The following is a 111,115-nucleotide window of genomic DNA, read 5'->3' as shown; positions in this document are numbered from 1 at the left end:
CAATTTCCTTGATTGCTATTGTTCAAACCCCCTTGATTATTGTTGCTTCCTCAATTGCTTTGATTGTTGCCACCCCAATTACCTTGATTATTTCCTCCCCAATTGCCTTGATTACCTTGATTACCCCAATTGCTTTGATTATTGTTGTTGCCACCACTCCAATTTCCTTGGTGGCCTTGGTTGTTCCAATTTCCTTGGTTTCCTTGTGATCTCCATTGTTGTTGATTTGGATCATTACTTCTTTGACCTTGATAATTGTTGACATATTGAACCTCTTCATATTGCTCATCATATGAATCATCTTGATTATATCCACGGTTACTTTGCTCAAATTGTTCCGGATGGTTTTGTACTTGTGGACCTTGTTGCCATCTCTTGTTGACCATCATGTTCACCCCTTCCATAGCATTCACTTGTTTCAGCCCTTGAACCTGTTGAAGCTGAGCCTTGGCCAATTGGTTCATGGTGGTTGTCAACTCCGCAATAGCTTGCCCATGATCATGTAGCTCCTTGTGTAGGTGAATAGCATTTGGGTCACCCTGAGGAACATTGGCTCTACTTTGCCATGCTGAAGAGGTGTCCGCCATCTCATCCAAGATTTCACAAGCTTCAGAATAAGGCGTGTTCATGAAGTTACCCCCAACGAGTTGATTTACCACATACTGATTCGTTATGTTGATCCCCCTGTAGAAGGTCTGTTGGATCATGGCCTTGGTCATATCATTGTTCGGGTATTCTTTGACCATGGTACGATATCTTTCCCAAATCTCGTGCAATGGCTCACTGGGCTCTTATTTGAAAGCTAGAATTCCATCCCTTAGTGTAGTCATGTGGCCCGGAGAGAAACATTTGGCAATGAACTTCTCGGCCAACTCATCCCAAGTGTGGATGGAATGATTGGGCAATCTCGCTAATTAGTCCAAAGCCTTTCCCCGCAGAGAAAAGGGAAACAGTTTTAACCGCAGTGCATCCTAGGAGACATTTGTTTGCTTGCTCCCCCAATAAGTATCGACGAAACTCTTGAGATGCTTGTAGGCATTTTGGTGTGGAGCTCTGGTGAAGAAACTCCGTTGCTCAAGCAATGTAAGCATCACCTTGGTTATTTAGAAGTTGTCCGCCCTAATCTGGGGTGGGACTATTGCATTTGCATAGCCCTCGTTCGGCAACACCCGGTGCACTGCTCTTGGTGGAGGTGGGGGAGGGTTTGGGACATTATCATTAGGCGGTCGACCTCGCCTATTTACTTGAGGCTCGGGATGAACCTCATCCATTTGATCATCATCTACCTCCTCCCCCAATAGTAAATTTTCGAAGGGCTCGTTGTTAAGGGCCATCTTGTACCTAAAAGCAATTCACAAACAAAATTAGTGACTCGAAAGGAAAGAAAGGCAAAACACACAAATACCTAGATATATAGCTAAATCCGTTTAACTCCCCGGTAACGGCGCAAAAAATTGATCTAGACCAAACCCACACCACAATTTAGTAGTGAGGAGGTCAATGCAATAATAAACTCAATGAAGGTCGGGATCGAATCCACAGAGAGTTAGAATATGGGATTAGGTGTATATCTAAGTTAATTGCAAGTTTTGACTCCAATTACACTTCCACAAACTTTATTGGTGTTCTACTTCTACTTTACTCTATTGTTTGCAAGTATAAAACTAAGGACAATATTTTTGGTTTTGAGTTTTTTAAATGATTAAAAGGGACTAGGGTCGTGATTTCTACCTAGGTGGTTATCTAATGGGTTATAAATTACAGGGAAAATTTGATTAGCTGGGGTCGTGATATAGCAATCACATCTGGGTACTCACTCTATACCTTTCGGTAGTTTGAGTGAGTTTGCCCAATTTGGCTTTCTCAAGACCAATTGGGTATTTGCACAATACAAGTGAAATTAGCTCTATTGTTTGCAAGTATAAAACTAAGGACAATATTTTTGGTTTTGAGTTTTTCAAATGATTAAAAGGGACTAGGGTCGTGACTTCTACCTAGGTGGTTATCTAATGGGTTATAAATTACAGGAAAAATTTGATTAGTTGGGGTCGTGATATAGCAATCACATCCGGGTACTCACTCTATACCTTTCGGTAGTTTGAGTGATTTTTCCCAATTTGGCTTTCTCAAGACCAATTGGGTATTTGCACAATACAAGTGAAATTAGCTCAAGTCGGGTATTACTATCTCTAGGTTTAACCCTTTAATTGGAGATATCAATTTCTTGAGTTCACCCCAATTTCTTGTTATCCAAGTTTTCCTAGACTTAGTCTCTCTTTCTTAAGTAGAGGCTAAGTCAAATAGGCATGAATCAATGTTTGCAATCATTGATTCTAGGGTTCAATCATGAACAAGGATAAATATCACTAACCCAATAAAAACTAAGCCCTAAATTAAATACCCATCAAATACCCACACTAGGGTTGGGTGACAACCCTAGCTAAAGATTTAGCTACTCATGAAAAAATAGAAATCAAAGAAGAAATTAAGATAGAATGCATATTAATTGATTAGGGAAAAAATATCTACTGTATAGATGTTAAACTAGTACAAAAATCCTCAAAATAGCAAAGAAAATGGCTTAGGTTCTCTTCTCTAATGTCATTTACACTAAAAATGACAAAAAGTTCTATTTATACTAAGCTGAAAATATTTGACAAAAATGCCCCTGCGGAGGTTGTGCGGCCGCATAATTCTGGTGCCGTCCGTACATTGAGCTTCTGCGGCCGCACAATTATTGTGCGGTCTGCATTCATGGAATTTTTGGCTTGGAACTTCGGGGCTTCTGCGGTCCGCATAAAAACGAGTGCGGCCGCACTTCTGATTGTGCGGCCGCATAAAAATGATGCGGTCCACACTCCTTGATTTTGAACTTGAATCCAACTCTCTCATTCTTCACTCCTGCGGACATCATAATAGTGAGTGCGGTCGTACTTGATATTCTGCGGCCGCACAATTTTGGTGCGGTCCGCACTCCTTCAGCTTGCCCAAATACCATTCTCTGAATCTCCTCTCTACGGACCACATAATAGTGAGTGCGATCGCACTTGATATTCTACGGTCGCACAATTTTGGTGCGGTCCACACTGCAGGCCTTTTTGCCCTGTTTTGGTTCTTGTTTACTTTTGACTGCTTTATGAGTTGATTTTGACTTCTTTGGCTCATACCCCAATATTCTTGCAAGTAAACACATTTTGTTAGTTTTCGGGAATGCCTTTAAGCATTTTAAAGCTAAATCGCAAGTAAAAGAGAGCAAATCATCGGTCAAAATCCCTATTTATCAACGATGCTAAGGAAATATGGAGAGAAACATTACCCTAAGTCCTTTGGGCGTATCGAACAACACCAAAATCCAGTACGAGGGCAACACCGTTCTATTTAGTATATGGCGCCGAAGCTCTGATCCCGGTTGAAGTCAAGGAACCCAGCGTCAGGTTTCGATATGCAACGAAAGAGTCAAATCATGAAGCTATGAATACAAGCCTCGAATTGCTAGATGAAAAATGGGAAGGTGCCCTCGTTTGAATGGCCGCACAAAAATAGCGGATCGAAAGGTACTATAATCAAAGAGCCAATCTTCGACACTTTAAAATTGGGGACTTGGTTCTGAGGAAGGTCACCCTCAATACTCGAGACCCAAATGAAGGAAAGCTTGGCTCGAACTGGGAGGGACCATATCAGGTCCTCGATATCATCGAAAAGGGATCCTACAAACTTGGCACGATGAACGACGAACAGTTACCAAACAATTGAAACATATCACTCCTCAAACGATATTACTGCTAAGGTACGACCTTCTCCATTTTCGTTTATATTATACTAACCATTTGCAGGTGTTTAATCGAAGACACCAAAGGATTCTTCAAACACAAAGTCCTTAGGTATGAAAGCACGCGTTGCACTCTATTTCCCTTGGACCGATTTTGTCCCAAATTAGTTTTTCCGGCGAGGTTTTTAACGAGGCAACCATTGTTCGTGCTAACTTAGAGCAATTCAACAGCATCTGAGGCTCTTTTACAATCAACCTAGAATACTGGGGGGCATCACCCTCGGATAGTTACAAAGGAAAATACTTCGTGCCGACAGGGTCTCAATAGGTAAATTTTGTTAAGGGTCAAACGGTCAAATAAACCATGCCCATGTAGATTACTCGAGCCCTAATGGCAAACATGTACGCATGTTAATCTATTGAGAAAAGTATTTTTTCCTTGCCATATATTTCATGCCTTAGAGAAATTTTTACTTTACAATGTCGTGCTTGTGATCTATTGTGGGAACTGACTTAAGGGCCGGTCACAACTAAAGTTCGAACAATTGACCCCGCACTCGGGGACTGCCATCCAAAAAATTGACATGATTGAATTACTAAAACCTAGAGATCGTAAGACCTTAAAAAGTTAACCCTCAATTTTATAGGCCACGGATACCCCACTCGGGGACTGATACTTCGAACAAGTTCGAAGTATAACAGGGGAACAAGCCCAAAAGGCGAATCCCAAGCTAAAGGCTACGGCCAAATTAACACAGTTCGGAGACGTCCGATTTCCGTCATAAAACAGGCCTTCGAATATTTTCATAAACCGGTTAAAAAGGCTACCCTCGGCTGAATTACTAAGGGTCTCGATAATATCGACCCTCGAAAACCCTAATGGGTACAAAGTCGTTTGAACTCTTGAAAAAATTCCTTATTTTATGTTAAGGCATTACGAAACAAAGGGTCTCGATAATATCGACCCTTGAAAACCCTAATGGGTACAGAATCGTTCGAACTCTCGAGCAAATCCCTTATTTCATGCTAAGGTACAACAATATTTATATGATTAAACAATAAACTTATCAAGCCGAAAAGGGGGAGAAAGCCATTCTTTTTACTATGGTCGTATCAACCTAATTCAAGAGCCTAAAGGGCCATTTTATTTCTGAGTTTGAGAAATCATCCTCACTCAATTAAAACCCTAAGGGTCATCCTACTCCGAGTTCGAGCAAGTACTCACTCGATTAAGACTACATTAGTCTGGCTTCGATCAAGTTGCCTAAGCCTCGAACTTATGAGAAATATTTTCATAAAGTATGAATGAAATAGAAAAAAGATCTTTTATATATACGAAAATATATACAAGGACAAATTAGGGTCCCACACAAAAAATCAAAAAAGAAAAAGCCTAAGATTCCTAATTTTCCTCAGGGGCAGCTTCTTCTTCATCGAGGTCCTCCCCATTCTCGGATCCGCTCTTGCTGCCAATCATCATCATCATCATCATCGGAAGAGGCCAGTGCTCCAGTATCAGCTTCATGCTCTCTAGCCTTTATTATCTCGTCGGTAAGATCGAAACCTCGAGCGTGGATCTCCTCGAGGGTTTTCTTCCGAGATTGGCATTTGGCGATTTCAACAATACAATATGCTCAATTTTGAGCGGTCTCGGCTACTTGTCTCGCTTGGACTTGGGTGGCTTCAGTATCGGCCCGGTAGACGGCCACGATCTCATCTACCTCGGCCTTTTGCCTTTTCAGCTTCAGATTTGGCCTTTGCAAATTCGGAAGCCAACTGAGCCTCATGCTCCTCTATTTTCTTTGCCTGAGACAAGCTCTTCTCTTTCATGCCTCGAAGCTGACTTTCGACCGATGACAATTGGGCTTGATCAGTCTCTTTTTTAGCAGCAAAGCGGTTCATACTTTCTTTCCACCCCAAGGTCTCCACCTTCATCATGTTGACCTCCTCATGGAACTGCTCGATCCTCTCGACCTTCTGCTGCAGCTGCGAGATTGAAATGTTAGCCACCATTCCCATGAGCTTTTAAGATTTTCATTACCTGCTCGATCAGGACGGTTTGATCTTTGTGAGCCGTGGTCAACTCGGCTCAGAGGTCCTTGATATTTTCTTCTTTTTGCCCACCGAGAAGGTTGAGGGCATTCCTCTCCTCGGTAAGACATTGAATGTCGGCCTCGTACCGACTCAACTCAGCTCGAGACCCAAACCGATAGGCCATGATGAGCGCCCGAGTTCTACCTATCGAACACCCAAAAGCATTCGTCTAAGATATAAACATGAAATAAGTGTAAGTCATGCATAACGTCTGGAAATAAACTATTAATTCATATGAACAACCTACGTGGGAAACTATGCCCAAAAGACATATATACATACATATATATACTGTAGGGCGAGCCGACAAGGCCACATACTATATAACTATACATGACTGTCTACAGACCTCTAATAGAGTGTACAACTGTATAAAGGAAGAGACTGGGCCCCGTCGTACCCATATATATATATATATATATATATATATATATATATGTAAACACACCGTACCAAAACTCAAAGCAGCTCCGGATCAAATGGAGCACACCAACTCTCGTTGATCAAGGATCCTAAGAAGGGGGACCGTCAGCCTGTCTACCTGTACCTGCGGGCATGAAATGCAGCGTCTCCAGGCAAAAAGGGACGTCAGTACGAATAATGTACTGAGTATATAAAGCATGAAAATCAATACATAAAAGACATAGATGAAACATAGGGTAAAGAATTTCACTTGTGAGTCTAAATAACTTTGTGAATCCTGAAACATTTATAATATTATGAACGTGCGTATAAATGTCGTATCATGCATAGGTATAGGTGTACATAACATCATCAAGCCTCTGAGGGCATCCCATCATATCATCTCGGCCACTGTGGGCAAAATCATCAACATATACCAGCTGATCAGGTGGTGGTGCGTATATAACGCCGTAACCTTTTCCCATATCCCATATACATATAATATACGCGTATATAACGCCTTCCGGTCATGGGTAAATAATGTACATGTATAAATGCATGAAATGCATAAGAAATACGTTAATAAGATTTCTCGAATATCATCAAATTTATATTCCTTTCGGACAAACTTTATCAAATACATATTTTTCTGGGACCCATGAACAGAGGATATAATAATAATTCACAGGGGGAATCAAGAATATAGACACCCCTAGTATTTCTATGAATAGAGTCATTTATGAAAGTTGCGTATTTTGCTCGTTTCGTTTGTATCATTTGAATTATGCCAAAAAGAAAGAAGGGATAGCCTTAACATACCTCAAGTCGTCAATGCAACTCAACAACAAGATTATGACAACTAGAGCGCCAACCCTATAGCAAAGAAATACGTGTACGATTTAGATGGCGGTAGTATATTACGTATCTCAAACGATAACTCGATTCTAAAATAAAACGGACAGCATTTCCCCTAATTTTACTGCTCCCTCAAGCCTACTATAGGCGAGATACAAACATAATACAATTAGCAACTTAAAATCAACCTCATTAAAATCTGGGACCTTCAATACAACAAAAACCCCAAATATACCATAATACACCCAATCAACAAATTATCAATTAGCCTACAACTACAACGACGAGCGACCAACCTACTACCCTACCATATGTGGCGTTTCTCCACGCCATTTTTATCCTTCCAAACTCCATAAATCAGCAGCACATTAGACAGCCCAAAATCAATACAAAACAGCCCACAAAATAGTCCACTACAAATCAAATAACTCGAACTCACGGCTTCCGATCACCGTCCCGTGAGGTCTAACCATTAGAAAACGAATTTATCAACTTTTCTTGATATTTTAAAGCTTAAATACAGAAATTATAATTTTTTATTAACTATTAAATACATTCCAAAACTCAAACTACAAAGAAAAAGAGAGGTGATATAGTGATACTTACGTCGTTGGGATCGTTCTGATGTTATCGCTTCTCGATTTCGTACCCGGGATGTTAGTATTATTTGAAGCTATTAGAGAGCTCAAAGACCGTTCTTTTATGGTGTCTCTGGTCAGATTTTATGTAAAATGAATAGAGATAGAGACGAGTTAAAACATATTTATCAAACTTTTGAAAAGTCAAAAGGTGCTCGCTTGGCACCCTCTGATCTGCCCATTTTCCAATGCTTATATGTTTTTATCCGGATATCGTATGAACGAATGGTTAAGAGCGTTGGAAATTACATTCCAAGACCTTCAATTTGGTATATAATATATTCCAAAAATACCTCATATAGAATACAAAATTTATTTCTCAAAAAATACTCTGTTATAGGGAAAATTCTTAGTCGTTTTTTCCGCAACTTTAATCCGATTTTTCCCAAACTTTATGTGTTTTGTACAACCATAATATATAGTTATATTATGACTTTAAACTTATTTAAATCATGATTAACAAGTCTCATATTCATTATACGTCGCCTTCGGACGTACAGGGTGTAACAATATTCCCCCCTTAGAAACATTCGTCCTCGAATGTTAAACTCCTAGAGATTTATAGAAATTTTGGCAGAGTCTCCTCTGGTATCACTACCAACCTGTTAGAAAGAAAACCCAACAATACAAAGCCACACAGGTCCACAATCATCAATAACATCAATGGTCTCACACAACCAATGATAATAACTAACATAAGAATCAAGTACCATATACGTACTTAAGGTTGTGATGTCTCAGTCCAATCCTCCTTCGGAAGCGAAAACAAGTGAGGATACCTAGACTTCATGTCTTCTTCAGCTTCCCAACTCATCTCCTCCACATTATTGTTCCTCCAATGTACTTTAACCGAAGATACGTCTTTAGTTCTCAATCTCCGAACTTGTCTATCTAGTATAGCAATAGGAGCTTCCTCATATGATAGATGTTTCTGTGACCTGAATATCGTCAACTGGAAAGACTCTAGAAATATCTCCAATACACTTACGGAGCATAGACACGTGAAAAACTGGATGTACTGACTCCAAGTTGGAAGGCAAGTCTAACTCATATGCTATCTGGCCTACTCTGCATATGATCTTATAAGGTCCAATGTACCGAGGGCTAAGCTTTACTTTCTTACCTAATCTCATAACGCCTTTCATCGGTGATACCTTTAGGAATACCAGTCATCTACATGAAACACCAAGTTTCGTCGTTGATTATCTGCATATGACTTCTGACGACTCTAAGCTGCTAATAGCCTTTCCCGTATAAGCTTAATCTTCTCAACTGCCTGTTGTACCAACTCTGGTCCTACTAACTTAGTTTCCCCAACCTCGAACCATCTGATAGGTGACCTACACTCTTTTTCGTAAAGAGCTTCGTATGGAGCCATCTGAATGCTGGAATGATAACTATTATTATATGCAAACTCAATAAGTGGAAGATGATCATCCCAGTTACCCCTGAAGTCCATCACACAAGCCCGTAACATATCCTCCAGTGTCTGAAGAGTACGCTCAGCCTGACCATCTGTTTGGGGATGAAATGTTGTACTAAGACTTATTTGAGTCCCCATCCTTTTTGGAAGGACCTCTAGAAATTAGCTGTAAATTGAGCACCTCTATCAGAGATAATAGATATAGGGACACCATGAAGTCATACTATCTCCTTAATGTAAATCCTTGCATAATCCTCTGCTGAATACGTAGTCCTGACAGGCAGAAAATGGGCTGATTTTGTAAGTCTATCAATAATAACCTATATAGAATCGAAATTACGCTGGGTATGAGGTGAGCCTTTGATGAAATCCATGTTAATCACTTCCCATTTCCAAGTCGGAATCTCTATAGCCTGCAATAATTCACTGGGTTTCTGATGCTCAATCTTAATCTGCTGATAATTTGGGCACTAAGCAACAAACTCTGCTATATCCTTCTTCATTCCGTCCCACCAGTATATTACCCTGATATCATGATCCATCTTTGTCGTTCCTGGATACATGGAATAACGAGAATAATGAGCTTCTCCCATAACCTGCTGGCGCAACCCTGCTACATTAGGAACACATAATCGACCTCGATATCTGAGGACTCCATCTCCTGTAATCTCCAATGGTGTCTTCTCTTTTTGAGGGGTTGTATCTCTGTAGTGAGCTAGCACAGGATCTTCATACTGGCGTTCCTTCACTTCAGTTACTAGAGAGGATATTGTTGTGTCCTGAATAGTAACTCTGGTACCACCTGAATCTAATAATCGAACTCCAAGATTAGCTAGCTGATGAATCTCATAAGTTATCTCACTCTTCTCTGGCTGTAAATATGATAAGCTACCCATAGATCTACAGCTAAGGGTATCGGATACTACATTCGCCTTTCCTGGATCGTATAAAATATCAACATCATAGTCTTTTAGTAGCTCCAACCATCGCCTTTGACGTAAATTCAATTCCTTTTGCTTGAATATATACTGAAGGCTCTTATGGTCCGTATAGATATGTACATGAATGCCATACAAATAGTGCCTCCACATCTTTAGTGCATGAATCAACGCGGCTAACTCTAAATCGTGGGTTGGGTAATTCTTCTCGTGGTTTCTTAGTTGTCTAGAAGCATAAGCGATAACCTTACCATGCTGCATCAATACACAACCCAATCCAACCCCCGAAGCGTCACAATAGATAACAGAAGTATCAGAGCCGGTGCTGAAGTTAATCTGTCCTTCAATGCCTGGAAACTCCGCTCACAAGCATCAGTCCACTGAAACTTGGTTGCCTTCTGAGTCAACTTTGTCAATGGTGCTGAAAGGGAAGAAAACCCCTCTACAAATCTCATGTAATAACCTGCCAAATCCAGGAAGCTACGAACCTCTGTCAGTGTCGTGGGTCTAGGCCAAGTCTTCACTGCCTCAATCTTCTGTGTATCGACCCGGATACCCTCACCCGAAATAATATGACCAAGGAAGGCTACATATTTCAACCAGAATTCACATTTAGAGAATTTTGCATACAACTTCCTTTCTTGTAGATCTCTGAGTACAGTATGCAAATGATCTGCATGCTCAACCTCTGAACGAGAATAAACCAAAATATCATCTATAAATACAATCACGAACAGATCTAGATAGGGCCTGAACACACGGTTCATCAAGTCCATGAATACCGCTGGGGCATTAGTCAAACCGAATGACATAACACAAAACTCAAAGTGTCTGTATTTGGTCTTGAATGCTGTCTTCGGAATATCCTTTTCTCTAACTCTTACCTGATGGTAACCCGACCTCAAGTCTATCTTTGAGAAACACCTGGCACCCTGCAACTGATCAAATAAATCATCAATCCTCGGGAGTGGGTACTTATTCTTGATTGTCGCCTTATTTAACTGTCTGTAATCAATACACATCCGCAAGGAACCATCTTTCTTTCTCACAAATAACACAGGTGCTCCCCACGGTGATGTACAGGGTCTGATAAAGCCTTTTTCAAGCAAATCCATAAGTTGTTCTTTCAACTCTCTCAGCTCTGCAGGTACCGTTCTATAAGGAGGAATATATATCGGCTGAGTATCTGGTAATGTGTCAATAGCAAACTCAATCTCCCGCTTTGGCGGAAGGCCTGGAAGCTCATCAGGAAAAACATCGGGAAACTTATTAACCACTAGAATAGATTGAAGGGTCGGTGACTTTGCTTTCACATCCTGTACCCGAACTAAGTGATAAATATAACCCTTTCTGATCATCTTCCTTGCCTTGAGATAGGAAATAAACCTACCTCTCGGCAATGCAGTATTACCTTTCCACTCTAGAACTGGCTCCCCTGGAAAGTGGAACCGAACCATCTTTGATCTACAATCAACATTAGCATAACAAGAAGCCAACCAATCCATGCCCATTATAACATCAAATTCTACCATATCTAGCTCAATCAGGTCCGCTACTGTAGAACGACTAAGAACTCCTACTATACAATCTCTATATACCCGTCGAGCTATCATTAGATCCCCAACAGGTGTAGATACCTCAAAAGGTTTAATCAACTCAGGTTTTATCCCAAACTTTCTTGCAACCAACAGAGTGACATACGATAAGGTGGAACCTGGATTAATCAATGCATATACATCATATGAAGAGACTGATAATATACCTGTAACAACATCAGGTGACGACTCCTGATCCTGTCGACCCGCTAATGCATAAATGCAGTTCTGAGGACTGCTCGAGCTAGATGCTCCACTTCTGCCTCTATCACGACCGACTGGTGCCTGTGATCCTTGCCCGGGGGGGCGTACTGATGATGACAAACCAGCTATAGGTCCCACTGACTGAACTATACCTGCACCACCTCTCGTCGCACAATCTCTCATAACGTGACATGGATAACCACAAGTATAACAAACACCCAACCCCATGAGACACTGCTCGACATGATGCTTACCACACTGAGCACATCGTGGCAAGGGTGTCCTCATTTGACTTGACTCACCCCTATACTGAGAACGAGAGGCCCTGAAACTCTGACTGGGCCCTGAATATGTGGAACGATCAAATCTCCTACCGAAAAACTAAGGGGGTGCACTAGATGATGGCTGAGCTAGATACCTCGGGTACTGTTGTCTCTGACCACCTCGAAACTCACCAGAAGGACCTGAAGATCTAGCTCTCTTACTATAGCCCCTATCATGCTCACGATCGGCCCTCTACTTCTGCTTACGCTCTTCTACACCCTGAGCGTATGCCTGAATAAGAGAAATATCAATGCCTGGATGAAGTGAGACCGACATACAGTTATTGAGCAGGTGCGGCTCTAACCCCATCACGAACCGGTGAACCCGATCCTCTATCTTAGCTACAATAGTGGGAGCATACCTCGCCAAAGAATCAAACTGAAGGCTGTACTCCCGAACACTCATATTACCCTGTCGAGGGGTCAAGAACCTATCAACTCTGGCCCGTCTAAGCTCTGGTGGAAAATAATGATGAAGAAGAAAAGCCTCTGTAAAATCCTGCCATACTGCTGGAAGGGCATCCTCACCTCTGGACAACTACCAAGACTCGTACCAATTAATTGCAATATCCCGAAGTCTATAGGAAGCTAGCTCAACTGACTCAGTCGTAGTGGCCTTCATTACCCTCAAAGTACTCTACATCCTATCGATAAATACCTGAGGGTCCTCATTTAGATCTGCTCCAGTGAATATCGGAGGGTCTAAATTAATGAAATCACGAACCCTTGCACTAATGGCCCTATCTGCATGTCAATACCAACCTCCTGATGTCGACCTTGTGCGGCCACTAACCGAGTCAATAACTGAATAGAATCTCTCATCTCTTGACCCGGTGCATCTGGATGAGGAGCTGGGGGTACTGGAGCGAGTGCTGGAGCTGGTGCCCCTCGGATCTCCTCTGGAAAGGGCAGGGTATGTGAAGTCTGAGATGGAGTCTCACTATGCGATTCTCCCCAAGATCTGGTAACTCGTGGTGCTCTACTTGTAGTTTCATCGTCCACGGACTTGCCCTTCTAGGAGATTGTAGCCTTCTTGGGCATCGCTGAAAACAAAACATGTCGTTAGGAAAATGAATTCTTATATCGCACGATCTAAGATAAGAAAGAAGAGTAACCATCCTAAATATCTTGTAGCCTCATGTCTATAAGTGTGGTGCACAACACACCCATAAGCAAGGCTCTACTAGACACAGTCTGCAGACAACCCTAGGATAGAACTGCTCTGATACCACTTTTGTCACGACCCAAACCAATAAGCCGTGACGAGTGCCCGAGTTCTACCTATCGAACACCCATAAGCATTCGTCTAAGATATAAACATGAAATAAGTGTAGGTCATGCATAACGTCTGGAAATAAACTATTAATTCATATGAACAACCTACGTGGGAAAACATGTCCAAAAGACATATATACTTACATATATATACTGAGGGCAAGCCGATAAAGCCACATACTATATAACTATACATGACTGTCTACAGACCTCTAATAGAGTGTACAACTGTATAAAGGAAGAGAGTGGGCCCCGTCGTACCCATATATATATGTAAACACACCGTACTAAAACTCAAAGCAGCGCCGGATCAAATGGAGCACACCAACTCTCGCTGATCAAGGATCCTAAGATGGGGGACCGTCAGCCTGTCTATCTGCACCTGCGGGCATGAAACGCAGCGTCCCCAGGCAAAAAGGGACGTCAGTACGAATAATGTACTGCGTATGTAAAGCATGAAAATCAGTACATAAAAGACATAGATGAAACATGGGGTAAAGAATTCCACATGTGAGTCTAAATAACTTTGTGAATCCTGAAACATTTATAATATCATGCACGTGCGCGTAAATGTCGTATCATGCATAGGTATAGGTGTACATAACATCATCAAGCCTCTAAGGGCATCCCATCATATCATCTCGGCCACTGTGGGCAAAATCATCAACATATACCAGCTGATCAGGTGGCAGGTGGTGGTGCGTATATAATGCCTTAACCTTTTCCCATATCCCATATACATATAATATACGCGTATATAATGCCTTCCGGTCATGGGTCAATGTACATGTATAAATGCATGAAATGCATAAGAAATACGTTAATAAGATTTCTCGAATATCATCAAATTTATATTTCTTTCGGACAAACTTTATCAAATAAATATTTTTCTGGGACCCATGAACAGAGGATATAATAATAATTCACATGGGAAATCAAGAATATAGACACCCCTAGTATTTCTATGAATAGAGTCATTTATGAAAGTTGCGTATTTTGCTCGTTTCGTTTGTATCATTTGGATTATGCCAAAAAGAAAGAAGGGATAGCCTTGACAAACCTCAAGTTGTCAATGCAACTCAACAACAAGCTTATGACAAATAGAGCGCCAACCCTATAGCAAACAAATACATGTACGATTTAGATGGCGGTAGTATATTATGTATCTCAAATAATAACTCGATTCTAAAATAAAACGGGCAGCATTTCCCCTGATTTTACTGCTCCCTCAAGCCTACTATAGGCGAGATACAAACATAATACAATCAGCAACTTAAAACCAACCTAATTTCAATCCGAGACCTTCAATACAACAAAACCCCAAATATACTATAATACACCCAATTAACGAATTATCAATTAGCCTGCAACTACAACGACGAGCGACCAGCCTACTACCCTATCACATGTGGCATTTCTCCACGCCATTTTTATCCTTCCAAACTTCATAAATCAGCAGCACAATAGACAGTCCAAAAGAAACACAAAACAGCCCATAAAACAATCCACTACAAATCAAATAACTCGAACTCACGGCTTCCGATCACCGTCCCGTGAGGTCTAACTCACGGCTTTGGTAGCCCGACGTTGGAGTTTTATTAACCCATCTCGATAGAGGCGGGGGCTATACAATCTGATAAGGTGATCGAGGGTGAAAGGGAGCTCCTCGATTTTGCTCACAAAGAATCGGAGCAGAATAACAATTCGCCAAAAGGAATGATGGATTTGGCCTGGGGTTATTCGATATTGACGGCAAAAATCAACGATGACGGGGTCGAGGGGGCCCAGTGTGAAAGGGTAAGTATAAACACTTAGAAATCCTTCCACATGGGTGGTGATATCTTCTTCGGGGGTCGGGATCACCACATCTTTACCCTCCCAGTTGCAGTCTTTCTTTACCTGCTTAAGGTATCCCTCAATTATCGAGCATCTATACCTCATCACTGGCTCGCATCGACCAGTAATCGACGAGGCTTTATCGATCTTGAAATCGGAGTTTAGCACGCACCCCCCAGGAATGCATTCCTCAAGACGGGGTTCCACCGGCGTTTTTCCGCCGGCCTATTGAGAAGATGAAGCAACTTCTTTTTGTGGTACCATTTTCGATATTTTTGCCATTTTTGTAAGTTTAAAGAAGAGGAAGAAAATAGGACTTAACGTTTGAGAAAGAATTAACAGCAAAACCTGAAGATTTGTAAAAGGGAAGAACTGAAGAAATGTAAAAGCTTTGGAGATTAGAAGGAAGTGAAAGTAAAGTTTGAATCAATGAAGAAGGGGTCTATTTATTGGATTCACGGCAACGGTTCAAAGGAACTAATGGCCGACCACCAACTGACACTCATTAATGATTTGGGAAACTATACCGACGGGACATTTCGATCACTTCCGTCGCTCACGTCACGAGGATGACATCATGACAGGTCGAGGTAAAAGATCAAAGACTCAATTCGTTTCTTGTCATTACACTCCAACAAACGAGGGGACTATCTGTATACGGTTTAAACCGAGCCCACCCAATTTTTTTATCTGACCGGGACCGGGGAGCTGTATCGAAGGTCGGCCTCGTAGTGGATCAGACCAAGGTACGAGGACAAGGTACCAAGTTTGGGATTCGAGGTACCTGCCGAGATCGAGGACAGCAACGATCGAGACCGAATGAGACAGGCATCGAGCAAGATCGAAAATAACATAATAACGGAAAGGCGAAATATCTGTGACTGGTCGAAGATCATGGTGAAAATCTCGGAACGGATCAAATTAGGAACGGTTAATTAGCTAATCATGGGACTTCCTTCTGTAATTAGAGTTATACCATAAGTAGAATTTCTCTACTATATAAAGGGAAGTATTAACCATTTGTAGGGGACACTATTCTCACATAAAAAAAGCCAATATAACGCTCTCTCTCTCTAGCTTATACTCTCTTGTTCATCAGCTTGCTTTATTTTTAACTGTTTTGGTATCAATCAGTTCGAGGGCACCCTAACTCGAGGGTTGAATTCCGTTCCAACACTGGTTCGCTTTACTTTATAGTTCATTTCTGTTATTAATCTTCATATTTATCAATTGATCTTAAGTGAAATCACGTATCCTTAGAACTTCATTATATGTTTAATTGTTATCCATTTTTAAGGGTAAACAATATTCAACAATTCTAGCTATTTAAATAATACATGTGAAAATATATACTTAGAAGATGGATGTAAAATTAGCGTAGACTTTTAACTTATAATTCATTGGTTCTTATCGATGACAACAAATAATGAGCATACTGACATCATATATAAGCATTTCTTAATGCCTTTTATCCAACCCGTAGACTTCAACACTGGCCCAAATCAACATAGGCCATAGCAATTAGAAGATAAACTTCTTTCTCTACTAATTAAGAGTTTATTATACATCATAAGACGTGATCATATTAAAAGGAAATTAACAAACTATATGACGAGTGAAGTTTGGCTCTTCGATCACGCAAGTGAGAACGCCACAGATCCTTTTGTATGGGATATGGATTTTAGAAAAATTTCACCGCAGGTAACAATTAGTAATAAGGTTAATCTGATAATCCAGAATAAAATAAATAACACTGCTATGATATATTAATAGTGTAAAAATGTGTATACAATCCATACATATAAGTTAAATCCGAAAATAATTTCCTTTTCTTCTTTTTGACGTGTCCAATAGTGATAGAAACTTTGAAGAAGTAGACAGAGGCAAGTTATCCAACTTAATTAGCAAGCAATTTTGAATTTCACATCCTAGCATCACATTTAACCATTTAAATAAAACAAATTAAATCAAGTTACAATTGATGTCAACAGCAGCGGCTTAATGTTAGGATCTTGCTCACAAGATTGGTTTTAAAATTATCGTTGAACTTCAAGTTTAATTCATAGTTTAATTTCCAATTGATGCCATTAATAATTATATAATGGGAAGTCTCTCCTAATTATATACATTGTTAGTTTGGGTGCGCCTGCGTTTCAAGGATGGGGGATGAATTAGTCCGTATCAAATTCAGGTGATCTCCTAAAATTTACCTAACTTTAGTTTGTACGAATTTGGTTCTAATATGCATTTCTAGTTTAGATAACTGAAAACTATAAAGTGCGAATAAAATAAGGAACATGAAATTTTACGTAAAAAAATTCTCGAGTCAAATATATAAAAAATCACGACCCATCCATGATTTAACTGCAAACTCTACTAAAATAAATGGGTCAAATATTGAGATTATAGTGCTCGTAACATAAGACTTACCCCTAACAGCTTGTTTGGATGGTTGTTACGTATCGTTTCATAATGTATATTCTCGAGTCAAATATATAAAAAATCACGACCCATCCATGATTTAACTGCAAACTCTACTAAAATAAATGGGTCAAATATTGAGATTATAGTGCTCGTAACATAAGACTTACCCCTAACAGCTTGTTTGGATGGTTGTTACGTATCGTTTCTTAATGTATCGTATCGTACTGTATTGTATTGTACTGTATTATTTGATAAATATAATGTTTGGATAGATTGTGTCATTTGCCATCGTTTCATGATATCACGCACCAGCAGTATGAAGAATAAACTTGCAATATTATAAAGAAAAAATATGATACATGGTAAAATTATTATATAAAAAAATAGGGTAAATGATAAAATAAAATTATTTAATAATAATAAAGGGTGAGATTGAGAGAAAAAGATAAGGTAACGACGTGGCCATACCAAATCGATCGTTACATAAAGTGGCACATTTCGTCGTTATGTAACGACGGATTTAACGATATGATACAATAAAATTTAAGTAACAAACAAAATAAGTATCGTATTTAAAGTAACAATATGATACAATACAATGGGTAACAACCATCCAAACAAGATGTAAGCATTTCCCCAACAACCACTCGGTTTGTTGGATTAATAATTAGTACGTATTTGTTGACATTTTAGTAACTTTTCATATGCAAATTGTATGAAAAAAGATGGATTGAGATGAACCCGATCAAATATATATTGCATCTGCCACTGACATTACGGGGGTGATGCGAGACATGAATTTAATTCTTCTTTGGAACCTATAAATTTATATTTGAAACTTAATAGCGATGAAACTTGAAGTAGATAAAGGCAGGCTATTCGATTTAATTAGCTAAGTTTAAATATCAAATATCTGCATCACATTGGAAACATGTATATATCCAACAAGTCCTACCATTTTTATCTTTTAAAAATTATATGTTGAATAATAGTGAAAGTTAGGAATTACTTTTAAGATGGATTTTTAAATAAGTTTTGAATTTGAAATTTAATTAATAATTTCTAATTGGTGACACGAAATTAAATTAAACAATAAGCAGGCTGGCATTATATATACAATCACTTGTTAAAGACCTGTCATTGAGTAGTGAGCATTTGAAAACACTTCACTCCTTAAATCTCAATCATACCAAAGAATAGTACCATAGCTGTTACGATGATGATTGTTTATTAGTCATAATCTTTATTTATGAGGATTTCGGTTTGCACATTTTTGGACTTCTAATTGATTGCCCCATATGAAAAACAAAATTGATTTCTTACCTTAAGCTTATAGAAATAAATTATCTTATTCTTTCTAATAAATATTATCCGTTAGTTAACCGATATATATAAATTTCTTTTTGGAGATTTTCTTTCTCAATATGACAGTGCTCTCTAATCTCTTTGCATGCTAATAACAAGTTGAAATAAGTTGTTTTCTTTCTTCTTCCTTTTAGTTTAGGAGGATAATGTTGCTTTATCCTTCAAGATCTAATTTATACCACCACAAATAATTTTGTAAATAGCGAGTCAAATACAACTTACCAAAATAAAGACATCAAGAGCTTCAGTGCTGACAATGAAAGATATAATATATTATTGATTTTCTAGGATGCCTAATTTGGCTATCATCAACTTAAATGGAGAGGAAACTTGAAACAGATTAAGAGAGTTTTTTGAACTAAAAGTTGAGTAATACGTCCAATGGTATAGACTGGCATTATAATATTAAATACTCTCAACTTTGATTTTTAGTTGTCCTGTTTTGACTTTACACTTCTTTAGAAATACTAAATGAAGTACTATGTGTTTAACAATTTTACCCATTATAATTATAGCATTTCAATAAGTCTTGAAAAATGAATAGTTAAGGGTAAAGCAAGGGAAAAAAAAATTCTTTTTTTTGATTTGCTAAAATGAACAAGTAAAAGTGAAATTGTATTTTTAGTATAGTGGACAAGTAAAAGTGAACGGAGGGAGTACAACAATATTTGAACCTTTTAAAATAATATTCCATTGTATCCCAACTTATGTGACACTATTTTATTTTTAATGGATCTAAAAAAGAATGTCACTTTTCTATATTTAAAAATAATTTAACTTAATAGTTTCTACTGTATCTTTGATGATAATTTATAACCACACAAATATTTAATGCTTGTTTTAAATCACAAGTTTAGAAAGTGTTCATTTCTTTCTTAAATTCCATACAAAGTCACATAGTGCCATATAAATTGAGAGGGAGGGCATATGTTGACTTAGTCTGGAATATATTTCAAGAATGGCAGCCGAATTAGCTAGATTCTTTGCTCCTGCAGGTGGATTTCGTAAAAATTAACATGGAACAACAATTCTCCAAAGTTTCTAAGAAACAATAAGAGCTGCAGGCCACGGCTGGCATTATATATATAATGACTTGCTAGAGAGCCTAATTTATTAGTTAAGAATCAGTATTTAACACTAACAATATAATGGCAGCCAGCTTAAACAGAAGCATAATTATTCTCATTTTACATAATTACTACTAGTATTTTCTTGATCAACCCAGTTTCATCACATTCACCAACAAGCTCTAATTATATTGATGGTGAAGAAAAGTTTGACTCTGGGAATAATGTTTTGCAGGGAATGCTTCGTAATCGTCGAGTGTTGGCCGCAGTCTGTTGGTGTGAGAAATGCCAGTGTATTTGTCTATGTCACTGATGGTTGATGCATATACCTTCTATTTACAGGCATCTGCTGTGTGTGTGGAAAGCATTTTATAGGTGTGTAGAAGACTATTGGCACCTAAAATATTTCCCGTTGTTTTGTAAGAGTGGACTTTTTCTATATATTAAAAGAGTGTTTTTAATGTTTTAATCTATCCTCCACCCTTTATGTGCCTTATGATATTACGTTTGAGTCTATATCACACGCGGTTCTAAGCCAAACCTTGATAAGCGGACTTAAGTTTTACTTTTTTATATAATTAATTTTTATTCGATTTTACCTCTTCATAGTTAAAGTTACTCTATAAACAATATAGATATTCAGAAAATAAGCAAATCTTTTTATTTGGTCGAGTATATTATGTTCTACTTATATTGTGTTTCTTTAATACTTTTCATTCAAAAAATAAGTCTAAATCATCAATATTTTTTGTGGTTAAGGCAATGTCTTTCCAAATTCTCGTCATCTAATTATATGAAATTCTTTTACCTTTAAATAAAAAATCAAAAATATTTTCATAGCAAATAACGTATATTGGGAAACAGATATTCCCCTTCGTCTTAAAATGTTCAAGGTGTTATAAATGTGGAATAACCATCAATTTTTGTCTTAAATTACATACAATTACTTGCAGCAAAACAAAAATTTAATATTCAATATCAATAATAAGGCGTCGAGAGATTCTTGGTGACGAAATGTAAATATTTGTGTTATGATTGGCGATTCTTCAATGATGACGAAGCTTGAAGTAGCTGTCACGACCCAATTTTTCCTCCGTTGGGTATCGTGATGACACCTAATTTTAGAGATTAGGTAAGCCTAACATTTACTGAAATAATAACAATATTAATTAACGACTGACAAATGCGAAATAGGAATCTCTATACAATACTTACAATTCCAAAACCGGTAGTACAAGTCATAAGCTCTACTGAATTACACTACAAGAAATTGGATAATTAGTGGCGACATTTAGCAGCAACCCTATAGGTTGCTACAAAAGTTATATTATCAGCAGCGACTTTAAAAGTTGCCACAGTTTGTAAATATTTAGCAGCGACTATTTATAGGTCGCCTATAATGTGGCTGAAATTTTCAGTCCCGCTAATATTAAAATTTTGGCTCCATATTTTCTGTGACGATTTTTGTGAAGTCGCCGCTATATATGTATTGTAGCGACTGGGCCGCTCCTATTCCCTTTTAAAATAACAAAAGAAAATAATATGAGTAAATGAAACACTAGAAATCGGTCCAGAGAGAAAATAAACACTGTCGATCTCGAACACATCGAATCGATGTGAAGAAAAAAGAAGCACCCAAAATCGGTCCTCTCTAACTAGAAATCTGTCCAGATAATAGAAATCCCAAATCGAAACCCAAAATAGGTCCTCTCTAGCTAGAAATCTGTCCAGATAATAGAAATCCCAAATCAAAATCCCTCAAATCTTTGTGTACGGTCAAAATCGATTCTCAGTCATAAAGACCGGTCGAGACAATGACGTTTCAATCGAAGGGTATTCACATGACAAGCTCGGACGAATTCCGAAGTAGGGGCGTCGAGCTTCGAGCTATAAGATCAATCAAAACGGCAAAACTCGATATCATTATCGAGCCCGTGTCCGAATCGGACTACGGGGCAACACCGATCGACACATGCCCCGAATATCGATGCCCCAAGGCAGAACCGAGCTCGAACCAAGACTGGGGGTTCGATCTAACACCGAACTCGAGCCAGTGCCAAGCTCGCAGACAAGAGCCGTTACAACCGCACAGAGGGAGAGAATTTTGGTGAGAATCAAGGAAGAGACAAACCATCATGGGTCCTCCACTCTATGTATTATTTTATTATGTTGTTATAGATAAAGCAGTGACCCTCTACTATAAAAAGTGGGATAGACTGCAATAGAGGCAGGTCCTCCAAGATACATTAAGATTTGATTGTGCTTGTTTTTCTAACTCATTTCAGTCTTCCCGTCCATCATTCCCATTTTATAGCAAAAATACCTGTATTGTCATTTTGTATCAAAGGAATTTGCATACCCTTAAAACCATATCTAAATCTAACGTTATCCGATTTTTCGGGTAAACAGTTTGACGCCCATCGTGGGGCTAAGGGTAACATTGATTGTTTGATATAAATCTGCAGTACACTCCAGCTTACAACTTCAAATCAGCAATGGCTCTACCTATCGACCTCGAAGCCGGCCTTCAAGATGAAACCAAGAACTTGGTGCCCGGGATCGGAAGGCTACCTGACGACGGCAGCGAGGCTCGAATCGAAGAACCCGAAATTCGAGCCGAAGTACCATTGGATATCAATTCACAAATAGCTCTAGAAGCGAATCAGCGTTCTGAACCAGAAAGAAGCATTTAGGGTGGTGCTCGACCCATAGCCCGAGACACCTACAGCACGGGGGAAATCGGGGTCAGCTTGCATATAATTTTCGAAATGTTACAAGCCCAACAAGCAGTGATAGCTCAGTTGCAGAGCCGAACTCATATGTAAAGCGGGCCGAACTCCAATCCCCTTCTTCGAGAAGTCACCCCAAGACCGGAGCCCGCCGTAGTGAAATCAAACGAGCAGGAATCGGAGACCGCTCCTGAAATTGCTAAATTGCTCGAGGAACTAACAAAACGAGTCGAAGCCAACGATAAAAAAGTGAAAACGTATAACGCTAGGGTCGATCAAATCCCGGGGGCTCCGCCATTGATAAAAGGGCTCGATTCGAAAAAATTCATACAAAAGCCTTTTTCCTCGAGCGCGGCCCCAAAACCAATCCTCAAAAAATTCCATATGCCCGAAATTCTCAAATATAACGGTACGACTGATCCTAACGAATACGTCACCTCCTACACATGTGCCATCAAAGGCAATGATTTGGAGGATGATGAGATCGAATTTGTATTGTTGAAAAAGTTCGGAGAGACCCTCGCAAAGGGAGCAATGATGTGATATCACAACTTACCACCAAATTCCATTGATTCTTTTGCCATGTTAGCAGATTCGTTCGTAAAAGCACATGCTGGTGCCATAAAGGTTGCAACAAGGAAATCAGACCTCTTCAAAGTAAAACAAAGGGGTAACGAAATGGTGAGGGAATTCGTATCCCGATTTCAAATGGAACCTATGGACTTGCCACCGTTCACAGACGATTGGGCCGTACAAGCTTTCACCCAAGGACTGAACGAGCTAAGTTCGACAGCATCACGTCAGCTGAAACAAAATTTGATCGAGTACCCAGCAATAACTTGGGCAGATGTACACAGCCAGTACCAATCAAAAATCAGGGTCGAAAATGATCAATTGGGAGCTCCGTATGGGCCCGTACGTCAGAACCACACAACCAGTAAAAATCAGAGGGAAATCAATAGAGAACAAAGATCGAATAGAGACCGATACCAACCATATGGCACAGATCGGATGAACAACGGTTCAGCACGTGATACGGTTCGAAACAGAAGGACTGATTGGGGGCAAAATTCTCGGGGACTTATGAGCAAGAGCGGCTTTGATAAATATGTCGATCCTATAGAAGTCCCTCGATTATCGGAGTATAACTTCAACATTGATACATCTGCCATCGTATCAGCCATCGGACGCATCAAAGATACCAGATGGCCTCGACCCATGCAGACCGATCCTGCCCAAAGGAATCCCAATCAAATGTGCGAATATCATGACACCCATGGCCATAGAACGGAAGATTGCAGGCAACTAAGAGAGAAAGTGGCCCGCTTATTTAACAAAGGACACCTTCGGGAATTTCTGAGTGATAGGGCGAAGAACCATTTTAGGAACAAGGAATTCGGCAAGCAAAACGAGCCAGAAGAACCGCAACACGTCATTCACATGATCATCAGCGGCGTCGATGCCCCTCAGGGACCGATGCTTAAACGCACTAAAACATCGATTGTGAGGGAAAAGTGATCTCGAACTCTAGATTATACACCCATAGGGACTTTGTCCTTCAGTGATGAAGATACAGAGGGAATCATCCAACCCCATAACGATGCACTGGTAATATCCGTACTCATGAATAAAACTAAGATTAAGCGTGTGTTAATTGATCCAGGTAGCTCGGCCAATATCATCATATTGAGGGTCGTAGAACAGCTCAGCCTGCAAGATCAGGTCGTACCCGCAACTCTGGTTCTAAACGGATTCAATATGGCATGTGAAACCACCAAAGGCGAGATTACCCTACCGATAAACGTGGCCGAAACCATCCAGGAAACAAAGTTTCACGTGATTGAAGGTGATATGAGATATAACGCCTTTTTCGGAAGGCCGTGGATCCACAACATGAGAGCCGTACCCTCGACCCTACACCAGGTCCTCAAATTTCCAACATTGGGAGGTGTCAAAATAGTGTACGGAGAACAACCGGCCGCAAAGAAAATGTTCTCCGTCGAAGAAGCAAAATCAATATCCTCGTCTTCGCCGATAAAAGGATCAGATTCAGTAGGAGACACAATCGAAGAGCAGAGCGCCAAATAGCAATCACAGACATCGGCTTCGACCCATCCATGTAAGCAGAATATTGAAGAAGATGATGATGATCGATGGATCCCTTGATCCTTCATAACCCCCCGATGATTTCGATGCCACCAAATCAATAATTGAGGAACTGGAGAAAATCATACTGATCGAACACTGGCCCGAACGAAAGGTATACCTGGGAACGGGTTTGAGCCCCGAACTCAGGAAGAAACCCATTCAATTTCTTATCAATAACATCAATTGTTTTGCCTGGTCCCATCTAGATATAACAGGGATCCCGCTGGACATAACGGTGCACCAGCTAAGCTTAAACCCTAGGTTCAGACCGGTGAAGCAAAAAAGAAGGCCCCAGTTCGAGGAAAAGCACGCATTCATAAAGGATGAGGTAATCAAACTTCTCAAGATAGGGTCCATTCGGGAGGTAAAATACCCCGAACGGTTGGCCAATGTGGTTGTAGTACCTAAAAAAGGGAACAAACTTAGAATGTGTGTGGACTATAAGGATTTGAACATAACACTCCCCAAAGATTCCTTTCCACTGCCCAACATCGATCGCATGATCGATGCCACGGCTGGCCACGAGATCCTCACCTTTCTCGACGCCTATTCCGGGTATAATCAAATTCAGATGAACCCGGACGACCGGGAAAAGACTTCATTTGTGACCCGATATGGAACATATTGTTATAACATAATGCCCTTCGGGCTAAAAAATGCAGGAGCTACTTATCAATTCCTAGTAAACAGAATGTTCGAAGAACAAATAGGTAAAACAATGGAAGTCTATATTGATGACATGCTAGTTAAGTCCCTGCGCGCAGAGGACCATTTGGCCCATTTGCAAGAAATGTTCGAGATTCTGAGGAAATACAACATGAAGCTCAACCCCGAAAAATGTGCTTTCGGGGTCGGTTCGGGCAAGTTCCTCGGCTTCATGGTGTCGAATCGGGGAATTGAGATCAACCCCAACAAAATCAAGGCCATCGAAGACATCACCATTGTGGACATCGTGAAAGTTGTACAAAGGTTAACGGGAAGAATTGCAGCCTTAGGCCGGTTTATTTCAAGATCATCAGATCGAAGTCACAAATTTTTCTCCCTACTTAAAAAGAAGAACGACTTCGCCTGGACACCAGAATGCCAACAAGTGTTACAGGAATTGAAATGATATCTATCGAGCCCACCACTGCTTCACACTCCAAAAATCGACGAAAAACTATACTTGTACTTGGCGGTATCGGAAGTCGCCGTAAATAGTGTCCTAGTTCGAGAAGAGCAAGGTACGTAATTTTCCGTTTATTACGTAAGTCGGACCTTAGGAGAAGTGGAAACTAGGTATCCGCACTTAGAAAAATTGGCACTTGTGCTGGTAAGCGCATCTAGAAAGTTAAGGCCGTACTTTCAATATCACCCCATAAGCGTATTAACCACCTGCCCACTCCGTAATATTTTACATAGGCCCGAACTATCAGGCCGATTGGCCAAATGGGCCATCGAACTCAGTGGGTACGATATCGAATATCAACCCTGTACAGCCATCAAGTCTCAAATTTTAGCAGAATTCGTGGCCGACTTCACGCCAACCCTCATACCCGAAGTCGAAAAGGAACTCCTTTTAAAATCAGGTATATCGTCCGGGGTATGGATCCTTTTTACGGACGGTGCTTCGAATATAAAGGGGTCCGGGTTAGGCATAGTTTTGAAACCCCCCACGGGTAACATTATTAGGCAAGCTATTAAAACTATCAGGTTAACTAACAACGAGGCCGAGTATGAAGCCATGATTGCAGGTCTCGAACTAGCTAGAAACTTGGGAGCAGAAGTCATTGAGGCGCATTGTGACTCTTTGCTGGTGGTGAGTCAAGTAAACAAAACCTTCGAAGTCCGAGAAGGTAGGATGCAAAGGTATTTGGACAAACTGCTTATCACTTTACACCATTTCAAACAATGGACCCTACGGCATGTTCCACGAGAACGGAATAATAAGGCCGATGCTCTTGCAAATTTGGGATCGTCGGTCGAGGTAGATGATTTGAGCTCGGGGACTGTCGTTCAACTTTTAAGATCGGTAATCGAAGATGGGCATGCCGAAATAAATTCTACTAGCTTAACCTGGGATTGGAGAAACAAGTATATTGAATACTTAAAAAACGGAAAGCTCCCTTCAGACCCTAAAGATTCCAGGGCCCTACGGACTAAAGCTGCTCGATTTACGTTTGCTGCAGACGGAACACTATATCGAAGAACATTTGATGGACCGATGGCGGTATGCATGGGTCCGGGAGATACCAATTACATCCTCCGGGAAGTACACGAGGGCACTTGTGGCAATTACTCTGGTGCCGACACATTAGTTCGAAAAGTGATCAGAGCGGGGTATTATTGGATCGATATGGGCAAAGATGCGAAAGAATTTTTTCGTAAATATGATAAATGTCAAAGGTTTGCGCCAATGATCCATCAACCCGGAGAGCAACTTCACTCGGTCATATCCCCATGGCCATTCATGAAATGGGGAATAGACATCGTCGGCCCTCTGCCATCGACCCCAGGTAAAGCCAAATTTATTTTATTTATGACTGACTATTTTTCTAAATGGGTTGAAGCGCAGGCGTTCGAGAAAATAAGAGAGAAAGAAGTTATAGACTTTATTTGAGATCATATCATATGCCGATTCGGGATACCCGCCGAAATAGTATGCGACAATGGGAAGCAATTCGTTGGCAGCAAAATCACAAAATTCTTCGAAGATCACAAAATAAGAAGGATATTATCAACACCATACCACCCCAGTGGGAACGGTCAGGCTGAATCAACGAACAAGACTATTCTTCAAAACCTGAAGAAGAGATTGAACGACGCGAAGGGAAAATGGAGAGAAATCCTGCCTGAAGTCCTTTGGGCATACCGAACAATGTCAAAATTCAGTAAGGGGGTGAACCCATTCTCCTTAGTATATGGTTCTGAAGCATTGATACCAGTCGAAGTCGGTGAACCTAGTCCCAAATTTCAATTCATGACGGAAAAATCAAATAACGAGGCTATGAACACTAGCCTTGAATTAGCGGACGAAGGACGAGAAGCTGCCCTCATCCGATTGGCCGCCCAAAAGTAACGAATCGAAAGGTATTATAATCGAAGAACTAAACTTCGCCATTTCAAGCCCTGGGACTTAGGGTTAAGAAAAGTCACCATCAATACTCGGAATCCAAACGAAGGAAAATTAGGACCAAATTGGGAAGGGCCATACTAGGTGCTCAAGAACATTGGAAAAGGATCATACATGCTCGGCATCATAAACGGCAAACAACTATCAAGCAGTTGGAATGTATCACATCTAAAACGGTACTATTGCTAAGGTACGAAATTTCCATATTCATCTAACTGACCCATGCAGAAGTCCGAACAAGAGCTGAAGAAGATCTTTCGCTTAAAAGCACGTGTTGCACTCTTTTTCCCTTAGACCGGTTTTCTCCCAAATGGGTTTTTCGGCAAGGTTTTTAATGAGGCAACCATAGATCGTGCTGCACTTTTAACAATATCCGAGGCCTCTTTCCAATCGGCCTCGAATACCGGGGGGGCATCAGGGCCCTCAAATACATCGAGTTCAGATGCAAGAAAGTCATCTCACAACAATAGGGTTCCAACAGGAAAAATTGTAAGAGCCAAATGGTCAAAATGAACCATGCTCATATAGATTGGCCCAAACATAAACACATGTGCAATGACTTGAGATTTATTGTGCAACCAGAATTAAGATTCACTCAACTATTAAGCCTACGGGCTACTTTCATTCCGAGTTCAAAATAATCACTCGAATATTAAGCCTATGAGCTACTATTATTCCGAGTTCGAGCAAGCACCCACTCGACCATTAAGCCTACGGGCTACCTTTATCTCGAGTTCGAAACACTCACTCGACCATTGCGCCTACGGGCCACATTATCTCGAGTTCTTCACTCGACTATTAAGCCTACGGGCTACTTTCATTCCGAGTTTGAAATAATCACTCGAATATTAAGCCTACGGGCTACTGTTATTCCGAGTTCGAGCAAGCACTCATTCGACCATTAAGCCTACGGGCTACCTTTGTCTCGAGTTCGAAATACTCACTCGACCATTGCGCCTACGGGGCATATTATCTCGAGTTCTTCACTCGACTATTAAGCCTACGAGCCACATTATCTCGAGTTTGAAACATTCACTCGACTATTAAGCCTACGGGCTACTGCTATTCCGAGTTCGAGCAAGCACTCACTCGACCATTACGCCTACGGGCGACGATATTTCAAGTTTGGAACAATCATTCGACTATTAAGCCTACGAGCTACCTTTATCTCGAGTTTGAAACACTCACTCGACCATTGCGCCTACGGCCACATTATCTCGAGTTCGAAACATTTACTTGGCTATTAAGCCTACGAGCCACATTATCTCGAGTTCAAAACATTCACTCGACTATTAAGCCTACGGGCTACTGTTATTCCGAGTTCGAGCTAGCACTCACTCGACCATTACGCCTACGGGCTACAATATTTCAAGTTCAAAACATTCACTCGACGGCTAATAAGCTACTTTTACTTTGAGTTTACATTAACTCAACCATTACATTACACCTACGAATTATGTTCCTTCAAAATTTGAATCATCGACTCAACAAGCAAACCCAGGGGCTACAAATTTGATCGATCAGAGAGACTACAAGATCAAAATTTGATTAAAAGTCTTCACAAAACAAAAACAAGTCGACCTCGTTATACAGCCTACGTGATTAATTTACAAACATGAAGAATTAGAAACTAAGATTCCTGGTCGAGCTCTTCCTCGTCCTCGAATCCACTTTTGCTACCATCATCATCATCATCATCAGAAGCCAAGGCTTCAGCTTCCGCTTCGAGCTGTTTTGCCTTTTTTACCTCTTCGATAAGGTCGAAACCTCGAGCGTGTATCTCCTCGAGGGTCTCTCTCCGAGACCTACACTTAGCAAGTTCGGCAACCCAATGAGCTAGAGTATCGGTGGTCTTCGCTGCTTCCCGGGCATCCATCTGAGCAGCCTCAACATCAGCTCGATATACAGCAATGGACTTATCCGCCAAGACTTTCGACGACTCAACCTCCGCCTTAGCCTCAGCAAGTCGTGTTTCAAGCTCCTCGATATTCTTAGCTTGAAATGACCCCTTTTGCTTGACACTTCGAAGTTGAACGTCGGTCGATAATAATTTTGTTAAGATGGTTTCTTTTTCCGCCGCCAGGCGATCGAGGGTCTCCTTCCACCGATTGCATTGAGCTCGGATTTGATCGACTTCTTCTCGAAGTAACCCGATCTTTTTGATCTTTGCTGCAACTGAGACAACGAAGGGTTAACTTTCACGGTTGAGTCAGACCCATACTTTAACAGAACGAGGCTCACCTGCTTATCGAGCTCGACCCCTTCTTCACGGACCTTAGCCAAATCCGCTTGGAGGTCTTTTATAGCCTCGTCCTTTTGGCTGCAAAGAAGCCGCAGGGCATCTCTCTCACCTGAGACCTTCCGGAGCTCGGCCTCACACTGGCTAAGATCGACTCGAAACCTACTAATGGCCTGCACAGTAAGAAACACGAGTCAAGTATGGAAAAGAACAAAGAAACCAAGTATGGGAGAATCATTACCCGAGTAATGAAACGTTGAGCCTCCTCTAATAAAAGAGAAGCGTCACCAATATCGGAACCATCGTCGACTCCAGTAAAACAATCCCTAAAAGGATCCCCTGCACCAGAGCTTGCGCCGATATCGGGAGTCTTTAACTCTCGAGCTTCCTTCAACACCTCCTCAGAAAAAGATGGAATAGAAGGCGAATGACCCATTGTCATAGCCCCGAGCAAATCACTCGGAGTACTCCGGTCGAGACTCAAGTCTTCGGAAACAACCCTGACAGGCACAGCCGCCATCGGCTCGGGAGCTCTGGCAACCTCGATGGCCTCCGTAGATCGGACTACCAAAGCCGAGAAGTTATTTTCTTCTTCTTCTTCTCTCAGTCGTTGGACCGAGTTAATCGAAAGGGCAATTGCTTTTCTCCTCACCCTTCGAGTTTTGGGCTTGGGGTCCTCTGACCAAGAGGAAGCTCTTCGCTTCTTATCTTCCCCCTGTTTAGGGACTAGGGACTTGTTTTCTTCTTCACCGCTCGAAGGCCTCAAAGCGGCATCCCTGGTTACGCCTGCACAAAAGGAAATCGGTAACGAATAGAACGCAAAGAATACTTTGAAGGAAACAAGAAACAAACCTCACCATGGTTCTTGGCCTCCCATCTGCCTTTTGCCAAATCACGCCAAGCGCGCTCGGCGTAAGAGGAGGTCGAGGCTAACTTCCGAACCCAGTCCTCGAGGTCAGGCACCGCTTGTGGCATCCAAGGGGCAGCTGAACATCAGGGAAGGACATTAGAAAAAATCGGAAAAGGACATGAAAAGTGAACAAAAATCACTTACGGTCAAAATTCCATTCTTCAGGGAACGACATCTTCTCCGCCGGAATGAGATCACGGGTCCTCACTCGAATATAACGACCCATCCAACCCCGATCCTTGTCTTCATCGATGCTCGACATCAAAGCCTTCGATGTCCGACGATGAAGTCTGATTAGTCCTCGAAAGATTTGAGGCCGATACAGTCGTATGAGATGGTTCAGAGAAAAATCCAACCCCCGACTTTGATAGAGAAGAAGCGCAATAAGATCACTATACGCCATAAAGAGGGATGAATTTGGCCAAGGGTGACTTGATACCTTTTGCAGAAATTAATAATCACCGGGTCGACGGGTCCCAGTGTGAAAGGATAAGTATAAACACTTAAAAATCCCTCCACGTAAGTGGTAACACTCTCATCGGAAGATAGAATTTGCAACACGACCTCGGAACCCCAGTTGCAGTCTTTTCTGACGGCCTCGAGGTGATCCTCCGTTATAGAGCACGTATACATCGATACGTGTTCACATCGACCCGGAACGGAGAAAGGATTCTCCACCTTAAAATCGGTCTTCAAAGTGCACGGGCCAGGAACATAGTCATGAACTGACGGCTCCACCGGCACCTTATCATCAGACGGCCTTGAGGAAGAAGTTTTCTCCTTCTGAGGTACGGTTTTGGAAGTTTTCGCCATTGATATGAAAGGAAAGAGTGCAAAGGAAGGTGAAGAAATAGACAACACCAAAATTCTGGTATGGGCGGCTCCGTAGCAGCGAAATAGAGAGGATAAATAAGAAAGTTTGGAAGAAGAGAAGGCGCAAAAGTGGTAAAGGTTGTATGGAAAGACTATTTATAGACTAAGGCATGACGGTTCGGTATCAGCGGTGGCCGACCACCGTCTGACACACATTAAATGTTTCGGTAAAACCGAGCCGATGGGACAACTATCACATACGTCAAGATCGGGTTCGATAGAAACATCAGCATAAATTTGATCGAGCCGCAGGGAAATCATATTATTCCTCGCCGCATCCTTTCCGAGAAACGAGGGGACTATCTGTGTACGGTCAAAACCGATTCTCAGTCATAAAGACCGATCGAGACAATGCCGTTTCAATCGAAGGGTATCCACATGACAAGCTCGAACGAATTCCGAAGTAGGGGCATCGGGCTTCGAGCTATAAGACCAATCAACGACAAAACTCGATATCATTATCGAGCCCGTGTCCGAATCGGACTACGGGCAACACCGATCGACACAGGCCCCGAATATCGATGCCCCAAGGCAGAACCGAGCTCGAGCCAGTGCCAAGCTCGCAGACAAGAGCAGTTACAACCGCACAGAGGGAGAGAATTTTGGTGAGAATCAAGTAAGAAACAAAACCATCATGGGTCCTACACTATATGTATTATTTTATTATGTTGTTATAGATAAAGCAGTGACCCTCTACTATAAAAAGTGGATAGACTGCAATAGATACAGGTCCTCCAAGATATATTAAGATTTGATTGTGCTTGTTTTTCTAACTTATTTAAGTGTTTCGATCCATCATTCCCATTTTATAGAAAAAATAACTGTATAGTCATTTTGTATCAAAGTAATTTGCATACTAAAGTTATCCTATTTTTTTCGGGTAAACAATCTTCTCGTTTGAAATCGGTCCTCTCTTATGCTAAAATCTCACCCAAATCGAAATCCCTCAAATCAAAATGTGAATCCCTAATCTTCTCGTTTGAGTTGTCTCTATTGACTCAAAGCTTCTTCAACTTCAAGTACTCAAGAACTTGTACACAGCTGGGGAAGTCGGCAAAGGGCAAGAAAATATAGAAGTGAAATTTTAACAACTCAGGTTTGTTAAAATCCCTAATCTTTTCGTTTTTCTTTGGGGAAAGAAGTTGCTTTGCTGTAATCAAGTATTTTAGTTTTTTTAATTTGCTGTTGTTGTAATTAGAGGCGGAGTCGTAATTTTAACAAGTTCTGTTCAGTGTATGAGGGATTGTTCTGTTCAGTGTATGAGGGATTGTTCTTGTTCAGATTCGGAACTTCAAGTACTCATTCATTTTCAAGGCTCGAGTATTTAAGTTCTGTTCTTGATTTGGGTGTTGTTGTGGATATTGTTTTTTGGCTGCCTTCTTTAGAAATTTTAATTTTTTTTTACTCTTATATAAGGGCCTTTGCAGTGTATGAGGGATTGTTCTTGTGAATTAGCTAAAGGAGAAATTTGTCAGCTGGATTCTGCTTTAGACCTGAAACTGAATTCTGGGTAGTGGGCAAGATTTGATTTCACGCCAAAGCTTAAACCTTTTGTTGTGTTGAAAATCCTAGGTGTTTAACTTGGGTGTGGAGTGAAATTGTTGTCTGTATAGTATGAGTGAATTGGTTGACGAATTTGGATGTTGTGGATAAAATCTTGGAATAAGAGGAAGCATTTATTGCCTATTAGGAATCTTAGTTTTATGAAATAAGTTCTGGTAGCCTGCAATTTACTTGGAATTCTTGGTGGAATGAATGTTCTTTCATTGATGTTTCAAAACTTTGAAATTGTATAAGAACTGTTATAAATGTAGCTAGTTTTGATGGTGGTGAGATGTTTAAACCATTTCTCCACCTCAAAGTTATAGACTTTGGAATTCCATTTTCCACAAAGCTAGTAGCTTGTATACTGGAGCTACTAGCAGCACCCTTTCATATTGCTTGACTATCTACCCACTTTTTGTGGTATATATTCCCTTGTTTTCTATCCATCGATTCTGTACATACCCTGGTTTGAACTTGTTCTTCATTGCACACAATTCGTATAAGTAATTCTGGAATAGACTGCTTCCTTCTTGTTTGAATAATGTGTTTTTGTGACTGCTTGTCTGAATACCCCCGGTATATGTTAGTTATTATATATATTTTGTTTATTATAATACTTCCACTTTTAATTAGTAAATTAATTTATTTATTTTTTAATATAGATATGATGGATAAAAGTTGGTTGAATATTAGGAATAGAGTCGACCAAAGGTATAGAGATGGAGTAGACAACTTTCTTAATTGGGCATTCAGTCAACCAACAGTGAACACTATGATTCGGTGTCCTTGTAAAGGGTGTATGAATACCGTGTTCAAGCTAAGGGTTGGTGTAAGAGGAGATTTATTGAAGAAGGATTTCTGGGATTCTTATAAAGTATGGGACTTGCATGGAGAAGTGTTAGTTAGAGTTGGAACTTCTAATACTACAGTTAGTGATGAAGCGGAAGATGATAGCATTGAAGCGGATAATATTACTGAAATGATTCACGATGCTTGTGGATATACAAATGTGGAGGATAATAATAATAATTCAGAGGACAATGAAGAGCCAAATGTACATGCAACAAAGTTCTACAAATTGTTAGAAGATGCTGAGACAGAACTTTATCCTGGTTGTAAATAAGTCTCAAAGTTGTCTTTTGTTGTTAAACTACTTCACTTAAAGTGTCTTAACCATTGGAGCAACAAATTGATGGATGCATTATTGAGCTTCTTTAAAGAAGTTCTTCTCGAGGGGTCATTTGTGCCTAATTCTTTCTATGAAGCAAAGAAAGTTCTTTGTGACCTCGGCTTGGGGTACACCAAAATAGATGCATGTCGGAATGATTGTATTTTATATTGGCGTGATTATGCCGATGTCCAAGCATGTCCTAAGTGTGGTAAGTCTAGATGGAAGTTCGAAGAACACGGAGGCACGAAATAGCTCATAAAATCTTACGGCATTTTCCAATCAAACCAAGGCTCCAAAGATTGTACATGGCAAGAGAAACAACTAAAAAGATGAGGTGGCACAAGGAGGAAAATATTGATGATGGTGTCTTGCGACATCCGTCTGACTCAATAGCATGGAAATCCTTTGATGCACGACATCCCACCTTTTCAGCTGAGTTAAGGAATGTTCGATTAGGTTTGGCGAGTGACGGGTTCCAACCTTATGGGAACATGAGTTCTAATCATAGCATTTGGCCAGTCGTACTAGCTACGTATAACTTGCCACCATGGGATTGCATGAAAAATCCATATTTCATGATGACACTTCTTATTCCAAGCCCCAAGTGTTCAGGCAATGATATCGATGTATATTTACAACCAATGATTGAAGAGTTGAAAGAATTATGGGACGGGATAGAGACTTATGATGCACACTCAAAATCTAATTTTCTGATGCGTGTGGCTATCATATGGACGATCAATGACTTTCCTGCATATGGAAATCTTTCAGGATGGTCAACCAAAGGCAAGTCGGCATGCCCTTGTTGCCATAAAGATACACAATCGACTTTCTTACATAGTAAGTTGTGTTATATGGGTCATCGTCGATTCCTTCCCATGGATCATCCATGTCGGAGAAGTAGGGCATTATTTGATGGGAAAGTTGAAATGGGAGTTGTACCTAACCCTTTAATAGGTGATGAAGCACTTGTGCAATTACAAGCTTTGGGTAATGTGACCTTTGGTAAAGGACAAAAGAGAAAGCGTGATGTCCATAACAATGCTTACAATTGGAAGAAGAAAAGTATCTTTTTTCAATTGCCTTATTGGAAGAGTCTTATGTTACGGCATAACCTTGATGTGATGCACATCGAAAGAAATGTGTCCGATAATATTTTATCAACCGTCATGAATATGGTTGGAAAGACAAAAGACACATTGAAAAGTAGATATGACTTGATGGATCTTGGAATCAGACAAAGGTTGCATCCTATTGAGGATGGGAATAATATTTTGTTACCGGCAGCATGCTACGCATTATCCGCGGAAGAGAAGCTGAAGGTGTGCAATTTCTTAGCTAATCTGAAGGTTCTTGATGCATTTTCCTCAAACATTTCAAGGTGTGTAAACGTACAAGAGAAAAAGATACATGGATTGAAATGTCACGATCATCATGTATTGTTGCAAGACATTTTTCCAGTAGCTATACGTGATTTGCTACCCAAGGAAGTGTGTGATTCAATTATAGCCTTAGGAAAGTTTTTCAAGAATATATACTCTAAGTGCTTGACGATTGAAGATCTTGATATCCTAGAGGCAGAAATTCCTGTTATTTTGACCAAACTTCAACTTGTTTTCCCTCCGGATTTCTTTGATGTCATGGTTCATTTGCCAATTCACTTGCCAAGTGAGGCAAAGATTGGTGGACCAGCTCAATATCAGAATATGTATCCTATTGAGAGGTAACTCCAGGAAGTTGTCGCTCAGCAACAATCTGAGGAGGTCGATCATCCCATGACTAGAGATGAGATTTTATCCTCCGTACTTGGTGAGAGAACATGCTATGTTCGTGGAAAAGGATACGGAAAGAAGCCTCCTAAAAAGAGTAACATTCAGCAGGCAAATATAGAGGCCAGCGTGTCTTCTGAGGAGTGTTCTTGACCTTTGCAATTTTTATTCTTTGCAATTGGTTAGTGTTCTCATTAACTGCTGCTATTATTATAGCTCATTGTTCTCTCTTGACTGCTGCTATGTGAATTCTAATGTTGTATTGTCTTTGCATGTTTCATTGTTATTCCAGTGTTCACTGTTCTCTTTTCTCTCATTAACTGCTGCTATAATGTTCTATTGTCTTTGCATGAATTCTAATATTGTTATAGCTCATTGTTCTCTCATTAACTGCTGCTATTTCATTGTATTGTCTTTTCGTGTACATATATATGTAAATATTGCACGAAGCATTTTTTTCCCCTCAAAGCTCCATCTATGTGGTAGTATAGTTTCATCACAACTTACTCCTTTGCAGCTGAAGGGTGAATTCCCACCTGGAGTAATAAACAGAAGGAAAATAAATGAAAATGATATAGCTTGGTTAGAGAAGAAAGAAAACTGAAACCAAAAATGACACGAAACAACTCAATATCACCATTCTTTAGTGATGAGGATTCAGCCTACATGGAAACCATTCTATGAAGCAGTTTTTCTGAAAAGGTGAAAAATATTATCCCTCTTCTAGCCTTGGACGGATTCTATGAAATCAAGTATTGATTCTGTATCTTCAACAACAATTCTATTAGTAAAAACTTGGTAGTCTTTTAGGAAGAAATGCAATAATAATACAAGACTTACTGTACTGTCAAACTGTTCCTTGGTTGCTCCACACTTTAGTGCAATGGCATTCTTATAATTAGAGGTTTGCCTGGTGGTTAAACCTCAGCACATGTAGATTTCCGTTCGACGATATGATTAGTGACCATGTCTTGTTGAGATTTCCATGTATGAATTGCTACTTTGCTTTTAGTCTTTCATGTTGAGTACCTTCCTTTGAGAATTTCTATTTGAAGCAGTTCATGACCATGTTCTATCTTAGATGTTTCATGTTAAGACTCCCATATATGAACTTCTACTTAGTTGTCTCATCTGAACAAGTTCTGGGCCATGTTTTCCCTGAACTTTTGTTGTTGTTCTAGCCTATTTTAAGGCCCAGAAATCATGTTTGCATATTCTGGACAAGTTCTGAACAAGTTCTGGACCATATCTTGTTTAGTTGTCTCATCTGAACAAGTTCTGGACCCTCAACTTTGCATATTCGCTTAGAAATCATGATTTAGGACCTTAAGTAAATGTTTAATCCAATGCTGCCAATGTGATTTATAACTTGTTTGAGAGACATGCCTATAGCACAAACTTCGTGTTAACTTGTTTGAATACTTGCTCTTCCACTTAGAAATCATGTATCAGGATTTACGCTTAGCTATCATGATATATACCAATTGTGATGTAGGAATTTCTGATTTTAAAGGATTTTGGCATTTGCTACCCTTATCCACTGGTTGTTGATACACATTATATGTTTATATTATATATTAGTTTGCATAACCTTTACATTTATTAGCAATGTGAAGTTTAATAAATCCAAAAACAATGTATCAGTAATGTTATAACTAATTTTCCCTGTTAGACCAACCAAATATTATGACTCATCCAAAATCACAAGCTTCTACGGTAGATGACCTCCCTAAATGTGTTACTTCGTTCCTCCTTTTTTTTTACCCTTTGGTTGAAATAGGTGTAAACTTTTGCAACAATAACCAATTAGTATTCGAGCATACCATAAACCCGGTTCATGATTTCCAATCCTCATGCTGTTTTTAGGTGAAAATTGGACCAACAAAGAGTTGGAACTTCAAGAGGAAATGATTACAAAGATTGAAAATTGCTTTAAGTTGATAGGATAGTGTACGTAAAGGATGACCCTAATAAGGAGATGGTTTGTTGTTATTACATTTTTCCAGTGGATTTTGGGGTTGTCTTTGGAAAGAACATGGTATAGGAATAACAACAATGAGTGTAGAGGCAGAAACCAATCAACAATAAGCAATAAGTCACAAACAGATTCAGTGTTAACTTGTTTGAATACTGCCAATTTTTGAAGGGAATGGTTGTCTGCAGAAGCTATGAAAAAACTGTTGAATGGCTGTCTGCAGAAGCTATCTCACCAATCTTGTCTTGTGTCTGGTTGATCTTGTGTAACTGTTCCAACTAAAAGTGACATATAAGATTCATGCAACTCTTGCTTTGTGGTCCAGACAACTTTTGCAATTGATAATCTGCTTTTTAGTACAAACTATGGTTGCAATTTCTGCTTTCCTTTGACATAGATTGAAAATTCTTAGAATTTTGAGAGTAGTTGGATATAACAAATCTCATTATGTTCCTTATATATATTACTTTTGTCTAGCAGGGACAAGGCACTTAAACAGTGGTTCAAGGATGGTGTCAAGCAAGGAGCAGTTACAAGGCACTTAATATTTTATCTTTTTTGGGATATGTATATGCGTACAATTACAATGCACAATGAAGTGTCGGGTAGTATATATGTAATTGACTTTTTAGTAATGATCATATTTATAATATTCGGCTTGAGAAATTCTTTTGGTGTTAGTCCAACATTATTGGTTGCTTTAATATTGATAGTCAATTGATATGATCTCTATATGAAATTTTAGAGAATTAGGTTCCTACTGGCATGAAAATGTATATAATTTTGGTTGTTATAATTGCTGAGAAAATAAGTTTTAGTGGCGACATAGTTTTGTCAAAATATTAGTGATTGTTGCGATATAAAAGTTGCCACTGTAGGTCTATTTCTTTTGATAGAAAACATTGTGTCTTTCATGGTTAAAACTTTTGTGGCGACTTAGTCGCTACTAATGACATTTATAGTGGCGACATAATCTTGCCACTGAACATAAATATTTTTTGAGGCGACTTTAGTCGCTACTAAATGACACTTATAGTGGCGACATAATCTTTCCACTGAACATAATTATTTTTTAAGTCGATGCTAAAGGTGAATATATAGTGGCGACCCATCTAATATTTGTTCTTATGAAACAATTTTTTGTAGCGTGTTTTCCAACCTTTTGTGGCAATACAAACGTCACCACTAATACCTTCGGTTACAGTTGTACTTGTGGCAATACAAACGTTGCAACAGTGCAAGTCTCCACAAGAGATAAAACAATGCAAGTACAATATCAGAAGATGACTCCAAAGCCTGCAAATGCAACAACAAGTTTACCTTGAGTCTCCACGGCAAGATCAGTACTGCTAGCGAGCGGTCAACTGACTCCACATTACCTGGCTCTGCACAAAAATGTGCTGAAGTAAAGTATGAGTACACCACAGTCGGTACCCAGTAAGTATCAAGACTAACCTTAGTGGAGTAGTGACGAGGTACAATCAAGGCACTCACTAGTCAACTAATTTGTGCAATATAGCAGTATACAATAGTATTGGAAAACAACTAGCAATGATAACAACAAAATCAACCAGTGATATAACATTAAGGCAACAAGAACATCATACTTATTGCTCAAACGAATAAGGAACACAAGTACAACCAATTAATCAAGTCCTTCAAATATAAATCCTTCTCATATTATTCTTTAAGATAAATATCTTTTCAAGTAAAAGTCACCATGTGACACCTCATTTCACTATCATAAAAATTACGGATTTCAGCCCACTTTCATATTTTTCACGGCACCTCGTGCCCATATTTCTATCACGACTACACAGACAACTCATGTGTCAATAATAAAATCATCATATTTTTTCCGGCACTTCATGCCCATATTTCTTTCATAACCGCACAGACAACTCACATACCAAAATATCAATATATATAAGATCCGCAGGATCAATTTATTTTCAATAAAGTAAGTTTACAATTTTTAAATCAAGTAAGAAATCATCAAAGAAATGAGTTTATTTTTGAACTCGTTTGGGTGAAGAAAAAGACATTTCAATTAGAGGACACGCGAACGCGAAGGGTAAATGATCACCAGCGCTCAGGGCCTGGTTTCTACTACGCGAACGCGGAAGGAAGGATGCGAATGCGAAGAAGGAAAAAGGCAGACTCTCGCGAATGCGAGAGGATGAATGCGAACGCGAAGAAGAAATATTCCTCCCTCCAAAATCACTCTTCGCGAACACAAAGGAACAGACGCGAACGCGTAAGAGAAAACCAGACGACAAATTCAGCAGTTCAAAAATAGAAGAAAATGGTCCGTAGCCCATTCGAAACACACCCGAGGCCCCCGTTTAAACATACCAACAAGTTCCATAACTTAACACGGGCTCACTCGGGGTCTCAAATCATGTCAAACAAAGTCGAAACTACGAATCGCACCAAGAATCGAACTTATGAACTTTCAAATCTTCCAACTTCTAAAACTCGTGTCGAAACCTATCAAATCAACCCGGAATGACGTCAAAGTTTGCAGGCAAGTCCCAAATGACATAACTGAGCTGTTCCAACTCTCGGAATCGCATTCCGACCCCGATATCAAAAGGTCCACTTTCGGTCAAATCTCCAAAAATTCGACTTTCGCCATTTCAAGCCTAAATCAGCTACTGACCTCATCTGTAGACTTCAACAATGTCCCAAATTATGAGTTTTCAGCTACTAGAGAGAAACTTCTTTCTCTACAAATTAGAGAGAAGCACTTGTGTTTTTAAGGTACTAATTTAAAAAGAAATTCATAAACAATTTGATGAGTTGGCTCTTCAAGTCAAGAAAAGGATAATTAAGTGAGAACGTGATTGATCCTTCTGTGATGGGGTAGAGATTTTTTTTTTTTTTTTAAAGAAGACAAGTCCATAAATAGCAATGACATAAACAGAAACTGCATTTGAATGACGTTTAAAATGTCGCCCTACAATTTTTAACCAATGAGCAGGGTACCTGGGAATTTTTCTGATTGAAAATATTCTTTTTTCAAGCAATTATGATTGATTAAAATTAAAAAGTGGCACATGTCAAAAATTATATTGTGAGCTACTAATTAACAAGTTGGAGCAACTGAAATTTCACAATTACCTCCGGGTTTGATGCGAGACATGAAATATAAAACTTCGACGGTGATAAACTTTAATTAACTAACAAGTTTGAATTTTACATGTTTGCATCACATCTACCTTTTTAAAATAAATAAATTTATTGGATCAGTTAATGTCAACAACGGTTGAAAGTTAGGATTTTGCAAAATTAGCGTTAAACTTTGAGTTTAATTTTAAATTGATGCCAACAAATAACTATATAATGAGCAGGTTGTCATTATATATCATCCCTTGTTAAAGCCTTGTTAAACGAGCATATGGTAGCACCTAGCCTTCACTCTCTATTTTTTAGGTCTTTAGCCATGTCAAAAAACACTATAACTGTTATTATGATTGTTGCTCTTTGCCTCTTGTCATCTCGACTTTATATCAAATGTTATACTCCCACGGGAATTCTAACTTTCTCACCCCTCTCTGCGACTTTATTCTCAACGGTTGCTTTTCTGCCGGAACCCTACCAGCATCGACGCCGGCAATCAGGTAAGATTTCCGACCATCCCTCACCTCTCTCTCTCTCCTCTCTCTTCCACCACTCCCTTCTCTCCCTTCTTTCTCCTCTCCTCTCCACCCCCAACCCTCGGTCATTTCCGGCGACTGTTGTCCCGCCGGTGATTATTCTGGCGACCGCAGTCCTCTTCCCCTTTCGTGAGCATTTTAGCCCCCCCCCCCCCCCCCCACGGCCTTTCTCCTTTCCTTCCTTTTTCTTTTTACTTGCGTGCAAGATGGTTCGGCCCTTCTCCCCCCCACCCCCACTATTTTTTTTTCTCTTCTTTGCTTCTTTTGGGGTTTCACCGGTGGTAGCGGTGACAGGCCCCCTACCCCCACCCTTTTTGGTTTCGTGGTGTTTTGTGTGTCTTTCAGGTATTACTCGGTGGTTATTGGAGACGAGTGGGAAGCGCGCGCACAAACATAAGAGACCAACCAAGGCAAGTGTCGCAAGGGGCGGTGGGAAGTTGGACGTGAACGCGCCAAGTGCCGTAACATCGTCGTGTACACCAAGTCAATTTCTAGGTTCCATTCTCGAGAGTTGGTACCTCCCGCTTTCCTGTTTCTCTTCTTTGTGTTGGTTAAATTGTTGCCATTTTAATTCGCATTAGTTTAATCATGCTATTAGTGTGCCTGTAGTTATAACTTATTTTCTTCTAGTTTGGTCTGTAGCTGTAACGATCTAACCGGTCGTTTTGAGTATTACAGCCATGTTCCCCCATTTACTGCTCAATTTATGCCTTACAATTGATTTATGAGTTATCGGGTTAGTTGGTTCGGGTCCGTAAGGATTTCAGAGTGAAATGGGACACTTAGTCTCATAATTGAAAACTTAAGTTGGAAAAGTTGACCGGATATTGACTTATGTATAAACGACCTAGAAATTTAATTATGATGATTCCAATAGCTTCGTATGGTGATTTTGGATTTAGGAGCATGTCCGAAAAATTATTTGAAGGTCCGTAGTGAAATTAGGCTTGAAATGCCGAAAATTGAATTTTTGGGAAGTTTGACCGGGGATTGACTTTTTGATATCGAGGTCGGAATCCGATTCTGAAAATTGGAATAACTTCGTTATGTCATTTATGACTTGTGCAAAATTTGAAGTCATTTCGGATTGATTTGATGTATTTCGGCACAAGATATAGAACTTGAAATTTCAAAGTTCATTAATCTCGAATTGGGACATGATTCGTGGTTTTAGCGTTGTTTGATGTGATTTGAGGCTTCGACTAAGTTCGTATGATGTTTTAGGACTTGTTGGTATATTTGGTTGAGGTCCCGAGGGGATTGGGTGAGTTTCGGACCATTTTTAGGCCATTCTTAGTTGCTGGTTTTTGGCCATAGAGGTATGTCTCGCGATCGCGGGTAAATGGTCGCGATCGCGAAGAGAAATTTTGTTGTTTGGGCACTGTGAATCGCGATCGCATAAAGGAAAATCCTGCTGCACTGACCCGAACTTAGAAGCTTATATCTCGCAATCTATAAGGAATTTGGAGATGATCCAAAAATGAAAGTTGTATCCCTTGATGTTTAGTTTTTAGAAAGGTTACCATTTGTGATTTGGAGTTGTGTACAAAAAGTTATGGTTGATACACTATAGGCTGTATCAGAAGAGTTTGAAAATCTCCGTTGTACAGGGCTGACTTTGGAAGCTTATATCTAGAAATCTATAAGGAATTGGAATATGAGAAACAAATGAAAGTTATAGCCCTTGGTGTCTAGTGTTCAGAAAGTTAAACCATTTACAATTTAGAGTTTTGTACAAAAGGTTATGACCATTATACTAGAGGTTGACTAGAAGAGTTGGGGGAGTTTGTTCTTCGCGATCACGATTGGTTTTCCGCGATCGCGAAAAGCAATTTTGGGGCTGAAAAATTTTGTGCTTCGCGATCGGGAAGAGTAAATACCTAGGCAATAGCAATATTTTGAGGTTTCAGCCATTTTTAGCATATTTGGAGCTATGAAGCTCGGATGGAAGCGATATTTGAGGCGATTTTTACCATATGGATTGGAGTAAGTGTACTATATCCGAAAGTTATTATACTTCATGATTATATAGTTATATTCATCATTTATTTCGGATTTAAATGGAAGAAATCAAGAGTTTTGCAAAATCTTCCAAAAACAAAAATTTAAGATATTGAGGGTCGAGTTGAGGTTGGATTTTGGTAAAATTGGTATGGGTAGACTCGTGGTTGAATGGGCTTTCGGATTTTGTAACTTTTGTCGGGTTCCGAGACGTGGGTCCCACAGGCAATTTTTGAGCTAAATTTCATATTTTTATGAAAAATTAGTATTTTCTTATGGAATTAATTCCAATAAATTTTATTGACTTAAACGAATTATTTGTGGCTAAATTCGAGGCGTTTAGAGGCCAATTCACGAGGAAAACACATTGCAGAATAAGGAATTTCACGGTTTGAGATAAGTAACTATTTTAAATCTGGTCTTGAGGGTATGAAACCCCGGAGTTTTGTATCATGTGATTACTTTGGAGGTAACACACTTGCTAGGTGACGGGCGTGTGGGCGTGCACCGAGGAGATTGTGACTTGGTCCGTCCCGTGACACTGTAAAGTTGAATAATTTATTGTTAGTTATGTGCTCTCTATGTGTTGTGGAAATATGACTGTAAGACATATTAGAAACCATGTTTAGGCTATATGTTGGTACTGCTGGGACCCACAGAGGTCGTGTACATGTTGAATTATCTACTAAATTATTGTTTGGTACTCAGTCAGAGTTTACTTGTTTATTTTATCCCAGTCTCTATTGTTCATTATTGATGCATCATATCATTGTTGTTTGGGTTGATTTCATGATTATTGAGAGCCCGAGAGACTGGAGAGATTTATGATTGAGTGAGGCCGAGGGCCTGATTGTGAGATATTGATACTATAGCATGTGAGTTGTCTGTGCAGCACGTGAATTGGCCATGCGGATCCAGATATTGATACTATAGCACGTGAGTTGTCCGTGCAGCACGTGAGTTGGCTGTGCGGATCCAGATATTGATACTATAGCACATGAGTTGTCCGTGTAGCACGTGAGTTAGCCGTGAAGATCAAGATATTGATACTACAGCACGTGAGTTGGTCGTGCGGATCCAGATATTGATACTATAGCACGTGAGTTGTCCGTGCAGCACGTGAGTTGGCCGTGTGGATCCACATATTGATACTATAGCACGTGAGTTGTCTGTGCAGCACGTGAGTTGGCCATGCGGATCCAGATATTTATACTATGGCACGTGAGTTGTCCGTGCAGCACGTGAGTTGGCCGTGCAGATTATAGCACTTGGGTTGTAGGATCCCCTCTGGAGTCTGTACACCTCCAGTGAGCGCGGGTACCTATTGAGTGTAAGTGATGAGGGCTGAGAGCCGAGTGGTTGAGCTGTTGTGACGAGTTGAGTAACTGTTGCCCTGAGAGGTTGTACTTGCTTTTCATTTGTTGTTGCACTTAGTTGCTATCTGTCATTGTTGTGAAATTCTCTAAAAGATTTTATATCTGGATTGCATGAACTTGAACTGTATAAAACTGATTTGACTTAAACTGCTAGAAGTGAAAGTATGTCTACTCTCTGCTAGAATTACCGAAAATGAACTACAACTGTGTAGTTCGTCACGATATTTAGATACTTATTTATTATTGTTACTTGTTGAGTTGGTTGTACTCATACTACACCATGTATTTCGTATGCAGATCCAGGTATTTCTGGACATAAAGGGTGCTAACTCTCTCGCAGAGTTGATTTTTTCGGAGATTCAGAGGTAACTGTCGTGTTTTGCAGACCTTGTCTCTTCTTCCCTATCTCCTTGTTTACTATATTTGGTCTTAGACTATTATAGACCGTATTTCCAAACTTGTATTCATTTTAGATGCTCGTGTACTCAGTGACACTAGGTTTTGGGGAGTGTTCGTATCAGTATTTGTGGGATTTTATATTTTATTTAAATATTATATTTTTAAATTTAAAGAGAAATTGTGGTTTATTGAGATTGTCGGCTTGCCTAGTATCGAGATAGGCGCCATCACGACAGGTTAGGATTTTGGGTCGTGACAGTAGCTTATTGTGTGGTAGTGATTTTCCTTAGTCTGTCGTAGGTATAGTGGATATGGTTTGGGATGGTAGAGTAAGGTCATGTCCTCGGGGGAAGAGGGATGGGTTGGGGGTGGGACGGTAGGCAAGGGAGATAAGGGGAACAAAGAAGCCTATAGATTAAGAATTGGTTCATGGAATATAGGTACATTGAACAGGTAAGTTTATAGAGTTGGTGAGGATCCTCTAGAAGAGGAAGGTCAATATAGCGTGTGTCCAAGAGACTTGGTGGGTAGGATCTAAGGTGAGGGATACGGACGGGTATAAGTTATGGTACTCTGGAGTTCTGAAGAGTAAGAATGGAGTGGGTATTTTGGTAGATAGGGAACTTAGAGAGGTTGTGGTAGATGTTAGCTGTCCAACGGGACGGGATGGGACGGGATGGGACAGAATTAACGGGACGGGACGGGACGACATTTAGCCGGGACGGTAGCGGAACGGGACGAAACGGGACGGGATAAACGGGATGAAACGGTAGTCCCATCCCGTCCCGCTAACAAACGGGACAGGACGGGACAGGACGGGATGGGACGGGACGGACGGTAGGCCCATCCCGTCCCACTAACAAACGGGACGAGACGGGACAGGATGGGACGGGACGGGTTCGCGGGCCTTAAGTGTCGTTTTAAAAAAAAATTATTTAAACATTGAGTTTGAAAACCGTTATTCTTTTGACAATTACTAAATTTTTAAAGTTTGCAACAACTAGTTTTTTAAGTTATTTAATAAACTTAAAAATTAAACGGAAATTAGGAAACTTAGTAGAGAATTATAAAATATTAAAACAAAAGACTTGTAATAAAATATTCTAGTAATTATAAATTTATAATAGAGTTATAATTTATTTAATATAATTTCAAGCCACTAAGTAACTAAGTAAGAGTGTAAGACAATTCATAAAAACAATTCAACGCTTAGAGCCTTTTATTTTATTAATAGAACTTTCAAATCTCACATACAAATATAATTCTTTTGAAGAGCACCTAATCTACGGCTCTACGCAGCCACCTTCTAGGAAGGGTTCTATTTGAACTAGGCCTCTTAGTAGCCAATTACAAATTATCATACTAATATTTGTAAGCTCATATATAACTTCGTTGTAAGTTGTAACTTATCTATAATTTCTCTCGGACATTGTTCTTGAATTGGCAATGTTGATTGATGTTCCATGAGTTCCATGCCGGCATAGCTCCCGGTGCTAAGTATCTCATTGTATTCTTCTTCTTCCCTAGTTTCACCACTTGGTGTTTCCATAGATTTATATTTATCAAACATTGATCTAACATAAGAATATATGTTAGCTTGACAGTCTTCGAGAGATGGTTGTTCATTTTGTTGAAATGTTAAATTCTCATAAATTTTACGAACAAGTCCATTTGCACCTCTTAATTTTAAAGATGGGTTAAGTATAGTAGAAATTAAATAAACTTGGGGAATAGGAAAAAATACTTTTTAAATTTTGTAATCATTTCATTAATGGTCGGTGCATAAATTGGATTAATTTTGCAATAATTTCATTAAGCTAGTTGTTGTAGTTGTGTTAGCACTTAGCAGAAGCATTATCTAAGGTGATAGTTAAAACTTTATCAATGAGTCCATAAAAATAAACAATTTATAGAACAGTAGTTGCAATATATGCTCCATTGTATCTTGAATCAATAAATTTATAACCAATAATACGTTTTTGTATGTTCTAGTGATGATCAACCCAATGACATGTAACAGTTAAATAATCACAACCATTAGGACTATGACCTATATCAGATGTGATAGGCATTTTACAATCTAAGTGTAACAATACACAACGAATATACTAAAGATATTCGGTTTGAAATTTAAAAACATCATTTCTAACAGTGGTCTTAGGAAAACCTTCAAAAGCAGGATTATAAGTTTTTTGTATATAATGCACAAAAAATAGGACGCGGGACAGGCGGGACGGGACAGGATGGGACAGGATGGGACGAGATGGGATGGGACAGGCGGGACAGGCGAGACGGGACGGGACGAGACGGGACGAAATGGGACGGGACAAACGGGATGAAATGGCCATCTCGTCCCATCCCGTGTCCCGTTTAACATGGGCCCATCCCGTTTAGAATTAAGCGGGATGGGACGGGATGGGATGCGGGACGGGACGGGACGTCCCGTCCCGTTGGACAGCCTTAGATGTTAGGCGGGTGAGTGACAGGTTAATTACTATTAAGTTAGTGGTAGGGGAGCGCACCCTAAATGTTGTTAGTGCTTACGCATCGCAAGCGGGCTAGGACGAGGAGGCTAAAAGGCTCTTTTAGAAGGGGTTAGATGAGATTGTGTGTAATATTCCACTTGCTGAGAGGTTATTTATAGGAGGGGATTTCAATGGACATATTGGGTTTACTATAGGAGGTTATGGCGAGGTGCATGGCGGCTTCGGTTTTGGGGATAGGAACCGAGGAGGTACTTTGCTGTTGGATTTCGCAAAGGCATTTGAACTGGTGATTGTGAACTCTAATTTTCCAAAGAGGGAGGAGCATTTGGTTACTTTTTAAAGTACGGTGGCGAAGATCCAGATAGCTGTGCAAGGATTGCAAGGTTATCACGAGTGTGACCCTCACGATGCAGCATAGGCTTTTGGTGATGGATGTTGGTATCATGATAAAGAGGAATAATAGGTATGTGCGAAGACGATCGAGGATCAGGTGGGGATCCTTGACTAAGGATAAACCTCAGGACTTAGAGGGGAGCTTATCGGCTATGGGAGCTTGGAGGAGTAGTGGGTACGCGAGTGATGTATGGTCAAAGACGGCGAACTATATAAGGAGGTAGCGAGAGAGGTGTTAGGGGACTCGACGGGTTACTCTGGCAGGCACAAAGGCGACTGGTGATGGAATGAAGTGGTCCAAAGTAAATTGGAAGAAAAGAAGGTGGCGTACCTGAAGTTAGTAGGGAGCACATGCGAGGAAGAGAGGAGATCGAACAGAGAGAGGTATAAGGTAGCTAGGAAGGAGGTGAAGCTGGTGGACAGGGAGGCTAAGACTGTGGCTTTTGGTTGTCTGTACGAGAAACTAGGGTCAAAAGTGGGGAGAAGAAGTTATTCCGGCTAGGCAAGGCGAGAGAGAGGAAGGCTCGGGATCTGGACCAAGTGAGGTACATCAAAGATAAGGACGGTAGAGTATTGATGGGAGAGGCCCAGATTAAGTAGAGATGGTAGACTTACTTTCATAAACTTCTGAATGAAAAGGGGGATCAAGATATTGTGCTAAGCGAGTTGGGGTATTCCGAGAGTCACCGTGACTTTAGGTACTGTAGGCACATCAAGGTCGAGGAGGTCGTGGGGGATATGCGTAAGATGAATAAGGGCAGAGCAACTGGGCCAGATGAAATTCCGGTAGAATTTTGGAGGTATGTGGGTAGAGCAGGTTTGGAGTGGCTATATGAGCTTTTTATTGTTATTTTCAGGATAAAAAGGATGCTTGACGAGTGGAAGTGGAGTACGGTGGTTCCGTTATACAAGAACAAAGGTGATATCCAAATTTGTAAGATCTATAGTTGTATCAAATTACTGAGTCATACCATGAAAGTTTGGGAGAGGGTGGTAGAAGTAAGGGTGAGGAGGACGGTGCCTATAACCGACAACCAATTTGGGTTCATGATGGATTGTTCTACTACGGAAGATATCCACCTCATTAGGAGGTTGGAGGAACAGAGAGGGATAGGAAGAAGGATCTGCACATGGTGTTTATTTATTTGGAGAAAACGTATGACAAGGTTCCTAGAGAGGTTCTTTGGAGATGACTGGAGGCTAAAGGTGTGTCATTTGCTTACATTAGGGAAATTAAGGGCATGTATGATGGAGCTAAGACTTAGGTTAGGACAGTTGGAGGCGACTCAGAGCATTTTTCAGTTTTTATGGGGTTACACCAAGGATCTTCTGCTCAGCCTGTTCTTATTTTTCCTGGTGATGGACGCACAGACACACCATATTCAAGGGTAGGTGCCATTGTGTATGTTATTCGCTGATTACATAGTTCTGATAGATGAGACGCGAGGCGGCGTTAATGAGAGTCTGGAAGTTTGGAGACAGGCCCTTGAGTATAAGGGTTTTAAGTTAAGCAGGACTAAGATGGAATACCTGGAGTACACGTTCAGCATCGAGCCGATGGAAGTGGGCATGAGGCTTGAATCATAGGTCATCCCCAAGAGAGGCAGTTTCAAGTACCTTGGGTCAGTTATCCAGGGGGATGGGGAGATCGACGAGAATGTCATACATCGTATAGGGGTGGGGTGGATTAAATGGAGGTTAGCATCTAGAGTCGTGTATGAGAAAGCGCACCACTACTCAAAGGTAAGTTTTATAGAGCGGTGGCTAGATCGGCCATATTTTATGGGGCTGAGTGTTGTCCAGTTAAGAACTCACATATCTAGAAGATGAAAGTAGCAGAAATGAGGATGTTGAGGTGGATGTGCGGGCACACTATGATAGACAGGATTAGGAATGAAGATAATCGGGAGAAGGTGGGCATGGCTCCCATGGATGACAAGATGGGGGAAGCGGGGCTCAAATGGTTTGGGCACATACAAAGGAGAAGCCCAGATGCCCTAGTAAGGAGGTGTGAGTAGTTTGCTTTGGTGGGTACGAGGAGAGATAGAGGGTGGCCTAAGAAGTATTGGGGAGAGGTGATCAGATAGGACATGGCGTGGCTTCAAATTTCCGAGGACATGGCCCTTGATAAGATGTGAAGGTCGAGCATTAGGGTTGTAGGTTAGAAGGTAGTTTAGCGTATTTCTACTTCGTACCAGTGTGAGGCTAGTCTGATAGGATTTTGTCTTAGACTGCTAGTGATTAATGTTGTATTCACACTATTCTTTCATTTTTCATAGTGTCGGGCTTTATTTACTGGTTTGTTTTTGCTTTTCATTTATTTTCTGGTTCGTATGATGCTATTATTATTTCTATGGTTTCTGTTGATGGTACTGATATATTGTCTCTTCTCATCTTCTTGAGCTGAGGGTCTACCGAAAATAGCCTCTCTACTCTCTCGAGGTAGGGGTAAGGTCTGTGTACACACTATCCTCCCCCCCTCTCCGGACCCCACTTGTGGGATTTTACCGGGTCGCTGTTGTTGTTGTTGTTGTTGTTGTAACAGTAGATGCAAAATTAGTGAATCTAGGTTTATTAGAGTTCAAGCCTCCATATGTAATTCGATTGTTTCGTAATGTATCATATTGTATTGTATTGTATGTGTTGTTAAAGCAACATTTAGATATATTGTGTATTTTGTTGTCTTTTAATACAATTTTCTTGTTTAGCTTGATTAATTATACTGTACAATAACAAATAAATTTACTAAAATACCTTTAACTACGAAGTATAAAATTCTTGGTACTTCGTCTTCTTGAGGTAAAATTCAACCATGGATAAAATTAGAGTCCCTAGTATACTTGTCCATTGATATCCTTCACATTATGCATGATGTTTTATACTTCAATACCACACAAGAGGGAGGGTGATTTGGGTGGTGCCTAATTTTCGTGTGCACTGAATTATCGAAGGACCTGATTCTTCTATGCATTCCTTACACTACGGTTGCGGAATGAATAATGCAGAAAGTAAAGAACACAAGAATTTTTACGTAAAAGACGCCGGGCTCAAAAGGTGAAAAAATCACTATCTACTATCTAGTAGGATTTTTCTCAAACACTTCACTACAATTTCTGAGCCAACGACAAAGTTTACAACCTCTTGTAAGCATAAGAATTAACTCTAACTCTTGTAGCAACACACCACAGGTTGTTGTGACTACATCAAGTTAACTATAGCCTGAATGATACAACTCAAGTACCTATAGTACAATTTACTTCTAAGAAAGCTGAAAGGTATAACTCTGTCATGACCCAATTTTCCCTCCGTAAGATGTCGTGACGGCACCTAGTCTCTACGACTAGGTGAGCCTAACAAAGATGCGAAAATAACAAAAATGGAAACAAAACTTAACAACTAACTGTAATAGAAAACTAAATAACTGATAACAATGACGTTGAGCATTAACAATAACCAACACTCTAATAATACAGTATTCCCAAAACCCGGAACATCATAAGTCACAAGCTACAGGAGAAAACTAGTATCTCTATACACCAAAGTCTAATAAAAGAAGTAAGGAAGGTGAATGACATAGGAGGGAATAGAGGGGGGACTCCGAGATCTGCGGACGCGGCAGATATAACTTGAAGTCTCCGTACAGCAGCAAGCACTCTCAGCTAGTAGCGAGGCTGATAAGAAGTACCTGGATCTGCATACAAAACATGTGCAGAATAGTAGCATGAGTACACCACAACGGTATCCAGTAAGTGCCAAGCCTAACCTCGGTAGAGTAGTGACGAGGTCAGAATCGGGCCCTACTGGGATATAATAATAAGACAGATGCTATAATAATAAAAAACAAAGAAGACAACAGCAAGTATTCACAAAGCAATAACAACACCGCACAATGAAATAACAACAGGGGCACTCCCGAAATACCGTCTCGTAGTCCCAAAAGTAAATATACAGGGAGAACTCCCGAGGTATCACCTCGTAGTCACAAAAGTAAATATGCAGGGAGAACTCTAGAGGAACCGCCTCGTAGTCTAAAAAGTAAATGTGCATAGAGAACTCCCGAGGAACCGCCTCGTAGTCTCAAAAGTAAATATGCAGGGAGAACTCCTGAGGAACCGCCTCGTAATCTCAAAACTAAATGTGCAGGGAGAACTCTCGAGTAACTGCCTCGTAGTCTCAAAAGTAAATGTGCAGGGAGAACTCCCGAGGAACCACCCCGTAGTCTCAAAAGTAAATGTGCAGGGAGAACTCCCGAGGAACCGCCTCATAGTCTCAAAAGTAAACACACAACTCAAATCGATAAATACAACAGTTAATAGCAAGAATTCTATAGTTAAGACTGATAAATATCAAGGGAAAATAGGAAATCAATTAGGCATGCTTCACAGAGTTCTATAAACAGTTAAAGCACATAGACATGGGATATTAGACTAAACAAGGCAACTACACATGCTGGTATAACTTAATTAAAATAAAAACAGATCACTACTCGGTGAAAATTCTGGTTTTACAACAAATAGCACGTGTACACACTCGTCACCTCGCGTACACGCCGCTCACATATCACAACAGTATCAAATCCTAAGGAGATTTCCCCCACATAAGGTTAGGCAAGCCACTTACCTCGAATCAAGCTCAATCAATCGGTAACAATGCCTTTTCCACGAATATACGACTCTGAATGGCCCAAATCTAGCCAAAATCAATTACATACCATAAATACAACTATAAGAAATTAATCTAATTAATGAAATCAAAGCTAAAGCAAGAAATTAGAAAATCGCCCCAAAAAGTCTCCCCGGGCCCACATCTCGGAATCGGGTAAAAGTAACAAAATATGAATACCCATTCACTCTTGAGTTCACTCGTACCAAAATTATCCAAATCCGATGTCAAAATCTCAATCAAAACCCAAAATCTTAGTTGAAAAACTTCTTCCCATTTTCCCCAAAATTTCAACTCAAATCCGAAATTAAATGTTGAAATCAACCATAGATTAGTGGAATATTACCATAAATGAGTTAAGAATCGTTACCCAAAAGTTTTCTCTAAAATTGCCTCAAATAATCGCCCAATCTGAGCTCTCAAGGTCCCAATATTGGAAATGAGACCAAACCCTCGAAATTTCCTCTTTTCTGCCCAGCGATCTCGCACCTGCGGAACTTCCATCGCAGGTGCGGAAATGGCTCGATGTGATTGGGACCGCTCCTGTGATCAGGTGGTCGCACCTCCGGACAGCGGTCCGCTTCTGCGGTCTCCCCTTCCAGCTCACTCTCCGCTTTTGCGGAACTTCAAGCGCATATGCGGGATCGCAGATGCGGAAATTCCCTCGCACCTGTGACCCATGGACATCTCCTCAATCCCACTTATGCGCTTGGCCTTTCGCACGTGCGTGCCCGCACCTTCGGCCACCCCACCGCAGGTGCGATTACACCAGAAGCTTGAAAGCTTTAGGAATTAAACAAGTCCAAATTTCGATCCGTTAAGATTCCAAAACTCACCCGAGGCCCCTAGGACCTCAACCAAACATACCAACAAGTCCTAAAATACCATACGAACTTAGTCAAGCCCTCAAATCACATCAAAGCACGCTAAAACACGAATCACCCTCCAATTCAAACTTAATAAACTTTGAAACTTCAAACTTCTACAACTCATGTCGAAACCTAACAAATCACGTCCGATTGACCTCAAATTTTGCACACAAGTCATATTCGACATTGCGGGCCTACTCAAACATCCGAATTCAGAATCAGAATCCGACCCCGATATCAAAAAGTCCACTACCTGTCAAAATCTCCAAAACTTCGACTTTCGCGAAATCAAGGCTAATTTAGCTACAGACCTCCAATTCACATTCCGGACACGCTCCTAAGTCCAAATTCACCCAATGGAGCTAACGAAACCGATGAAAATCTATTTTGGAGTCATCTTTATACAATTCCAACCACGGTCAAAATCGTAGACTTAAGCTTCCGTTTTCGGGACTAAGTGTCCCAATTCACTCCGACCCACAACAACAACCTCCCGGCAAGTCACATAAGCAGAAAAAGATATGGGGAAAGCAATAAATGGGGGATCAGGTCTATTACTCTCAAAACGACCGACCGAGTCGTTACATCATCCCCCTCTTAAAACAATAGTTAGTTCTCGAACGAGCATAGAGACATAGCTAAAGTTGTGAAAAGATGAGGATAACGGTTGCGCATATCCTTCTCGGTCTCCCAAGTCGCCTCCTCGACCGGCTGGCCCCTCCACTGAACCTTCACTGATGCAATGTTCTTTGACCTCAGCTTCCGAACCTACCTGTCCAAAATAGCCACTTGCTCCTTAAAATAAGATAGATCATTGTCCAACAGGACTGAGCTGAAATCCAACACATGAGCCGGATCACCGTGATACTTCCAGAGCATAGAAACATGGAATACTTGATGGACCCATGCAAGACTGGGAGGCAAGGTAAGCTCATAAGCAACCTCCCCAATACGTCGCAACACCTAAAACGGGTCGATAAACCTTAGTCTCAGCTTTTCCTTCTTCCCGAACTTCATAACGCCCTTCATAGGAAAACCCGGAGCAAGACCCGCTCTCCAACCATGAATGCAACATCACGAACCTTCCGGTCCGCATAACTCTTCTGTCTAGACTGGGCTGTGCGAAGTCGATCCTCAATTACCTTCACCTTATCCAGGGAATCCTGAACCAAGTCTGTATCCAATAATCTCGCCTCATCCGGACTCGAACAACCTACTGGAGACCGACACCGCCTACCATACAGAGCCTCATACGGTGCCATCTGAATGCTCGACTGATAACTGTTGTTGTAGGAAAACTCCGCAAGTGGCAAGAACTGTTCCCAAGCACCCCCAAAATCTATCACACAAGTGCGGAGCATATCCTCCAGTATCTCAATAGTGCGCTCGGATTGTTCGTCCGTCTGAGGGTGAAATATTGTGCTCAGCTCAACCCGAGTATCCAACTCCTGTTGTACATCCCTCCATGACCGTGATGTAAACTGCGTACCCCGGTCAAATATGATAGATACTGGTACGCCATAAAGCCTAACAATCGCATGGATATAAATTTGAGCCAATTGCTCGGAAGAATAGGTAGTCATCACAGGAATGAAATGAGCTGACTTGGTTAGCCTATCCATAATCACCCAAACTGCATCAAACCTCTGTTGAGTCCGTGGGAATCCAACAATGAAATCCATAGTGATCCACTCCCATTTCCACTCCGAGATCTCTAACTTTTGAAGCAATCCACTTGGTCGCTGATGCTCATACTTTACATGTTGGCAATTCAGACACTGAGCTACATATTCCACTATGTCCTTCTTCATTCTTCTCCATCAGTAATGTTGCATCAAGTCCTGATACATCTTTACGGCACCCGGATAAATGAAGTACCGCGAGTTGTGAGCCTCCTAGAGAATCAACTCACGCAAATCATATATATTGGGCACACATAGCCCGCCCTGCATCCTCAATGCACCACCATCACCAATAGTGACCTCCTTAGCATCACCATGTTGGACCGTGTCCTTAAGGATAAGCAGGTGGGGGTCATCATACTGACACTCCCTGATACGATCATAAAGAGAAGACCGAGAGACCACACAATCCAATACTCAACTCGGCTTAGAAATATCCAATCTAACAAACTGGCTGGCTAAGGCTTGAACATCCAATGCCAATGGCCTCTTTACTGCTGGTAGATATGCTAAGCTCCCCAAACTCTCCGCCCGACGACTCAAAGCATCGGCCACTACATTGGCCTTCCTGGAATGGTACAAAATAGTGATATCATAATCCTTAAGCAGCTCCAACCACTCCGCTGACGCAAGTTAAGATCTTTCTATTTAAACAGATGCTGCAAACTCCGGTGATCGGTGTAGATCTCACAAGGGACATCGTACAAATAGTGCCGCCAAATCTTCAAAGCATGAACAATAGCTGCTAACTCAAGGTCGTGGACATGATAGTTCTTTTCATGCACCTTTAGATGTCTGGATGCGTAGACAATCACCCTACCGTCCTGCATCAACACCGTGTCGAGACCAATCCACAACGCATCACAGTATACTGTATAAGACCTCGAACCTTAAGGCAATATCAATATTGGGGTTGTAATCAAAGTTGTCTTGAGCTTCTGAAAGCTCTCCTCACACTCCTCTGTCTACCTGAACGGATCACCCTTCTGGGTCAGCCTGGTCATAAGTGCTGCAATAGACGAGAAACCCTCTACAAATAAACGTTAATACCCCGCCAAACCAAGAAAACTCCGGATCTCCGTAGATGAGGACGGTCCGGGCCAACTCTGCACTGCTTCAATCTTCTTCGGATCCACCTGGACCCCATCACTTGATATTATATGTCCTAAGAATGCCACTGAGTCTAGCCAAAACTCACACTTTGAAAATTTTGCATATAACTTCTTTTCTCTCACGGTCTGAAGCACAATCATCAGGTGATGTTCATGATCCTCCTGAGTTCGGGAGTACACCAGAATGTCGTCAATAAACACAATGATAAATGAGTCAAGATAGGGTAGGAACACACTGTGCATCAAGTGCATAAACGTTATTGGGGCATTGGTCGGCCCAAATGACATCACAAGGAACTCGTAATGGCCATATGTAGTCCTGAAAGCAGTCTTCGGGATATTTGACTCGCGAATCTTCAACTGATGATAGCTTGAATGTAAGTCAATCTTCGAAAACACTCTGGCACCCTGTAACTGAACAAATAAGTCATCAATACAAGGCAATGGATACATGTTCTTCACCGTGACTTTGTTCAACTGGCGGTAATCAATACACATCCGCATAGAACTATCCTTCGTCTTCACAAATAAGACAGGAGCACCCCAAGGTGACACACTGGGCCGAATGAAGCCCTTATCAAGCAACTCCTGTAACTGCTCCTTCAACTCTTTCAACTCATGAGGATCCATACAATACGGAGGAATAGAGATAGCTTGAGTGCCCGGCAACAAATCAATACCAAAATCAATATCTTTGTCGAGCAACATGCCCAGAAGATCAGCTGGAAACACATCTAGAAAGTCCCTCACTACTGGAACTGACTCAACTGTAGGAGTATCAATACCGACATCTCTCACATAAGCTAGATACGCGTCACAACCCTTCTCAACCATTCGTTGAGCTTTAAGAAATGAAATAACTCTGCTGGGAGTATACTCTAAGGTACCTCTCTACTCTAATCGCGATAATCCTGGCATAGCCAGCATCACGATTTTGGCGTGACAATCAAGAATAGCATAATGGGGCGACAACCAGTCCATGCCCAAAATAATATCAAAGTCTACCACGCTGATCAATAACAAATCGGCTCTGGTCTCAAAACCATTAAGAGCAATACCGATACACGCGGTCCAGAACAAGAGAGTCTCCCACAAGAGTAGACACATAAATAGGGGAACTCAAGGAATCCCGAGATATGCCCAAATACGGGGCAAAATAAAAGGACACATAGGAATAAGTGGAGCCTGGATCAAATAAGACCGATGCATCTCTATGATAGACCGGAACAATACCTGTAATGACAGAGTCAGAAGCAACTACCTCTGTACGAGTAGGAAGAGCATAATATCTGGCATGGCCTCCCCCTCTAGGGCGACCTCCACCTCGAGCTGGCTAAGTAGGTGGGGCGGTAGCTGGTGCTGGAATCATAGACTGAGGACCCGGTGGAGCACATTTTGCCTGAGAAGTCTGTGGAGGTACACCTCTCCTAAGTCTGGGGCAATCCCTCACTAGATGGCGAGTGTCGCCACACTCAAAACAAGCTCTCAGATAGCGTGGCTAATGTGACTGGCTCGAGCTAGGTCTGCTGGACTGACTACTAAAAGCACCCCGTGCAGGAGGTGCACTAGATACTTGTGGTACATAATAAGGCTCCTGGGGCCTAGAAGGGACTGGAATACCACTAGTGGCTGGAAGAGTTGAATGAACGGGGCGACTCACATAACCCATACCATGGCGAGCTACTGGGGCACGAGCACCAGAATAAGAACCAGTGTCTCGAGACCTCTTGGCCTCTCTATCCTCTCTATCCTGGGTAAGCATGCCCTCCAATCTCCTGGCGATACTCATAACCTGCTGATAAGAAATATCCATCTCCAACTCCCTGGCCATACTAATCCGGATACTGGGGTTTAGTCCCTCAATAAACCGTTGAACCCTCTCTCGAATTGTGGCAACCAAGGCCGGTGCATGTCATGCCAAATCACTAAACTGGACTGCATACTCTAACACGGTCATAGCACCCTGGCGCAACTGCTCAAACTCCACGCACCATGACTCATTGAGGCTTTGAGGGACATACTCTCTCAAAAATATGTCTGATAACTGAGTCCATGCAAGTGAAGTTGCCCCATCCGGACTACTCAACTCATAAGCATGCCACCACTGATAGGCTGCTCCTCTAGACTGGAAGGTGGTAAAAGAAACCCCACTCGTCTCTGCTATGCCCATAGTACGGAGAATATGATGACACTCCTCCAGAAAACCCTAAGTATCATCTGTAGCCAATCCGCTGAAGGTAGGTGGGTAGTACTTCTTGTACCTCTCAAGTCTGAGCTACTCCGCCTCCGAAGCAGTTGTCCTAGTCTCGTGCTGAACCTGAGCTACCGGCTGCATCGGTATTATCTTTGAAACCTGGTCGGCCTGAACCCGCTGCTCTGGAGTATCGGCGATGGAAGTGTGTGCTCCTCCCCCTGCCTGAGATGTGGCAGGAGCAAGTGGAATCAATCCAGCCTGAGCTAAGGTTCTGAACATGCTCAGAAACTAGGCTAGAGTCTCCTGGAAGGCTGGTGCAGCAACAGGTATCTCAGGTATCTGCTCTTCAGTTGGAGCTACTGGGGGCTCCTCTGTAGCAGCTCGTTCGGGTGCTTTGGCTGCACCGCGTGGATGTCCTCTGCCTCTACCCCTGCCTCGACCTCTCGCAGCTCTAGCAGGGGGTGCGAGTACCTGGTCATCAGCTCCGCCTATACGTGTCCTCACCATCTGTGAGAGAATAGAATACAGAAGTATAGAATTTCAAAGTCAACAATTTCGCACGACAAGGAATCAAAGAAGTAAAATTTTCCTACAGTCTCATAGCCTCCCGAAGATAAATACATACGTCTTTGTACCGATCTGCGAGACTTTACTAAATTTGCTTGTGACTCATGACACCTATGAACCTAGAGCTTTGATACCAACTTGTCACGACCCAATTCTCCCTCTGTAAGATGTCGTGATGGCACCTAGCCTCTATGACTAGGTAAGCCTAACAAAGATGCGGAAATAATAAAAATGGAAACCAAACTTAACAACTAACTGTAACAGATAACTAAATAACTTATAACAATGACGCTCGGTATTTACAATAACCAACACTCTAATAATACACAGTATTCCCAAAACCCGGAACATCATAAGTCACAAGTTACGGAAGGAAACTAGTATCTCTATACACTAGAGTCTAATAAAAGACGTAAGGAAGGTAAATGACATATGAGGGAATAGATGGGGACTCCGAGGTCAGCGAACGTGTCAGATATACCTTGAAGTCTCCGTACAGCAGCAAGCACTCTCAGCTAGTAGCGGGGCTGATAAGAAATACATGAATCTACACACAACACATGTGTAGAAGAGTAGCATGAGTACACCACAACGGTAACCAGTAAGTGCCAAGCCTAACCTCGGTAGAGTAGTGACGAGGTCAAGTCCAGGCCCTACTAGGATATAGTAATAAGACATATGCTATAATAAAAAATATGAAGTAAAACGGAGAAGACAACAACAAGTATTCATAAAGCAATGACAACACCGCACAATGATATAACAACAGGGGTGCTAACGAGATACCGTCTCGTAGTCCTAAAAGTAAATATACAGGGAGAACTCCCGAGGTACCGCCTTGTAGTCTCAAAAGTAAATATGCAGGGAGAACTCCCGAAGAACCGTCTCGTAGTCTCAAAAGTAAATGTGCAGAGAGAACTTCCGAGGAACCGCCTCGTAGTCTCAAAAGTAAATGTGCAGGAATAACTCCCGAGTAACTGCCTCGTAGTCTCAAAAGTAAATGTACAGGGAGAACTCCCGAGGAATCGCCTCGTAATTTCAAAAGTAAATGTGCAAGGAGAACTCCCGAGGAACCGCCTCGTAGTCTCAAAAGTAAACACACAGCTCAAACCGATAAATACAACAGTTAACAGCAAGAATTCTACAGTTAATACTGATAAATATCAACGTAAAACAGGAAATCAATTAGCCATGCTGCATAGAGTTCAAATAAGCAGTTAAAGCACGTAGACATGGGATATTAGACTAAACAAGGTAACTACACATGTTGGTATAACTCAATTAAAATGAAAACAGATCACTACTCAGTGAAAAATATGGTTTTACAACAAATAGTTTGTGTACGCACTCGTCACCTCACGTACACGGCGCTCACATATCACAACAGTACCAAATCCTAAGGGGATCTCCCGCATATAAGGTTAGGCAATCCACCTACCTCGAACCAAGCTCAAGCAATCGGTAAAAATGCCTTTTCCACGAATATCCGACTCCGAATGGCCCAAATCTAGCCAAAATAAATTACATATCATAAATACAACTATAAGAAATTAATCTAATTAATGAAATCAAAGCTAAAGCGAGAAATTAAAAAATCGCCTCAAAAAGTCTCCTCGGGCCCACGTCTCGGAATCGGGTAAAAGTCACAAAATATGAACACTCATTCACTCATGAGTTTACTCGTACCAAAATTATCCAAATACGATGTCAAAATCTCAATCAAAACCCAAAATCTTAGTTGAAGAATTTCTTCCCATTTTCCTAAAATTTCAACCCAAATCTGAAATTAAATGATGAAATCAACCATATATTAGTGGAAAATAACCATAAATGAGTTAAGAATCGTTACCCAAAAGTTTTCTCTGAAAATCCCTCAAATAATCGCCCAATTCAAGCTCTCAAGGTTCCAAAATTGAAAATGAGACCAAACACTAAAAATTTCCTCTTTTCTGCCCAGCGATTTCGCACTTGCAACACCGTACCTGCGGAATTTCCATCGCAGGTGCGGAAATGGCTCAAGGTGACTGGGACCGCTTCTGCGATTAGGTGGTTGCACCTGCGGACAGTGGTCCGCTTCTACGGTCTCCCATTCCAGCTCACTCTCCGCTTCTGCGGAACTTCAAGCATATATGCGGGCTCACAGATGCGGAAATTTCCTCGTACCTGCGACCCCTGGCCATCTTGGTCTTTCGCACGTGTGTGTCCGCACTTGCGGCCACCCCACCGCAGGTGCGATTACACCAGAAGCTTGAAAGCTTCAGGAATTACACAAGTCCAAATTTCGATCCATTTAGCATCCGAAACTCACTCGAGGACCCCGGGACCTCAACCAAACATACCAACAAGTCCTAAAACACCATACGAACTTAGTCGAGCCCTCAAATCACATCAAACAACGCTAAAAATATGAATCACCCTCCAATTCAAACTTAATGAACTTTGAAACTTCAAACTTCTACAACCAATGCCAAAACCTACCAAATTACGTCCGATTGACCTCAAATTTTGCACATAAGTCATATTTGACATTACGGACCTATTCCAACTTCCGGAATCGGAATCCGACTCTGATATCAAAAAGTCCACTACCGATCAAAATTTTCAAAAATTCGACTTTCGCCAATTCAATCCTAATTTAGCTATAGATCTCCAATTCACATTTTGGACATGCTTCTAGTCCAAATTCACCCAACGGAGCTAACGAAACTGACGAAACTCTATTCCGGAGTCATCTTCATACAGTTCCAACCACGATCAAAATTCTAAGACTTAAGCTTCCATTTTAGGGACTAAGTGTCCCAATTCACTCCGAACCCACAACAACCTCCCGGCAAGTCACAGAAGCAGAAAAAGATACAGGGAAAGCAGTAAACGGGGGATCGGTGCTATTACTCTCAAAACGACCGGCCAGGACGTTACAAACTCAAAATGCTTATTACACTTTGAACTAGAAATAAAGATAGACACATAAAACTCTTTATGGAGCTGATTCTTCAATCTGGTTCGCGTAGCTTCAGGATTCGCACTCTTGAATCTCACAGAAATTGCTCACAAAATGCCTTGCTAATTTTCTCTCAATTCTGCTTAACTTCAGTATATGTGTGTTACCTGTAAAACAGAATAAACTAAAATTTATAAAGTTAGTAGAATAAAGATTAACTAGAGGTCTAATGCTTTCTCTTCCATTAAGGAAGAGTTCTAGTTAACTTCAAGCTCTAACTCTTTCCTTTTCTTGGATAGAGCTCTCTTCAAGTAAGGAGTCTTGCTCCTTATCAAATATGCAATCTTTACGTTCAGAAATTATCAGAAATAACCATTTATACTTGTCCCTTGCACGTGCATGCATTTTGCTTGATTCTGACTGTAACCTGTGTACAATGTCCATGGAAGTGGTTCAGGGACATTGTAACTTCTAAAGTAAGTTTCTAATTGGTGATCACAACAAATAAAGAGCAGGCTGTCATTATAGTATCAAATATACCAACTTTTAACCTTTTAAAATAATACATATGTTGACATAGTCTGGAATATATTTCAAGAGTGGAAGCCGAATTAGCTAGAATCTTGCTCCTGCAGGTGGATTTCTTCAAAATATTACTACAGTATCTAACAAAGAATAAGAGCAGGCCAATGCTGGTGTATTTATACTAGTATAATAACTTTGCTAGAACCTTATTAATAAGCTAGCAAGTGAGTCAGTCGTTAAACTTTAGCAATGGCGGCCAGAAGCAGCAGCATAATTATTCTCATGATTATTCTTACTACCACTATTTTGTTGATTAACCCAGCTTTATCACACTCACCAACAAGCAGTTTTTCTTATATTGATGAAGAAGAAAATCAGCTTAATTTTCATGACTTTTGCTAGGAATGTCTCGCAATCGCCGACTCTTGGTCGTCTGTAAATGTCGAAATTGCGCATGTGGCTGTGGATGTCCAGGCCGTAACTAGTACTCTAGCTCCGCCTCTGACAAGAGATATACGTAGATCATGCTTCTATATCTGTGTGTGAAAATATAATATTTATAGGTGTACTGTACTTTGTCTAGAAGACTCTATTGGCACCTATGAAAGTTCCCTTTGTAATGTTACTGTTTGTCTAAGTGGAATTTTTCTACTCTTAAGTGTGCCTGATGTTTTTTATCTCTCTGCCATCCTCTTAATTTGTGCCCTATGATATTATGAAGAATCCATCTCAGATTCCAGCTATATTGGTAAAATGAGAGTCGATATGGTTTTGCATTTTATTTAACAGCTTCTACACTGTGACTTTTGTACATATATTCCAGATGCTAATAACAAATTTATGCGTGACACCTTTTTTTAGTAGAAAGCAAATAACAACATTGGGAAACAGACGCATGCATGAATTTTGTAAGCGATATCGAAATTTATATAAGAACGGGAATAAATAACTTTAATTATCATATTTCTACATAGAAAATAACCTTAGTCCATTAATTTTTTGAGTTTTAAGTTAGAAAAGGTCTTGAGTTCAATTCTATTTAATCATAATTTTTAACCACATAGGCTCTATCAAATATTTGCAAAAAATACGTGCTAGTTAAGGCTCAAACCTCTAACCTCATAAAGCAAGACCAGGCACATAACCAACACACCAGGAGACAATGTGTGTCAAGTGGTGCCATTTTTTCCTTACTTATTTATTTCCTCACACAAAATTAATACACATATTTAGTAAAATTTTCCGACAAAGCGTTGTTGCGTGACACCGCTTCGTTTAATTCGTCTTTAAGTGTTCAAGGTGATAAATATGGAATAGCTATCAATTTCTGCCTTAAATTAGATACTACTTGCAGCAAATAAATTTATTATTCAGTATATAAAATAAGGCATCGAGAGATTCATGGTGATGAAAGATAAATATTTTAGTTCTTGCTAATTCTTGATTGATGATGAAGCTTGAAGTAGAGAGGCAAGGCAACCAACTTGATCAGTTATTCTAAATTTCACGCACTTGCATCATTTTGGAAGAAAATATATTCAGCAATTCCAGCTATTTAAATTATACATGTCGAGTAAATCCGTAATGCATTTCAACATCGACATCTGAAATATAGGAGCTTACTCCAAAGATGAATTTTAATTAGCGACTAACTGATTACAACAGACGATGATATAAGTGGCTGATAATACAATGTCAGAAATCAGCATTGCTATAAATAGTAAAGCTTTAACGTTTATGCTGCGATAGTGTAAACCATTTTATACAATCTGGTCACATAAAAGATAATTACATGTCATCGGCCATAATAAATTAGATTAGTTGCCTACTACAACATACGTTAATAGTATTAAAAATTTTACGCTTTCCGCTGTTATATAAGTTAAATCTCATTTATGATTATTGGTTGTCATTGCAACTCAAGGTTTACAAGCTTCTGGATCATAACAGCATTATTCCTTTTTATATCCACTCGATTTCCAATTATAACTTTGTCAACTATGTGAGTAACATGTAAGTATTTGGTTTTTCTAAGGATAAAGAAATGTAGAACAAGTCAAGAACCTTCATTCCCTCGATTGGCCACGAATATGTCCAGCCTTCAGTCCTCTCCGTGACTTTAGTTTAGAATATATTTCAACACTGACTTTAAAGATTAGCGTTGAACTTCAAATTCAATTCACAGTTTGTAAATGATGAGAGCAAACAATAAGAGCAAGCTGGCAATTATGTAATGTCACTTTCAATAGCCTTATTCATTTGACAAATGCCTTAGGGCTTCACCAAACCTTGAGCTTTTATCAATGGCCAGAAACAAGATACAGTATATTATTGCTTTTTTCTTCTACCATGGCTACCCAGCTGTATCACGTATCGTGCTATCAATGGATGAATCAGCTTCTAGCACACAACAATGGGCTGAAACAACAAGCTCTTATGATCATGAAGAAGAAAAGCCTTTTCGCTCTGTGAGCTTTCAGGGGAATGCTCATCAGGATCCATGTGCTATGGGCTGCCCCAGTGAAATTTGTGGTTGCTACTAGGTTGATCTAAATACACCCACCCAGTTAATAAGCTTTTCTGCCAAGAGAGATCAACCTTAATTCCATCTAGTGCGTGTATTTCCACTTCCATGTAATAATTCCCCTGTTTTCTTCTATGAATAGTGGACTTGTATCGAATTAATAAATGTAATGTATAATTTGTGTTTCATTAGTTTTGAATTCATATACTGAAACAGAAAAGAGAGTATTATCCCCCCCCCCCCCCAACTTATACAATAATACACACACTTTCACTTTGCAGGCTATCTTCCAACATGTAAAAAAAAAGTGTGAGAAATATTGCAACGTAGCCTAGGCGCTAAACCAAAACTAAAGGGCATGAAATGTTACTTAACTTTTCTGTAACATAGCCCACTTAGAAAACAGATTGAAAAAACAAAGAGAATTTGACAGCAGATGATTTTTCTGTAACACTGTACCCAAGGCGGCATCAGCCGAGTGGCCAACTCTACCATAACATGGTGTACTGATATTTATAGAAATGGGAACATCGACATAATCTCAAAACCATACCTACATCTTTCATTTTTTTCTTGCTCCTCCAGGCTCTAGTAACAAACTATTATTCTTTAGTTGACATAATGGTGAATTGAGACCAAACCTTGATTTGTGTTTTAATGCAGCAGTCGGATGCTTTGCAAAACTAATCAGCAGGATCATGCTCAGTCTTCGTTGTCTGAGAGCAAGCAGTCTTCTATTTGCTCCCTGAAAACAAGGCAATTAAACTTGAAAGATAAGCGTCCTAAGTTTTAGACTAGGACTAGAAACGGAGATAAAGCTTTCATTAATACAAATTAAAAGAACTAGTTCCAAAAACATCTCTAAAGTTGAAATGTTGGATCCTGGGGCAGCCCAAAGAAGAAAACAGAGGACACTATTCTCTAAGCAATAACAGTGAAATTGTGAGGAAAATCTTGAAAGGAGCATAAATGGAAGCTAATTTCAAAAGGCATTGTCCATCTAAAGATCCATGACATCGCCTTTGTTCAAGCCATCTGCAGCTACAGAATGATTTTCCAAAAGTAAGCTAATGTGTCAGAAATAAGAACACCAAATAAATTTTCATACCTTAGCTGTCTCTGACTTAGATGATCACCATCCTCTGCTTGGAAAACCATTGATGGTGGCAAGAGAGAAATGAAGTGCTCCAGAGATAACGGGTCCTTGGGAAGAACCTGAAAATGACAACTTGCACAGCATGCAGCCCCAATCGCATCGAGACTAGTTTTCGCATTGTCAAAACTAATTGATGTTCCGAAGGTGGATATTTTTAGAGGACTACTGCAAATAGGACAGAATGACTCGGGAGGAAGGGCATCGTTAGTTTTCAGGCTGTATTTCTTTTGCCTTCTTTGAGATGCCACCTGATCGTTATAGTTATTGTCCTCTGACATTCTATTGAAATGAAAAGGTGTCAGCTTTCCAGCTGTTCTCATGATTGTGCTTTCGCGGGAAGGGTTTTCCTCCTGAAAAGTAAAAGTTACTTTGAATTTTTCATGTGCAAGGCTTTCAAGTTCCAGTATTCATGACTAGAACAACAAACATATAGGATAACTGAATAGATGCAGTTTTCACAATAACAAGTTAGGAGCTCTTTAATAAAATAATTTCTTTTCCCTAATATTTTTCCTTCTTGTTAAAGTAACCAGCAATACTACAATATTAACCATGAACCAAGATTCAAGTTTTAAAAGCTCAATATTAACCATGAACCAAAATTCAAGTTTTAAAAGCATGTGTCTTGGCAGGCTGAATATATTTCAGCTAATGAGTGCATTGTTATATTATAATATTCCAATTTTTAATTTCTTATATATCTACAATCTTTTCCTTGCATTAAACGCCAGTTGCACTGTCCATGGGACCACATAACTTAAATTAAACCAATACAGTTAACCTGCATTTACCTGCAACAATTTCACAAATGAGGAGACCAAGCCATTGATACCAGCACGTGTTCCGTTAAAAACTTCCACAGTCATCAAACTGCCCTGGCAAAGTACGTTGAGGCCCACCATGAAGTAATGGTTTTGACACACAAGGAAAGGGCAAAAAGAAATCAAATAATCAGATTCAGAAATTACACGAGATTGCAAGAAAAATAGGATATCTAAATGCCAAATCAGACTTAAATTTGTTTTAAATCTTAGATTTCAAGTGCAACAAACCTGTCAAGGCTGCAAAGCATATTCAACTCATGAATAAGACAATCACGGAGGGGAAGAACAACAGGTATCTTCCACCTTGCATCAACATACTGGATATCAGCAGCTAAAGAGTAACCTCTGCCCTGGAGGAAACCAAAACCTTTTGCACATTAGATAGTTCTCTCTCTGTCTTTTTGTTCATCACTCTTCTGTTCAAGAGGGTAACCAAAGATATGAGAGATGACATTGAAAATTCTAGATAGGTGATTAGTGTAGATATATAGTTACTAGCTCTAAAGTTGATCTTTTATACAATAACAAACATGGATTATGATCATTGAAATGAGTAATTAAAAAAATAGATCAAAACAAAAAATACACACTAAAAAGATCATGAAAGTGGACGGGCAATTTGGTTAATCCAAGAAAGATGACCTGATAGGACTATGCAAAAAGAACATACAAACGCCTATATTTAAGTGGAGAAGGGTAGAGGGGCGGGTCCACTATTCACCGAGTTTCAAACCGTGCGCCGCTGGCCCTCGTTATCCAAAAAAAACTCGGAAGTATCAAAATTCATAGGCAATGCCATTAACTTTTTTAAAAAAAGAAAACCTCTTCTGCATGAATCATGGATAATCACATTTCACATTTTTTAGTTTAAATCTCTTTTTCTATCTGGAAGAGGATGGACCAAATCTAGGCACTTCACACTTCCATTATTCTCTTATAATCTACTTCATCCCTTCCATCATTTCCATTTGGATCATGTCATATTGAAGTTCAAAGTTCCAAACTTTTTCAGTTTGCCACAGGACAAGCTTTCTTCATCATGCATCCATGTGACTAAACATTTTCAGTTTTTCCGCAGAAGAAGAGAGGGAGTGATTCATAGAACATACCTTGACAGTTGCTTCAAGTACATGACAAGCTATTCTTGATGTACACGTTCCTAGCAAAACTTTGGTATATCCATACTCAAGAGCTATCTGCATAGTAAAGCAACATATGTAAATAGGGATCTATGTTTTCCTGCAAAGCTCAAGATTATGATTATGTAAAGCCGCCAAACCTTTTGCAGGGAGAGCATGAGAAGATGTTCTAACAGATCCTCTTTTCCTGTGACATCACTAACAGCATTTAGTAATTCATTCAGTCTATCTTTTGCATCACCAGTTTTCAGCGAATAAATGGCCTCTGTTGGAACTACATGAAATTGTTTCACTGGTGGAGCCAAATCTGACACGATATGTTTCATCTTCTCAATAGCTCCATCAAGCTCATCAGATGAGACAGCAGAAATGGCTTTTTCATCAATAAAAACAACCCCAACACCAAAAACTGGTAATGCTCTATCTGGACTGGCATCAAAGTTTTTCTGAGCTTTGCTTTGCATCTCATGTGTAAACTGCAGAGCCACCCTAGAAGATAAAAGAATTTGTTCAGAAAAGTAAAACATCATGGTATCACATACCTTTTACACAAGACTACATCCCTTTTAAGTCATAACAAGCAGCAGTCTGGCTTAACTAACTGCTACGGTATACACCAATGTTGACACACTTTGATGTTACATTCAACTTCAACAACACGTAAATGCTACACTCACCAATCTAGAGAAATTACAACATGCTATTGTTTCTAGAAGACCTATTTTTAACCCGTGTTTTAAAAATTAGTAAGTGTTAACAGTATGTTTCTCTATCTTTAGTCTTCCATATAAACTCATTAAAATTAAAAATGTAATAAACGATTTTAGTAAGATTACAGATACACACACTCACACATGCTGACATGCATATGTCTGTGCACGCGCGTGACTGCACAACCTGGAATTTAAGATTTATCTGAAAATGGAAGGTGAATTTTAAGATGTTGAAAGAGGTTCCAGTTTATTTACAAATTTAGTGAACTGTCGAACTTCCAAGATTTGTTGCCCCCTCAATTTCAACTACAATCCAACATCCAACATAAGAGGATAGCAATCACCAGAGTAGGAAGAGGGCAGGGAACACTTCAAGAACCAAAGAATACATTAAAGTCCATATAATACACTGCATAGAAAACAGAGTTAGGCAAGGTAATAACTTAACACAGACAACTCACGAGTTCAATCCCTAAGTATGAAGTTTTTGTCTTTAACGCAAATATGAGGTGGATAACCAGGAAATGGATTTTCTGGAAGTATGACTAGGAAATTTGGTATTCACATTTGCCACACAGATGCATCCCCGTCAATTGAGTCCAAAATCTACACTAAGTTAGCAAGATGAAAGCTCAGAGATCACACCCTTTTTACTAAAGTTCCATCATATGCTTGGATATGAAGTTTTTGTCACACCCTGTTTGCACCCATGGGAACACATTTCAGACTGAGGAACATGACAGATGTCTACTGTTCTTATACTAATTGTTTAGAATTAAATAGACACATACCAGCGGAATACATAGAGACTGATAAAAAGAAACATAAGCAATTTTTTTAGTTATATTTATGACGGTGGTATCCACACCAGCTTGTTCGCGCATCGACTATTCCACCGGGTTCCATCTACCTCCCACCACTACAAGTACGTATAACTATGTTAACCAAAGCTTAAACAGATGGGAAAAAATCACCTAGCATTTTTTTGCCTCCACCTGAATTTGAACGTGAGAAGCCATTATTAGCACACCCTTGGGTAAAAACAGGGCATATATAGACAATTCATATCACCGACCCCAACTAGTTTGGGGTTAAGGCTGTTGATTGACATCAGCATATTTTCTAAATAAAGAGTCTTTTCTACAACATCAGCATATTTTCAAACAAATAAACTGATTAATCAGGAACCAAAAATCAGTATGATACTAAATTTAATCAAAATTATTAAACCCTAAACCCTAGATAAAATCTCGAAAAGCAAATAACTTTGGGAATTAAGAATACAATTTACATATGAAAATGAAGACATAAGATGAACCTGGAACATGTACCGCCGGAGAAAGCGACAAGGACGTTATCCGACGGCGAAATCATAGCATTAGATGTGACAGCAAATCTGAACTTTCCGTAGAGATTACTGCGGAAGCAATCTGCACAGAACCTTCCGCTATCTCCTCCGCTAAAGTCACCACCGCCCTCGGCGGAGGCAGCGACGGCTATGGTTTTGTTAACCTTGCATTTAACACAGACGGCGATAGATAATTGTTCGGTGCTCTTTCTACCGTTAGCGACGTCGTTTGGAGCTTCATTTGCAATTTTTACTGGCGGATGTTCTTCTGCTTCATTAGAGGAGTCTCTGTAACAACCGGACTGGCAGGTTCCTGAGTTGCACGCCATTTTTGGCAAGAAAGAAAAATCTATTGGAGGGATAGCCAATTGGTTTTGTAACAGTTCTATGTTGGGCCGTTTTTGGGCCGAGTATGGGCTTTCAAGATGGGCTCTCCTAATAGTACTTTCGTTGATTCTAGAAATAGCACATTTTATTACAAATACAACATTATAGAAAAATAACTGCAGTCGCTTAAATGTTGCACCCAATATTTAAGGAAATCGTTTCCAATTTAAAATCTTAAATGTCGCACCCAGTATCTAAGTAAACCGTTTCTATTTTAAAAGTTAAAATGGCAGCACCAAATATTTAAGGAGATCGTTTCCATTCTCACTTATATTTTGTAAAAAGACTATAAATTTTCTTTCTTTCCGTAAACCAACAATTACCAAAATTCTCAAAGATTTTTTCCTTTACGTTGCTCATTTATGTCCTCTTCTTCTACAAGGATATTAATTCTTCAACCACACATTAAAGTGGAACTAAAATGATAAAATATAACATTAATTTAATATACTTAGAATAACACTGTAATTTATAAACTATAAAATACCATCATTATACTGTGTACACTATTAAATGTTGGATTTTAAGCTTGTGTAGCTTAAAAGAGGGTGAATGAGAAATGGAGGGAAAATGAAATATTTGAGTTTCCCTTGGCAAAGGAATATTGTCCCATATCGGAAGAGGAAGAAAAGGCTTTTGATGGGTATATATATAATTGTTCTTCTTCTAGCTCTTAAAGAGTTAAGAAGAAGGCAAGCCTCGCGCCGTCGGCTTCAGCTTCGGTCAAAGATTGATTGATTAATCTTTTTGGACAAAATTTCTTTTAATTATTTAATTAATTAATTAAATAATTGACGGAAAATTCAATCCGGAATAAACCATGACCCGCGATCCGGTTCGGTCAAGCCCGTTTTTTTCCGGATTATTTTAAATATATTTTCCTGCAATATTTCAAACAACCCTGTTCCAACAGCCATGGAGTTTGAATCTCAGAATCTTTCCTTACGAAATTTTCTAAGCTTCTTCTTCTGCACAAAATTCCAGTGTGTTTTACAGCCTTCGAGTGGCTCATTGTTCACCAGCGTTTTGGTACCAACACTCCGGTGAGTTAAATCGTTCTATCCTGGGAGGATATATTCCAGCACCTTGGGTACTTGAGGGGAATAATTTTCTTAAGGACACACTGTGTATTCAGTGGGCTCGATTTATTCCTATACTGTTTTTTCCATAATTTATTTCGTTAAACAAGTATTACTAATTTTTTGTTTTGTTTTTTCAGAAAGTTTATATTAGTATACTAGAATTTTCTTGTAATTTATACACTATTAAATACCATTATTCTATCGTATATATACATATTTATATTCTATTATAATACTATGTATATATGTATTCCATGTATATTTTTATTATCCACTATTATTGATATTTATACATAATCAATATATACAATGGCGGAAGAATTTATGATAAAATATAACATTAATATATACGTGATTTTTACATGGTATATTATTTGGTTTGCTTATACAGTTATACATGGTTTACATGGAGTATAAATCATCTATTATAATTTGTACATAGTTATATTATAAATTTATACATGATTTATTCAGCGTATATTATCGCAACTATAAATTTATATTCTAACCTTCTGTATGTATATTATTATATATGTTATATTTCAGATTTGTTAATTTTATTTTACTGTAAATAAGAACGAACAAATTATGTAATGTAAGCAATAATTAAATACAAGTCTTTTTTGAATAATATAACTTGATTAACCTTTTCTTAAGAAAATAAATGCTTTGAATACGTGATTATGAGTGCTTTGAATAAATATTTAAAACTTTTTGCTAGGGAATATAATTATTTAGTTGACATGTATGTAAAATACTTATGGTTGCTAGGTTTCTGAAATTTTTTCTTAAATTTTGCCTATTTATGTTTTTCTCTCTTCTTCTTCTTTTGTTGTGAAAAGTTAATTTTTTTAAAAAAATTAACTGATATCCAATATTTGGTAACTTCATATACGTTTTCTTCTCTATTGATGCTTCTTCAATGCTATGGGTTGTTACTTCTTATATGTCGTTGTTTCTTCTTTATTTATAGAACATGAACATAATTGTAGCCTCAAGAATCAAGGTTGTAGCTCCATGCCTAGAAAACTGAAGTTTCCTATTTTGATTCATGTCTACAGCGATAAAACCTATTACTGCAACGACAGCCTTGAGCAAGTATTCTGTCCAAATGGTCTTTTTCCTTCATTAAAATCAGCCGCTGCAGCATGCTAAACTCGGTTGCGGCATAAATTCCTTCAACTTTTTCCAACCTTTCAATATTGATATTTTGAAGTATTTTCACATACTTATATGCACTCGCACACCTTTAAATTACTGTACAATTACTTTTATACCCTTTTATGGAAATAGTATCTCTATCTCTATATGGTAGGGGTAAGGTCTGCGTAAATAAGACTCTCTCCAAACCTCATTAATGAGATTACACTAGGTTTTTTATTGTCGTTGTTGTTGCTGTTGTACTTTTATACTCATTCATAGTATACTTTTTTTATGGGGTAAAATTATTGAATGGCATGTGGATGCTCGTTGAGTTGACACGTGGCAGTAAAGACAAATAGGATATGAATCAGCAAATAGCTGACACTGGTTACAAGTATATGACCGGTGTTGTGTGAGTTCCGAAAACGGTGGAATCGGGGACGAAAGTTTGAAAAGACGATATCGATTGAAGAAGGCAACATTCAAGGAGCAGCCGTTATAAGGAATTTTTGCATTTATACTCAACCGTTATGCAATCAGCAAGAGGGCTCTTTATTCGTATTAAAAGAGGAGCTTGATTTGGGCATCTTGTCTTCCTGTTTTTAGCTATAAATATAGGAATTTATACTCGTTGTAAGCGTGAAATACTTGTATGCAAAAAAGATTAAACTAACTCTTATTTTATTAATATTCTTTAGGAAATTTTACATCATATAGCAAATGTATACACCCTATTTATTATAAACCAAAATTATTTTAAAATATTATTTTCTATAGCTACCTTTTATATATTATAGCAAAATAAATATTTGTGGTATATACTACCATTGAGGCATGAAATACGCTATTTATGTTTTTCCTCTCTTTTTCTTTCAATTAACACACGCTTCTCTCTCATAATTTTTTCTTTTCTTTCAATTAACACACGCTTCTCTCTCATAATTTTTCTTCCTTCTATCTCTTCAAGCAAAATAGGTTGAATCATATATACACGAAAGAGAAACAAATCATGAAAGAAAGCTTTAAAATCTCAAAATCATAAACATGAAAGTAAACCTATAATAAAAAAAGAAGAAAATAGAGATACCTTGGGCAACAGAGAGATTGAAGAGAACGAGAGATTCTTAGCGCAGTAAGTAAGAGAGATAAGAGGAAGAAGCGGTCGAATTGAAAGCGTTGTAAATTGTAATGGAAGAGGTTGTGAAGCGATATAAGGAGTCTTGGCCGGAAAACGCCATCTCCGACGAACTTTCTTCTCTTCTTTATTATTTAGTCACATACAATGATACAAATACATTGTATTATGTACAAATTCACTCAAACACGTTGTATTTTTGTATAAGTACATTTCTTGTTTATGTATTTCGAAGGTCTGTATTTTTTTAATACAACTGAATACACCTCAAGATATAAACATTGAAATACACTGAATACAAACATTAAAATAGAACATAATATAAACAGTGAATATATTTAATTTTAAAATACAATAAAATATAATAAAATACACTGAATACAAATAAAAATACATTGAATACAACTAATGAAATATACTGAATACGGCAGTAATAACATGTATTAGGAATAACTAAAATATTGTTAATACAAATACATTTGAATATAAATATAGTGATTATAGTGGACGTTTGGACATAAGAATTGTAAAATTCTAAAATACGGGAAAAAAGTTTTCAAGTGAAAATGATATTTGAAATTTAGAGTTATGTTTAGACATGAATATAATTTTGGGTTGTTTTTGAAGTTTTGTGAGTGATTTGAGTAAAAATTTTGAAAAACAACTTTTTGGAGTTTTTCAAATTTTTGAAAGTTTTCAAAATGCATCTTCGGGTGAAAATTGAAAATTTTATGAACAAATGCTAATTTTGAAAAAAATGAAAAAAAATTAGAAAAAAAAAAGAAGAAAAATTTCTTATATCCAAATGGGCTCATAGTAAATACAAACATTGAATCTAATGAATGCAACATAAAAAAAAATATTGAAACACACTAAGAGTCCGTTTGGATGAGCTTATTTTAAATGACTTTTAAGCCAAAATAGCTTTTAAGTCAAAATTAGGAATTTTGCACGCTTCAAAATAGTGTTTAAAGGAATTTTGCACGCTTCAAAGCACTTTTTTAACTTTATCCAAAGAGTACAAAATGACTTTAAAATTATTTTGGCTTAAAAATATTTAAAATAAGTCAATCCAAACGGGCTCTAAATACAAAAGTTATATACAACTGAAAAATCATTCTAATTAATTTGGTTGATAATGAGGCATGTTGGAATTGATTTTGTTGAGTTATATTAGGAGCGTGAATTATTCGACATGTAATAACCGAAAATTTTATATATATACCGATTAACTTAAGAGTTTTAAATTTTATTTAAATGGTTAGTGAACCTAATTAACTATTTCACATATTAAGTTGGATAATAAAATAATTGAGACAATAAATAATGGTAAAGAAATGGGCTGGACCCATATATTTTCCTTGTTGGCCCATGTACGACCTAAGGTGTAGGAAAAGGTCTTATAATAAATACTGGATGCGTGATGCCCATGGAGCACGAGCCCAACAATTTGAGTTAGACTATTTGTATTATATGTTCTTACCTGCAAATACACAGAATAAATGCCATTTTATAAATTCAATTATGTAGTTTGGAGGAAATATGGAAGAATAAATTTGTTTTGAATAGCTAGCACAAAGAAACTGGTTTATTAACTTTGATAGGAACAATGGGAGCAAAAGGAAGAAAAACAGCATTTTAACACCAAATCATGTCGCACTTATTGATATTATTATATTTGTGTTCTTTCAACCCAAATGTTACCTGATGCGCAGCAAACACCCATAATTTTACTGTTCAGTTTTAAGGATATCTAATCCCAGGAGTTCCTTAATTGGTAGGTAAAAAAATACAGCAATCAACAAGTAATGAAACCTTTTTATCACAAAAAATTACATGCTCGAATAATTATATCATTTATTACTTTCCCACCCCGCACTCCAAGATGCATTGTCATAAGATAGTCTTGTTATTCAGTAGCTAGGATGATGCATAAATGGAAGAGTAGCTCATGTTAAAATGTCAACCTCCCACTCAAATAATGCTTTAAGAGAAGAGAATTGTGTTGGCTAACAATTCTAGCAATTCGATATTTATAAGGATGAATGAAAAGTATTATTTATGAACCCTAAAAAAATCACACTTGACCAGTTATAAAGCTGAAAAGTATTTTCCTGAGCCTTGAAAAAACCAAAGCACAATAAACTTTTATTCAGAAACAAGATCATACTATCCTTTGTGAAACTTTGATTGAATTAAGAACACATATCCCTTGAAATAATTTTGCATCATTTTCTTCGTGAAAGAGGAAAAGGACTAAAAAACAAAACTATCAGTGTACTGTATCCTAACAAACAGGGCTTCCACTATACTCTTCTGTCTTTAGAATAAAGGCAAACATATATATAAGGATATCAAAACAAAATTCAATTAATTTGTTATTAACCCATATTTACATCTGCAACTACCAATGAAATCAAAGAACTAAACTTCAGCTACTACTCCTAAAAATTTGATGAAAAAGTAGTTTTGCATAGAGCATGGGAAAAAAAAGGTTTTCTAATTCTTCCTTCATCTTTTACAGATAAAAAGTGATAAAAACAGGGAAGAGTCTTAAGAAGCTTTGACATGTGTATTTAAAGCATAATCTAGAAAAAGAAAATCACAAGCATGGAACCAATGATCTAACTAAATTAACTCAAATAACATGATAAGATGAGCTAGGTATCAAACAGTTATGGTAGTAAAAATATTTGAAATTAATCTTAACTTTTACGTTTTCCTTTTTATTTTGTCATTATTTTAATCTTCTATAAATCACCTATGATGCTACTATTGATGAACACTCGTTTGAGCTTTGTGCAACCATTTCAAGGGTGCTCCGGGTCAAAAAAATTAAAAAAAGCCATGAAAGAAATGTCCTCAATGCATTTAAGTTTATCATTTGCACATGATTGAATATTTTAATAACATCAAACGTAGTTACAGTTTTAATGTTTATATCTAAGCTCATTTCCTTTCAATTTTTCCTAAATATTCCTCCAGTTCTCTTCAAATTTTTCAATTTCATGACTGGATTCTTCTTTGACAAAAAAAAATTTTGAAAGTGCGTAATGGTATCATCGGATAGGAGGATGATGGATAGTAGTCTTTGAAACAGAGAGCACATAGATGATTCTCGATAGCTCCGTCAGCAAAGGAAAGTGCTAATACACGTGGCAAAGGGTGAGGAAATTGAATAATGCCAAGTACGTAGTACAATTAACATAGCTTTTTGTACAACTCTTCTAGTCGACCATCCCTCGGCTCTTCTATTTTAATCTTCTATAAATCACCTATGATGCTACTATTGATGAACACTCGTTTGAGCTTTGTGCAACCATTTCAAGGGTGCTACAGGTCAAAAAAATTAAAAAAAGCCATGAAAGAAATGTCCTCAATGCATTTAAGTTTATCATTTGCACATGATTGAATATTTTAATAACATCAAACGTAGTTACAGTTTTAATGTTTATATCTAAGCTCATTTCCTTTCAATTTTTCCTAAATATTCCTCCAGTTCTCTTCAAATTTTTCAATTTCATGACTGGATTCTTCTTTGACAAAAAAAAATTTTGAAAGTGCGTAATGGTATCATCGGATAGGAGGATGATGGATAGTAGTCTTTGAAACAGAGAGCACATAGATGATTCTCGATAGCTCCGTCAGCAAAGGAAAGTGCTAATACACGTGGCAAAGGGTGAGGAAATTGAATAATGCCAAGTACGTAGTACAATTAACATAGCTTTTTGTACAACTCTTCTAGTCGACCATCCCTCGGCTCTTCTATTTTAATCTTCTATAAATCACCTATGATGCTACTATTGATGAACACTCGTTTGAGCTTTGTGCAACCATTTCAAGGGTGCTACAGGTCAAAAAAATTAAAAAAAGCCATGAAAGAAATGTCCTCAATGCATTTAAGTTTATCATTTGCACATGATTGAATATTTTAATAACATCAAACGTAGTTACAGTTTTAATGTTTATATCTAAGCTCATTTCCTTTCAATTTTTCCCTAAATATTCCTCCAGTTCTCTTCAAATTTTTCAATTTCATGACTGGATTCTTCTTTGACAAAAAAGAATTTTGAAAGCGCGTAATGGTATCATCGGATAGGAGGATGATGGATAGTAGTCTTTGAAACAGAGAGCACATAGATGATTCTCGATAGCTCCGTTAGCAAAGGAAAGTGCTAATACACGTGGCAAAGGGTGAGGAAATTGAATAATGCCAAGTACGTAGTACAATTAACATAGCTTTTTGTACAACTCTTCTAGTCGACCATCCCTCGGCTCTTCTATATAATAAATAAAAATAAAAAAATAGAAGAATTTTTTTTTTTTGAAAAATTGGAACGAAGGGAAACAGAGGCGGCGATCACAATTGGAGAAGAAAGTTGGGGAGGAAATTAGAATCAGGTATTTATTCTTCATCAGTAGTACATGACATTAACTTTACACATAATTTAGTTTGTAGTTATTATACCCATCATTAGGAGATGAGAAAATAATATGACAATGATTACTTGGAATTAAATGTAGGTTTATGTGTACAATGTTAGGAAAAGAATACACTCTACCCATTTTGGTTTCCGCTATAGTGCTATTACACACTTTCGAAGTCTTGCTATTACACGTTTTTGGTGTCTTTAATTTGGAATCATGATTACATAATGATTGTAGTAATAATGATTTAAGTTTTGGGATTTAGAATGCAGTAACTTTGCATCATAAAGTCACGTTCTGCAGTTGCACTGCTTTGGCATTCACGTTCTGCCTTTGATAATTTTGTACAAAATTTTAGTAATTGGACCGTGACTTTGATTTTGACTTGTCCTAAGATAAATAAAATTATTTATCTTGACTAATTAGGACGTGTTATTCAATATTTTGGATAGATTGAGACTATTGGAGGCCGTTTGGTTGGTGTTCTAGATGTTGCAAGGTTGGGAAACTTCCTATTACCGAGGTAAGTTAGACTTTAAGCTTTGATGGTTGCTTTTCTAAAATCTGTTTTGAAAGTGTATTTTCTCTGTATGGTCCATGTGTTGGAACAAGCGTGCGCTTGACAGAATCGGTGGTTTTAGACTAGCAACAAGTATATTATTTTATGAAAAATACAAAAAAAAAAAAAGAAAAAATGTTTAATGGCGTGATACGGATGTGAGCCATGATGTTGAGTTTGATAGTTTGATACGGTTGTGAGCCATAGTGTTGAGTTTGATAGTTTGATACGGTCGTGAGCCATGATGTTGAGGCATTATGTATGCCTTTGTACATCACCCGAGCATTGTGTATGCTTCTTAATATACTTGGGGCATTGTGGTATGCCGCAGTGGTAGATTTGGTGCATTGTGTATGCCGACGTGTTAGATTTAGGGCATTGTGTATGCTATCGTGGACTCGTTGGGGTATGTGGTTAATTTTCTGCATTGCCGTTAATGACAATTCCTTAGTGTAGATTGTGTTGAGATATATATAGTATTGCTGTTGAATAATTTGGACCTTATAAAGTAATTTTATGGTGAAAGAATTTCTATGCATATTATTTATATGCTCGTTGTTTGTTTGTATTTTTTAGCACTTGTTCCAGAGGTATTCATAGTGGCGGGTCGAGGATCTTACTGGGTTATATTTACGTATAACCCACTCCTTACCTGCATGTCTAAGCATATACTATTGATGAAGACAGAGCTAGTAGCTGACGAGTTTGCTAGAGTTGATTCAGTTATTAAGGTGAGCCGCCGCATTATTCGTGGAGGCAGTCAAAAGAGTCTTTATTATTTATTCATATGATGTCTTTTGCAATTCTCTTAGATGCTACATGGTCTAGTATGGGATTTGGGCTAGAATTTCAGTATAATATTTCGAGATATTAATTGTTCGTAATTTAGTTGTCAGATTATTTGGATACTCTTGTGATTAATCAAATACTGTAAATTAATGGCTAAGGTAAGAAAGTATGGTTCGCTTGGCGGGTGGTGTTAGCTGGGTGCCAGTCACGTCTAGGGGGTAGTTTGGGACGTGACAAGATAACTTGACATACCTATTTTTAAGGTGATTGCCATTACTGTATTCATGAGTACATGGTGTGAATACATGCGCACTGCCCTGATTTTAGGCATTTTTTGCTGCTGTATTCATGAATACATCAGCGCGAATACATGTGCGTACAACTGGACTGCCATGATTTTAGACGTTTTTTCCTGCTGTATTCATGAATACATGTGCATACATGCGTATACAACTGGACTGCCTTGATTTTTAGGCATTTTTTGCTGCTATATTCATGAATACAACAGCACGAATACATCGGATATAGTACCGTAACAACTGAATAATAGCTATAGAAAGTAATTATGTATAAGATAGCTATAGAAAATTAATAGTCACTAAACAATAGTGGTTTCCTAAAATTCCTCTATTCTTTATGCTCTATACTTTGTTCTTGTTTCTGTTTCCGGAGAAGCTCACCTCACAACTTGTATTTTCTTCGAGTTTTCTTAATTAATCTATTTATGTTCTTAGTTATTTTACATTCTTGGATCAATTTAATTCGCGTGTCTATAAATCACGTTACAAATTCAATTGTTCCATTTTACGGGTAAACAATTTTATCGTTTAGCAATATTTGGATTGCAAAACGAGAATTTAAATATCCGTTTGACTCTAAATGAAATCGAATTATTAAATAAATAAAAAAATTCTAGATGCTATAATAAAAATAATAATCATGATATATAATTTTGGTAACTTTATCCAATATTTGGTTTAGATTTTAAATCATGTATAATTAATCCACCAATTGATACATTATCTTCTACCACTAACATGGAATAACTAATCCATATCTATCTATACTATATTAAAAGTACGAATGTCCTTAGCGAAATATCGTTCGTCTTTTTCACCCTTTTAAAATAGATTTCATACTAGAAAAAATAGTCATTTTAATAATTTCTCTCATATTTAGGAATAATTATTTAATTATTTTTCTAATATTTAGGATTCCAAAATTAACTAAATTTATATTAATGTTTCCTTACTTAAATTTTATAAAGTATTTATAATTCAATCAATCATTATTCTCTTGAATTACCTTTTAATAATACGTCAAATCATATTAACGTGCATACAATTAAAATAAAAACTTTTATAACTGGCTTAGTCTACAACAAACATAGGAAATCTTGTTAAAAATACTTCATTTTTTCATCACAAGAATTAAAAGAACAATTTTAACTTTTACCTTCCAAAGAATTAGATTGCATGGGCAATCTTTAACTCCAAATGACTTCTTTTTTGAAAAGAAGATATAGTTCTTGTATTTTTTATTGAAAAGGTAAAAATAAAAAAACTTACAAAAGTCAAAATGAAAAATGTATATTGTAGAATAATTTAAAGTCTTAAATATTTAGTTCATCCATAGTTTAAAATACTAATGTCATTATGTATATAAATTATAATTAAATTCATATTAATTTGAACTCCTTTCCTACTCGATCAATATTTTTTTCTCTTTATCGATTTGTTGAATAATATTTGAAAACTACACTAAGTAATTAGAAAAAATAACTAAATAAATAGTTAAGAATATAAGAGAGGGAGAGATTGATAAAAGTCAATAACACTAATGGTTCTTCAAACACAAAAATCCAAAAATAAAATGTTGATCAAGTATATATGGAGTTAAGGATAGAAATGCAAGTGATTATACATCATCCTTGTTACAGTTAAGCATTTAAAAGTTGGAATGAGCTAAAATTGAGAATTCGAAGTGTTTGAATTAATTGATTAACAAAAGAATTTAATCCAATTCTGTTACAAATCACCATATAAGTAAATCATCTTTCAAATTGACACATAGTTTACATAAATTTGCGCCCTTAAGAAAAGAATCAACATTAAAAGAAATTAAAAAAATAGAGTAAAATCGACTATCATATAGTTAAATTGCTATTCATTTAACTAAATAGAATCAATATTCATCATTTAACTTATAATTTTTTATTTTATAACTCAAACACGACTATCAATATAATATTTATGTGATACTAAAAATATTATACTCATTGAGATGGGGTACACGCGCAACGCGCATACTTAAAAACTAGTAATTTATAAATGGATAAAGAATAAAAGGATAAAATTATCCTTCTCTTTTTCCTAAAAACTAATAAAAGTCAAGTATCCAGGGGAGTAAATAAATAAATAAATAATTTTTCATAGCATTTTATATTTAATTCTACTGCAATGAACCAAACTACTAATAACAAATAATCCATATATTACTAATTTAGTACGAAACGACCCCTTAAAGTTACACTAATAAGTTTAGTTGAGTGTGGAAACGACTGTATAACAAAGCAAAGATTGGTTCGCTACTCGCCCTTAGGTCTACTCTCTGAGTCACTCCGCTCGGCACCCGCCACCATTTTCAGCCCCTCCTTGCGCAACTGCATAGTGTCTTTGGTACGCCTTCCTTGCTTTTCCCCCTTTTCTTTTTCTTCTCCTATGATTCTTTCGCTTGGTTTATTCTCCCATTGTCGAAAGTTTTGTTTTTTCTGAAAGTTGCTTCTTCTTTTTTTGTGGGCTTCAGAAGTCAATTATATATGTATGTGTATTTGCTGAAATTTTCAAACTATATGCTGAAATTGATTTGCTTTAGCCCTATATTGCCATTGCTTTCTATGTACCTTTCAGCCTCTCTATGTTTCTCCTCCATTCTATGTTTCTTTTGCTCTCATTATTATTACTTTGTTTCTATAATTTTTAGTTTATTGTTCCATTATTCCAAAAAATTTATCTTTCTCGCCAAAAGTTGTGTTTCCCCCCCTTTCTTTGCTGCTGCAGAAGTCAAGTATATATGTGTTTTTGCTGAAATCTTCGAACTTTATAATGGAAATTCATATGCTTTAGCCCTATGTTGCCATTGCTTTATGCACCTGCCAATCAATATGTGTGTATTTCTGAAATAGAACTTTTTAATGGAAATTCATATGATTTAACCCTATGTTGCCATTGCTTTATGCACCTGCCAATCAATAAACGATTATGTAGTTATATTATTTACGGCGTCTATATAAACGATTATGTAGTTATATTATTTACGGAAAGGCTTCTCTTTTGTCCGTGCTTGAATCGCCTATACATATCAGGCGCCTATAGGTGTTAAGACTGCCAACTTGATAAGTGTGTTTGATTTAGTTAGTTGGAACTTGGAAAACACAGTCTTTTTTTAAAAAAAATGTAGTTTTGTAGATTCATCTGAAAATTAATAAGCATGTGCCATAAACTGCATGTATCTTAGCCTAGCAACTCAGAAATGAATTTGGACACGCATCTAAGAATATATACATCCATCTATGGTTGGAAACCTGAAAGATTTCCTGAATTTTAAGAAGACTAAAGGGAACATGATTACAATCCGACGTAGAACGAGGAAATATTCTGTGTTACTGATGTTTATGTATAATTTGGCTATATGAACATATCTGTCAGGTCCAATTATATCGCTTTCGTTACTAAAATTGGATTAATCAATTGTTTCTGTTATGGCAGGATAATGATCTAATGATTCTTGTCATTGGCATGAAAGATCTCCTTTATTATTCTGTCATTAATAGCATGTTAATATCTTATACATCCATATATTTCAAACTTCAAATTTGTCAAGAATATATATGTATTTATCGTGTTACTAAATGTGTAATTATTGTATGATGTGGCCTGGGTTTAAGTTTTTTTTTTAGATTAAGCTCTGAATCTGATAGCCGAAAACTAATAGCCCCAATTTCCCAAACAAATAATTGTCCATCGAGTTGTAAAAGGGATTACTAAGTTGCGTAACCTTTTTTTCCCTTGATTTTTCTATGGGGAAACCAGAAAAAAAATCAACTACAGGCAACTTAAGAATTAATATAAATTCACGTGGTTGGTTTGAGGATTTTGCATTACTTCCTCTTTCCCATTTTGTTTATAATTGGTCTTGCTTGTTTTATTTTAATTTTTCAAGTTCAAAAGGAGTGTTCTCACTGAATAGAAGGATACTAGGGTCATGCATTTTCTTTGAATTTATGATTTTCTTGCATTCAGATGGTTGGATAATCACTGGTTGGTAAGATTAATTGTTAAGACATCTGATTTTTATAGAATGGCTGCTGTCAATGGCTCAAGTGAGTTGTCTTCAGAGATGGAGGTGGATGCATTTAGACGCCTCTTCCCTTTGCGCTATCATGAGTATCATCTGCTTAAATCTGTCCGACCTGATGCCCGAAAGCTTGGAAGTGCTAGAGATACAACACTTGCACTTGGTTTGACTAATCATCATTTTAACTGATCAGTTGCAATTATATTATCTTTTTTCAGGAGTTGTCCAAACTTAAATCTGTAGTTTCACTGCAGGTGCCGTTTCCTCTGCTGATGGATCAGCACTAGCAAAGATTGGCTCCACTGTAAGTATATCCTTTGTATCAATTGCTTCTTAGTCGCTCTATAGGAGCTTCCATTTTTTCACTCGAAATGCTTCTAAGTTGATTGGTTATCTTGCAATCGCAGACAATGCTGGCTGCCATCAAAATGGAAGTCATGACACCTACAGTGGAATGTCCAGATGAGGGATCCATAGGTAAAAAAAAAAAACCCTCTCATTTCTCAGCTCTTATTATTTTATTACCCATATATTTTCTTGTTATAGATATGATTTATATTGTGAATGCAGCTATCGAATTTCACATGCCTCCCATTTGTTCTCCCCTGGTTCGGCCTGGTAGGCCTGCAGAGGCAGCAACAGTAATTTCAAAGCAGCTGTCAGACACTATCTTCAGGTATATAATAATAGCTTGCAGATGCCCAAAATGTGGAGTCTAATATTCGTCATCATCTAATTCTTGTGTTAGGTATTTTTATATTGACCATGACATATGGTAGTTACTGCTTTGTTTTTACAATTCTCCAAACCTCCGATAATCTAATACAACAACATAGGTTATATTTTAAGGTCCAACTAAACCATTAATGATCTCGCAACAAACATAACAAACTAAATGGGAAAAATACTCCTGCTTCAGGCATCTTGTCCATGTTTCTAATCTTGGTTGGGCGTTACTACTTATTGATAAATAAATAGTAGCCACTGTTACCTGAAGAAGTTTCTGAAAGAACTTTACGTCACAAGAGTGAAGGTTTCTTATCTCTGGCAACTATAACAGTATTACCAGATAACCAGAAGCAGTCTCCGGAGAACTTTACGTAACAATAGGGGAATTCTTCTTCTGATTTCTCATATGATAATTTGGAACATAGTCACCATTCGATCAACCATGCCAATCCCACACTAGTTAATGGTCGGCCATATGAATGATCTGAATCCATTCGCTCTGTTTGGAACATACCCATAACTGTTAATACTTCTCTGATGAAAATCTTTATACCAGGAAGTATCTCTGATTGTTGAGGAAGTATCTAAATTTTTTATTGTTTCTCTAAAGGTAGAAGTAAGAGAGAGATGCTTTGATTGTTAGCTTCATATTGTAGCTGTGCTCTCGCTCTTGTTATATCTATTTTATATATTTTTTTCTTCACTTTCTGATAAGTATTCCTGTACAATCTCCTCAATAAGCAATTCAAATATTTGCAGTTCCGGCATGATTGACTTAAAAGAGTTGTGCTTGGTTGGAGGAAAAGCTGCATGGATGGCCTACCTGGTAACAAATTTGAAGATCTTTCTTGTGTTCTTGCATTTTTCCCATCGTCCAGTGTTGTGAAGAGCGTGAAGCGAGGAAAAGCGACAACCCCCATTTCATGAGAAGCCAGAAGCGAAGCGCTCGCTTTTTTGAAGTGAAGCGGAATTTAATTTTTTTTTAAAAATAAATACTGTTTTGAAGGAATGCTTTCAATTGTTCCTTCACATGCGACGGAACTTTAGGACAAGATGCAACATTTGGATCACCACCGATTAGATGCGCTTTTTGACAATAGATTCCCCCATTTGAAATCTTATCACAAAAAAAGACATCTAATGGCCATCTTGTTGGTCTCACTAACTCTTTCAGAGTAAGCCCAAGTCGGGTCTTTCCTATCTTCTTTTGGCGCCATTAAAAGAACAACTACATAACACATAAGAAAGACAATAAGAACTAAGAATAAAAGGATATAAAAAATTAGAGGAATTCTCTGTTAAAAACTGGAAAAATTGGGCAGTAATTTTCTGGAAAAAATTCGCCAGCATTTCGCCGCTTTTTGGACGTTTAGAAAGAAAAAGAAAAAGAAAAAGAAGAAGAAGAAGAAGAAGAAGAAGGAAAATCAGAAGTTCAGAACATACCTGTTGAAGTCTTGAAGTCTTGAAGTCTTGAACTTGAAGTTGAAGAAGAAGAAGAACAACCCTAGTTGATGCTTTGAGATTCTTTCAGAAATCAGAAGTAGATGAAGAAGAAGAAGTCGCTGCTGTTGGAAGTTGAAGAACCCTAGTCGCTGCTGTTGAAGAAGTCCAGACCAGTGTTTGATCCAAAAAACTCGTTTTTAATAAAATAGAGTTGGGTATTTTAAAACAGAGAAGCGGACGCTTCTTCCCTTCGCTTCGCTTTCCCCGCTTCTCGCTTTTTACAGAGAAGCGGTCGCTTTTACTGACCTGAGTCGCTTCACCTTGCAGATGCGCTGCCCTTCACGCTTCGCCTCGCTTCTCGCTTAAAGCGAGGAAGCGGGCGCTTTTTTAAACACTGCCATGGTCCGTAGAAAAAGGAAAAGTTTGTCCCATAAGTGTAAGTTAATTGAAGAGTTAAATCGTCAGAATATGAAACAGTGGAAATACTTGGTGTATCGAGATTACTGTTTTCAAATATGTAACTCCACAGTGATGTCTCTCAGCATGTAGATTGGACTATACGGTTGTTACTTATTCATCTTTGGTCTTCAAATCTTCCCCACCTTAATTTCTTCATTTTATGCTTATAACTATGCTTTTAAATTGTATGCCAAGTTGTTGGTATTTATTCCTATGGCATATAATATTTACAGGATATATACTGTATGGATGCTGACGGTGCCCTGTTTGATGCTGCATTACTATCTGCAGTTGCTGCCTTTTCACATTGTAAGTTTGCTATCACTTGGATTTTTTCTGAAAGTATTCCTATAATGATTACTCGTCCCGTGAGAGACAACAATTTTGTATTTTGTATCCCGTTTCTGGTTTTGAGATTGGAAATGAACACATGTTAAATGCACTTTGGGAAATAAGATTTTTTTATACCAAAGGTTAAAAAGGGTAAGAAAAGAAGATGGTTTCTGTGATAAAGGCAGAAAATACTTTATAGTATCGACAGACAACGGCAAATTCAAGCTTCATCAATAAGAAAGAAGCTGAAAAAAGAGGACCAGCTGTCCGGCACAAGTTAGCAATTAGCAAGTATGGTAAGGAGCAATCCTGTCCAATCTCTACAACAATCTGGCCTGTGTATGTCCTAATAAACCTTGAGGAAGGCCAGTCTTGAAAAATAAAAGAAGAAAGAGGACAAACTGTTCTTAGTTTTAGCAATATATCAAAAGAGCAATCTTCTCCACTTAGTTCCGGTTTGTTAAAGGAATATTATGTAATAAATTCAGGAAACCATTCTTGAGAAGAGCTAAGGGATGAAGAAGAATGCACATGCTTAATTTTATGGAATGGTCCATGATGTTTGAAATAGTTGTTGATCAATTACAATGCTCAGGACCATAGTGCTTCTATTTCCCTTGTGCCTCAAGGAATTAAACTCCAACATAGAAGAACACAAATATTCACACGCCAAACAAGTTCCAAAGCACCTGATTAAGTTACCATCCTTCCTCAATTTTGATGACCCGGAGATCTCTGTTGTGTAAATTGCCTCTCCAAAAATTCCTTCCTATCCTTTGTAGAAGATAGCATATTTTTAGACACTCAATTTTATTCACTATCCCCTAAGGGAAGACAATACAAATAGTACAGGGTATACTAGAAAGATAAGAATGCATGACTATAACTATTCTATTTTAAATGTGTTGGCAAGGTGTGATGGTGGATTGTCTTGATTGAATCTGGGCGTACTCTGTGTACATTCCAAGTTTTCAGTCCTGAACAAGGGTTGCAGCTTCTGCAGTCATGTGATTTTGTTAAAAGAGATTTTTAAGGTTGCAATCGTCCCAGGAGGTCAATTGCTCTTTTTTTTGTGGGATAAGTGAACGGTGGGTGCTTTACCTCTTAAGTGTTCAATATTGCCTGCACTAGGTTATTACTAAGTTGCTCGAACTCTTCACTTTTGGTGCCGCACCCATGTTGGCAGGATGTGGGTGTGGGTGTGGGATCCGTACTTGATCTTGTCAATCAATTTTGGGTACTTTGACCAAAATTGACGGAGAAATTCGGGACATATACAATAATTTTTTACATCAAAACAAAAGCTAGTGTGATATGAAGAAAATGGCTTGTATATAGAAATTTCTATGTTATCTCCTTGGATTCTCCTCTTGATCAATAATTTCTTCTTCTCGGTATACCTTGTAAGTTTTTCACATAATATCTCATTATTTAGACATATTTTTGTAAATCTAGTTTTAGGTATTTGAATTATTTTTTGCCGAATCCTCGCACCCGTATCTGTACCTGGATCCATACCCCCGAATCTTAAAATTTAGATCATGAAGGATCCGACCTCTAGATCCATACCTGTATCGGACATCCTCACTCGAGTCCAAACAACTTAGGTTATTTATAGCTGTACGTGATTAATTTGGAAAAGTTTTACTGCTAAATCATCATGGAATTTTACATAAAAATTGGATTTCTTGCAGTGAACATTCCAGTAGTGTCTTTGAATGATGATGGGCGAATAGTTCTTGTGTCTGAGGACAATGTCAGAGGGAAATTGGAGAAGGAGCCTGTCAATAAAGAGAAAAGAAAACTGAAATTGAACTCTCCACCATTCTCCTTAACATGCATACTTCACAAGAACTACATCTTAGCAGATCCTACAGCAGAGGAAGAATCTATAATGGAAACAGTTGTAACTGTGGTATTGGATTCATCTTACCAGCTTGTTTCACTTTATAAGCCAGGTGGACCAGTTCTTGCCCATACATCAGTTATCCAGGTTAGTTTGCGTCTTAATCCTAATGCTTACCTAAACCCTTTAAACAAAAAAAAAACAGTTCCATTACTTACTAACAAAGATTATATACCTGATCTGCATTAGGTTAGTAATTGATCTTGGAGACACTTTTTTACTTGCATTCCATGGTTCCCTTATTGATCTGCATGATCTGAAATGGTTCCTAAGATATTCCTGTAAATATTAGTTCAAAGATTCTATCTTGACCACTTTTTACAAGAAATGTTCATTATCTCTTCAGGATTGTGTTGCGCTGACAAGACGTAGAGTGAAAGAGCTCCAGAATGTATTGAATGAAGCTATTTCAGATATGGAGGTAGACTGAAGGAGGATTGCCTTGACCATAGCATTCAACATGCAGCTGGTTTTGACTTTAGGATTGCCTGCTTGTACTCAAATATTATATAATAGAGGTCACTTGAACTTACTGAAAAAATGCATTAGAAAAGGTAGCTCTGGTAGCCATGGCTGCAGGAATTTTGATTAGCTAATATTTTGGTGGGGAATTGCTTATTAATTATTTATTAGTTCTCTTAGTTGTTTCATTTATATCATTTCGCCTCAAGCTCGATTTACAGCTATACCATTTCCCTGGTCAAGTGATAATTCAGTCCAGGTTTATGATGGCAACCATTTGGATCCAATGGTAAGAATTAGGCTTTGGGTAAGTTATGAAGTTAAAGCTTTAACTACAAGTGCTGTTGCGGGGTAAAATTAGTTGTCATAGTGCATGGCTTGGTGTTGCGGAGTGCTGCTTCGATCTGTAAAGATTGGTTTGGGCAAAATTTCTGTTCTTCCCCCTGCCCCCGACTCCTTTTTTATTTTCGAATATCTGCTCAGAACTTTGGTCTGATTTGGTTGATTCTGAAGAAATTAAAAGGTTGCGAAGTTTGATGAAGTTGCAGCCTGTGTTGTGGGTTAACAATCTCAACTATAACTAATTTTGCAGTTATATTATGAAAATAAAGAAAGAATTATTGTCAATTACAATAATTTCAGTTGACTATGGTACAGGATTGACAAGAAAAAGAAAAGAAAGATTACAAAGTGACAACTTCCAAGTCATTTCAGATTTTCATTTTACATTGCATTAAATTTTGATTTGTTAATGGTGTAAATAATTGACCAATTTCAACAAGTTACCCGTGTTATCGCCACATGCTTAATGTAAATATTTGCCAGTTAAATTTTAAGCGATTCCCCATAAGCAGATTGGTCTCTTTTGTATTCTTTCTTTTCTTTTCTGTTGTTGTCATCTTGTTTGTGTTGATTTTAACTGGACCCATTAATATTCACATGAAAAAATATCAACTCCTTTTCACCGAGAGACACAAACTGAGAACTCGGAATCTTTACAAGCAAAAAGAGCTACATCTAAGGGGAAAAAAAAACTTTTCAATCTTCACTCTTCATGATCTACATTACTCTTCATTTAATCTCTTCTAGTGGTCTAGAAATAATGGCATTCTTTATTTCTTTCTTGCATTTGCATATTGGGTTGGAAAAAAGAAGAGCTGTTTAGGAGGCTCAAAATATTTTTTTCCCTTCCAGTTATCTATGAGAAAAGTGTTAAAATGGTGTGGTTAACATTGTAGAAGCATGTACACCTTTGGTGATTACAAACATCACAAGGAAATGCTAACCAATAGCTTTAATCTAGCTTATATGTTCTTTTAATGATTGATTTAATGTAGAAATGGTAATATAATGGTCAACTAATTCCAAATATGATTAGCATAGACCCCTCTCTTAGACAAAGTGGAAACTAACTTTTGACCATAGGTAGAACACTGATCTGTAGATTAAAAGCATTATCTTGATTTTTATAACAGTCCCTTGTGCTATTACTTGGATTCTGATAGCTTCCAATAGTGTACATAAGTTCCATAAATTGTTGACATGACTATTTCAACATCTTAATCAGCATAAATTGCTGGACTCTACAAAGGTCTAAAGCAGCTAAGTGAGCTCATTTCGTCGTACCAATCACTGAAGGACATAGGTTGCGGCCCTCAGATTGTGAACTCTATCATCAGTACTGCTAGACAGTGCAATCTCGGCAAGGATGTCCAGCTTGCAGAAGAAGGTAAGGAACAACAATAATAACAACAACAAACCCAGTGTAATTTCACAGGTGGCGTCTGGTGAGGGTAGCGTGTATGCACAGTCAGAAGAAGGTAAGGAAATATCAGCCAAAGAGAGAGACCCTATGGCTGGTGAAGTGTACTCTAAAATTATGGAGATCGAGTCTCGTCTTCTGCTATGCGGGCTTCACATCATGTCATCATCGGTGAGCCCCCAACAGCAATGGAAGCAGTTGCTACCCTTGTTAACATTGCTGCATTGGACGGTCCTGAAGATGGTATTTCTTTCCTTCCATCTATATTAGCAGAGACAGTTGGAAGGAACATAGAGGATATCTACATAGGAAATGATCAAGGTATTTTACGAGATGTGGAACTGCTACGCCAGATAACTGAGGCGTCACATGGAGCAATTTCAGCATTTGTGGAACGTACAACTAACAACAAGGGTCAAGTTGTTGATGTCCCTAACAAGCTGACCTCAGTTCTTGGTTTTGGTATAAATGAACCATGGATTCCGTCAACCACAGCAGTAGTAAAAGGATGGAAAACTCAGTGATAGACCAAGGTGTGAACAAAAAATGGCAGCTCGGTGCAATAAGCTCTCGCTATGTCCGGGGTCCGTGAAAGGGCCGGACCACAATGGTCTGTTATATGCAGCCTTACCCTGCATTTCTGTAGGATATTGTTTCTACGGCTCGGACCCCTGACCTCATGGTCACATGGCAACAACTTTACCAGTGATAGACCAAGGTGTGAACACCGCAAGAAAATTGGGCATCAAAAGGACAAATGCTTTGAGAATGTTGGTTATCCACCCAATTGGAGGAAGAAAACGATCAAGTCAGAACTTCAGGCAGCAAATTCCAACGTTATAAAAGAGTCTATGTTATAAATATGAAGACATGAGCTCCATCTCCAGTTAATTCCTGACTACTCTGGTATGACTCTACTGCCATAAGAATTCATTTCTTCATCGTTTGTTTGTCATTCCCCTTCTTATAGTGGAGTTTACGTTGCTGAGTGTTTATTTGATATAAATGAATTCCTACTGGCATCTGTGAAGGCAATGGATATCATTAATCTTTGTTAACTTGAAGGCCAATGAGAGAATTGTCAAAGCCTTTCTTATAATCAGAAAGGTAGTTGATAGAATTGTTGAAGCCTTCTTGTAACCAATTAGAAAACATGTAGATGCATAAGCTAAGTTACAATAAAACAAATTAAAGTCGATATCAAAGTGTTGGTATGTGTTCAAAGTAAATGAAAAGAAAATAGAGCCTTTTTAAGATATTTTAAACCTTTCTATGCTCTATATAATCTATGGCTTTCAAAAGCTCATTCCTACGGAGGGGTTTAGGTAAGTAATAATCCATTCCAACTTGGAAAATCTTATCTATCTCTTCCTTTGCTGTATGCGCTGTTAAAGCTATGATGGGAATTCAAATTCCATAACGTGCCTCTTCTTTCCTAACGCATTTGGTTGCTTCAAATCCATCCATCACTGCCATCTGCCAAACGACAAAACAAACAATGATATAAGTTATATGACTTGACGTCAGTTTATCGAAAACAACCTCTCTACCTCAGGGTAGCGGTAAGGTCTGCGTACACACTACCCTCCCCAGACCCCACTAGTGGGATTATACTGGGTTGTTGTTGTTGACTTGACATCAGTGTACAAAGATTTTACGCTATCAGTGTAGTTAACATGCTATAATAAGTTATCTACTCTATTTTTCAAGTTTCCGGATTTGCTTGTTATTAACAGTTACCAATTATTATAGGTCAACTTATTCACAGAATGGTTTATGATGGTTGCCTATTACCTCTTTATAATGAAGAAGTCAAATGATCTCTGCTCTTTTTAAAAAAAATAAATCCCTATAGCTATTTTCTTGTTACAAATGAACAATAGTATGCTTCAGCAACTAATAGGGAACTCATTAGTTCTGGTACTCACACTTTTTTTCTTTCAATGTTCAAAAACATATAATAGTAGATTTTGGGAAGAAAGTAACTAGCTAATAAACTTAGAACGGAAAAATAGTAGCATATGCAATCAACATTTTAAATGAGTAGCTCTGCTAGTTGGACTTCCAAAAATAGTAACTTATGCAAATGACATCTCAATGCTTTAAAAGTTTATCTTACATCAAAGTCTATTGCTCTTAGCAATTCAACTTTTATTTTTCAATACAAAATTTAAGATTTGCCCTTTTGAACCATTCAATAAGATGTTAACTTCAATGTTAACCTCAACTGAAGTCCTTCTCAACCTATATATGTTTCTTGGATCCTCCAAAAGTGTCACCGCATCCTTGTCTGATCCTCCAAATATTATGCATTATTTGGAGGATCCGACACAGGTGTGACCACATTTTTGGAGGATTTGAGCAACATAGTCTTTAACCAGAAGAATGAATATGAATCACATCTTACCTCACAATCCATGAGATAGTCAACTGGTGGTGAAGGAGTAGACGGTCCTATCTGGCTTTGATCTCTAATGCCTTTGCAAACATGAGCTAGAGCTTGTTCACCATTTTCACATGTGTAAGTATTTGCACCAAGCTGAGAAACCATGGTTCTGCAAATCTTAAGTAGTAGTTCATCATCCTCTACTACCAAGATTGTCCTTCCTGTTAAAGGTAATCTATTACTAGAACTTCCGTTAACATCAACAGAAACATCTTGTATTTCTCCTTCTAGGCGTGGACTTCTAGACTTCATTGGAGTATTCTGAATCTTGATTCTTGAAGTTCTTTCATCCTTTATTTCTTGTGTAATGGTTGGTAAAATTGTATCTCCAAACTCTGGTACAAATCCGAGGATATGATATAAACAAGAACCATGTAGTGGTTTTGCCATGACTATATCTGTTGAAGGTAGCTTATCCTCATCTATGCCTGGTTTATCGAGCTAAACAACTCGAAGTGAGGCATTCTTGGGGAAGTCCTTCCGAAATTCAGCCATAGCAAGACTTATTTCTCGAAGTGGTCCAGCACTTGTGTCAATTATGATCAAGATGAATCTTATGAGTGCACTCTTAGAATAAAGTCCTCCGCCGCCCCTACTCTGAAAGGATGGGATATGATCATCATGTGTTCCATCTAAAGCACTGAGGGGAATTTCCTTTGATTTCCCTGAAGATGATGAGTTGTATGACAGAAAGTTGATTAATTTCCTTTTCACCTTCTTGAGAGTAGGAGAAAATTGCTCGAGCCGCTTCACAACATGTGCCCTTAAGCCTATGTTCATCATGAATCTATGAAGAACTTTGCTTCTTTCCTCCTCCCTAATGAAAAGAATGACATCGGATCTTTCTGGTTTCTGATGGCTAGCGATACTATTACTACTTGGTGTTGAATGATAATAGGAGTCACTAGTTATATAGCCTCCTAAATGGGACTCTGGATCTTCTCCTCTTAAAACATTGACATTAATTGCTTGATGTTCTTGAACTTGAGACTCACATGCTATAAGGAAAATGTTGAATCGAAAGCAAAGGCCCTTTTCGCCAATATCCTTGTCGATGATACCTATTTCACCTCCCATTAAGCGAACCTAAAAAGCAAGAAAGAATATGAGATATGAGGTAATAAGTTCATTAAATTATAAATGCAATGCTTTCTGCTTTAGCAGACACTTGTTTACATGTAGCTGAACAAATTCTTGTGTTTTCATACATACCTTTGTTGTTAGTTCACACATAATTTAAGGACGTTATATATTGGTGATGTTTCAAGTATAATGAAAGTCTAAACCAAAAAAACTGGTAGCCCGGTGTACTAAGTTCCCGCTATGCGCAGGGTCCGGAGAAGGGTCAGACTATAATGGTCTATTTTACGTAGCCTTACCCTGCATTTTTGCAAGAGGTTATTTTCACGGCTCGAACACGTGACCTCCTGGTCATATGGCAGCAACTTTACCAGTTACGTCAAGGCTCCCCTTCAGTATAACGAAAGTCTCTTGGAGAAATATGAGTACCAAAAAGAGACTTCAATACCACTGATAAAACAAGAAATTAACAGGAAAATTCTTTAACCTTTAGTGTGTGTGTAATTGTCACATATATAAAGTGCAGAACACAGTGACTCTAAATTCTGAACATTGTATGGTAAGAGATACATACCAAAGACTGAATAATGCCAAGCCCCAAGCCAGTGCCTGCTTGTCCATAATTAGGAGCTGTCTCATTCACTTGAATATAATTCTCAAAAACAGATTTCTGTTTCTCTTTTGGAATTCCTTTCCCTGTATCATCCACCTCGAATATAAATTCCACACAGTTGGGATCTTTCTGGACTTTGTTCAGTACTTGCAATTCTGCAGAAACTGCTTCATCGTTCTGTAAAAGAAAGCATGACATACAACCAACATAACAATTTGTACTTGGAGCAGCAAGATTGGAGCTTTGATCAAAACCAGTTTTTCGAGCCCAAACTCGAAGAGAAACATGTCCCTCTGAGGTGAATTTAACTGCATTATGCAACAAGTTACTCAAGATCCGTCTTAATTCTCTCCTATCGCCTTTTACACGAGAGAATCTTGTGATAGAATCATCACATGGATCTAGTAACACATCTACATTTTTCATTGCTCCGTTAGGGTAATAGAAATTGACAATATGTTCAAGTAGCTCTTGCATGCTGAATTCTTCTTCTTCAAGTTGCTTCTTTCCTTCTTCAATCTTGCTTTGATCAATAATAGAATTCAATATAGCTGAACTATATCTACCCGAGCAAACTGACCCTAAATCTTGAATCCGCTTATATATCCATACACAATAAGTATATCTATGGTAACTTAACTACACTAGCAGCAAAAGTTTAATACTTCATTTTTATCATCTGGCAGTTCAACGTGTATCTATATGAGGACTAATATACTGCACAACATGCAGATCACAGAACTAGTATAATCACTTAAACATAAAACTTTCTACTTCAGATACACTTGAACCAGAGACGGATCCGGGATTTGAAGTCTATATGAGTTCCTACAACAACCTCAAGTCTAACTTCAACGATCATTTGTGCGAGACCCCATATGACAAGTAAACCATCCAATAAAAGTGGTATTAGTAACGTATAAAACAAGCGACGGATCACTTGTTATATGTTAAAATACATTGATACTAACAAAATTCTTTAGACGGTTAGTGTTTATAAAAGTTTAAATCCGATAGATCTTAATATACTAACCTAATAGATCGTTTGTGCAAGATTCCATATGATTTAAATTCTTCACCAATTAGCGATTCTGGTGAAGCATAAGCAGACACATCTCAATTGTAATATGGCCAAATTTTCATGACATTTGCCATGACATAATATCCATTATAACAAAATTTATGGATCATGACATTTGCCATGACATAATATTCATTATTAGGCCAATGATTTCTTGCTATAAATAGAGTAGCTTCTCCTCATTTGCAAACACACCAATTCAAGAGTTTTTTCACTTTTGTCTTTCTTTCTCCTCCTTTATTTCATTATAGAATATTTTGTAAGAGAGTGAGTGTTGGGAAACACTTGTGTGAACTCTTTCTTTGGAGTGATCTTGTGAGGTTATTCTCTTGGGGTATTTAGGATTAATTAGAGTATTTACTCTAATTTTGTACTCTCTTTTGTACTCTTGTTGGTATAGTAAAATTGCTCATCTACGTTTGTGGACGTAGGTCACCTTGACCGAACCACATTAAATTTGTGTCTTCTTTATCTTCTTTAATTGTCGTTAGTATCAACTTGCATTGTCTTTGTTATTGTCACTATAACGTTGTTTGGCTAAATTCCGCACTATCCGGTAACCCGATCCTAACAAATTGGTATCAGAGCCAGATCTAACCGGGTTAGTTTAAATAGCCAAAATGACTCTAACAAAGTCTTATATTGAGAAATTTGACCGAAGTGCAAACTTCGGAATGTGGCAATTAAAGATGGAAGTTATCCTAATTCAATATGGCTTAGATTTGGCACTGCAAGGAAAGGAGAAGATGCTGGATAAAATGACGGACGAGGAGTTTGCCCGTCATAGATAAAAAGGCAAAAGCATGTATTATTTTAAATCTTTCAAATGAGGTTTTGCGTGAAGTTGCAGCAAAAAGCTCAACCAAAGGCATATGGGAAAAGCTTAAAACCCTATATATAAAAAGAACAGTAGAAAACAGGCTTTACCTAAAGCAAAAACTCTACACTTTTCGTATGGCTGAAGGTACCTCTATACTTACACATCTTGATACTTTTGATTCTCTTCTTATGGATTTAAGTAACATAGATGCTGAAATCAAAGATGAGGATCAAGCTGTGTTATTGCTTGTTTCCTTACCCCAGTCGTTTAAACATATAAGAGATACTATGCTTTATGGAAAGGATAATATCTCTTATAAAGATATCAAATCTATTTTGAAATCAAAAGAACAAATAGAATAGAGATATTACTGGGGAAACTAGTGGGAACCAAGGGGAAGACTTATTCATAAGAGGTAGATCCAATAAGAAAGATTCAAGCAGTGAGAAACCTAAATCAAGGTCAAAATCCAGATACAGAAATGTCATGTGCAAATATTGTCATAAGAAAGGTCACATTATTTCTGAATGCTTTAAATTGAAAAAAAAAGAAAAGCATACAGAAAAGAAAAATGAGCACAAAAATACTGACACTGCCGAAGCAAGTGTAGCTGTTGATGAGACTGAGAGAACTATTTTTTTAGCAACTAATAATAGTTTCAAATCTAACAATGAGTGGATTTTAGATTCGGGTTGTTCTTATCATATGTGTCCCAGTCGGGATTTATTTACCATATATGAATCTATTGGAGGTGGAGTTGTCTTGATGGGTAACAATGCTGCCTGTAAAGTTATTGAAAAAGGTACAGTCCGAATCAAAATGCACGATGGTGTAGTGAGAACTCTTACCGATGTTAGACATGTTCCTCACTTGAAGAAAAATCTCATCTCTTTGGGTACTCTAGAATCTCTTGGGTGCAAGTACACAGGTGAAAGTGAAGTTCTGAAAATTTCTCATGGTGCTCTTGTGATCATGAAAGCACGCAGATCTGGTACGTTGTATACTCTTTTGGGATCTACTGTTACAGGTGCTGTTGCAGTTTCAATATCAGATAAATCAGATTCTGACATCACCAAATTGTGGCATATGCGATTGGGACATATGAGTGAAAAAAGGTCTTTCCATCCTCAGCAAAAGAGGTCTCTTATGTGGCCAAAGTACCGGAAATATGGAGTTCTGTGAACATTGTGTGTTCGGAAAGCAGAAAAGAGTCAGCTTCAAATCTCCAGCGATTCATAGAACAAAAGGTACTTTGAATTACATTCATTCAGATCTGTGGGTCCTTCACGTACCCCATCAAAAGGTGGTGCCATGTATATGTTAACTTTCATTGATGATTATTCAAGGAAAGTTTGGGTTTATTTCCTGAAAAATAAAAGTGATGTTTTCTTAAATTTCAAACAATGGAAAGTTTTGATTGAGAAGCAAAAAGGAAAACAGGTTAAGCGGCTTAGAACAAATAATGGCTTGAAATTTTGTAATGATGAATTCAACAAATTTTGAAAGAATGAAGGAATTGCTCAATATCGTACTGTGAGAATGACACCTCAGCAAAATGGTATGGCAGAAAGGATGGATAGAACTCTTTTGGAAAAGGCTCGTTGCATGATTTCAAATGCTGGGTTGACAAACGCTTTTTAGGCAGAAGCTATCTCTACAACTTGTTATATTGTCAACCGAGCTCCTTCTGCGCCTTTGAAGTTTAAGACTCCAGAGAAAATGTGGTCAGGTACTCCTGCTAATTATTCCGATTTAAAGATATTTGGTTGCCCTGCATACATGCATGTAAATGATAGAAAATTAGAGTCAAGGGCTAAAAAGTGCATTTTCCTTGGGTATGCATCTGGGGTGAAAGGATACCGACTATGATATCCTGATCCCACGACACCAAAATTTATAATTAGCAGAGATGTAACCTTTAATGAATCCTCTATGTTACATTCTAGAAAAGAGTCTTATAGTTCTTGTAATACAAATAAAGGAAAGAGTACACAGAACCATGTGGAGATTGAGATTGGCATTCCTTCTGAGCCAAGCTTATCAACTTTGGAGCAAAATACAGTTGAAACTCCTGAAGTTGAGACAGAAGCTGAAATTCCTGAAGTTGAACCAAAAGAAGAGGAGTATTCTATAGCCAAACATAGACCAAGAAGAAAAGGTAAACAACCATTAAGATTTGGAGATTATGTTGCATTTACTTTTTCAGTTGCACAGGAAACTGAAGAAATTGGAGAACCATCAAAATATTCAGAAGCAGTTTCTGGTACTGACTCATCCAAGTGGTTGATTGTAATGAATGAAGAAATTGAGTCACTCCACAAGAATGGTACTTAGTCTCTTGTGAAGCCGCCATCAGGAAAAAGAATTGTTGGTTGCAAATGGGTCTTCAAGAAAAAAGATAGCATTCCAGGGGTTGAAGATGCGAGGTATAAAGCACGATTAGTTACAAAGGGCTATAGTCAGATACAAGGAGTTGATTTTAATGATATTTTCTCACCTGTTGTTAAACATAGCTCTATTTGTGTCTTGCTTTCCTTCGTTGCCATGTATGATTTGGAATTAGAACAACTTGATATTAAGACAACTTTCTTACATGGCGAACTTGAGGAATAAATATACATGCATTAACCCGAAGGATTTGAAATTGAAGGAAAAGAAGATCATGTTTGCTTGTTGAAGAAATCCTTGTACGGATTAAAGCAGTCTCCAAGACAATGGTATAAAATGTTTGATTCCTTTATGTTGGGTCATGGTTATTCGAGGAGCATGTACGATAGTCGTGTTTACTTCCGGAAGTTAAATGATGGTTCATTTATGTATCTATTATTATATGTTGATGACATGCTCATTGCTGCTAAGGATTTAACAGAAATTCACAATTTGAAAAGTCAGCTGAAAAGTGAATTTGAGATGAAAGATTTGGGAGCAGCTAAGAAAATCCTTGGCATGGAGATCAAAATAAATCGAAAAGCCAACAGGCTATTTCTGACCCAGAAGAAGTACTTGGAGAAAGTCTTGGAGAGATTTGGCATGAAAGATGCTAAACCAATTAGTACCCCTCTTGCTGCTCATTTTAAGTTATCAGCTGCTCAGTCTCCGCAGTCAGAGGAAGAAGAGAGGTACATGGCACAAGTTCCTTATTCCAGTGCAGTCGGCAATATTATGTATGCAATGGTTTGTACACGTCCAGACATTTCACAAGCAGTGAGCGTGGTAAGCCGGTATATGGCTTGCCCTGGTAAAGCACATTGGCATACTGTGAAATGGATTCTCAGATACTTGCGAGGTACTTCAAACACATGTTTGGAGTTTGGGAGAAATACTAACACTTTGGTTGGTTTTATAGACTCAGATTTTGCAGGTGATCTTGACAAAAGAAGATCACTGACAGGCTATGTATTTTGCATCGGTGGTTGCGCTATTAGTTGGAAAGCTATATTACAACATGTAGTAGCATTATCTACTACCGAAGTAGAATATATGGCAGTGACCGAGGCGATCAAAGAAGCTTTATAGTTGAAGGGTCTATTTGTGAAACTCAGTTTACACCAATATAGTATTACCATTTTCTGTGATAGGCAAAGTGCCATTCGCTTGACTAAAGATCAAATGTATCATGAGAGGACGAAGCACATTGATATAAAGTATCATTTCATCCGAGAAACTATTGCTGAAGGAAAAGTCTCTGTTAAGAAGATCAACACTAGAGACAATCCTGCTGACATGTTCACAAAACCTCTTCCAGTGTCCAAGTTCAAGCTTTGCCTGAACTTGATTGATATTTATGAAGAATGATTTTGCCCATTGGGTTTTTTGCGGAGAAGGTGGAGCAAATTTACTATATATAAGTCGAAATTATGCCAAGGTGGAGATTTGTAATATGACTAAATTTTCATGACATTTACCATGACATAATATCCATTATAACAAAATTTGTGGATCATGACATTTGCCATGACATAATATCCATTATTAGGCCAAGGATTTCTTGTTATAAATAGAGGAGCTTCTCCTCATTTGCAAACACACCAATTCAAGAGCTTTTTCACTCTTGTCTTTCTTTCTCCTCCTTTATTTCATTATAGAGTATTTTGTAAGAGAGTGAGTGTTGGGAAACACTTGTGTGAACCCTTTCTTTGGAGTGATCTTGTGAGGTTATTCTCTTGGGGTATTTGGGATTAATTAGAGTATTTACTCTAATTTTGTACTCTCTTTTGTACTCTTGTTGGTATAGTAAAATTGCTCATCTCCACTTGTGGACGTAGGTCACCTTGACCGAACCACGTTAAATTTGTGTCTTCTTTATCTTCTTTAATTGCCGTTATTATCAACTTGCATTGTCTTTGTTATTGTCATTATAACGTTGTTTGGCTAAATTCCGCACTACCCAGTAACCCGATCCTAACATCAATTAATCCATTTAGACCAGCAAGAGAAGCTCTAACATCATGATTTGCAAGAGCAAATGCAGTGCTTTTGTTCATACTCTTCCTTTCTGCTTGTTGAGTTGCTTCCATTTGCTTTATTAATGCAGCACACAAATACATTTCCCTTGTTGCTGCTCTTATCGTTAGTCCCACAAAAGTGAATATATGGACACAGCCAATGCAATCATCATTAAGATGATTAGCATGAATCCAACTTTAATGTTCTTGTGAAAATGGCTTTGGAGGTGATCTTGAACATTGGCTGACATATACACCTGGAATTAAACCATATACATTTATTTTAAAAAGTTTGACTTCAATGCACTGACATATTATATTTTTTTTAACTATTAATTACAGTTTACTTGTTATAACATGTTGAAATACACTTTTAGTGTAAATTTTCTTTACACGGGCAGCGTATATAACTATTAGTGTTACCAATATTTTCAAATTTCCCTATCATTCTTAACCGGTTTGTCCTCTATGATCCAAATAGACAACAATATATCATGTCTCAGTCCAATCTAGTTGAAATCTACAAAATCCTCATTATCTCATGTCGCACCATTTAAACTCCTTTAAATCCATACCCTATGACTCATAGGCCATAAGGGAACAAGATTTTCATATCTACGAAAAATTAGACTTAAAGTTTATTAAACCACACACGAATGTCATATCTACTTTCGTTTAATTAGCATCCAATTATTTTACGACACATTTAGTAATTGTTTGAAACATCTGAAATTTTTTCATGCAATAACTTTCTAGCTAAAGAACCATCCTCAAAATATTAGAACTGAATAGAACCTTTTTTTCTCTTTTATTCTTTTATTTTACTCCTTTTTTGGGGTGGGGGTTGAGGGTAGAGTGCAAATTAAATATGTATGTGAATTGAATGTGAAAATAGTACGGGCTAGTCAGTTTTCGGACTAGTAATTGAAAAATAGTCAGCGTTTGCAAAGTCATTGAAAAATAGTCGCTATTTTGCTGCAACACGGAAAGTTCCAGCATAATATACTGGAGATTGGAGCACCTATGTATGAAGTATGAACTTCCAGCATATTATCCTGGACCAGTATATTATACTGGAACTCCAGTATATTATGCTGAAAGTCCAGTATATTATACTGGAAGTCTAGTATAATAGAACTCCAGTATATTATGCTGGAATATTTTTCGAATTTTGAACAGTGTTTTCGTTAAGATAATTTATCTTTACATGAAAAGTAGCTAAATTTCGATTACTTTTAAAACTGTGACTATTTTTCAATTACCACTTGTAAATCTGACTATTTTGAATTTCACCAGAATTGAGACCAATTTAAATTCTATTCAATAACGATATAAAAAGATAGATGAAAGACGGTACCTTAATATCGCCTTCAACTCTTTTTACCCTATTGATCCAAAATGCTATCAATACAACATGTACCAATAGCATTACGAATGACTGCATTAGATAAGTATCCAAGCACAACACATTTGTCAGCTAATTAGATTTGTTTTTGTTAAATATTAAACTGACCATTAAATATTTTAGCACTAGAAAATTTACCAGAACTAAGCAGAAACAAACAGGCCTTGGCACTTTAAATGAGCTTAGCTTCATCACTTGATGTTACAAGTAGACACGCATGATGATTACAGAGCACACAAGTAGCTAATGTATTGCACGATTGGTCAAAGGATGAGGCTTACATTTTCAAACTCTGTCAAGGAACCTGGTTCCTTTGACACAGGTTAGTAGTTCCTCTGTACTCCCATGCATAACTTTTTAAATGGTAGAAATGGTGCCACGTCATTAAAATAGCCAGCTCCCTTTTTGTTGTTTCTTAAATCCAAGTGTCTCACCCGTTATGAAGTGTGAGCCTTTTAATCATTTTGAAACAAAAAATTAAATTGTTCAGAGAGTACATGACTTTAATTATTTCTCGCAATAGCATCTTTAAGAAGAAAATAAATTGACTTCTCAAATGAAATTAAAACTATCAAATTTGACATATTTTATATAGTGCATAACAATGGTGCAGGAATGAATTGCTCAAATATTGAGAATTTCGGGTTTTTTTATAATATGATTCAAATAGAAAAAGGAAATGCAGCTTATAGTTGGCAAAACTGGTGGCGAGAGGACCAAAAAAATAAAATTAAAATAAAACCAAAGATGTGATTCATTAAATGTCAAATATATCCTTTCCTTTTTTTACAAATGCAGAGTGATTTGTTGGTCCCACGCAAAATCATCCAAGAAGAAACAAAGGAAAGGAGAAATAATACGAAAGGCATTGGAAATCTATTTAAAGGAAAAAAAAAGGAGATCAATGATCATTCATGGTGGAATTTTTTCATTTTCTGTGACGACTGTAGTCTCCAAATCCCATTTCTTGCAGTGATAAAAAATAGTAGTAAGATAAATATACGCAGTTTTTTCCCTTTCATCAAAAGTTTAGAATAAATTTTCTTACAAATACTGTCACAAGAAAAACAAAAAAACAAAATAAATAAATTCGTGCGAAATATGAATTGAATATCTCATATCGCAATCTACAGTCCGAAAAAAGTTGAATAGATAATCAAATCAACCAAAAAAGAATAAAAAATTAATCACAAGCAATAACCTAGCTCTAATACCATATTGATATCGTGAACAAAAATTTATGAGAAATGAACTTGAGCTGAGCTCTACTCGGTCTCAAAATTTTAAAGGACTGACTATAAAAGTATTATTTTGCAGCACTATGTGGACAGAGCAATGGCGAATGCCGATAAATGTAGTAACTCAAACAAAACTCAAATCAACACTAATGCTAACAAAAGAAATTCAATTCAATAATAGGAATGACGATAGTGTTGGATAATTATTTTAGTTTTATATTGGTTTATAATGAAAATGCATAACTTAGTTTATCTTTTTTTTAGTGCTTAGTTATGAAATTAATATTAGTACTTATTAGCTGTTGCGACCAAACACACTCATGCATGTATACGCGGTCGTCAAGTAATAGAGTAGTGAATAAAGTATCGTTCTCACGAAGACTTATGATTAACTTTTGACTAATTCAAACTCAAATAGCTTATCGATTCAAGCGATTTCTTACAAAATAGATAATTTTTTAATTTACTACCTAAAAACTATCAAGTAATAAAATACTAGAAATCAACCACAACACTTAAATAGTTTTGAATAACAATCACTAGGAGATAATATTCCATGGTCACGGGTTATCTAACAATCATGTTGCATTCTTAGCTTAAAATAACTAATTGATTTATCTGGATTGTTGATTGACAGGGTTGATATTACTCATAAGAATCTGTCGAGTTCTTACTCGCCTATTCAAGCTAACTTAATACCTATATGTCTATGGAATTAAGATTAACAAGAACGCATTTAAAATTCCTGTATTACAACCGAGCAAGGCAATTAGGTATATGTCTATCCTAATTGCGAATCCATTCTCCGATGCCCGGGTTTAAGAACTTGCTCTATTTAATTCTATATGCAATCTAGAGTTCCCACTTTCGAGTTCAACTCTAGATTCGTAGATCGTATTTCACTGTTAGCTACTCAGCAAAATAATTAAAAACAGAATTAAATAAACAGCCCAATATGACAAAATCAACTTCGTCATATTAAACTTCAAACATAAATATTCATGTATACCCATGACCCTAGAACAATAGGGTTTTTAGCCACTCATGTTCAAACAATCATCAAAAAATAATGTTTTCAAACATAAAATCAATGAATACTAGGAAAGGGATGGAAGAATTGATCAAATCCTTGCTTCCGAGTGTTTGGCGCCTCCCTCTTCTCTCTAAATCACGTCCTCCCCTCAAAAATAGGTTTAGGTTGGCATTTATATGAGTTGGGGGCGTCTAAGGGTCGAAATAACCGAGTCCTAGTCGAAAAAGGACACTTTCCCGTCTTGAGCGTCCAGGGCAGTGTGGGGCCCTGGCCCTGGCGCTCAAACATTTTGGCTTCTGTAAATTGCGCCGCAGCCAGCGCCCCACGCTGGCTGTGGCCCTCAAATCTCCCTTATTGCGATTTTGTCCCAATTTTGCTCCAATTCGCGCCCTTTCGTCCCAAATTGCATCAGAATGATTCATACACATAGAAATACCAAAATTTAGCACAAATAATCATATTAAATATCTCAAATCGTCGAGACATGAGTAAAATATGAGGCGATATATATCAAAATATGTATACATTAAGCCGATTATCAACACCCCACACTTAGACTCTTGTTCGTCTTCGAGCAATGGAACTATATTAGCACCCCCAAAACGTACTTAGCACTACGAAAGAAGACCTCACAATTAACTCAATCAAACACCCTACCTTTTGACTATGATCGATGTCGGCAATTAAGCATGAACACACAAATTTCACATTCTTTCCGTTTTTAAATAGCCCAAGTATACTCAATGTTTTTCAACCAACTCAATCAACTCAAGCAACCTCTCCACAACCACCTTACCTCAAGAGACGACTCGTTACCACTAAGCATCCTCAACACACGCACTCACCCAACACAAGAAAGTGTATAATTTCACCAATCCGTCATGAGATCAAGTGCCCTCACCACAAGCAAAAGAGTGAATATCAAAGTAGTCCACAAATTTAAATATGTCATTGAACATAAATTAAGGACATCACACAATTGAACAACATTCACTCACTCTCACAAAGAATTCATGTGCATCCCGTGGTCGTACCATAAGCTTGCCCGTAGTGTACATCTCTACTAATCTAAGCTAGCTAAATCTAGGATCAATTAGGACTTTAAGGTTGTAATGTAGGCTAAGGGACGGGTAGGATACATTTAGGAATAGTGACTAACCCTCCTAAGCACTTTAATACACTACACTCATAGCCCATTCACTTGTCATACACCATTCACTTTAATACACTACACTCTCAACCCATTCACTTGTCATACACCATAACTAACATAGCCCACTTTTCCATCAAGCACCTCTATGGATTCACTAGCACAAGTGAGAAAGATTAGGAGGTGTGTATCTTTCTACATTATTTGAACTTTTATTTTCTTTTTCTTGCAAAATTTTTCCTCTTTTTTTTGTCCCCACACACTCCATACATTGAAGTTCATAAGCTAGTGACCTTTATTCACAATTTTAGTGCACCTTAAGGGCCCTTCCATGGTTCCACTCGAAAGCCACTTCCTAATCTCTCACCTTACTTCTTTTAGCGACTAAGTGCCTTAGGAGGTAAAGGTTCAACAATATCAAATTAAGAACAACTAGGAGTACGTCTTGTATTGTGGTTGCCAAGAAAACCGTCTATAGGCTCAAAGGGGCTAGCAACGGGAAAATTTTATTTGTCAGTGACAAGCACCTTTATGGTCAAGCAAGAAACGCCTATATCATCTCCTAGACTAGCACAACATAATAATTTCGTGTTGATTAACACACAGGGCAAGTTCTAGACTACACAGGATAGCACATAATATCAACGATCCTTACACACACATGGCACTTGACTCACTCAAGACGGTTCTGTGTGACTCTCAATTCAAGCAAGCATATCAAGTTGAGAATTTTTAAGCAACAATGCACTAGTGGCATACAAGTCAATCAACTGAGAAAAAGGCGTCAAAGAGTAGGCTACTTAATCTACTTGGGCATTACAATTCAAATCATATATGCAGGAAGACAGAGCGTATGCTCTAACTTAACTTTCCAACACCAAATATGTCAACAGGTACCTCAGAGCAATCTCAGTTTTCTCCCTTATCCTACCACCCCAAAAAATAAAACAAAACACCTGGTTCGAGCTACACCCTTGGAAAAGAACCGGCGTCCAAAGAAAAACTAAGGGATACTACCTAACTATCAAAAATAAAACAAAAGAAAATATTTTTGGTATTTTTAATCGGACTTTAATCCCTCAAGAAAATTGTCCAACAGATCCATCGTCGGGAAAAGTCCAAGTTTTTGTTATTATTTTTTTTTGTACTCTAGATAACTAGACTATGTTAGTCTTAAACTAAGCTAAAAGGTGATAAAAGAAAAAAAAATAATAACACTAAAAATTTTATACAATTCAAGGAGTATTCCCTCCACTCCACACTTAAACAATGCATAGTCCCTGATGCTTAATAAATTCAAAAATAAAGTAAGGTGGAAAGAAAGAACTCCCTGTTAGTCGGAGTCTGCCTCATCAGGATGCCAACCAGCTGCGGCAATGGGCTCATCATCATCTCCTAGGGGTACCAATGCCATTGGTCCCATAACTTCATCATCATCCGCATCCTCATTATCAGATTCCTTGTCAGTGTTTTCATCCTCAGATGGATGAACGGGACTGCCTAGTGCTATGCCCAACATCTCCTTGGAAGAACTGGAGAGATCACTTCGCAATTGCGTTCGCTCCTCATCTGACACCCCAAGCTTGCTCATAATAACATTGAGGGATTTGTAAAGATACCTGTTGAAATTTTCATCCCTCTCATTCCTAGCAGCTTGGGTGAGCTTGGATGTGGACTCTAGCATGGATGTGATGTCTAACAATGCTGTGGGTGCCTCCACTACCTCATCATAGCCAGGGTACTCAGGTACCCCACGAGAGAGCATGTATTGTGTCAGGATGTTGCCAAAAAAAACTTTTTGATCCTTCCTCCAAAATGGGTGCGGGTCATCTCCCCAAGCATGAGCTCACCCACATTTATGGGACGCCCGATCATCAAAAAGTAGATCACGCACACTCGAGCTCGAGTGCACTCACTATTATGTTCAACGAGCATTAATCTAGCTTGCACAAAGTTTTGCCAAACCTTGGCCGTTTTGTTGAAGTCGAACCAGAGCATTTCAAGGTGAATATTTCCCTTAGTTCGCATCCATTTTGCATTAGAATAAACGCCACAAAGTGTGTGACGTATTGCTTAGTAGCTTGGACTTTTGACGAACTTTTGAAGCCTTCGTGGGTTAGGACTATCAACTCCCAAAAAATGACACAAGGCTTCCCTATCCATTGGAATTTCCTTTCCTCTGACCCACAACTCGTCATTTTTCTCGTTCCAGTTGGCATATAACTCTCTTACCATGCTGAGATTTGCCGGGCCAGGACATTCGAGGAGCTTATCCATCTTCTTTTCAATCAATGTAGCAAGTACATCTGGGAAGTTCCGTTCTAAAGCCTTCACATTTATCCCCATTTCAGACACATATCTCCCATATGGAACAAAAGTATCATGCCATTTGATGGCGTCATCCCGAACAAGTTCCACTCGAGGCCGTGGTGGCCTCGAAGACCCGCTAGCCTGTTTCTTTCCCTTGGCTTGTCGGGAAGAGCTCTCGCCTTGCTTGCGTTTCTTTGGAGGGGGAGCAGTAGTGGAGGACTTCCCCACCCCTTTTCCTTTAGTGGTATCGTCACGAGCCATAGCAACTTACACAGGATAAACACAAAGATGAGAATGAATCAAGAGATGTTGCCTAAGGTCATCGTGAGAGGCAAGATGACCCCACACTTAAAACCTAATGCTATGTATAATCGAATCATAATATTGATTCAATGTGCACCAATGTGTCATCACAAGGCTATAGGTACTTAGACTTCCCTATGCCATAAAATTTAATTAGTCTAACATGGCCGTAACTTAACTATGGTGCAAGCATAACAAAGCTAAAGTCTACATTACTACACTATTTTAGTACACTAACTACAACTTACAAAAGTTTACTACAAGATACAATACTCCCACAACACCCCACACTTCGCCCAAACTCATATACAACTACACTCGGTTACTTAGACTTCACCGGCGTTCAAATTTACTCTCTTAAGCATTTTAACAAACACTTTGTGGGCATCAATTTTGCTTTTCTATTTCAACAATGGTGGGAGAAGGTGGGCCTCCCAAATTTACATGAAGTAGAGGGAATTATAGTTTACTACTTCAAACACAACTGCTCAACCAAATTTTTGCACCAATTTCATGTGTAATCATTCCACCCACAATAACATCCAAATATGTTTAAGAGACCTAGGGAGTTTGAGGATTGGGGGAGAAAGAAGACTACAAATACTCTAAGAACTTCCAAAATACAAGAAAAGAGATAACAAGAAGAACATACCTTAGAGTCTTGAGATGGAATTGAGCAAGGAATATTGAAGAATATGAGAACTTGAGAGAAAAGGGGAAGAAGAAGAGCAGACCGTGTTTTTTTGTGTGGAGAAAATGAGGGGTTTTGGGTGTTAGCTATCTTAATTTAGGTGGGGGAATGAGTTTGGGTAATTGGGTATGGGTTGGGTTGTGAGTGTATATGGGTAATTGGGTAGGGTATTTTTAATTAAATAAAGAAAACGAAAATTAAAACAAATTACTCGCCTGGACCGCCAGCCCAGCATCCCACGCTGGGGCTGGCGCTGAAGCTCCTGAGCTACTGCAAAG

The 111,115-nt window shown here is 38.3% G+C and overlaps 2 protein-coding genes, 2 long non-coding RNA genes and 2 pseudogenes across 4 annotated transcripts; 4 read left to right on the top strand and 2 right to left on the bottom strand.

Annotated features, from left to right (window-relative positions):
• The first annotated feature begins 32,970 nt into the window (after positions 1-32,970).
• LOC107813517 (uncharacterized) lies at positions 32,971-39,345 on the top strand. Its single transcript, XR_001654366.2, has 2 exons — positions 32,971-33,315; positions 39,160-39,345. It is a non-coding gene; the product is annotated as an uncharacterized LOC107813517 (long non-coding RNA).
• A 3,334-nt stretch (positions 39,346-42,679) lies between these two features.
• On the top strand, positions 42,680-64,203 carry LOC107813512 (uncharacterized). Its single transcript, XR_001654364.2, has 3 exons — positions 42,680-42,852; positions 46,013-46,080; positions 63,948-64,203. It is a non-coding gene; the product is annotated as an uncharacterized LOC107813512 (long non-coding RNA).
• Positions 64,204-66,230: 2,027 nt separating this feature from the next.
• On the bottom strand, positions 66,231-71,605 carry LOC107813504 (cytoplasmic tRNA 2-thiolation protein 2). Its single transcript, XM_016638781.2, has 7 exons — positions 71,220-71,605; positions 69,329-69,677; positions 69,159-69,245; positions 68,278-68,399; positions 68,017-68,095; positions 67,178-67,575; positions 66,231-66,814 (listed from the first exon to the last, which is right to left on the bottom strand). The coding sequence occupies exons 1-7, from the start codon at positions 71,576-71,578 to the stop codon at positions 66,772-66,774; spliced, it is 1,437 nt and encodes a 478-aa protein (XP_016494267.1). The 5' UTR covers positions 71,579-71,605; the 3' UTR covers positions 66,231-66,771.
• Positions 71,606-83,309: 11,704 nt separating this feature from the next.
• LOC107813495 (uncharacterized) lies at positions 83,310-90,652 on the top strand. The gene is made up of 9 exons (XM_016638772.2): positions 83,310-83,450; positions 85,131-85,291; positions 85,383-85,432; positions 85,536-85,605; positions 85,699-85,804; positions 86,617-86,683; positions 87,993-88,068; positions 89,787-90,085; positions 90,345-90,652. Exons 2-9 carry the CDS (start codon positions 85,132-85,134, stop codon positions 90,426-90,428), a joined length of 912 nt encoding a protein of 303 aa, XP_016494258.1. The 5' UTR covers positions 83,310-83,450; position 85,131; the 3' UTR covers positions 90,429-90,652.
• A 1,380-nt stretch (positions 90,653-92,032) lies between these two features.
• On the top strand, positions 92,033-92,746 carry LOC107813465 (magnesium-chelatase subunit ChlH, chloroplastic-like; annotated as a pseudogene).
• A 736-nt stretch (positions 92,747-93,482) lies between these two features.
• On the bottom strand, positions 93,483-104,304 carry LOC107813455 (histidine kinase CKI1-like; annotated as a pseudogene).
• Positions 104,305-111,115: the final 6,811 nt, after the last annotated feature.

This window comes from Nicotiana tabacum, chromosome 24 (genome assembly GCF_000715075.1).
Source record: "Nicotiana tabacum cultivar K326 chromosome 24, ASM71507v2, whole genome shotgun sequence".
NCBI lineage: Eukaryota > Viridiplantae > Streptophyta > Magnoliopsida > Solanales > Solanaceae > Nicotiana > Nicotiana tabacum.
Note: the sequence above shows the minus strand (reverse complement) of the source record. Positions and strands in the feature narration are given on the sequence as shown.

Bases quoted from the DNA above. Each gene is read 5' to 3' on its own strand.
- LOC107813495 (XM_016638772.2), top strand. From the start codon at position 85,132: ATGGCTGCTGTCAATGGCTCAAGTGAGTTGTCTTCAGAGATGGAGGTG. The intron at 85,805-86,616 runs GTATATAATAAT...AAATATTTGCAG, and splicing joins CTGTCAGACACTATCTTCAG to TTCCGGCATGATTGACTTAA. The intron at 90,086-90,344 runs GTTAGTTTGCGT...TTATCTCTTCAG, and splicing joins CCCATACATCAGTTATCCAG to GATTGTGTTGCGCTGACAAG.
- LOC107813504 (XM_016638781.2), bottom strand. From the start codon at position 71,578: ATGGCGTGCAACTCAGGAACCTGCCAGTCCGGTTGTTACAGAGACTCC. The intron at 69,678-71,219 runs GTTCATCTTATG...TTTATCTTCTAG, and splicing joins TCCGGCGGTACATGTTCCAG to GGTGGCTCTGCAGTTTACAC. The intron at 66,815-67,177 runs GTATGAAAATTT...CCTTGTTTTCAG, and splicing joins CTAAGTCAGAGACAGCTAAG to GGAGCAAATAGAAGACTGCT.